General features: G+C 40.8%; 4 protein-coding genes and 3 non-coding genes across 9 annotated transcripts in view; all 7 read right to left on the reverse strand.

The window, feature by feature from the left end:
* Positions 1–6,283: 6,283 nt before the first annotated feature.
* HKDC1 (hexokinase domain containing 1) lies at positions 6,284–47,661 on the reverse strand. 2 transcript variants are annotated; one of them, XM_040242207.1, is made up of 18 exons: positions 47,452–47,661; positions 41,951–42,113; positions 37,368–37,516; positions 37,156–37,275; positions 33,067–33,162; positions 31,154–31,256; positions 28,767–28,950; positions 25,656–25,811; positions 24,337–24,570; positions 22,995–23,299; positions 21,282–21,427; positions 21,082–21,201; positions 16,537–16,632; positions 16,263–16,362; positions 14,694–14,877; positions 12,429–12,584; positions 11,569–11,802; positions 6,284–7,916 (listed from the first exon to the last, which is right to left on the reverse strand). In XM_040242207.1, exons 1-18 carry the CDS (start codon positions 47,512–47,514, stop codon positions 7,769–7,771), a joined length of 2,757 nt encoding a protein of 918 aa, XP_040098141.1. In that variant the 5' UTR covers positions 47,515–47,661; the 3' UTR covers positions 6,284–7,768. The 2 variants fall into 2 exon arrangements, with proteins under 2 accessions (XP_040098141.1, XP_040098142.1); XM_040242208.1 differs by having other exon boundaries at positions 6,996–7,916; positions 31,154–31,253; positions 47,452–47,571.
* Positions 47,662–54,435: 6,774 nt separating this feature from the next.
* TRNAE-UUC lies at positions 54,436–54,508 on the reverse strand. Its single transcript has one exon. It is a non-coding gene; the product is annotated as a tRNA-Glu (tRNA).
* A 7,234-nt stretch (positions 54,509–61,742) lies between these two features.
* Positions 61,743–87,530, reverse strand: SUPV3L1 (Suv3 like RNA helicase). Its single transcript, XM_040242209.1, has 15 exons — positions 87,179–87,530; positions 84,597–84,674; positions 84,132–84,239; positions 82,929–83,043; positions 81,569–81,737; positions 79,239–79,350; positions 76,881–76,958; positions 75,529–75,620; positions 74,340–74,520; positions 73,681–73,774; positions 71,127–71,346; positions 67,907–67,987; positions 67,286–67,462; positions 62,966–63,114; positions 61,743–62,313 (listed from the first exon to the last, which is right to left on the reverse strand). The coding sequence occupies exons 1-15, from the start codon at positions 87,450–87,452 to the stop codon at positions 61,878–61,880; spliced, it is 2,364 nt and encodes a 787-aa protein (XP_040098143.1). The 5' UTR covers positions 87,453–87,530; the 3' UTR covers positions 61,743–61,877.
* Positions 87,531–91,315: 3,785 nt separating this feature from the next.
* VPS26A (VPS26, retromer complex component A) lies at positions 91,316–119,673 on the reverse strand. Of its 2 annotated transcripts, none has more exons than XM_040242210.1 (9): positions 119,461–119,673; positions 113,678–113,827; positions 104,500–104,575; positions 103,241–103,397; positions 102,203–102,367; positions 100,348–100,454; positions 97,937–98,005; positions 95,472–95,614; positions 91,316–93,081 (listed from the first exon to the last, which is right to left on the reverse strand). In XM_040242210.1, the coding sequence occupies exons 1-9, from the start codon at positions 119,461–119,463 to the stop codon at positions 92,968–92,970; spliced, it is 984 nt and encodes a 327-aa protein (XP_040098144.1). In that variant the 5' UTR covers positions 119,464–119,673; the 3' UTR covers positions 91,316–92,967. The 2 variants fall into 2 exon arrangements, with proteins under 2 accessions (XP_040098144.1, XP_040098145.1); XM_040242211.1 differs by having other exon boundaries at positions 104,500–104,579; positions 119,461–119,614.
* A 19,126-nt stretch (positions 119,674–138,799) lies between these two features.
* Positions 138,800–144,179, reverse strand: part of SRGN (serglycin) — a 16,034-nt gene continuing 10,654 nt past the window's right edge. The window contains exon 4 of the mRNA XM_040242212.1: positions 138,800–139,688. Within this exon, the coding sequence (XP_040098146.1) occupies positions 139,457–139,688 (232 nt within the window). The 3' untranslated portion in view covers positions 138,800–139,456. The remainder of the gene's footprint in view (positions 139,689–144,179) is intronic.
* LOC120865541 lies at positions 142,848–142,917 on the reverse strand. The gene has a single exon (XR_005721449.1). It is a non-coding gene; the product is annotated as a small nucleolar RNA U2-30 (small nucleolar RNA).
* On the reverse strand, positions 143,042–143,121 carry LOC120865542. Its single transcript, XR_005721450.1, has one exon. It is a non-coding gene; the product is annotated as a small nucleolar RNA U2-19 (small nucleolar RNA).

Raw genomic sequence — 144,179 nt, forward strand, 5'->3', positions numbered from 1 at the left:
ATACACTTTAAATAGATGCAGTTTATTTATGTCAAGAAAAAGCACTTGTTGTAACTCGACTCTAGGAGAGCAGAATGATTTCATTTTAGAGAGAAAAGTCCTTTTTATTCAAACACCTCAATGGGTCTTTTTGGTTGGGAAAGGTGAGGTTCCTTGGGCTGTCCTAGAAGTGGGTGGAGACCACAGGAGAAATCACTTACTCTGTTTAAAAAAAAATTATAGAAAGTTTTCACTTTATGGAGGAGTCCAGAATTAAGAAAAGAGGAGAAAGAAGTCTCCAGAGAAAGTGGGAAGAATCCATGAAACATGTAGCCAGCAGAGCCTATGGAGAAAGATGGCTGGTGAGAAATTCTCTGGGGCAGAGATGGTCATAGAACCTTGATATTCATATTTAATTTTTTCCTGGGATTTCCCTCGTGGTCCTGTGGTTTAGGACTCAGTGCTCTTGCTGCCAGGGTCAGGGTTCAGTCCCTGGTCGGGGAACTAAGATCCTGCAAGCTGTGTGTTATAGCCAAATAATTAATTAATTAGTTCAGTTCAGTTCAGTCGCTCAGTCGTGTCCAACTCTTTGCGACCCCGTGGATTGCAGCACACCAGTCCTCCCTGTCCATCACCAGCTTCCAGACTTTACTCAAACTCATGTCCATCGAGTCAGTGATGCCATCCAACCATCTCATCCTCTGTCGTCCCCTTCTCCTCCTGCCTTCAATCTTTCCCAGCATCAGGGTTTTTTCCAATAAGCCAGTTCTTTGCATCAGGTGGCCAAAGTATTGGAGTTTCAGCTCTAACATCAGTCCTTCCAATGAATATTCAGGACTGATTTCCTTTAGGATTGACTAGTTGGATCTCCTTGCAGTCCAAGACGCTCTGAAGAGTCTTCTCCAACACCACAGTTCAAAAGCATCAATTCTTCAGTGCTCAGTTTTCTTTATAGTCCAACTCTCACATCCATACATGACTACTGGAAAAACCACAGCTTTGACTAGCCAGACCTTTGTTGGGAAACTAATGTCTCTGCTTTTTAATATGCTGTCTAGGTTGGTCATAACTTTCCTTCCAAAGAACAAGCGTCTTTTAATTTTATGACTGCACTCACCATCTGCAGTGATTTTGGAGCGCCCCACAATAAAGTTGGCCACTGTTTCCACTGTCTCCCCATCTATTTGCCATGAAGTGATGGGACCGGATGTCATGATCTTAATGATCATCTGAGTTAAATTCACCTATTCCAGTCCTTTTTAGTTCACTGATTCCTAGAATGTCGATGTTCACTCTTGCCATCTCCTGTTTAACCACTTCCAATTTGCCTTGATTCTTGGACTTAACCTTCAGGTTCCTATGCAATATTGTTTTTTATAGCATCAGACTTTACTTCCATCACCAGTCACATCCACAGCTGGGTGTTGTTTTTGCTTTGGCTCCCTCTCTTCATTCTTTCTGGAGTTATTTCTCCACTGAGCTCCAGTAGCATGTTTGGGAACTACCGACCTGGGGAGTTCCTCTTTCAGTGTCCTATCTTTTTTGCCTTTTCATGCTGTTCACGGGGTTCTCAAGGCAAGAATACTGAAGTGGTTTGCCATTCCCTTCTCCAGTGGACCATGTTTTGTCAGAACTCTCCACCATGACCCATCCCTCTTGGGTGGCCCTACATGGCCTGGCTCATAGTTTCATTGAGTTAGACAAGGCTGTGGTCCATGTGATCAGTTTGGTTACTTTTCTGTGATTGTGGTTTTCATCCTGTCTTCCCTCTGATGGAGAAGGATAAGAGGCTCATGGAAGCTTCCTGATGGGAGAGACTGACTGAGGGGGAAACTGGGTCTTGTTCTGATGGGCAGGGTCATGCTCAGTAAATCTTTAATACAATTTTCTTTTGGCAGGTAAGGCTGTGTTCCCTCCCTGTTGTTTGATCTAAGGCCAAATTGTGATGGAGGTAATGAGGATAATGACAACTTCTTTCAAAAGGTCCCATGCATGCACTGCTGTACTCAGCGCCCCCAGCCCTGCAGCAGGCCATCTGTTGACCCATGCCTCTGCCGGAGACTCCTGGACATTCACGGGCAAGTCTGGGTCAGTCTCTTGTGGGGTCACTGCTCCTTTCTCCTGGGTCCTAGTGTGCACAAGGTTCTGTTTGAGCCCTCCAAGAGTCTGTTTATGCAGTCCTGTGTAAGTTCTGGCAGCTCCCTGGTGGGGTTAATGGTGACCTCCTCCAAGGGGGCTTACGCCATAGCCGGATCTGCTGCACCCAGAGTCTCTGCCCCCGAGGTAGGCCACTGCTGACCTATACCTTTGCAGAAGACACTCAAACACAGTCCTGGCTCAGTCTCTGTAGGGTTTCTGGGTCCTGGTGGGCACAAGGTTTGTTTGAGCCCTCCTAGCGTCTCTGGTGGGTAAGGGGTTTGATTCTAAATGGGATTTCACCCCTCCTCTCTTGCTGGGGCTTCTCCTTTGCCCTTGGACATGGGGTATCTTTTTTTGGCAGGACCCAGCATTCTCCAGTCGATGGTTGTTCAGCAACAAGTTGTAGGTTTGGAGTTCTCACAGGAGAAAATGAGCACATGTCCTTCTATTCTGCCATCTTATGCCATCAATTAATTAATTAATTGTTTCCTATTCTGTGATGGAGTCCCCCTCCCAGACCCCAAATAGTTAGCTAAGTGTGTTCCAGTCACTGGCCTTGAGTTAATGGTGTTTTGGGGAATCAAAAAGGCACAGTCCCACAGATTAGGCAAAACACAGAGAGAGGCAGCCGCTGTAGGAATTGTGAGATCAGCTGAGATGAGTGGGGAGCAAACTGGAGGCAGGAATTAGAGAAGTAATGGGAAGATATAAGCATTCCCTTTAGGAACTGCTGAAATACTAGGGCTGGGGGACAGAGCTTTCTGCGATATCTGGAAATAAGCATGGAGAAATAAGCCATTTCATTCAAGTATTAAAGGAAACAGTGACTGACTCCAGGGACTAGTGAACTTGGGGATATCCAGTTAAACTTAGAACATACCTTGTGAAAGGCCTCTTGAGACCATGTGATCTACCGCACAGATGACTCCATAGGAACTGGGTCACATTCAGATCATGACATGAACTGCAGACCTTGCAGCTGTTCCTGGTGCTGTTAATCCATCCCTGCTCTTGAGGTCAATCCCTCAAGCCATTCTGATTCCCGAGGTTGTCAATAACCTACCTTTCTTCCTATCTCTCTCTCTTTCTCATTAGAAAAACCAAAAATGAAAGAAAAAAAAAACTGGAAGGGTTTTTGTATTTTCTCTCAAGCTTCCTTCCTTCCCTGACTGGAGCAGAAAATAACCCAACTCTTTTACTCTACTGCTGCTGCTGCTGCTACGTCGCTTCAGTCGTGTCCGACTCTGTGCGACCCCATAGATGGCAGCCCATCAGGCTCCCCCGTCCCTGGGATTCTCCAGGCAAGAACACTGGAGTGGGTTGCCATTTCTGGCTCCAATGCATGAAAATGAAAAGTGAAAGTGAAGTCGCTCAGTCATGTCTGACTCTTATCTTGTCCTACTTTTACTCTAATCACCTCTTATTCACCCTAAATAGGAGCTACCAGATTCCTCTATTACTTATTTTCCAACTTTTCCCAAATCCCCTGCTTTCTATAATAAAATATGGTTCACTAGGAATTTCAACTGTGAAATGGCAAGGGAGGGAATAACAAGACAGTAGAGATGGAAGGAAGGGGTTGTGAGAAATGCATTTGCTTCAATTGCCAGTCATGGAGAAGGCAATGGCACCCTACTCCAGTACTCTTGCCTGGAAAATCCCATGGACGGAGGAGCCTGATAGGCTGCAGTCCATGGGGTCGTGAAGAGTCGGACATGACTGAGCGACTTCACTTTCACTTTTCACCTTCCTGCATTGGAGAAGGAAACGGCAACCCACTCCAGTGTTCTTGCCTGGAGAATCCCAGGGATTGGCAAGCCTGGTGGGCTGCCGTTTATGGGGTCGCACAGAGTCGGACACGACTGAAGTGACTTAGCAGCAATAGCCATTTATATGTCCAGACAATGGGCTCTGAAGGACCTTAATGCTGACATTTGAGTTGATCACACCCCCGATACGATGCCCGTAACAACCATAACACAGCCACCTCACACGTGTACAAATGGCTTATAGCTTATCCACAAGTCCACATGTTCAGCTTGTGTTGCTCACACAACTGTGTTAGGCTGTTATATTATTCTCCTTTCTCACATGAGGAAGTTGAAGCTCGGGAAGTTTAAATAGCATGCCTAGTTCTTCTGAATCCAAACCACACTGCCTCTTTGCCATCTAATATGCTATCCCTAAGTAAGCACCAGTTCTATTTTGATCAGAGAGTATTAACCTGGACCCCATCGTGAGGGATGTGGGGGTGGAGGGTGCAATGACTCTCAAAGCAAGGAGTTCATAACCTTCTTTGGGAAAGGGTTTCAACTTTATGTTAATCATTTCTAATTAAAATTTAGCCTTTCCTTCCATTATGAATATGGGCAACAGCTGCACCTGTAACTTTCCAGTGAAAACCATGGACATTTTCATATACGAGCTATTGTTGCAAATGTCTCAAAATACTGTTTACACCTATCAGGAAGACTACGATTGTTATTAGGTTTGTCATAGGATGCATTAACAATGAGCATGTCCATTAATACACTGCCCCTGTAATACTCTAATAACTGTAATTCACTACCACTGACTTCCTTTGTAATCCTAGGTATTTAGTGCATTTGAAAACATTCTGAGAAAGGGTCCATAGATTTCTCATGATTGCCAAAGGGGTTTACGGTCACGTTCACACACATGCTTGAGCACACACAGGCTGAGGTCCTTGCCTAAAGGATACAGCACATGGTCATGAACTGCGTGTTCACCTTATGTGCTGTTTACCATGTTGTATCACCTATATTCATATACCTTTCCTTCCCTGGTAGCCTGTGAGTCCTCACGAAGCAAGAGTGGTACCTTCTATTTGATTGGCTCCTCAGTGCCTAGAACAGGGCTCGGCACTTGTTGAGCTATCATTTATAGAGGATCTACTTTGTGTAAGGCTCAAGTCCCATTGGGTGGGGTAGAAGAATGGAGTGATTCAAAGGAGAGCAAAAATTCATTCACATGCTTGTTTGAGCATCCATTCATTTGTTCATTTAGAGAACTGTCCAGTGGTCCTCAATGCCAGCCACTGTGGCAGGCTCTGGGGACAAGAGGAAAAATGAAACCCCACTCCTTATTCTCATGGAGCACCCATTCCATCTTATGGAAAGGAGAGAAAACAAGATTTCTGAAGAGAGAAAGTGGGAATGACCCCATTTGTTCTGGGGTCATAGTCATGGGGAATCTCTAGTTCTTACACTTATATTCATCAGTTGTTTCTGGACAAAAGGGTCCTGGGAAAGTCACCACAGAGGTAGAAAACGTAAACGATGTCTTTCCTAACAGGACAAGCCCACGGGATGTGCGTGAGGACAGTTTACCTTGTTGTGTGGTTGCTGGTCCTGCCTAGTAAACTGTGAGAAGTTAGCCCTCCATTGCCCCGGGTGTTTCTGGGGCTGGCCTGTCCAAAGACAGCAAAAAGGCTATCTGCTCTCTCTGCAGTTCTGTTTTGGTTCAAGGATTCTATGATGCTATCAGTTAGTCAGAATGTTGCCTAGATACCTTGGGGCTTCTCTTCCTTCCAAGAAACCAACCCAAGAGACAAGTAGGCCAGGTGACTTCGAACCTGCCAAATGTGTGCTGAAAGACCAGGTGGTGGGAGAATGTGGTGGTACAAGTCCCTGAATCTCTGGGCCAGGTCATCCATCCAGGCAGGATGGCAAAGGGAGAGAGCCCAGCAGAATCAGGAGAGAAAGGGACTTGGAGCTGGGGGTATCTTAGGAATAGCAGAACTGGGGAAAGGATAATAAGGACAACAAGGTCTGGGGCTAACTAAGCAAAATCTGTTAAGGTGAAACATTTCCCCAAGGAGGCATAACCTCAAAATACAAAAAGATAATTTTAACAAACCCACACAATATCCTTGAGGAGAGGTATAATGCCAATGCAAAAAAAAAAAAAAAAAGTTCATTTTGGTAAATCTAGAACCTGTCCACAACAGTATCTCCATACCTATTTCATAAATGTGTGAAAAAATATTTCCTAGTGAACTCCCTTATCTGCCCCCAGCCTCAACTGGACTCTCTCTTACCCTGTCTCCAGCCTCCTCTGTTCTATCTGTTTCAATGTCTTGCTTTAGCAAATGGAGACAATTAGCACCATGAAGTACATGAAATAAATCAACCTGGATGATCTGGAATATCAAATATCATTCTATTTAGTTTGTTACCCATGATAATGGCCTACGTTTTTTCTAAGAAAAATTTCTTGGAAGACTTTATTTCAATCATGCCTCTATCTAGGAAATATTTAATAGGAATGGCACAGTGCTGGGTTCCCTGGGCCAGAACAAAAATGTATCTAACAAAGCACTTAGAATCTACCAGGCCTGATAAGAGACATGTACAGATAACTCTGTGACAAGGTAGAAGGTTACAGGTGGTTTAGAGAATGGGAACAGGGAATTAAATGAATAGAAAAAGAAAGAGAGAGGACATCCAGTGGGAAAAAGGTCAAGGACAGGCCAATTCCTCTTAGTTCAGGAGGGTAGAATAGAGACAGATGGAGCATGTAGGAGGGGCCAAGTTCCAGAGAGGTAGGGGTCCGTTCGGAAGACGAAAGTTCTTCTGGTCAACTCCTGCTACTCAAAAGCAAGAGCTTTTGATCATGTGGTAAATGCGCTGGTCACAGGAAGTATTCATTCAAATCAAATTCAGATAATTCGTTAAAGATATTATAGAAAATAGTCCATATATTTTCTCCTTGTTGGTAAGGAGTTTAAACGAGAGTTTAAACCACAACTTCTGACTCTACGTGTCTCTTCTTCCACCAACAGAGCATGGGGTTCCCAAGTGATGAAATCATTTCATTCCCAGATGAACTATTAAAACTTCATTCAAAGATTCTTGGGAAATCAAATATTTTTTTATTTACTGGATTTCATATACCTGATGGTCCTTTAAAAAGCTATCATCAGCAGTGGCACAAGCCACCTGTAAAATGATTAACAGGTGCCCCGAACAGCACCCTCCCTGTCACTCACATGTATTGAGAAACAAATCCTACAGGGCGCTGATATAACTCCCTTTAAGCATGAAGAGTTTCCTATGGAGATCCCTGGCAATCATCCTGGGATGATTTCTTCATCTTGGGGCTGAATACTCCAAAGTTTTTGTACTCACTTCATGTTTGAAGTCAACACGACAAGTTAGATTAGATCTCCAGGTAATTACATGAGCCCCTATCCCTCTGAAATGTGCATTCCCAGTAGATGGCCCAATCTGCTACAAGCCATGACTGAAGCGTCCCCATAAGGAATTCAGCCAGCCAGGCCACCTGGGCTGAGTGTGTATTTGCTTCCAAGTCCAGCAGCCACAGGACCCTAAGCCACAGAAAATTAACAGCTTAGGTCTCAGATGAGAAATTTGCTGAAATGGAATCTCTCGGGACCAAGGCTTTGGTTTTACAAGTTGGCCCATCTTTGGTACAAAGATGGCAAATAGTCATTTCATGCTGCTGAAAGCCAGTAACGAAGTTCTAAGAGTACCCAAGAACCTGGGGTTCTCATTTGGCCATCCGGAAGGCGAAGCCAGCCAGAAGCTCGCGTGTTGGTCTCTGATTGACTCGTCTGCCAGAGGAAAGGCCGGTCAGCAGCCAGAGAGCACAGGCCCGACCCCAGCCCCTAGTGCTCCCTCTGCGCCTGCTGCAACCTCTTGGCCACGGCAGTGATCAGAGCGGCTCCCTTTCCGCTCCCATCTTCTGACAGCATGAACATCACATCACATCGAGGAGCTAGTTCTTTCACAGTTTCCCGCAGTATCCGAGAAAAGCTATAGAAAAAGAGAAAGGGAGAACCTCGTTGGCATTTGACTGTAGCATGGACCAGTAGTTCATGCCTTTTTATGAGTAATGCTCCACTGTATAGACGCACCACGTTTTGTTTATCCATCCATCAGTTGATGGTGAGAATGTAAACTTGCATAGCCATTATAGAAAACAGGATGGAGGGTCTTCAAAAATTTAAAAGTAGAACCAGCACACGATCCACTAATTTCCACGTCTGGATATTCATCCAAAGAAAACAAAACGCTAAATAGAAAAGATACACGTATTCCTATGGTCATTGCAGCATTATTTACAATAGCCAAAATATAGGAGCAACCCAGGTGCCCATCAATAGATGAATGGATAAAGAAATGTGCTATGATACATACACACACACATATACACTCAATGGTATATTAGTCATAAAAAGGATGAAATCTTGCCATTTGCAAAAAGATGAATGGATCTAGAGGGAATTATGCTAAGTGAAGTAAGTCAAACAGAGAGAGACATACAGCACGATTACACTTATATGTGAAACAAAAAAACAAAACAAAACAAATGAACAAACAAAACAAAACAGAAACAGAGCTACGGATACGGAGAACAAACTACTGGTGGTCGTCAGAAGGGAGGGGCCTAGAGGATCAGGCCAAACAGGTAAAGGGTACTAAAAGGTACAAACCTTCAGTTATAAAGCAAGTAAGTTAGGGGGATGTAAGTAAGTTACGGGGATGTAATGTACAGCATGGAAAATATAGTCAATAATATTGCAATAACTTTAAACAGTGACAGATGGTTACTAGACTTACGGTGGTGATCAATTTGCAATGTATATAAATATCAAATAACTATGTTGTATACCTAAAACTAATATAATATTGCATGTCAACTATACTTCAGTTAGAAAAAAAGATGGCAAGTTGTTCCCATAACATCATTAAGGCTTTCAATCCGCTAGCATAGGATATCTTTCCATTTATTTAGGTCTTTCTTAATTTCAACAATGTTTTGTAGTTTTCAGTGTACAAGTCTTATACCTCTTTTGTTAATTTATTGTTAAGTATTTTATTCTTTTTGATGCTATTGAAATGGAATTGTTTCCTTAATTTCATTTTCAGATTACTCACTGTTAATGCATAGAGATGCAGTTGATTTTTAGATACTGATCTTACATCCTGAAACTTGACTGAATTTGTTTCTTAGTTCCAATAGTTTTTTGTGGATTCCTTAGGATTTCTATATACAAAATCATATCATCTGCAAACAAAGATAGTTATAGTTTTGCTTTTCCAATATGGATGCCTTTTAGTTCTTTTTCTTGCCTAACTGCCTGTCTAGACTTACACTTGTTTCTCCCTTTGAGGTCACATAATTTTTTGACCTGGATCCTATAAGCCTCTCCCTTAAATAAAGACTTGACTGAGAGACAAAAACCACACAGTCATCTGTAGGCAGTGTTAGGAGCAGTACAATGTTGAAGAACAGTGGCAAGAGTGGGCATCCTTGTCTTGTTCCTAATTTTAAGGTGAAATTATCCATCCAATGCTTCCCCAGCAAGTATGGCATTAGCTGTGCATTTTTCACAGATGCTTTTATTGGGTTGAAGGAGTTCCTTTATTCTTAGTTTGTTGAGTGCTCTTATCATAAAAGGTGCTCAGTTCAGTTCAGTCGCTCAGTCGTGTCGACTCTTTGCGACCCCATGGACTGCAGCATGCCAGGCCTCTCTGTCCATCACTAACTCCCAGAGTTTACTCAAACATATCCATTGAGTCAGTGATGCCATCCAACCATCTCATCCTCTGCTGTCCCCTTCTCTTTCTGCCTTCAATCTTTCCCAGCATCACGGTTTTTTTCAAATGAATCAGCTCTTCACATCAGGTGGCCAAAGTATTGGAGTTTCAACTTCAGTATCAGTCCTTCCAATGAATATTCAGGACTGATTTCACTTAGGATGGACTGGTTGGATCTCCTTGCAGTCCAAGGGACTCTCAAGAAGTCTTCTCCAACACCACAGTTCAAAAGCATCAATTCTTTGGTGCTCAGCTTTCTTTATAGTCCAACTGTCAGATCCATACATGACTACTGGAAAAAAACACAGCTTTGACTAGACAGACCTTTGTTGGCAAAATAATGTCTCTGCTTTTTAATATGCTATCTAGGTTGGTCATAACTTTCCTTCCAAGGAGTAAGCGTCTTTTAATTTCACGGCTACAGTCACCATCTGCAGTGATTTTGGAGCCCCAAAAAATAAAAGTCTGACACTGTTTCCACTGTTTCCCCATCTATTTGCCATGAAGTGATAGGACTGGATGCCATGATCTTCGTTTTCTGATTGTTGAGCTTTAAGCCAACGTTTTCACTCTCCTCTTTCACTTTCATCAAGAGGTTCTTTATTTCTTCTTCACTTTCTGCCATAAGTGTGGTGTCATCTGCATATCTGAGGTTATTGATATTTCTCCCAGCAATCTTGATTCCAACTGGTGCTTCATTCAGCCCAGCAATTCGCATGATGTACTCTGCATATAAGTTAAATAAGCAGGGTGACAATATACAGCCTTGACGTACTCCTTTTCCTATTTGGAACCAGTCTGTTGTGCTAGATTTTATCAAAAGTTTTGTCTGCACCTATTGAAATGAACATATGGTTTTTGTCCTTTGGTCAGGTCTTGGTTCAAAGGAAGAGGCTTGGAGGAATCACCGCAAAAATATGTGACCTCAAAGGGAGAATCAAGAAAAGATATCAGTCAGTTATCCTGGATAATTAGTCAGCATCATAGGAAGGGCTAAGCATCAAGGACTACAGTACTAATGTTTATCTATATATTTCAGCATGACTAGAATTTTTTACAAGCTGGCTAATACCTTTCTTCATCTACCAAGATAAAATGTAAAACATTAAACAAAAATAAAAGCTGTCATCATTGCCGTCTTTGTAATCTGTCACATAGTCTACAGACACTGTTTAACTGAATTCTCCTGACAACCTATGAGGTAGGTACGATTTTTATCATCCTTTTACAGATAAAGAACTAGGGTCAAAGAGGGTAAGAAACTGGCCTTGGGCCTCCCAGCTTCCAAGCAGTGGAGCCAGGATTCAAATTCACTCTTCATCCTTCTGCCTGCTGATTCTGAGCTCATACTTGACATACTCTCTGTGATGTGCAAAATACTCAGTTCTCATTGCTCCCTTTGAGGTCAGGTTGGACTGTGTTAATGATAACCACTTGTATTTACTGTGTGTGTGCTAAGTTGCTTCAGTCGTATCTGATTCTTTGTGACCCTATGGACTGTAGCCCGCCAGGCTCCTCTGTCCATGGGATTCTCCAGGCAAGAATACTGGAGTGGGTTGCCATGCCCTCCTCCAGGGATCTTTCTGACCCACAAATCAAACCCATGTCTCTTATGTTTCCTGCACTGGCAGGAGGGTTCCACTAGTGGCACCCGAAGACTGTGTAAAGCCCTTTACATGTATGAACTCACCCAATCCTCGAGATTATTTCTGCCTGCCTGATACAGATGAAGAGCCTGGGGTTTAGGGAGAGTGGTGAACACTCCCACATCACAGCACTAGGAAGCAGAGCCACTTTGTCCATCAGCCCCAAAAGGCTCCACATTCAGCCTCAGCCCCCAGCCCTGAGTCTCTGGAGCACTCACTGTGGGTGCAGCTTGTACAGGGTGCCGTCCACACCCACGGTGATCCTCATGTGCTCAAGTCCCTGGTCTTTCCTCCTCTTCTCCACGATGGCAGCCAGGCCAGCACCATAAAGCTGGGCCGCCCGCCGGGACACAGCACCACACACCTCCTTCACCACGATGCTATCCTCACATGTGCTGTCCAAGCCGAGCTGCTGCAGGATCCTCCTGACCTGGAGGAGGGCCAGCCGGTCGCTGCCAGCAAGCAGAGCAGGATGTCAAGAGCTATTGCTGGGGCCCTGGAACCTGCTCCCCAGGACTCACCCATCCCTAGGTGCCTGAGTAGAAGAAATGGTCCCAGAAAAGCCAAGGTTGGAGCAAGATGCCTTAGAAGCTGAGATTCAAGAAGGTCTGTCACCCCCAGGAAGTCCCATCATCTTTAAAGTATGAGCACATCATCTTTTCAGAATCAATACTGGATCATTATTTTATTATTTACAGCTGCGCCGGGTTTTAGTTGCAGCATGTGGGATTTAGTTTCCTGACCAGGGATGGAACCCAGGCCCCTTGCACTGGGAGCATAGAGGCTTAGCCACCAGACCACCAGGGAAGTCCCAGAAGAGGATCATTTTTTAAGCTAACCTAACTCTTCTGTAACCATTTAGGAATCTAGGGGCCCAGACCGGCTTCTGGCTCCTCAGCTAGGTGCTGTGGTACTGATGTAGCTGGAGAGAGGGAGTAGCCCCAGGAGGCAACCCTCTGCCCAGCCAGGCCCTTACTCTCTGTTTTTAAATTTCAAATCTGCTGGAGCCTGGTGAGACAGCAGCATGTCCCAATATAGGGCCTTTTACATGGAGCGAGTGAAACTGATCATGAATCACCTTTCAATCTGAGACAAGAACTTGGTTTCAAAGATGCCCTTGGTCCGGAGACGTTCTGAAATCTGGCCACGGAAGAGGAGACCCTGCTTGGTCAAGTCGATCAGGATCTGCCGCACGATTTCCCCCAGGTACATCCCACTGGTCATTTTCTCGTATCTGTTGAGAGAAAGAGTGACAAGGTGCGTGAGAGCAGGAAAATCAGTGCTGGTGAGTGGTTCCCAAGAGGATCACATGTCAGAGCATGGAAGGCGTGCCACTGTCATCCATTAGCTGCCCGGGTCACAGTGGGGTGGAGTGGGCATCAGGCCCAGAGAAGAGCATGCAGGAGACAGTATGATGTGGGAAGGCCAGGCTTTGGAGGCATGCTGAGCAGAAGTCAATTTCCAGCTCTGCCACATATTAGCTGCATGACCTGAGTAAGGACTATAAGCCATCATCTATGAAACGGGGAGCCAAGCACTGACCCCACAAGACTGTTGGGAGCCAAGTATCTGGTGCACAGTAGACACTGAGCTAAAATAAGTCCCTTTTCTGGCCCCAAAGCTAGTTTACGTTGGCTTTGTATTTGAAGAACTCTTCTCCACTAGAGCTTCTGCTTCATGAGATAACACATTTGAACTGTATACACACACCAAGTATGGTCCAAAATATGAGCTCCCTTCCTTCTTCCTACCAGCCTGTGAACTCCATGATGGAAGGTGCAAGAGAAAAAGAAGCTCTACAATCAACAGGCACTGACCAGGCACTCTACCCAGGTATGTGAGACAGTATTAATAACAGTGAGGTGGAGTTGGACTCCCACTGCCTGCAGGGTCAAATGAAAATCCGAGTGTGCCTGAGACTTACATGCTGGACTTGCGTTCTCTTAACTGCTCAGGATTTCATCAGTCTAAGGAACCAACACTTAGACAAACAATGGGGACAGCAAAGTAAATCCAAGTATGTTGTCCCCTAACACTCTTCACTCCAGAAATGAGAACCTCCAATGGAGTCAGACACAAAACTTGGATGCCCCAACTTGGAATTCAGGTCCCTTGGGATTTTGGCCCCTGGTTCAGCTGGGCTTATGGTAACTTGCCTGCCTCCCAGCTACAAAGACTAGGGCCAAAGGAAGATGTGGGACCACCAGGGCTGGCCTTGGTCTTGTCAAGCCTCTTCCTACTGAATGTTCTCAGTTGAACAGTCAGCAAGGCGTGTATGACCCAGGCATCCCATCACATTTCCTGGCTCAACTTTTCCACTTGGATATTGTCTCTCAGTAAATCTATATTTTCATCTTATTTCATATAGAAAGACACCAAGCTTAGTCGTGACAAAGACCATATGGCCTGAGAGTAAAACATTACTCTCTGATCCTTTACAGAAAAAGTATGCCAACCCCTGTGGAAATAGATTGTCCCAGGCTAATAATCAGTTCCCCCCATGCTAGCTCTACCCCTTTCTCTCCTACTAAAGAAGCTGTATGAGAATGCAAGTGAAAATGTACTGTTTTGTGTTTGTTCTTTTTTAACCATTCATTGTTTTCAGTGTTTTTAGTATGGTTAGCAATTGGAATAACCCTTACAAGTGATTGTGACCCATGCTGGGACATGACGTCATGGCTGAGAACCAGGATTCCTATCCTTCACTTGCAGTTACTTCCCCAACCCCAGAACCACAGAGGTCAGCAACTGGCCACCTGCTCTTGAAAGACTGAGGATGTCGACCTCTAAACAGGACTTACTAGAAACCCATCTTGAGAGGCCCACCATGCCCCTGCCGTGTGACATCAAGGCCACAGTGAATAGACTTCCTGACAACCTTGGCCTCATTTCCAAAGCTACCACTAGACCTTATGGTAACCTTATGGTAATTAGAAAAAGGCACACCTTCTGTTTGTTGGAAACGTCATAAATTTTGCTGCTGCTGTGTCCATGCTCTAGTTGTGTCAGACTCTTTGTGACCCCATGGGCTGTAACCTGCCAGACTCCTCTGTCCATGCGGTTTCCCACGCAAGAATACTGGAGTGGGTTGCCATTTCCTTCTCTAGGGAATCTTCCTGACCCAGGGATAGAACCTGTGCCTCTCGCGTCTCTTGCATTGCACGAGGATTCTTTACCACTGGGCCACCTCTGCTTTTGTTCAAATTAGACACTTCACTGACATCTGATGAAGAGTTGTCATACATGTACAAACTATACAAATAGCTGTAATATGAAAAGGGCACCCCCATTGATCTGCTGAAGTTGGACCACCTACAGAAATGTACACACACCCCCTTCTCACCTCTGTTTGCCAGGATTCAAGGACCCCTCGTCCACCTCCTTGTCATATTGGGTCTGGATATCACCTAGGCAGCCATTATCTCCAAATCCTCCCCACTCGGTATTAATGCACATCTTCCCTTCATCCCCTTCCACCAGTTCGATGTTTCTCATCTCCTCCATGTAGCACATGTTGCTGCCTGTTCCTAGAAGGAATCATGAAAGGACTTTAGTCTTCAGAAGACACCACTAGGTCTTAAAGAGCCAGCAGGGTACAGTAGACAGGAATTTAGGTTTGGGGTCAGATACAACTGGGTGTGGACTTCAGCCTTATATTTAGAGTTGGGTGACTGCAGGCAAGTATTACATCTTTCATAGATCCAATTTCTTCATCTGTAAAAAGGAACTAACACCTGCCTTATAGATGTGTTATCAAGAAAAAAAAAATGAGATGATGTCTGGTAAGTTTCCTCCACGTAGAATTCATACCTGTGATACCATTATCCTCCTCCTCACCCTCCTCATTATTGATAAGCCATAGGCACACAAAGTGAGCTCCAAGTAGTCACAGAGTTAGCAGAGCTGGAAGGGACCATGAGGAACCATCTAGTCTTGGATAAGCAGACACTTGGTATCTGAAAGCCACCCTCTTCTCCTTTGTCCATGACCTGGTCTCAGAACTATTCTCAAGACAACAGTCCAGGCAATTATCATCTTCAGTCAAACAAATCTCACCTCTTTGATGTCCCAGATCTAGCCCAACCCTTCCCATGGATGAGGAAGGTCAAGTCCAGACAGAATAAGCAACCCGCAAAGCAGGTAAGGTTTAGAGTGAGATGAAACCTCTCCTTGGCACTGAAAACATCTCAGTATATCCCCGTCTCCTTGTGCTATGCACTACTTACCCTCAGGAAACCCAGACAACCAGCTGGAACAACTTTTTCAGATTCTGTGATTACTTAACCAGTCCCTGCCACTTGGAATGCCCTCCGCCCCTGTCTCCCCCTTTTCAAATGCCACCTGTCCCCTCACCACTTACAGTCATCCCCCTGGAATCTACCCTTGCCCTTAATCACCGCCAGACTTTTCCAGAAGACTCCTAAAATGCCTGTATCATACCTCGGGCCACTCCCTGCTCCTCTCCTAGGTTTCTTTCCAACTCTTCCCCATCCTGTGCACCTTCTGACAGCCAGAAGAGGTCAGAGAACAGAGGAGGTCCAAGTTGGAGCTGGAATGAAAATCTAGCTCTCTCAGCTCCAGGCCAGCCAACATGACCCACCTGTGGTCTCCCTCCACCCAGTAAAATCTGCCCCAAGGCCCAAATGTGAAAGTTCCCTCTTCCTATGTTATTCTCCTTCCTCAACAGAAAGGACAACCTTGGCTTAGAACCCTTAGGGGAAAAGATATTAAGTAAAGACTTGGGAATTAGGAGAGCTGAAATTCCAATCTTAACTTCATCTCAGCCATGGACAAAGCTGGCTTCAGAGCCCCTATGTAATGGAACAATGGCCCCCTGCCCCTCAGTATGTTAAAAGGTAACTTCCATAAGATCAGATGGGAGCAGGCCAGTGGGACACGCCTGATCACTTACCCGCAATCAGGCCAATCTCACAATTACTATCTTCATAGCCACAGGTCATCATGGTCCCCACTGTGTCATTCACAACTGCAACTATGTCCAGGTCAAATTCCTGCAAAGGAAGAGAGCTCTACTGTAAGTAGAATGTGCAGGCCAAACAGTCTCAAGAGGGGCACATCAGACTGAGGTGGGCAGAGGCCAGAGTCACAGGGCTGGTGTCTGATGACAGAGCACAGGGGCCTTGGGGAAGGACAGGTCAGGTATGAACTTCAACACCATGTCATACATTTCTCCTCTTGATGGCCTCCCTGAGCATATCCACCACATCTTCCCCTTCACAGTCAGTAGCTTTGAAGCCTTTGGTCCACTCAATGAGTGTTCCCTGAAAGAAAGGAAGGCAAATTCATTTGAGTAATAGTTTGCTGGAATCACTGCACAAGCTCAGCATGAAATAGATGCAAGAGACCACAGCTAACTGCTGGTCAAATGCTTTTGGCTGTGCTTCCATTTGGATCCCTAACACTGGACCCAGAGGCACCATGAAGCATGATGCTCAGGCAAGGTCTACTGCTGAGTGGAATAATTGCAGAATTTTACATCAACTCACGTTCCCTGGCCATGACTGCACAGAACAAAGACCACTTCTGATTTATCCAATCAATCACATCTTCATGATCAAAGATAAAGCTACAAAATGTTCATCAAAGCATTGTTTCACAGGAAAAATGGGTGGCTAAGGCGGCAAAGAATCTGCCTGCAATGCAAGAGATGTGGGTTTGATCCCTGGGTTGGGAGGATCCCCTGGAGAAGGGAATGGCTACCCACTCCAGTATTCTTGCCTGGAAAATTCCACAGACGGAGGAGCCTGGCGGGCTACAGGGGTCGCAAAGAGTCAGACACAACTGAGCAACTAACACACACACACACATACACATTCTGTCTTTCCAACAATATGGATCTATCATTGTATATCAGTATAGGAAATGCTCTATAGCCACAAAAATATAATGCTCTCTCTTAAAGAGAATGCTAGCCATTAGAGGAAGATGTTTACCATACACTGTTAAGTGAACTCACATTAAACAAATACAGATGATGAATTATTCAATTATTCTTTTAAAAACCACACACGCACACACACACTCAAATCTGGAAAAAGGTCTGGAGCAATGCCACACCAGAGGGTTGACGGTGGTTCTCTTTAGGCGTAAGATTATAGGTACCTTTCAGTCTCTCCTTTTTGCTTGTCCATATTTTCTAATTTTCCTAAAATCAATATGTCTAACTTTTTATACTACCAAGAAAAAGTATTTCTAATTTTTAAAAAGATGGTTACACTGTTAGCCAGAAGCAAGAGTTATCTAGCCTCAAACTCCATATCCTAGAGCTGGGGGTGGGTGAGTGCAGGGAAAGCTGGGGTGTCTAGGCCAGGAGAGCAGCTGGGATAGGAGAGATGGCCAGAAACTCTAATGGCAGCACCCCCAACCCCAGGGGATGAATGGCCACCTCACCCTGTGGCCCTCAGCTCCGGGCTGCCCCTTCTCTCCACAGTCCTTGGGAAGCTAGGCTTCCTTGCTCCTTTCCTGGTGAATATATGTAGAACCTTAGAGATTCAACCCCAGTTGACAAATCTTTCTAATTAGTTGCAATTATACCAAATCATATTTTTTTAAAGTCTCTCTCTTTTGAAAAACTATTGGTTACCAGAAGGAAGAGGGGTGAGGAGAGGGGCAAAATAGGTGAAAGGGATTTAAAGATATAAATTACTAGGTATAAAATAAATAAGTTACAAGGATGTAATGTACAGCAAGAGAATATAGTCACTATTTTATAATAATTTTGTATGGAGTACAATCTATAAAAATATCAAATTACTATGTTATATACCTGAAACTAATATAGTATTGTAAATCAACTACATTTTATTTATTTTTAAAGAAAGTTTTTTTTTCTCCTCAGCTGTTGGTGTCTTTGCTCCAAGCTCTCCATTGGTCTCCCTTCCTTCTCAGTTATGTCTTCGTGAACTGTTCAGAACTGCTGGGAGGGAGGCCTGGAGGCCCAGTGCCCCGAGTCAGGAGGAGCAGCTGTGTCCTGGTGCCTGTGGACCACTCAGGACCATGGACAGCTGCACGTGGCTTTTCCCCCCTCCACCCCCAACTTCCATTTCTATGTGTATTAATTTTTAACAGCAGCAGTAAAAGAATGCATTACCTTTGCAAAAACTCAGTGCTATTGATAACAACAAAGTCTCCTTTAATTCCCCATCCCCCTAAACCTGGGAGGTAACCTCTATTGAAAGTTAAGTTATATCGCTCAGTCGTGTCTGACTCTTTGCAACCCCATGGACTGTAGCCCACCAGGCTCCTCTGTCCATGGGATTCCCCAGGTAAGAATACTGGAGTGGATTGCCATTTCCTTCTCCAGGGGATCTTCCCAACCCAGGGATCGAACCCAGGTCTCCTGTGTCTCCTGCACTGTCAGGCAGATTCTTTTCACTGAGCCACTTGTGAAGCCCTTGTTTTTCTCACTCAGGAATATATCTTTTATACCATTCCTGGTCAGTTAATGTGGAAAATATTCCTCAAGTATAATTGCACAGAAATTTTAAAATCCACAAAACATACCTATGAGTACTATTTTAATCCCTACTTTTCAAATAAGGAAGTAAAAGGTGCAGAGAGGTTAAGTAATTCACCCAAGGTCATACAGCCAGTAAGTGTGGAGAAGCCAAGATGCAAACTGAGGCAATGTGGTTCCAGACCCATGCTCTCAAACTCTTGCACTCTGCTGGCCTCCTGACTGGGTAGGTGCTGTCTGTGAAGCATTTAGTACAGCGTCAGGCACCAAACAGGCACTACATATGTGCTTGTTAAATAAAAATCCAGTAATCTCATATGAGTGATAGTCTATATTTAGTCATTTTCCATTTTAGGGGAAATGAAAATTTATTTCCACTTTTTTATTTAGTCATTTTCCATTGCCAGGCATTTGGGTTATTTCTAATTTTTCATTATTAAAGAGTGACGGTGTAGTGAACATCCTTGTTCATTAATCTTGAGGAAATGGATCTTATGGCTCTTAGCATTCTCGCATTTTTAATTTTGAGAGATCTAGCCCTATTACCAGATAATTTCACCTTCTGAACCCCTCTCTTCCTGTTCTCTGAATGATTAGGAGTGAGGTAAGCCTGGTGAGTGGGTTTTCATGGCATTCCCAGAGTCCTGGAGAGTTCTGTTTCAGTTCTGGTTTTGCAGCTGCTGATTGGATGAGACTGTATGCCTCAATTTCCTCATATGAAAAACAGGATAGAAAATAAAATTAAATGCACAGAACAAGGGTAGGTACTATATCTCTTTTTTTTTGTCTTCATTATATATATGTAAGTATACTGTGCATTATAGCCGAAATGGTCCAAAAACACTGGGTTCCAGGTCCTCAAGGCAAAGTGCAAGAACCTGGGCTCTCAGGCCAGTGTCCTGGACTGACCCTTCCACCACTGTTTATAGACATGGTAACCTGGACAACTTAACTTCTCTGTCCCTCTGTTTTTCTTAACTACAAAATGGTGATTAAAAATAGCATGTAAACCTACAATAAAATATCATTCAGCTTTAAAAAGGAGTGGAATTCTATGTGAATCACCCTTGAGAACATTATGCTAGATGGAATAAGCCAGTCACAAAATGACAAATACTGTTATGATTCTACTTAGATGAGGTACCTAAGATAGTCAAATTCATAGAGACAGAAAGTAAAATAAAGGCTCTCAGGGGCTAGGAGAAAGGCACATGGAGAGAGATTGTTTAATGAGTATAGAGTTTCAGTTTGGGAAGATGAAAGACTTCGGAAGATGGATAGTGGTGATAGTTTGCAACAACGTGATGTACTTAATGCCTCAGCACAGCTGGACTTTTTAAGTGTAAATCAGTACACTTTTAAGTACCGATGTACATTTAAAAACAGCCAAAATGGTAAACGTTATATAAATTTTACCACAATAAAAGATGATAAAATAAACAAAACAAAAATAATGTGTACATCATGGAGACACTGACTGGATCAAACAAAGTCTTAAATCTTCGGTGCCATTCTTATTATCATCATGAGCTCTCTGGCTGGCTTGCCGTGCTGACCAGGGTTCTCTCTGTAAATTGAAAGTGGTGTTCTGCTTTTACACCAGATCAGCTAGCTTGACTGACATAAGCCTCTTAGAGAGCAAGAGGGTACTCTGTTCTCCTTGAGCAGGTGAATGGTGCTTTTGTCCAAGAAAAGTCATGTGATAACGCATTTCGAAGTTATTATGAACAATTTATTAAAATCATCATCCATGAAGTTCTTCAGTGTCAGCAAAATATGTGTCAATGTGATCAATGTCTCCTGAGAGTCTAATATCAGGAAAGACATGCATTTCTTCAGAAGCACTGGTAAGCTTTTGTTCATCAGACAATAAAAGCCTTACAACCTACTGTGTTTCCCTGTTTACACTGACCACCCAGGAAGACACATGTAATATTACAGACTAAGAGTTTTATAATTTGCCTTAACTGGGCATTCCCTCTTATCTCTTGATAATATGACTTGACTTCTAACAGTAATTTTATCCATGTGTCTTTTTATACGACCCTAAAGCATCTTGCAAACTTTAATCCATAATACACTAATAGTGAAAATGGAACACAGTAAATAGAAAAAATTAAATAGTCTAAATCCTTGATCATGTCGCCCCAGCTGCCCTGAACCTGAGACCCCTAAATAAAGTGAACAGTGACTCAGAGCTGCCTTGAGACTTCCCAGGTGCAGGAGGGAGGCCTGCCAGGCTGGACCGTCTTACCTTGTCAATGCTCGCCTGCCTGCAGGGAAATGAGAATGTGAAGCCCAAAGGCAGCTGGGCTCCCTTGAGGCCCATGTAGTCCAGGAAGTCGGCGATGCACTGCACGATGTGGTCAAACAGCTGCAGGGAGAGCGAGCAGCAGTCATGCGGACTGCACCGTGCAGGGTGGATGGCAGGCTGGCCCCCCGGCCGGCATTTACCTCCTCGCCCGTGCCCTGCATGATCTCCAGGGGGATGGCGAAGATCTTGTTGTACATCCGCACTGACCGTCGTCCACTTCTGATCTTTACCAGGAGGACCCGGAAGTTGGTTCCCCCCAGATCCAGGGCGAGGAACTTTCCTTTCTCTGTGGTAGAGGAAGTGAGTGTGGTATTCCACCAGCATGCACTAGGCAGGGCCTCGTGCGCAGGCATTGGGAGGAAGAAGAGATGCCGAAAGAGAACAGACCTAGAGCCTGTTGGCCTGAGGTTCAGGGGCCAAAGGGGCGTGGTGGTCAGCAAGCATGGTGTCAGAGCCCTGGGCAGGCATCCTAAACCCGTCTGAGGCCAGCTTGCTTTCCTTGGTGTCTGCTAACGGCCACACATGATACTTATACTCAAGGAACCGCTGAGGGTGAATCCAGGTCAGGCTACCTGACTACAGTAGACTCAGGAAGGTGCTTCCATTCTGTCTGTAGGGCCTAGAGGAACTGCTCATCCCAAGTCTGAAATGACTCTCTGTCCCACTCTTCCCATCCCTGGATTCCCACACCCCCACCAGACTGATAAGAAACTATATCAAGTCCAACACCCATTACTATCCAGCGCAGTGCCTCTTGCTTCTCTGACATCTCAGAGCATCACAGTCTGTTCTGTGTGATCCCTCCTCTCGCTGACTGCCTCATTCACTCTGTTCTAATCACACTGGTCATTTTACTGTTCCTTGAATTTGCCAAAGCCCTCACCCCTGGCCAGTTCTCTTACCCCTGACTGCTCTGTTTGTCTTCATAGCCCTTTATGACATGGCATCATCTGCTGTTTATTTGTTTACTGTCTATCAGCCCAACAGAACAAAGGTTCCATAAAGGCAGGGACTGTGTTTTCTTAACTGCTCTGTCACTGTGCCTACAGCAGAGCCTGACCTACTGCAGGTACTTAATGAAACTTTGAGGAATGGAGGCAAAAGGAAAAAAGAGATGAAAGAATGAATAATTGAATAGTGTCTTTTCTGCTCTCATTTTCTCCCCCAAGTAGACTCGAAGGATACTGGCCCTGGAAAAGATCTTTGTTGTTGAGAGATTCCAAGTACAGCTGTGTAACCCTAAGTATGTGACCTAACTTCTCTGAGTCTCAGTTTTGGCATCCATAAAATGGGAATCATTCTCTCTTTACCTAACATACAGAGTAGTTGTAAGCACAAAATGCAACTAAAGAGTCAAAAGCAAATTAAAGAGATGAAGCATCTTACAAAGATCAGGATATTTCGGTGAGATTCACGAGATGCAAACAGATGGAGTTACTTGTCTAAAGAACTGACTTCACTGTTGTGTAGCTCCTGTCAGCTGAGCACAGAGGACCAGGAAAAGGATCTAGTATCAGAAAAGTCAGGGGCAGAAAATGAAGAGAGGGGAGAGGAAGAGAGCCAAGCCCCAGGAGAGAAGAAAGCCAGAGGAAAGGGCAGAAGACAAGCCAGAGACACCACGTGTCCAGCTCCCGGGGACAGCATCGGGGTCTTCACACACATGGAACCTAACTTAGGTATTCTTCACTGCCAGTGCCCTCGGTCAACCAAAGAACAGATTCAGCAGAGTACTCTCCCTCCCTCCATTATAGGCACGAACCCAAGACTCTTGAAACAAAGATCCTAACTGGGTTTAAGGAGCTTGGATGGAGCTCCGGGTGGCCCATCAGAGAAGGGAGCAGCGCAGGGCCCACCTGTGCCATCCGGCATCCCACAGACGTAGGTGGGCAGCATCTTGACTGTGGCCAGCGGGTGGGTATCCTTCTTCAGCCCGTACTCGAACTCAACCCGCATCTTGTTCTGAACGCCCACAAGCTGTTCTTGGGTCAGCCGGAACAGAGCCAGCACCTTATCAATCTGCTTCCGCTGGGCCCGCACCCGGGAGGCCACGGCGGTCACCATGGCAGCCCCCTTGGTGCTGCCACTCTCTGACAGGAGGAAGCGGACGTCACAGTTCGGGACCAGTTTCCTCACCACCTTGTGCAGACGTTTCGGGTATCTGAAGGCAGGGGTGGTGGCAAAATATGTAAAACCCATAAAGGCCCGGGCCCAGCCAATAGAAACAGATATAGGTGGAGCAGTGGGACGGCATCCTGGGCAGCCCTGCCGGGCCAAGGCTCACCCCTTTAGTTGCTGGATGGAGGGAGACGATGGGGGTGACTAGGGTAGGGTCCAGGTCATTTGAGGGAGTGGAAGGGACCCTTGGGAGCCTCAAAGAAGTGGTTATTTTATCACTAATATTACAACTAGTAGGGCATATCCACACATAATATATGGGCTTCCGTGGTGACTCAGCAGTAAAGCATCTGCCCGCAATGCGGGAGCTGCAGGAGAGGCAGGTTCAATTCCCAGGTCAGGAAGATCCCCTAGAGGAGGGCATGGCAACCCACCCCAGTTATCTTGCCTGGAGAATCCCATGGACAGGGGAGCCTGGAGGGCTACAGTCCATAGGGTCTCAGAGTCAGACACAACTGAAGCAATTTAGCATGCATACACATATATAATCAATACATATATTGATTGAACATAGCGAAAGGTCTTTTTTCCCCAGCTCTTCCCAGGTGTACATGCCTGACTTTCGATTACACCTCTGTTAGTCAGAGGGGCTTTCATTCTCCCTTCTGTGTTTTCCTACTGGTATCCTTCATGTGAACATGGCAACCTCTGCCATCCAGTTATTGCCCCATTTATAACTGGACATATCTTACTTTCCTATCTTAACATAGTGAGTATTCAATAATAATGGATAGATAGATGAATATAGGGATAGATAGATGGATAAGCACATGGATGGATGGGCCTTGCTAGTCAGGCTATTGGCTTTAACAAAATATTCCTTTAAGAATGATCCCCTAAAGCAGCCCTGCCAGCTAGATGAATGTAATCTCTGAATTCACCCTTTGCTGTATAATCTCAGAACCATCGAATATGGTTGGTTCTGGCAACCCAGAGAAGCAGCCCAGTTTAGAAAGAAAACCGGACTCTGCTTTAGGGGAGACTGCTTGCGGAGGGTGTGGGCCGGAGGCTAGCACTCACTGGGGGTGGATCTTGTAGAGCGTGCCGTCCATGCCCACCGTGGTCCGGAGCCGCACCAGCTTCTTGTTCTCCCGGAGGCGTGTCAGTATGGCTGCCAGGGCGGCTGCACAGAGATTGGCTGAGCGGAAGGAGACGATGGTACAGACATGCTGGACCGCAATGCAATCTGCATCCGAAGGCTCCAGGCCCAGATCCGTCAGGATCTCTCTCGTATTGGCTAGGCCTTCTTTGTACCTGGCCAGGGGACAGGAATGAGAGGACCACACTGCCCCATCCCATGGGAATCCCCCTCAGAGAGAATGTTCCCACTTCTTGGGACTGTGAACATAAACAGGCTGGCACATCGTCATATAATAATAATGATGATTTCAACAATGATCATGGAGGCCACCACTTATTGCTCACTCACTGTGTGCCGGGTGCTAGTCTAAGGACTTGACATGTGTGTTAACTTAGTCCTCACAACAAACCTGGGGGGAGGACAGTCATTATCCTACTGTGCCGAAGAGGGATCTGAGGCACAGACAGGGTAGGTAACCTGTCCGTAGGCACATAGCTGGTGAGTGCAAGGGTCAAGATTTGAACTTAGGAACCCACCTTTGTAAGCACCCTGTACTGCACTGCCTTTCATAGAAACTCAGTCCCTCCCAGGCTCTGCATAAACACAGACTCTGGAAGTCAGATGTCACCCTGCTGAGCTCAGAATCTAAGCTGATTGCAAAGCTCAGGGCAGTGCCAGGGTTTCTAACAGGATCTCGAGTCAACCGGGGCCAGTCACCCTCAACAGTCAGCTCCCTACTTCAGATCTTTGTCTGAGCTCTTCCCTCTAATCACCAAAGCCAAAGCCTAATGCAGTCCCTGACAGCAGCAGGTAGAGAAGATTATTGCTGTAGTGGGAATTCTTAACTTGGATTCCACGCTAGGGCCTTAATGGTTCCAAGGATACCCTGATATAATGAGCAAAGTTGTGTGCAAGTGTGCATTTTGGGGGTAAAAGGTCCAGAACTTAGACTCTCAAAGGGGTCTGCAACCCAAAAAAAGTTATGTCACCAGTTTAGGGAGGAAAAAGCAACAAAACGTAAGAAGGGGGGAGACCTCCAACAGCAGAATCCCTGGTTACTGATACCAACCAGAAGCCACATGTGAGGCACAACAGGTACTGCTAATCCACCTGAAGCTGTGCACAAGTCTGAAATCATCCCGGTGAAGAAGGAAGATCTGGTTCCTCCTATGCACCACTCCCATGAGCACACCATGCCTTGGCTGCCCACCCTACCCTCTTCAGAGTCAAGGTGGGAGGGATCCTGCCAGTAGCTCACCTCTCCATGGCAGCTACATGTCGTGTTTCAATCTTGCCCTTAATGTGAAGAGCAGAGGATTTCTTGCCGCCGAACAGGAGGCCTGCCTTGGCCATCTTCAGCAAGATAAGCCTGACGAGTTCACCCAAGTATAGGCCGCTGATCATCTTTTCAAACCTACAATTTGGTGAACAGATAAGTAGCAGCAATGCCTTTGGTTATGCAGCGTTACTTTCCCAAGCCCATGAGCCATGGCCCATGGTCAGGAACACAAGTAGTGGAAAGGCCTCTTTCCGGGTCAGGAGGCCTCAGTCCTTGCCCCACCTTGACGTGCCCTTCGGAGCCCACTGCAGCTCTCTGAGCTGCATTATCCCCACTTACAAAACAGGAGCACTGAACTAGAGGAAACCTAAGATTCTTTTCTGATCACAAAGTGCTTGAGTCCAAGAATCTTTATCTCAAATCACACTTGACTGTGGGAGTGCCAGTCTCAGATATAAGGAATCTCAACTTCAGAGAATTTAGGTACTTTCCCAAGATCACGAACCACAGCATGACAAATCCAAATTTGAAATTTTTTCCAACTCCTACATGTTTCTGCCCAAAAGAAAAAGATGTTGTGTCTGTTAGTTGGGCTTAGATAGCCTCAGAGAGGTTCTACAATAATATGAGTAAAATAGATAACCAACAAGGACCTACTGTACAGAACAGGGAACTTTATCAATAGTCTGTAATAATCTATATGGGAAAAAATCTGGAAAATAATGAATATATGTATATGTATAACTGAATCACTTTGTTGTACACCTGAAACTAATACTATAAATAACCATACTCCAATAAAATTTTTAAACATAATAATAAAATAAAATCTATAGACATGCACACACAATAATATGGGTGAAATGTCCCACCGGGTTACCCACATGTGGACTTTCAGTCTGCATACAACAAGCAATTACTAACTGTTTCCCAAGTAAACTATTCAATATAATTTTTATTCTGCAAACATAATAAAATACAAAATCAAAGACAATCAGTTTCCTAATCAACTTCATCTATTTCATTATAAAAAAGTCTTAAAACATTGCAAAAATAGAAGACAATAGAAAGAAATCCCAGCTGAGCTTGGGATAGTGGAATTATGTTAAGTGAAATGAATAGTGTGAGGATGCTAAAGTCCTCACAATGGACCCAGTTCCTTAGGCTGTGACTGTTCTGTGTCACCAGCAGAATGGGTGTGTGCTGGGGAACGAGTACATCAAAAGCAGAAATTTGTTCCTCTGAAATTCACTTCTAGTGTGGAGTGGTTTCCAGGAGGTACTTAAAATGTTTATTCACCAGGGCTTCTTGGGAAAATGGTTGATTCCATTGCTGGGACTGGGAAAGTACATGGTGAGCCTGGAGCATCTTACTGTGCAAGAAAACAAGGAAGTCCTTAAAGAGGGATGGGAACATGTCAAAAGCACTTAGGGACTAGCTTGAGCTTCCACTCAAATCTGGAAAAAAAATTTGATAGGAAGGAATGATAAAATAATGATAGGAAAAAATTATAACTCATTAACTTATAAAAGAATCCATATTCGTATAAGGAAGTAAGTGAAGGAGATAGCTCTTCCTTACAGTATTCCTTACAGTAGAATAGCAACTAATAACTGCAGAGGGAATGATGGACCTAGAAATTCATCAATGGATGCTAAAACTAGAGAGTAAAAGTTTAATGAAACACAGGATAATTGCATAGTCTCAAAGTATCTCTTCACCAGATACTTATTCATTACAGAGGAAGTAACCTTGCGGTGGAAAAACCTCTCAAATATTCCCTTAACCAAGTGATTTGAATTTGTGTCACCAGTAACTGAATAAATATTGTACACTTCCAGATCTGATGCCCTGGGAAGGACACATACCACTTGCGTGACAGTCCTGCTGAAAGTGCATCACCTGACTCTAATCATGAGAAACGTCAGACAAATACAAGTTGAGAGATCTGCTGTGAAATACATGGTCTGTATTCCTGAAGACCATGAAAAGCAAAAATATATTACAGAAGATTGAAAGAGGCTAAAAAGACACAGCAGCAACATGTAATGTGTGATCCTGGGCCCGGACAATTTTTCTTTTTAAATGACATTAGTGGGGCAGCTGGTGAGTTTTGAGTAAGATCTATAAATTAGATATTAGAACTGATTAAATGCTAATGTTCTAATTTTGATAATTACACTTTGGTTATATAAGAGAATGCACTTGTTCTCAGGTAATACTCTGAAGTATAGAGGGGTGAAGGGATACTACATTTGCAACTGTAGTCTCAGATGGTTCAGAAAAACAATTTTATTCAGACGTGTTTATACTGGTGTATATTTTATACAGGTGTATATTTTATGTGTCTGTGTATATACATATACACATGGATAGAATGTTACTATTTGGGAATCTGACTGAAAGTTGTACTATTCTCACTACTTTTCTGTAAATCTGAAATTATTTAATTGTAAACATTTTTTCATTCAAGACACTTTTTGTTTGTTTTTTAACAAACACTTAAAGCTGCAAGAACATGTAAAGACACTATGTGTAGAAAGGAAAGGAATTCCCAAGTGTAGCTGCCTTCAGGGAGCTCAGCATACAGCTAGAGCTGAGGCAGACCCTGAAGGCTTATACTACATGTGAGCGTGAGATGAGCGTGCAGGAAGTCTCCATGAGACCTGAGGCTGGGAGGGACTCACACCAGGTGCTTCGTGATGAGGCCTAGGAGAAAGTGAGGTGCAGGGGAGCCCTGAAACACAAATGAGGAATGTGTGCTTCCTTGGGCTGCACTGATTTGTTCTGTGACCATTCATTCCAATGGGCCCAAAAGGCAGGACTCGAGTCAGCAGGTTCACAGCTGTATCTCCCCTGCCTCTGGATTGAATGTGATCAGGGATATGACCTGGGAGGAATCGCTCAGTTTCTTTGGCTTCCCTTTCCTCATCCATCTGGTGAAACTGGAATATCAATACAAGCCTCGCCTCTTAAACTCCCTGTGATGGAGAACAAGCGACAGCTAAGAAGTCTCCCAGGTATAAAGCGTACCTGAGTGAGTGGACAGTCACTGGTGCCGATGCCCAGACTACAGCACAGGGTACTCACAGCTGCTTCCCGGGGTTAAGAGAGCCGAGGTCCAGCTCCCGGTCGAACTCAGTACGGATGTCCTCCAGGGCCCCGTCGTCCCCGAAGGCCCCCCACTCGGTGTTGATGCACACCCTCCCCTCGTCGCCCTCCACCAGGTCGATGTTGCTCACGTCCTCCATGTAGCACGCGTTGGTGCCGGTACCTGGACGAGGGAGCAGAGAGAAAGCGAACAGACGCGAGGGCTCCCAGCTGGGCAAAGACAGAGGAAACCCTCAACCGCCCGAGAGTCCGCTGAATGCACCACAAAGTGCTTTTGATCCACTCCCGGGGCTGGTTCTTGCTGAGGGAAGCAGCTTTGGCAAGCCCGGGAGTTCATGAGGAATAAAGCGGACACGGCAAGTCCACACTTGTCAGGGTGTTAATGGTTTGCTGTTATGAATGGAGTCAATTGTGAAGAAGTCCCTGATGAATATGTATGAAAGCTGACAGAGCACATTTACGGAGAGGAGGATGAGTAAACGGAATCTTATGTTTTTAAAAATTCACCGACTCACTAATATTTTTAATCCTTTCCCTGTGCTACTTAGCCTCTTCTCTATTTGATACTAAAAATATTCCTTACTCATAGCCTGCCACAAATTGTTCCTAGCATAAGCTACATCCTTATCTTCGACAGTGATGAGCTATCGCCTAAGAGAGCAACATGCATTATTCAAACTAAATTCACTCCAAGGAAATGCCTCAAACACTTGAGTAGTGAGGAGTGGCTGCAGATAGGCACAACCTGTTTGAGACATATTGGGATGATGGAAACGTTCCAGCTGGACTGTGGTGATGATTACAAAACTCTATAAATTCACTAAAATCATTAATTATTACCTAAATGAGAGGGTTTTTATGCTTCAAACCCTATGCTTCAAAGGTAGTCTTTGTTTGTTTGGCTGTGACACGTGGCATGTGGGATCTTAGTTGGCCAACCAGGGGCCAAACCTGTGCCCCCTGCAGTGGAAATGTGCGGTCTTAACCACAGGATTACCAGGGAAGTCCCAATAAAGCTATTCTGTTGTTGTTGTTATTGTTGTTTTAATTTTAAGTATCTTTCCCTGGCTGATATTTAGGTCTCAGCACTTTAAAGGCAACATGAGAAATAAGAGATTTAGGCAATTAGATTGTAATACAATATTTGGAAAAGGCTTAAAGTACAGACACTGGCACCCAATTAGCAGGTTATCAGACAGAGTCAGTAAGACAGGCACAGCCGACCGTAACAGATGCCATGGCGGGCAAGCGCCAGGCCCATTCTGAGATACAGGGCTCCAGAAACTGGAAGGCAAATCAAGACCCCCAGATGTAAAGATCCTGCTCTTTGGGAAAGTCAGACTGAGGAGACTGAGATGCAAATTAGGAAAAAACAATTCAGAAAACTTTCCCCAATAGTAGTAAAGGAATAGGAGGGTTGAAGGGACATTTGAGAACAGCCTATAAATCCGGTCCATTTGGCCTTACTGACCCCACACAGCCCTTTTCATGGACCCCTCCAGGAGGGCCCCCTTCCAGCTCAGGTGTTGAGACCACCCACAGACACTCCCACTTTGCTGTGGCCTCCCTGGTCCTGTGCCACAGAGAGCAGTGGCCTCTTGGCTGGCCTTACCCCCAGTAGTTGATTCTCTACACAGCAGCCAAATGAGCTTTTGCAAAATGCACACCCCACTTGTCCATCCACCACCCAAAGTCCTCTAGTGCCTTGTCTCCCGTGGGTTTAAAGTCAAAGACCTTCCAGGGACTGTGTCCCATGTCCTCGGTGATCTGCCCGGTCCCAGCCACTCTTTCTCACCCGAATGGCCTTCTACTCTCAGCCTCACTCGCTTTGATTCACAACCATTCAGCCTTTTAGGGCTCCTTGAACAGCCCAGACTCATTCCTCTCTCACAGGCCACAGGATTCGCTTCCTCTCCATCTCTGCTTTGCTCCCTCCTCCTCATCACTGAGGTCCCTGCTCAGATGTCACCCCTCAGTGAGGTCTCACCTCACAACCCCACTACCCTCACTCTCAGTCACATCACCCTGGTTTATATTCCTCATCACACTAACCACCTGAAATATGATTTGTTTAGGCCTTTTTGGTCTCTCTCCCACCTCTGCACTGAAAATTTCATGAGTACAGGAATCTTTGGGACTCTCACCATCAAGCATCCAACACAGAGCCCAAGGCCTAGCACACAATGGTTTCTCAGTAAACACTTGTTGAATGAATGCATGTATTAATTTTCTATCTCCCTATGTTGCTTCTTCTAAGTAGAAAATACCAATACTCTTCCCACAGAATTTACTCAGAGTTTCCTGAGACTAAGCCCCAAACCAGCCCATTTCAACCCACCTCCAAAGAGCAAGGCAAATTGAGTTACCGATGATGACACCAACTTCGCAGTAGGGATCGTCATAGGCGCACGTCATCATGGTCCCCACGGTGTCGTTGACCAAAGCCAGGATGTCCACATCTAAGTCCTGCTGGAACACCAGTCCCAGAGGGCATCAGCGTGTGGGAGAGAGGCGCTATTTCCTTATTTTTCCCCATAGGGGAAGCAAAAGTAATGAAGTTGCCTGGTTGAGAGAATCACTAGATCCTGCCTTCTGGGCCTGCCTCTAAGAAATAAGGCCTTTGCTCCACAGCAGTTGTCTGCTTTCAATCAAGATGTTCTGACTTTTCCTGCTGACCTCTAGATCCTACACACCTGTGACTCAAGATGAACTAGCAAAACAGGAAAGAACTGTTAGGGAAATTAAAATGGAGGTAGTCTTGTTTGGGATTCAAAATTAGGGGAGCAGGCCTCGGACTGACTTCCAACCTTGGCAGAACTACATGTCTGGCTGCAAGCACACAGGTGGTTACCAGCAAGTCAAGTGGCACTTTAGAGAAGAAAAGGAGTGGATCTTGGACTTTCTTAAGCCCCTGGAGACCTCGCTAGTCCCCCAGGGTCTAAGGAATCTTAAGATTCACAAGTTGAAATAAATAGCATTGTAAAAGTTAAAGGAAAACTAGAGCTGCATTTTTATGTGAAACTGATTAGTAGTATCAGTTTGCAGGCTGGGATTATAAGCAGAAGCCCCCAGAACTGCGATCTGAAGTCTCACCCATGATGTGGATGCACCACCTTGGACCACTTTCCCAACTGGGGCTCCAGATTGCTATTACTCAGGACTTCCCAGTGTTGTTCAAGCATGGACGTAGGTTGTCGGCCCAATTTGGTGATGTATATACTGTTATTCCTCTCTATTGTTTCTGTTTCTCTGATGACCGTATATTGAAATTAAGTTAAATAATCTTCTAGAAAAAATTTAAATTGCTAAGGCAAAAAAAAAAAGAAGAAAGAAGGACTTCCTCAAGGCTTCAGGTCCAGGAGAGAAAAAGAGCAGTTGAGACTGAGAGTGAATGAAACCCACGCTCCTGTTTCATGGGTGAAGGCCTCTGAGCAATGAAAGCATGAGGGACAGATCTCCAGGACTCCAGCCAGTGCTTGAAGAACGCTGAGGAATCATGTTTTATCTTAGGAGGAATGGTGCCTCCAAGAGAAAACACCAAAGTCCTCTCCCACAGGGACATTTTAACCAGCCTCAGCCAAGTCCTCTCCGTGAGCAGCACCAAGGGCTTTCCTGTTCTATCAAGTCAACTAGGGTTATTGCACCACAGTCCCACCAGGTTTGGGAAAGCATTTTAAAGCAAAATGAAAACAATAAGAGAAAACGTATACAAAAGACTATGATAGCAACTTTAAAGAGAAAAAAGACTGGAAGGGTATACTTCAAAATATTTCTCACATTGTCAGTGTAACAAGTCAATTGGGTTAATTTGTGTACTCAGGTCAGCCAGGAGCATGGCTTGCTATAATAGTTCTTTAAATTATTGTAAAATGTATCCAACAAATAGAGATATTCAATGAGTAGGGCGTGGAAAATGGGAGAGAGAACCAGACAGGAAAGAAAATGACCTTTCATGCCTCAGAGAGGAAAGGTGAGGCCTTGAGCCTCACACAGCATCAAGTCTAACCAAGACCCCTGAAGAGGCTGTGGCAGCTGGGGAGGCCCCAGGGAAGTATGGGTCACCCTTCAGCAGTAATTAAAACACTTGCCACATACCAGGCCCACAGGAGGGTTTATCCAACTTGGCCATATCTGTGCTACAGTGAGAACTTTCTTAAGATCAAGTCCTTCTCTGATTCTCCTTCAAGGGCAGGCACAGTAGAAGACAACCTTTCCCCACCCCCACAAGAGGTAAGGGCCGGAACTTGGGGAGCTCCCTACACCAAGATGGGTTCCTTACCTGGTGTCTTTTCATAGCATTGGTCAGAGAACTCACTACGTCTGTGCCCTGAACTCCCCTCGCCTTAAACTTCTTTGTCCATGAAAGCAGGATACCCTGGGGGAAGATATTAGATCCAGACAAAATAAAGAAGGCACTCAGTTCTGAAAATGAGCTGCAGAAATTTCATGCTTACTACAGTGGGTCCCCTGTAGCCTTCTCTTTAAGTTGAGTCACACCAATTCTTTCATTTCCTTAGAGGCCTTTTCTAATAATTTCGACATGCTTATTACTCTCATCTGAGCAGTTTAAAATATTATAAACAGGGGCAGAAAGAACAATGGCTGCAGAATCCGAATGCTTGGGTTCACAATACATTGTACAAGTCATTTAACCTCCCTGAGCCTCAGTTTACTCATGTGGAAATGGAAACATCACCTCCCTGCCTCTGTCTCAGGAGTGCTCTGATGGAAGTACCCGGAATGTGGTAGACACATGATGTGTGCAGAATGTTTAGTTTGCCAGGTCCACAAAGCAGAACCAACATGTTACCTTGCAAGACTCTTTTGGGAACTTAATTTCAACTTGGAAAAATGGATCTCAATATGCATTATTAATTATCTGCTTACAAGTGGTGTTTCTCAAAGAGTTTCACGTCTAACCTAGCAAATAATCACAGGATTTTTCAGACTGAAGGAGAACTTGGAGATTAAAAGATGCCCAAGGTTATCTAGTGGAGAGGAGTTGAGCCCAAACTTACAAACTCCCTGACTAGCCCCATCCCCTCAGCTTATGAATAAAGCAGACAAGCTTCAGAAAAGAAGGAAGTTGCTCCAAGTATCATAGTCAGTGAAAGTATCATAGTCAGTGAAGGAGAGAGCCCATTTGGAATGCAGGTTTCTGACACTAACCCCCTCCCCTATACCCCTCTAACCCCCCACCCCCACTTCAGAGAGCAGGTTTTTTTCCCTGCACCACAGCGCTCCCTAGTGGTAGCTCCCCCTAACTTCTGCCCTCTTGGGCTATGGTAACTCTTGCCTCGCTGGACAGAGGAGGGAGAGATTGTTTGGTGGTATCCTCTCAAAAAGGATGCCAGGGACAATGTGGGACCTGTTAAGGGGAGATATATGGGGGAGTGGGGAATAAATGCATGTGACATATTGTTAGGTGGGGAAAAAAAGCTGTACATACAGCATAGCACCAGTATTCAATATAGACACGATTGCAAGGGGCTCAGACAGTAAAGAATCCGCCTGCAATTCAGGAAACCCAGGCTCTGTCTCTGGTTGAGGAAGATCCCCTGGAGAAGGGAATGGCTACCTACTCCAGTATTCTTGCCTGGATATTTCCATGGACAGAGGAGGCTATAGTCCATGGGATCCCAAAGAGTCAAACACGACTGAGTGACTAACACTTTCATGACTGCAAGGAAAACCCAATAATTCTAGTAGTGGGTGTCTCTGAAGGTTGGGATTAGAGGAGTCTTTAAAGTTTTCAATTCCAACCCTCTTTTCTCTCTCTTTTTCTCCCTACCTTTAAGAAATATTGCCATTTTATCATCAGAAACACACATATACACACAGAAAATTTTCTTTGATTAAGACTTTTCTGTTTCCTCATTTAAATAAACAAAGCAACAACAAAATGACCTTCTCCTTTAAGTCCAATGCCCTGATCTTCTTTAATCATTTTTTAATGTCACAAAGAATCCTCCTCAGTCACACCCCTTCAGGAAGTCTTCCCTTTCCCACCTCCTTCTGTACCTACATGGCCGATCAGACTCCACCTTCTCCAAAGCCCTTATTTTCATGTCACAAATTTACATGCAGCAGAATCGTGGTTAAACAGCTGTGCCCACTCTTGGTTGTTATTACTAATTCATTTCCTTGTGACTGAAACTTTTCTACTTTAGACTTCTCTGAAAGGCAGCCTGAGAGGAAATTTTATAAAATGCAAGTAATTCAACTAGAGTTTGAAGAGAAATATTTTCACCTTTACTTGATATAATCAAGCCACCCTTGCCTAGTTTAAATGTCATCTGAAAACTCTCCTTGGTATACAACACAAAATGGGTCAAATGCTTTCAGGCACCTGTTGGTATTTTTTAAAAAACAATTTTATTTACTTACTTTTGGGGGTGTGTGTGTGTGGCATGCTGCACAGCATGTAAAAAATCTTAGTTCTCTGACCACTGATCAAGCCTGCACCCCACCTACACTGGGAGCAGAGAGAATAAACCACTGGATCACCAGGGAGTCCCCTGGTGGCATTTTAAACAACTTTCTAGAACTGTGTCTTCTTGGAAAATCATTTGTGGTCAGAGAGTTTGTGAGCTTGGGCTGAGCAATTCTTGGCTGTGTGGCCTTGGATAAGTCTCTTAACCTCTCTGAACTGCAGTTTCTTCAAATATAAAATAGAAATAATTTTATCTGCCTCATATGATTGCTTTGGGATTTTAATGAGGTTACACACACGGAGAGTTCAACATAGTACAAGTGTAAAAATCTGAGGTATAGTCTATCAGCATTATCATAATCTTCCTTCTTCTTAAGGTCTCTGTTCCTAAGCTCAAATAAGAGTTGTTTAACTATCTGGAGAATTGAGGCCTGATTTCCTGACTCCCCCCACTTTCCCTACTGACTTGTGGGAACTCTGTCCTTTCAACGTGCAAAGACAAGCAAAGCTCCACCTGGCCTCTTCTAACTTCCCTGAAACCTTTACACTATTTTCCCCCTAATTCTTTCTTTAGAAAATAACGAATCAGTAAACCTCAGCCCATATCCTGTATTGATAGGTGATGGTAAATTCCCATTCAATGGAATCCAGTAAATGATTGATTGACCTTTCAATTGTCAGATAGTTATCAAGCAGCTATTAAATATAAGACACTGTGCTTGAGACCCTAGAAATGGACAGGAAGAACAATATAAAATAGTGCCTGCCCTCCAGAAATATCTGTTCAGTTGAGGGACAAGGTACAAAAGCATGAAGAGACAAGTTGGATAGGGACATTCATTAAAACTTTGAAGCTACCATCGATGCTCCAGGTACAGTGCTCAGCACATTACAGAGGCTTTGTCTAAGCTTCACTTCAGCCCAGTGAGTAGACAGTGTCCCTGTTTTACAGATAAGAAAAAAAAGGGACCCAAGAAGTTAAGTGACTTGCCCAGAGGACACACCATGTCCTGAGCCATGGTCAAAGCCAGGTTTATTAAATGTGAAAACCCACTCCCTTTCCACTATCCCATAATCAATAAATATCTCAAGGCAGCAACATCAAACACATCCCAAGTCAAGGTGGTTCCATGAATTGGCTGTGAGCTGGGTGCCATGACCGGTTTGGGCAGCAAGAGTTCAGGGACCATCACCCCAGGCAGGAGAGCTGATTCAAGACAATAGCCTCCTGGCCCCAGAAAGCTCGCTGTCCTATTATATGGCCCTTTATTTATTTTCACAGATTCACGTAAGATCAGGTTTACCTTCTCCCCATCTACAAACTGATATCTGAGGCACAGAGAGGTGGATTACCCGAGTGCCCAGCTGGCTAGTTGCACAGCTAAGAGTACATCCCAGAGGCCAGGGCTGCTCAGTAACACTGTCACTCCAGTGACCCCACCTCAGCCCTCCTCCTAAGGGCTCACTGTAGAGGGAGACTCCCCCTGCCTTCCCCTTCTTATTCTAGTTAACTATGTCAGTGCTTCTGAGGGTAGTCGCCAGACCAGCAACATCCGTACCACTCAGTAACTATTAAAAATACAAATCTAAGGCTCCATTGGTTAAGAAACTCCTGCATGGGGCCCAGCAATCTGTGTTTAACAAGCCTTCCAGGGGTTCTGACTAAACCAAGGTCTGAGAACCACTGAGCTTGGTAGTGAAAACATTTCATTCCTCGTGCTGTGCCCAGGGTAAATGTAAACTCAAGGCAGCCGTGTCACCATATTCTCTGCCTCACATGTCCACCTCACTGTTTAAAAACAAAGAAAAAGCAAACAAGAGAGCTGCTGATCTTTCCTGTTCCCCTGTTCCCAGCCTGACCCCCTCACATGCCACATTCTCCAGCCCCAAACCCAAATCCTAAACAGCCTATTCCCTCCCTTGCACCAGTCTTACCTCTTCTAATTTAGTCTGTTTGCAGGGAAAGGAAAAGGTTAGGCCAAGAGGTAATTTCTTCTGCGTCAATTCTTTGGTCTTCATGAAATCTGCCAGACAGTCAGCTACGTACTCAAACAGCTACAGGGAAAAGAAAGCATAGGACACAGGGCTAAGGTCATCCAGAAACTTGCTACCAAGGACCACCTTCACAGAGCCCCCGGTCTTGGTACCTCTGTGCCATTCCCTCGGATGATTTCATTGGGTGTTGGGTAAAACTGACTCTCCATCTGGACATTTCGTTTCCCATCTTCAGAGACTTGCACCTTCAAGACTCGAAACTTGGATCCTCCAAGATCCAGGGAGAGAAATTCCCCATTTTCTATGAAAAATATAAACCCCCCAAAGTTATCATTTACTGAGAGTCTGCTATACACAAGCTCTGCATTAGAAGTTGGACTGTGATAAACATGAAATCTCACACCCCCACAAGCCAGGTATGCCCGTGTGCCAAGACTCTAGAAGTGTGACTGTTGATTTGCACCCTCCCAGTGAAGGGCAAAGTTGGGGTGTAACCCAAGTCTGCCTGCCTCTGCCGCCTCAGCCCTGCCCACTGAGCCATCCTGTGGGGAATAAATGTGTTCATCAGGAGAGGGGAAATGTGAATGCACTTTAGGCAGGTGGTAATAGAAATGTGCCTTGAGAGACTTCTCTGGTGGTACAGTGGATAAGAATCCGCCTGCTAATTGAATCCGCACGGATTCAATCCCTGGTCTGGGAAGATTCCACATGCTGCAGAGCAACTAAGACCATCACCACAACTACTGAGCCTGCGCACACACTGTAACTACTGAAGCCCATGAATATAGAGCCTGTGCTCCGCAACAAGGGAAAATGCTGCAGTGAGAAGCCTGCACACCATAACTAGAGAAAGCCTGCAGGCAGCAAAAGACCCAGCACAACCAAAAATTTTAAAAAAAGAAAGAAACAAGTCTTGAGGATAGAGCTTATTCTAGCACACCACAACCACCACAACCAGGAAGGGAGAGTTGATACTTCACAAAATTCAAATAAGGCAGAAAAGACAGGATGATTTCAGGGAAGAGAATCGAGCTTCATACAAGCCTCAGTCTCATGGACAGAGAGAAAATACTCTAGGAGGGAAGGGAGGCAAACACCTAATCCTGACCCTTAAGGAGCCAAGGATGCTTAATATTTGGGGGCAGAGTCATTCCAAAAGGAGAAAATGTAACACGACCTAGCCCAGTATAAGACAGATGCTATTAATAAGAAGGTAGAAATGACACATGTGTTGGGGTGAGGCGGCCCACCCTGATGTCAATCCATCCAGCCAGAATTCCTGCCTAGGACCCTGTCAGTGTCTTTAGCATCAGCCACAGATATGGGATGGGAGCTCATGTGTGCAGACCCTTGAACCAACAAGTCTTCGTACAAAATTAACCGTGCTGGAAAATTGGCTGCATGTACCAGGCATACTTCATGACATATACCCAAGGCATGTATAAATGAAACTCCATGCACATCAATCTGGTCACTCAAATGGCCTTTTTTTTTGGTACCATGTGACCCTAGTCACAGCTGCCTGAATCTAAGGGACCAGGTAGCCATTCAGATTCATTCCTTGTAAAATGTGAAATAAAACACAGAGGGAAATTGCTAGTAGGTGGTAAAAACAGAAATGGAAGCATCTTGCACACCAGAGGTCAGCTGGTAGCCAAAGTGGCCACATGGTAGGCTGAAACCGTAGACATTGGGCTTTCCTGCCCTGGCTTGTGCTGTGTCTGGCTTGTGCCCCTGTTCCTTCTCCACTCTCTAGCACAGCATCTCCCAAAGGTACACAGGGACTGAATGAGTAGATTTCTGGAGATTCACGATCTCCAAGGGGAGAAGCCTGGGAAACTGTATATTTAGGAATTACCCCATTGAAGTGAAAGTGAAGTCGCTCAGTTGTGTCTGACTCTTTGCGACCCCATGGACTGTAGCCTACCATGGGATTTTCCAGGCAAGAGCGCAGGAGTGGGCTACCATCTCCTTCTCCAGGGGATCTTCCCAACCCAGGGACTGAACCCAGGTCTCCCTCATTGTAGGCAGACACTTTACCATCTGAGCCAGCAGGAAGTCCCCCAGGAGTTATCCCAGGTGAGTTGTATGCTTAGGCAAGTGTGGAACCTTTGCCCCAGTGCAGACGTCTGGGGCCCTCAGCTGATAACACAGAGGTTGCTGGTCTCACCCACAAGGCTCAGCCTCCAGGCGGCCTAGGAGGCTGCCTGGAGGCAGAGGTCAAGAAGAGAGGCCTAAAGAATCACTGACACATTCAAATCACAAGATGGGCACTTCCTGTCCCCCTTCCCTTGTGACTGGTGGAGGAGAAGGCACAAATGACAACCATGCTTTTAAGGCTCTTGTAAGAACAGTCAAGCGAAGCTCCCTGACTGACAGCTGGGAGGTAACTAAGGCTCTGTCAGGTTACCCGCCTCAGGCAGGTTCAGATGAAGGAGGGGAAACTAGAGAATGGGCCAATGCAGATGGATTTCTTCTGGAAACTGCACACATTTCAGAAATGGAGGCCCCAAGAGATTAGGAAATAATCCTAAAATCAGACCAGGAGCTCACAGGAGCTCCATAGCACTTGGGACATTTTGGAGAGTTTCAAGCATTCCTTGTACATGACCTCATCTGATGCTACCAAACCTACAAGTTGGTGGACAAACTGGCCACATCTCTTTTACTAATGAGAACGGGGTACAGTGGTTCTGGGGCTTGACAAAGGCATATGGCTCCACAAGGACTCTGGGCCCAGGGACCTCACTGCAGCAGAATCCCTGGTGAGACCGATTGTGTAGTGAGAGGCTCAGAGGAGACCATGAAGACAGGAGGTGGCGTCTCCCGGCCTGATGAGGAGGTAATTTCTAAAACTTGGTCAGTTTCACTTCCAAACCTTCCTAAAGCAGCCAGCAGCCTCCAGACCATCGAAGGCCACTTCCCCTTGCTTCTGGGGACACACCTCTACAAGAAGAGCCAAAGCACTGGAACCCAGGAGGACTCTGAGCTGGTGCTCCCCAACACACACACCCCTCAGGACTCAGAGCTGGTGCTCCCCAACACACACACCCCTCAGGACTCAGGTGCTTCTCTGAATGGCCCCAGAGGACCCATCAAGGACCATAGTCTTCTCAGCATTCTCAAAGAGCAGTGTCAGAACTCAGCAGAGATTTCAAAGCAGGACTGTCTCTCTTCAGAGCTTGTGTTTCTCCACGTGGTACAGAGCCCATGCCATACAACCCCCACCAGCAAGGAAATGGGTTTTTCCCATCACAGTTCCCAGGAGCCTCTCAAATGGCAGAGTCAAGCAACTTTGGCCTAGGTGTTCTCCCAGAGGGGCCCAGAGCCCTGCTAATCCAATCAAATATCCCTGAGAGCTTCCTAAACTTTAGTCCTTGCTCCCTTGAAAGCCCCAAAGCGCCTGCTGGAGCTTGGTTGGAGCATTGGGATTCTGACACTGGGAGGAGCCCCTTGTTCCTCACTGCTCTCATCTGACTTGGGGAGAAGAGCTCCACCATGGGGTTCTTATGGGGACTGTATGAGACAGCAAGTCCCTAGCACCCCATGACCACAGGAGGTGTGTAGTAGATACCAATTTCTTTCCTTCCTATGGCTTTACCCAGAGGCTGAGAGTAGAGCAGTTTGATGGCAAAATAATAGTTCCCACAAGATGTTTACATCCTGATCATGGGTCCTATGAATATATTAGGTTCTGTGACAAGAAGGAAGGAAGGATGCCGATAGAATCAAAATTGCTCATCAGTTGGCCTAATGTCATCACAGGGTTTTAAAGTATGGAAAGGAAGGCAGAAGGGTCAGAGTCAGAGATCTGAAGATGCTACACTGGGGCTTGAAGATGGGAAGGGCATGAGCCAGGGAACATAGGAAAAGCCGGGAAATGCGAGGAAACAGAGAGACTCTTCCCTAAAGCCTCCACAAGGAACACAGCTCAGCCACATCTTGGTGATAGCCCTTGATTATAGACCCATCTCAGACTTCTGACCTCTGGGGCTGCAAGAGAATAAATGTGTGTTGTTTAGAGCTACTAAGTATGTGCTAACTTATTACAGCACCAAGAGAGAACACATTTTACAGATAGAAAAAAATCAAAGCTACACATTTTGCCAAAGGTCTCTGATGAATGACAGACCTGGGCCTAGACCTCAGGTTTCTTCAATTACCATTTAATATTTTTTCCACTATACTATCTTCCAGTACTTGCTATCTGTAGCCCAGAACCTAGGCACTTAGGAGTGAAATGCCATTTACTATCCATTCTGCAAACATTTCAGGCCTAGCATGCATCCAGGACTGTGGAGCGCTCGGAGCACTGTGGTGAAGAAGGTGCAGACTCTGCCCTCAGGGAGCACTGGTCCAGTGGGGAGACTCATACACAGCAGGGTGACAAGCACCTAACCCAGCATGGGGATGCTTCCCAGGTGGAGTCAGTGATCTCGACACTAAGGCGGAAAGGCCAGGTCGGTGTTCATAAGGGGAAGAGTGTTGGCATGCTCTAGCAGGAGAGGAAACAGAATGTGTAGGGCCAAGGCAGGCAGGGAGAAAGCAAGATGTATTTGAACTTTGGCTCAAAACTTTTGATATGGAACATTACTGGAGTCGGGAAGGTGGGAGGGGGAATGTGGAGAGAGGGCTTGGAGAGGTAAGCCAGGAAACAGGAGACAACTTCAGGTACCCATCAGCCAAAAGGGAGCCAGGGGGAGCAGTGTCCCCGGCCGCCCCCAGCCTCACTCACCCGAGCCATCTGGAATGGCCCTGACGAAGGTGGGCAGCATCTTCACCGAGGCTGTGGGGTTGGTGTCCTTCCCTAGGCCCTTCTGCATTTCCGCCTGGAACCGAGCCATGATGTCCAAAAGGGTCTCATCGGAGAGGCGCATGTGGTACAGGAACCTGTCCACCTGGAACAGGGCGCAGAGTGATCAGGGTTGGCTGCTGGGGGCACCTGCCCTCCACTCAAGGCTGTTAATTCCCACTCCAGGCAGAAAGCTGCATTCCTGACTCAGGACAGCTTCTTCTTCTTTTTTTTTTTTTTTTCTTTTTAAGATTTATTTATTTATTGTTGGCTCTGCCAGGTCTTCGTTGCTGTGCACGGGCTTTCTCCAGTTGCAGCGAGCAGGGGTCTCTCTCCAGCTGTGGCGTGCAGGCTTTTCACTGTGACGGCTTCTCTTGAGGAGCACAGGCTCTAGGCTGAGTAGCTGTTGCTCGTGGGCTCAGCTGCCACACGGCATGTGGGATCCCCCCGAAGCACGAACTGAACCCATGTCCCCCGCATTGGCAGGCAGACTCTCAACCACTAGACCACCAGGGAAGTCCCTGGGACAGCTTCTTGATGTGGATCCCCAAAAGGTCCCTTGCCTGACCCCTCACTGAGCTTAGAAGAACAGAACTGAATGGAAAACTGAGGGATGAGGGGTAGGGACTTCTTCCCCTGAAGGACAAACCCTGAGGGAAAAATGGTCCCCCCACTTTTCTGATGGGACAATAGAAGGGCAAAAGCAAGAAGGACTCAGTTTCTAATTCCTTAATGGGAAAAGGTCCTCACCATTTTCCCATTGCCTCTCCACTGGAAGAGACCAGCTTATAGAGTGAAGCTTAAATTCCAAAACAGGAAGCTTTCTTTTATACAATGATAATAATAGCTATTTACATGTCTCCCCTTGTTTATGGGCTGCTAGGAAGCTCAAAGCCAAATTCAGTTTCCAAGTACAATCTCTGAAGTCCAATACTTTAAATTTCCTTTTTAACTGAGGTTGTTCTAACTAAGATGAAGTTTAATTTTTAAAGCCAGCTCAAATTGCTATTGGAAATGAGTGGATGTCACTCACATAATCAGAAAATTGGGACAAAAGACAAATGCCCCAATGGAGGAAAGGTATAAAAGTTATTCTTGCTGTACACAGTCCATTTTAAAGTAGGAAGTCACATCTTACTACCTCCCTTCCCATGCTAACACTAGTCACTTGGTGGCGTGGCTTGGACTTCCAGGGCTTGCTGGGACAGTGGGACAGGCGCCCTGTATTGCCACCCTGCTTTATACACTGAACAGCCTCGCTATTCATCCAGGTCACAAGAAGGCTTGATCTGGGCACATTCCTGCAGGAATTGCTTCCCCACACTTTTCCCTAAGGCTAAGAACATCGGTTGCAGTCTAAAAAATGCTTTTGTGTATGATACCTCATCTAATCTCTAAGATATCTATTTGAGTCTCTTGCATTGTGGGCAGATTCTTTACCGTCTGAGCCACCAGGGAAGCCCCTTGAGGCAGCCATGTAAGGTCAGAATGATGGCTCCTAATTGAGAGATGGCGACTCCAAGGCTCAGAGCCATTAGGAGAGTTCTATGTCAGGGGCAGCCCTGGGACTCTAATTCCTCCATGTTCCTCACTCCAATGGCCTGGTTTTGCTTCAAAGCTTTGTGCAGGACCCGCAAGTCCAACAGACGAATTACACCAAAGCCAGGGGTCACATGACCTTTATCATAAGACAGGTACCCAGCCTTCAGGCAAGCCTAGAGGGCAGGCATCTCAGTTCAGTCCAGGGCCAGTATGGAGTCCTAAGCCAGTGAAGTGGTCCATGGCTTTGGGGGCCTGGGGGCCAGAAAGAGGTCAGAAGACCATCAGAGAGTCATTCACAAAAGAGGACAATTGGGCTTTCAGCATATTTGAGGAGATAGGATGGAACCAGGTCATGCTTCATTAAGGGCTTTCTGGTCGCTCGGAGTCTGTTTATGACTAATTGGTTGGCACAGCAACAGACAAGGAGACAACCGACAGAAAAGACATGACCCAAGTAATTGGGGCTCAGAGAAGGGTGAGATGTGCCCCTCAGGAACTAAACTTGCTCCTTTACCACCCCAAGGCCCTTCAGACAGTGGCCCTCAACCTACTGCTCATTTCTTCCCATCCCCAGAGTATAATGAGCTTCTCTAGGCATTCCCATAGCATCATCCTTTTAAGTAATGGTTTTGAGGCCCTTTGGCAGTCATTTGCCAGCTGACGTTCAAAAGAGTCATTCAGGACTTGGGGTCACTATTGCTGTTTCAATAAGTTAAAGTTATGTCAAAAAAAAATGTCAACTAGCATGGCTTTCTTGTTTTGTATATATTTTTTTATCTTCCACAACCCCTGGTAAAGCAGCTAGAAAAGAAGAATGAAACCTACATTGGGACAAAAAGGTTTATATTTTAAACCCAAACAGGTGATTTGAGGACTGTATAACCAGGAACACACATTGTAGGCACCAAGGAAGGCGCTTGAGTTCAGAAAACCAAGTTTACTCTTGGAGTGACTCACAAATCATGTGACATGAGATACTTTCTAAACAAAAGAACCAACAAGTAGCACATTTAACATATAAAGAGCAAATTAAAAAAATGTAAGCTCAAAGCTGCTGAATTACAGAATTGGGAGCTGGAAGGGACTTTACAGATCACTTAGTCCAAAGGTCCCATATTATGCATCGAGAGTCATAAAATGGTTCAACTCTTGGACCCAGTCAGTGATTTCACTTCTGAAAACCTACCCTTAGGAAACAATCCCAAATATGGAGAATATTAAATGCATGCCTATGTTTAACACAGCAATATTTCAATTGGCAAAAAATGTTTGTGAAAGTAGCTGAATGTCCAAAAAGATGGGGAAGTTTAAATTATGGCATATCCAACTTGATCGAATATTGTTATTGTTTAGTCACTAAGACTCTTTTGCAACCCCATGAACTGTAGCCCAATGGCTCCTCTGTCCATGAAATTTTCTGGGCAAGAATACTGAAGTGGGCTGCCATATCCTTCTCCAGGGGATCTTTCTGACCCAGAATTGAACCCACATCTCCTGCACTGGGAGATGGATTGTTTTTTTTTAATTTTATTTATTTTTTAATTGTGGCAGGTGGATTCTTTACCATTGAGCCACCAGGAAAGCCTCAACAGAATATTAGGAAGGTATTAAAATGATAGTTATGGCGAAATCTATATACGTGGTTACGATATAACAGTAAGTGACAGACATAGATCCAGAACAGTATGCACCATATAACTATAAAAACATCCACTGTGAAAAAAGACTGCAAAGTCTTCCACATGGAAAATATGACAGTGTTTATGAGAAGGATGGGACCCAAGGTAACATCTCTACTTTTTGCAATGTTGACTTACTAAACTGTAAAAAGTACACATAGAAAACCCTAGCCAGTCCTTTTCTTATGAATGTACAATCTGCAGGTCAGTGACCAAACTCAGCTCAATGCTATCACCAGGTCAAATAATGTCAATGCATGGAATTGGAAAAGCAGCTGTAAGAGTGGATTCTCCTTTCTCTTATCTTCCCTCTCTCTCTTTCCCTTCCTTCTTCCTTTCTGTTTTGTTTTCATTTTAATGTTGGTATAAGCAGGTTTCAAAAATCGTCCCAGGTTCTGAATATTAACACTTGCAGGCAAATAGGGCCCAGGATCTTGACAACTCTCAAGGCGGGACACACAGAAACTCTGGAGGGGACTGGCTGCTTGACCAGGAGGGAGAATGAGCCTGTGCCTTTTGACCAGATGTATTGTCACGATGAGGAGGGTGAATGAGTTGTTGTTTCTCTGAACCTGTGACTCATCCAAGCAGCTCATAAAACCTTGCTATGCCAGACACCTGCTGGCCCACTCACTCCAGGTGGGTGGAAAATGTTCCTGACTATCCTTGCTCACCTCACTCTTAACTTTCTCCCCGGAGAGAGAGGGGTCACCTCCAGGCCTTGACAAACACCGATCCTCCTCCCAGAAGGACCGAGAATAGATTGTTGGAGGCTGCGTACCTTGCCTCCTGGGCCTGCACCTGGGCTGGTGGACAAACATGTCCAGCCTGATTCCAGGGTGTGACTAAAGGTTAACCACCACAACAGGGCCCAAGGAAACGAAACTCATTTGCTAGAATTGGAGGTACAGAGGTTGCAAAGACTCCCCTTGGGGGCTGGAGAGACACCATGCAGCTTGCATCTTGACTAAGAAGTAAATGAATTCTTAAGCAGTGTTGTTTAGCACTTTTCCACCTCCTTAAGCTAGCAGAGGGCTCCATGAATCTAACTGACAAATGAAAAGTCAGATAACTTAACTCTGACTGATTTACAATATTTTAAGATTTGCTGCAACCTGCAAGCCAGCTCCCTAATGAATGTAGGGAGGGAGGTTATCCCACCCAGTGCAGGAGGGCTGCCCAAAGGTGCCATGCTTCCTTGCTTTCAGTTTGAAAGGCTAGGAAGCATCATGATACAATGGAAAGAATGCTGGAAGAGGAGTCAGGGGCTTGGGTTTAATCCCTACTCCACCTTAAATACCTGGGTAATCTTGGCTAAACCAACCTACTGGCAGAAGGAGAAGAGGAAAACAGAGGATGAGATGATTGAATGGCACCACCAACTTGATGGACATGAGTTTGAGCAAGCTCCAGGAGTCGGTGATGAAAGTTGGGAATCGGGAAGCCTGGCGTGCCGCAGTCCATGGGGTCGCAAAGAGTCAGACACGACTGAGCAACTGAACTGAACTGACCTGCTGGGAAGACCTCTGGTACCTATAAATTGAGAGATTCTTGCGCCCAGAGCCCTGCCACTGGTGTGGCTAGAGTGGCAGGCCGGCCTCATTCCAGGCTGCCAGGAGAGAATGCTTTTGGCCTCCAGCCTTGGCAACTTTTAATCAGCGCACCTTGGAATCAGTTTCACAGATAGGTTTCCTGGGCAAAGTGGCAAAATAATGCACATCATTAATAGCACACACACCCCTGGCAAACAGCACATACCAATAATTTATATTTTGATTACTATACGTGGAATCTCACACCCCTTTTGGTGTTTGCATTTATATCTTTTCAAGCACGTGAAGAATCATGTGAATTACTTCTAAAGTTCTCAAATTCTTTAAAAAAATAAAACAAAATTATTCTCCTTTGTAGCCCTCCTAAACATCTCTCACATTAAACACAATCATCTCCAGGCTTTTTACAGACTTTCTCCTCATCCCCTTCCCATCTGGTGTCTGCCAGGAATTTTTGAGTGAAATTGAAGGCCAGGACAGTATGCAATGTACAGCTGATGGGAGATTTACCTGTTTGTCCCCCTCTGTGAGTTTTGGTTTTTTTTTTAACCGCTCCTGTGTGCCTTGTGCCTATTCTAATAAGCTCTCTTAAATCTTTTCATGTGTAGGGGTCAGTTAACTCTATCAGGGAAGACAGAACCAGGTATCTCTCAGCTCTGAGAGTGCTTACCTTCTTGATCTGATCCTCCTTCAGCTTGGTGAAGTAAAACGCCATCAAGTGTACCGCAAACATTTTCTCCAAGTTTGGTTTCTCCTGAGGTGAGCAGAGGTTTCCGTGCAGTGTTACACCCACGTCTCTGGAGAGCTGCCCACTTCCAGTCTAGCCTGGAGGCTTCTGGGGAACTAGGTGCTACAGATTATATACTTGCCGGCTGCTCAGTTCAATGATTAAACTTCACCCCCAGTCTCTGGTCCCTCCCTCTAGCACACACTCAATTGTCTAATAGGAGGCTCAGGGTGGCAGCTGAGGGTTGGTGGAGGGCAGGCAAGGGGTGGGTTGCTTGACTCTTTGAGAACTGGGTGTCACAAAATCTCGTTGCTAAGCAACATGCTCAAGCTAGTGGCCCACCAAGCCCACTCAGCTGAGGAAAATCTTCCGAGGACTTGACTATTAAACAAAGCCAATTCCCAACCAGCTGAGCTGCTCTGCAAAAGTCTAGTCTCAGGCTTTTTTTCTTTGGTCCTTTCTTCTCAACACAGGGACGTAACTCTTGGATCCCTGCTCTTCTAGAGCACTATCTTAATTAAGACTAAGTATTGCCCTGGTCAGAAGATTTCAAGAATGTTGGGGCAAATTCCTTCGTTTGTGACAGATCAAGATCTCTTAGCTAACAGCCTGTGGTAATGGAAAAAAAAATCAATAAAGGTTTATCTTTTCAGAATGGTAAGCCAGAAAACCTTGATTTCCCAGATAAGGAACTAGGGAAAAAATATCCATGAGAAGGAATGAAATCACCTGTACTCATTGTACTCACTGCACTGTTGGCGAGAAAAATCAAAGTCATAAGCAGGAAATGTCTCAGGCCACTGGGATGTTTGGTTCACCTATCTCACTCATCATACTTGATGTGAGAAGGGCCCATAAAGGAGCCAACGTATGGATACAACAGACCTTGATTCTTCCTGTAATCATTGATCAGCTAATAAAACCAACGACAACATTAGCAACAGTAGCTAACATGGATGGAACACTTACTATTTCCATTTTATAAATGTGAACACTGAGGCCCAGAAAGGTTAATTTACTCAAAATCACAAAGCTTGCAAAAAACAGTACAATGAAGAATCGAATCCAGGAGTTTCATTTCAGGGCCCAGCTGTTAACCAATACACAACATTGCCTTTCTTCTTTTTCCACATGATAGATAATTAATAGCTACTACTAGCAGCAGCTTCCTGTTGGGTTGTTGTCAAGAATTCCAACTACAGTTGACCCTTGAGTAACACGGGGTTTGAACTGCATGGGTCAACTTATATGTGGATTGTTTTCAACAGTAAATACTACAGTACTCCATGATCCAGGGCTGGTTGAATCCTGCAGATGTGGAATTGCATACATGGTGGGCCGGCTGTTAACTGTTAAATTTTAGACTGCATGGAAGGTCTGGTGCCCATAACCTCTGAGTTGTTCAAGGGTCAACAGTACTTGGAAAACTAAACACAGAGATATCACTACAACAGGATCTTCCCGGGGCGGCGGGGGGGAGGGGGGGGGAATGGCTAAATAAGGAAATTTCTCAGCCTAAGGTCCCAAACACTAACCAAACGCTTCCTAAAGTTAGCAACTGCCTGATGTAAACGAGACGGGCACCCCAGTGTTTCTCTGCTCCCATAGGCACCTGCTCTACAATACAAAGGGAAAACACTTTCCTGATCAGCTCAACAGCCTCAGTTTTGTTTGCTTTTCAGCAGCATAATCTCGTTAACCAAGACAACTTCCAGACAATCGCCAGGGTGAGAACCTTCGACAGCTGCCTCTTCAGAAGGCACTGATTCTCCAATCAGTGCTCACTACCCATCCATCATGTGGATGAGCCACGAGAGGTCTAGCTTGACCCAGGATGCTGGATTACAATTACTCAAATGCTTTTCTCAGATTGATATAAAACCCTCTCCCAGACTGAGAAACACTATCTTTTTCATTGTGTTTACCCCTCAGACTCTGAACGCTTTCAGCTCCTCTGTCATTCCTACAAGCAAGCAAAGGTTAATCTTCAGTTGTTGACAATACTGGACATGTGAAATTGTTGGTTTCCTGAGACAGATTGTGTTGTCCCTGAGTCTACACTGGATGAGGATAACATCCTGGGCAGGTCACCTGCCCATGAGGGATAAGAGCATTGTCCTAATTCCTTCATTTAAAAAGTAACCTCTGAGGTTCAGTGTGGCACCGAGGTCATCGATCTATTCAACATGGGGATAAAGGGTTACGATGACTCGTGGACAAAAGGACACAAAGCTATAACCAAAGATCTCTGCAATCTTATGGTTGCTTCTATGTGCCATATAGGCAGCCTCTGGAATTTTAATCAGGCAAAAGACATCTGAGGATTTTCATCTGCTGTATCATTCCATTCTTTAATCTAAGCACATTAGCATCGATTCATACATTCCGGGTCTGAGCTGGATGACTAAGTCAAGAAGCTGAATGACTATAAAGGTCATATGTATTTGGAGTCATCTAGCTCAGCCCTCTCAACTTATAAAGACTAAATAATTAGATTATTTTGCCATCCTTCATCGGATTATTTCAGGACAAACATTGGAATTTTTTCACCCTTATTAAAGCTCTGTGGGGGACTTCCCCGGCAGTCCAGTGGTTAAGGCTCTACACTGCCACTGCTGGGAGCACAGGTTCGGTCCCTGGTCAGGGAATTAAGATCTTGCATGCCACATGCCACAGCAAAATTAAAAAAAAAAAAAAGAGCTGTATGTAGCTATATGCAAGTCTTATAAGCACTTAGATTTTGCTTAAGAACACCATTTGAGGGTTGGCCAGCTAAGTGACAATTTTTTTTCTTTTTGTTCAGTTGCTAAGTCATGTTCGACTCTTTTACAACCCCATGGACTAGCCTGCCAGGCTCCTCTGTCCATGGGATTTCCCATGGGCAAGAACACTGGAGTGTGTTGCCATTTCCTTCTCCAGGGGATCTTCCTGACACAGGTATCAAACCCACTGTTTCCTACATTGGCAGGTGGATTTTTCATGGCTGAGCCACCAGGGAAACTGAGTAACATTTTAGTGAAAATGTATTATCTGTCTGGCCCAAACCTTCCATGTAAGAAGGAACTCTGACATCTATACACACTTCTGTTTCCATAGAGCTGGCCCCTAGGGGAAGGCCTAAAGACAATATCTACTTTCCTTTAAGTACTGAGCATAGCAGAAAGATAAGAAATCCAGCAGAATTTACCTATTTTTTAGTAAACACTTGTGTAATGTTTACTGGGTGTTTTACAGTATTAATTCCCATAGCAACTATCATTCTTTTCTATTTTACAAATAAACAGGCGCAGAGCCCAAGTGGTACATGGAATAGACATTTAAATGCAGGCAGTGTGGCTCCAGGGTCCATGCTTATCCACTGACCTCCACTGGCTCTTGCTAACCTGGAAGCAAGGCACAGGGGGAATACGGAACCCAAGCTAGGGAAACGGGCCCAGTGGAAAGTGCACAGGCCCTGGGTTCCCAGTTTGGCTCTGCCCTGTTTGAAGACAAAGGGTCCAAGTTTGAATCGGTAAAGTGTTCATAGTTCCCTCGGTGGTCATTTGGAAAATAAAAGAAAATGAGATCACATAAGAGAAGCCATGCATCCCACAGTGGGCATGCCAAAAGCATCTCTTTAAGCCTTCACCTAGCTAGATACCCCTTCTTAAAATTGCTATTTCATCTCATCCCATTCAAGCCCTTAGGATAAGAAAATACATGCAGCCCTTTCAGTACATTCAGTAAAACATAACTACAAACCATGATATTACTTATTTATGGAATCCAAAATATAAATTAGTGAATAAAACAAAAAGGAAACAGACTCACAGATATGGAAGATAAACTAGTAATTATCTGAGGGGAGAGAGAAGGGGGAGACAAGAAAGGAGTAGGGCGAGTAAGAAGTACAAACTACTAAGTATGACATAAATGCAAATTTAAAAACAAGTCTAAGGTGGAAATTCTATGGCAGAGACTCCTAGAAAACAGTAAAGGATAATAAAGGTCTATTGGAATCATTATAAAAAAAGAGAGAAAGAAATGAGCTATGAGGCTATATTGCATAAGACAGGGAATGTAGCTAATATTTTATAATAACTACAAGTGGAATGTAACCTTTTAAAAATTGTGACTCACTAGTTGTACACCTGAAACTTGTATATAATATTGTGAATCAATGATACCTCAATAATAAATATTAATAAATAACTTGAATAAACCTAAAAAATATTCCATAACCAAAACCACTAAAAGTTACCAGTTTCACTTACTGGAACTATAGAAACAATTAGTAATTTTATAATTTTTATTCCTGTTACTAAAGTAAACAGGTCTTGAATTCTGTCCTTGATTTTTTTTTTTTAACAATATGTACAAAGTTAAGATGTCCCTAATATAAGTCAGTCTGACCTGCTGGTATTCCACTTGCTGCCAAAGAATAAGAAAGCGAGTGTGTGAAAGAGCAAATTGCCATGAAAGAAGTCAATGTAGAAACTTCCAAACTCTGCCAGCTGTTGCAGTTGCTATGGTGTTTCCATGGGAGCAACCACAAATGAAGCTGAAATGTTCACTTCAGCAAGTTTCACAAGAATACTACTGATAGTTTTTTTTTTTTATAGGTTTATTCCTGACCCAAAAGCATCCAGGGAACACTCATGAAGAAACGAGCATGTATATTAACTATAGCTCTAAAAAAAAATAATTAATTACATAATATAGCTCTGTGTACAGTTGTGATAAAAAATAATGTACAGTTGATTTCTTTCTTTTTTATTAATTTAAAAAATATGTACATATTATACAGATAAATGATACCTAAATTTGATTTTTTTAAAAAGAAAAAAAGAAATCAACTGTACATTATTTTTTATCACAACTATACATTAAGAGCTGTATTTGCAAAATATATAAGCATGGCATAAGTCCACACAAACAAGAGAACTTAACTGATTTTGGAAGACAGAAAGCTGACAGCGAAGATTAGCAGAGGAATCATTGATGCCTAAGTGCCTGCAGAGAGTGATTCCTCCAAGAAATGAGGAATGACATCTGTAACTCTGGAACTGCTCAGAAACTGGAGGCCTTGATACTTCAGAAAAGTGAGAGGAGAGGAAAAAAGAGATCGGCCAAAACTGTATATAAAAAGGCAGTTAGGTCCGGGGTGTGCTCCTCTGCCTAGAGCAATGAGTGACCATTGCATCCCACCCCCTAGAGGAGAACAGCTGTTTATTCTTTGGAGAGATTGAATCCAACAACCTATGGACCTGGGACCATTAGGCACCATGGGAAGTGGGAATGAGGCACGAGACAGAAAATATGGCCATCAAATTAAACCCTCAAGTCAACAGTGAGACCCTAAACCACTTATTTCCAATTTCCACCACCAAATATTTATCTGTATATATCCCTTTATTCCCCAATGGGAAGAATTGGGGAATCCAATTTTTCTTCTGGTAAAATTAAATGACCTCAGATATGGAAAAAGCAAAACAGTAGAAATAGTCAACAGATCAGTGGTTGCAAGGAGCTGGAGAGGAGGATTGAGTAAGTGAAGCAGAGAAGTTTTTAGGGCAGTGAAACTATTCTGTATGCTGCTGTAACGGTAAGTACATGACAAAAGGGTGCTCAGGGCTGGTGCACTGGGATGACCCAGAGGGGTGGGATGGGGAGGGAGGTGGGAGGGGGCTTCAGGATGAGGGAAAAAAAAATACATTTGTCAAAATCCATACAACTTTATAGCGTGAAGACTGAATTTAATTTATGTGAATCTAAGAAAATACTTAGGAGATGATGGATGTAATGGGAATGACAAAATAACAATATTACAAATGTATAAAAATAGCCTCCCTGAAGGGGGTGGGAAGAAAAGACACTGACCTGGGTAACTTTGGAAATGAGTGAGTACTATGGTTGATAAAGCTGCTTTCCCCAAGAGCATGACTTAATAATTCTGGAATGATACATGTACAGTCATCTCTTAGTATCTGTGGGGAATTAGTTCCATGACCCCTCAAAAATACCCAGGAGACTTACCCTGTGCCATTCACAAAAATTAACTCAAAATCAATACCTGAAGCCATAAAACTCCCAGAAGAAAACATAGGGGAAAAAATCCTTGACATTGGTCGAGGCAGTGATTTCCTAGATTAGTCACCAAAACACAGGAAACAAAAACTAAAATAAACAAGTGGGACTACATTAAACTAAACAGCTTCTGAACAGCAAAGGAAACAATCAATACATTGAAAAGACAACCCATAGAACGGGAGAAAATATTCATAAACCATGTATCTGATAAAGTACTAATAACCAAAATATATAAAGAACTTATGCAATTCAACAGCAAAAAAGAAAATAATCTAATAAAAAATGGGCAAAGGACCTGAATAGGCATTTTCCCAAAGGAGACACGTCCAACAGATCTGTGAAAAGATGGTCAATATCACTAATCATCAGGGATATGCAAACCAAAACCACAGTGAGATTTCATCTCACACCTGTCAGGATGGCTTTTTGAAAAAGACAAGAGATAACAACATTGGTGAGGATATGGAGAAAAGGAGACCCTTGTGCATGGTTGGTGGGATTATAAATTGAGACAACCATTATAATGGAAAACAGGATGGCAGTTTCTCAAAAAACTAAAAACTGAACTACCATATGATCCAACAATCCCATTCCTTGGTATACATCCAAGGGGATTGAAATCAGTATCTCGAAAGCATATCTGCATACCCAGGTCATTGTATCTTTACTCACAATAGCCAAGATATGAAAGCAATCTAAGTGTCGGTCAGCAGTTGAATGTATAAAGAAGATGTGGTATATTTATACAAAAGAATATTATATGGCCATGAGAAAGAAGGAAATCCTGCCATTTGGGACAATGAAGATAGTCTTTTATTTATTTATTTAGACCATGCTGTGCAGCTTGCAGGATCTTAGTTCCCTGGCCAGGGACTGAACCTGGGGCCACAGCAGTGAAAGCACCAAGTCCTAACCACTGAACCACCAGGGAATTCCCTTGATGGACTTTAAAGACAGCATACAAAATGAGATAAGTCAGACAGAGGACAAATACTTTATGATCTCACTTATATATGCAATCTTTAAAACTTGAACTTGTGAAAAACGGAGTAGAATGGTGGTTACCAGGTGCTAGGGATGGGGCAACTGGGGAGATGTTAAAGGTACAAACTTGTAACTAGTTGATAAATAAGTTCTGGAGATCTAAGGTACAACATCTGGAGAAGGAAATGGCAACCCACTCCAGTGTTCTTGCCTGGAGAATCCCAGGGACGGAAGAGCCTGGTGGGCTGCCGTCTATGGGGTCGCACAGAGTCGACACAACTGAAGCGACTTAGCAGCAGCAGCAGCAGAAAGGTACAACATAGTGATTCTAGCCAATAGTACTGTGTTATAAAGTTTAAACTTACTAGGAGACTAAATCTTAACTACTATTAATATAAAAAAGAAGTGATAAATATGTGACATGATAAAGGGATTAGCTAACACTTGAAAATAATCATATTGCAATTTATAAATGTACCAAACTAACATGCTGCATAACTTAAAATTAAACAATATCATATGTCAATTATTCTTCAGTTTTTAAAAAAGCCAGCTTATGAGTCAATCAACCTGCTGCTGCTGCTGTTAAGTCGCTTCAGTCGTGTCTGACTCTGTGTGACCCCATAGACGGCAGCCCATCAGGCTCCCCTGTCCCTGGGATTCTCCAGGCAAGAACACTGGAGTGGGTTGCCATTGCCTTCTCCAATGCATGAAAGTGAAAAGTGAAAGTGAAGTCGCTCAGTCATGTCTGATTCTTAGCGACCCCATGGACTGCAGCCTACCAGGCTCCTCCATCCATGGGATTTTCCAGGCAAGAGTACTGGAGTGGGTTGCCATTGCCTTCTCCACAATCAACCTGCATCAAAACCCAAAAGCATTACCCATGTAAACAGAACTTCCTATTAGCTTCAGTTCAGTTCAGTTGCTCAGTCATGTCCGACTCTTTGCGACCCCATGAATCGCAGCACGCCAGGCCTCTCTGTCCATCACCAACTCCTGGAGTTCACTCAGACTCACGTCCATCGAGTCGGTGATGCCATCCAGCCATCTCATCCTCTGTTGTCCCCTTCTCCTCCTGCCCCCAATCCCTCCCAGCATCAGGGTCTTTTCCAGTGAGTCAACTCTTCGCATGAGGTGGCTGAAGTATTGGAGTTTCAGCTTTAGTATCAGTCCTTCCAATGAACACCGAGGACTGATCTCCTTTAGGATGGACTGGTTGGATCTCACTCTCAAGAGTCTTCTCCAACAGCTTAATTCACTTTTAAATAGGAACATAGCCAAAGACTACTAGACACTCAAGACAAGTTTCCAACAACAAAGGCAGAAACCACACAAAAAAGGAAGAAAAAAGGAAACAAGAAAATTTAAGACAAAAACTATAATATCATTAGGGAAATAAAGATATTGATTGCATTCATGAAACAAGAACAAGATGATAACCAAAAATAAGAGTGGAGCAGGGAGTGGGAAAGGAATTATATGACACACACACAAAAATTCTGTACTTTTTTCCTAGCAAGAATTTTAAGCTCAAAATGAGAAATTTAACCTTGAGCCATAACTGATAAAAAGTTTATATGAATTTTTAGAGAACATCCTAATAAAACTTTGGAGAATAAAGATATACTCTAACAAATTTTCCAGTTATTTTTGATGGTATTAAACTTTCATATTCTCTGGTTACATTTTACAGCTTTTAATTAGCTCTGCACAGTTTAAATTCTGCTAGTAAGATAATGGCCTCTGAGAAATACTAAACTGTACCAGGACTGTCTGCAAATGAAATAGGGATAAGACACGCACCCATACATTGTAAACTTTGTTTAACAATACAAGATATGATGTATTAACTTGGTAAGGGAAGAAGAGCATTACCCTGGAAAATAAGCATGCTCAGTTGCTTCAGTTGTGTCCAGCTCTTTGGGACACTATAGACTGTTCCTGCCAGGCCCCTTTGTTCATGGGATTCTCCAGGCAAGAACACTGAAGTGGGTTGCCATTGCCTTCTCCAATGCATGAAAGTGAAAAGTGAAAGTGAAGTCGCTCAGTTGTGTCCAACTCTTTGTGACCCCATGGACTGCAGCCCACCAGGCTCCTCCATCCATGGGATTCTCCAGGCAAGAGTACTGGAGTGGGGTGCCATGTCCTCCTCCAGGGGATCTTCCTGATTCAGGGATTGAAGCTGGGTCTCCTGCATTGCAGGTGGATTCTTTACCACTGAGCCACCAGGGAAGCCCAGAAAATAAGCAAGAAAAGCTAAAAACTTTCAAGTTCAGGGCAAGAATTATAGTTAAAAGAATATGTGAAGACACATGAGTTCTAATATTACTAAAAATTAAATAGCAGGAGTCAGAACTGATAATTCAGCTGAAATAATTTATGTGAATTTATATATATAATTGGATAAAAAGTCACAGTATATGAACCAGGTGGTGATGAAATTAAATCATTGTGCAGAATTTAGGAGACTAAATCATGGGAGGTTATTCTTCTATCACTACAAGACAGAGACTCTGCTCGTGGCTGACAGCCACCAAGTAAAGACTAGTGCTGAAAACACCTCTGGTCTAAGAACTCGGGACTGTCAGAATGCCAGTATTCTCAAGGAAACTTTTCTACACTGTTGGTAAGAATATAAATTGGTATAGTCACTATGGAGAACAGTTGGAGGTTTCTCAAAACACTAAAAAAAAAAAAAAAAAAAAAAAATTACCATAGGATCCAAGGATCCCACTCCCGGGCACATATCTGTAGAAAACCACAATTTGAAAAGATCCCACGCACCCCAATGTTTACTGCAGCACTGTTTACAACAGGCAAGACATGGAAGCAACCTAAATGTCCACTAACAAATGAACAGATTAAAGAGGATATGGCAAATAGATACAATGGAATATTACTGAGCCATAAAAAAGAGTGAAATAATGCCATTTGAAGCAACAGGATGGACCTAGAGATTATCATACTAAGTGAAGCCAGCCAAAATATCAAATATCATATGATAATGCTTACATGTAGAATCTAAAAATAATGAGTCAAATGCACTTAGGTACAAAACAAAAATAGACTCACAGACATAGAAAACAAAACGTATGGTTACCAAAGGGGGAAGGAAGGGGGAAGAATAAATTAGGAATCTGGGATTAACACATACACACTACTATGTACAAAACAACCAATGAGGACCTCCTACATAGCACAGGGAACTAAACTCAATATTTTGTAATAACCTATAAGAGAAAAGAATATGGAAAAATATATGTGTGTGTATATATATATATGTATATATAACTGATCACTTTGCTGTACACCTGAAACCCAACATTGTAAATCAACTATACTTCAATTTTTTTTAAGAATGTCAACATTCTCATAACAAGCCACAAGTCTTCCCTTTTTTCTCTCACATTGCCATACTCCCCTTTATTCTTCTGAATTGTGATTCTTAGCAAATGTGTACGTGAATCTCTTCTCAGATGCAGACATTATACTGTTTATTGTTACTCCTTTTATTTTCAAAATAAAAAAAAGGAACTATCAAATAATAAGGATGTCTAAGAAATGAAATCCCTTGCAGAAAAAATTAAATCTTCAAGGGGTTAGAAGAAAAAAAAAATTAAATCTTCAAGGGGCTAAAATTGGAGAAATTACCTAGAAAGTAGCCAAAAGGTCATGAACATAATTTTAAATATGGACTTAAAATTAATAACTAATTTATTTAATTAACATTAATAATGAAACAAAAAGGCATAATAGCGATATCAAAAGAGAAATGGAGAAAAGGAGTGATTTAAGAAAGCTAAATCCTCACCTAATATAATAAGAAATCAGTAGCTAATGCTTTAAAATGATGACTCAAGAGTTAGCAGAGGATGTATATTAGGCAGTCAATGAGGTAAATATGAGAAGAAATAGAGTTGAAAGTGCTTGTTTGTGGTTTTTAAAGCTGTGTATGTATTCCTTTGGCAAAAATTACTTTTTAAAAAGTGGCTTAAGCTTACTTGGCTTACTTGGCTTATAGCTAGAGGTAAGTTAATGTACACAAGTGTGACTTAGGGGAAAGTTCTTACTTTCAAGGGAGCTCTGTTTTGAATTTCTATTATACAGTACTTTTAAATACATGTGATCAACATCTATCAATTTTTAAATAATAACAGTGAGTGATGAACATGCTAAGAAAATGAAAATGTAGCTGTTAAGAGGAAAGAAAAAAGCAATTTGTGAACATTACAAATTACTTAAGGGACTTTAAAAAATACATATGATCTCAACCGAATTACAAGCACTTGAGAAAAAAAGCGATTTCCCGGGAGGAAATTATCAGTTTGGCTGCACTTTACAGGTGTGTCAAATAGCAGTTCAAAGTAGTCACTGAGCTTACAAGACTTTACCAAGCCTCTTTAAGCAGCAGAGGCTTTTCAAGGGCCTGGACTGCCTAGGGAACGCTTGATATTGAGACTCTGGGCAGATTCTAAGAATGTAGCCTTAAAGGACTTCAAAATCACCTCTTCAACCCAAATTTGCCAGAAGTAACTCCTTAAATTCAATCTTCAAAGCCTGATCCTATTTGCAAAGCTTTTTTCCCCCACCTCTGGCATCTTTTTGCCCATAAAGACAACTATCGCTTATCACCTCTATGTGGAAGTGTCCTACTCTACGTAGAGTGACAGTCTTTTAGATAACAGTGCTAATTCAGAAGGATGTTTACAAACATTGCTATCTCTGTTCAAGTGTATGTATTTTATAATCTTTGAAATACAGAAAAGAAACAGCCTAATTCATTTATCCATTTTCTTCTCTTATTAAACCACAACTTTTCATTATATACTCATAGGTTTGTTTCGAATTGGACAAAGAATGACTACATCATTACAGACTCCCACTTTCGAGGTGTTAAGAATCTTTGGTTCTTCCTGATGATAGCTTTGTGATTCACAAGAAGTCATTTTTCAAAAGACTCAATTCCATTTTGTAGACAATGGACGATGCTTTACAAGTCATTGGTTGTTATTGTTAACCAGTTATGTATTAACCACATTTTACTAAGTTACCTAGATCTCTACTGACAGAACTGCAGTCAGTATCTAAGCCTCAGTCCATATTCAGTGCTGATGTTGAGCTGAATCCACAATAGTCCAAGGAAGGTTTTCAGACAAGTGTTTCAAAACCGGTTAGAAAACTTCAAGAACAAAAAAAAGTTGTGTTTTGGAAAGACTGAAAACATGACCTTAGTGAAAAGTATGCCTTGAACTTAGCTTGCCCATAAGGCCACAAAGTGACATGTCCAACTTGTAGCAGAGAAGGATTTGTTTTTACAGCAACAATTTTAAACACACTGCAGAGAATTAATTGAGACCACTCCAATTATATTTTTCCTTTTTTGTTTCATTTGATTTCATCTTCTTTAATCTTATTCTGCCTAACCACAGAGCTCTTCCTCCCCCACAGGACAGGTGAAAAGTAAACTATCGTTAGTATATATAAATACACTTAACTCAATGTTCAAGCAGCTTACAGCAGCCCCCCTCCCCACCCCTCTTATCTGAGACTTCACTAACATAAACTTGCCTGAGTTTACAAGCGTCTTGCCTAAAGTGTCTTCTCTGACTTACCAATTCTGGCTTCCAAACTGGAGAAAGTGGGAGAATTAATAACACTCTAAGTGACGTATGTGTGCATGCGGGCACAGTCCTGTCTGACTCTTTGTGACCCCATGGACTGTAGCCCACCAGGCTCCTCTGTCCATGGGATTCTCCAAGCAAGAATACTGTAGTGGGTTGCCATGCCCTCCTCCATGGGACCTTCCCGACCCAAGGATCGAACCCACATCTTTTATGTCCCCTGCACTGGCAGGTAGGTTCTCTACCACTAGCAACACCTGGGAAGCCCAAGTGATGTATATCCTCACTTAAATATGAAACCAAATCCATTATCCAATTCAGTTCACAGGTATTTTTTGACACCACCTAGGCAAGAAAGGGCTATGTCTGCTATGATGTAAGTCACAGTGGAAAGCAAGTTCCATAAGTTAAAGTTGCTCAAACACAAAATATTAAAAGAAACATGCCCTTCCAGGCATATACACAAGTAAGGGAGAAAGATAGTCAGTGCCACCTGTTCAGCTTTTATTTCTATGAAGGCAAAGGTTAGAAGAATAAAAATTGCTATCTCAATTAAATACCATCTGAACTCTGAACTATTGAAGAGAAAGTCAGAGAGAGATGACTAACTGCAAACTTGGCTACTCCTTGACCCAAATGCAACCAAATCACTTTAATCCCCAGGCTGTAATCAGCCTCAACTTAGCAGCTGCTCAAGAAATAAGTTCTTCCAATGACCTAAGAGCTCAATTCACAGCCCAGAATGAACTCAAACCTTCAGGTTCCTTTATAAAACACTTCCTGTATACCAGGACTTTAATGTCATGAGATGTCATTTAACCTTCCAAACAACTCTAAGTAGGCATTACTACCCATCTTTTTTGAATGTAAGGACCAAGCCATAGACAATGCAAGGTCACTGAGCTGGTAGTAATGACAGAAGCTAAACCACAATCTGTCCAACCCCAGAGCCTATGTATTTAAGCTCTTATTAGCTGTGTCTCCAACCAAAGCTTAAAACACTACTGGACAAGTGAAGGCCACTATGCATCAGACTGGCCTTTGGACATGAGAAGACCCCTCATTCCGCATGATATAGCCCACCAACTACTACCATTCTCTTTCCTTATTCTATTATTTTCTAGCATTTATCTCTGAAATCACATCTATTAATTTCACATTCATTTTTGCTTCTACTTTATTCTAGGCACCATACATATAGCTGTGAACTATACAGCCAATATTTGCCCTCATAGAGCTGACATTGTTTATTTGTTAATTTATTCTTATCTGTCACCATACCAAATATAATCTCCATGAGGGCATGGATATAATCTGTTTCATTTATTACGTATTTCCAGCACACAGAAGAGCCTCTGGTATGTGGGTACAACAGAGAGCAATGTTTGCCAAAGAATTCCACTTGTGACATCCTCACAAAGGTGTAGGGAAACTGGTCAAAACAATTCACCATGCTGATTTTATCCCCATGCAGAGTTCCTCAGAACGCATTGTCTTAGTGCTATACTACAAATGGACACTAAATAAAGCTTTGAATAAACCTCTAAGACATGAAACAAATAGTTATCTTTAAGAGTTCATTTTTCTTAGCCAAAAAACGCAGTCAAAGATAGCCACAATACCACAGGCAGGCAGGAAATGCATATAAAGAGAAAAGGAGCTTAAAATATTTTTATTTGTAAAAACAGAATTAAACTAATCTGAATCAGGTTCTTTCTTCTTTCTTCTTGTCCCTTTTAAGGAAGTCCCAGTTTCTAGTCTTCCTTTGCCTTGCTCGGTTTGTTGTGTCATCCACTCTCTTTCCAGCTGTTTCAGCATGTCTGCAGTGAGGAGTCCTTGCTGCACCAACCTGGAAGCAAGGGATTTCTCTTCTGCCTCAGGGCCGAGTGGCTCAGCAGCTTTACCCCCCACAGCTTTGGTGCCCCGATTCCTTCTGCTTTGGCTCTTTGCTGCACCTGACAAACGGGACTGGCTCTCTGCTGACAAGGTCTGCAAATTCAGCAGTTTATGTGTCTCTGAGATTTTAATCAGTTTGGTGATGTTGTGTACACCATCTTGGATAATGCCATCTAGTTCTTTCTGGAGATCTCGAACCAGGCTGGCATCTGGGAACATATCTAAAAACCGGTAGCTGGAAAGAAAAAAAACACATTACTTGATAGGAAGAGTTCTTAGGGCAGTTGCTGGACTACTGTCAATGAAGTGACTAAATCTTAACACTGATTAATTCCAAATAGTCTGTTTTTGCAAACCGTGTCCAGTGCCTTTGCTCAACCTTTACTTCTGCCCCCAGCACACCTAAGGAATATGTTGTTATGGGAGTTGCTCACTACTCCTATCTTAAGTGATTCTGATCTGCTCCCCTAGTGGGACATGCCCCTCCTTTGCAAATCACCGATCTACAGCAGTCCCTCTTAAATCATGATACACACATGAATCACCTTGAAATTTTATTAAAATGTAGAATTTTATTAAAGCTGGAGTAGGCCCAATATTCTCTATTTTTAACAAGCTCCCAATCAATACCAATGCTTTTGGTCCAGGGACTGCTATTTGCACAGCAAGGATCTAGTAAAGTTTCTCACCTACTTATCTTAACTAGAATCATAAGAACTCTTAAGTCATTTTTGGAAGGGGTATAAACCAGGCTCAACTGCCTAAATGGACAATAAAACACCTTGCAAGTATGTGCCTAATTTGAAAGTGTAAAAGACCATCATAAAAACTTTTGATTTGCCCTATTACTTGGAAAAATGAGAGCACATAATGGAAAAATTTGGTACCTTAGCCACAGGTAAAGATCCAAGACATCGTGGACAGCTTCAAGATCCATGAGGTCTTTAATATTCTTAGGTGGAAGTAATGGCCATTTAATATATCGGCGTAACCATGAGAAGGTTAGGGGCTCATTCCTGCTATACTGTCTGGCAAACTGAGAAAGACAGAAGAAAGGAATTTGGCAATAGAATCAGAATTCACTTTCGTCTGTGACCCCCCCCAAAAAAGACAGCACAACAAAATGTTAACTGTGGCTGTTATCTCAACAGGCAGGCTGGTTTCTCTCCTTCTTTACACTTTTCTATATTTTAAAGAACATTTTATGCTCTTTAAAGTTTGGGTTTTGTTTTTGAAAGGAATGATTTCCTTCTTTTTCCAAAACCAAGGCAATAAAACGCCTACGAACTAACTTTCCAGAGACTGCCTGTTAACATTTATGAACATTTTATGTTCTAAGTTCCAAGTTCCAGGCAGACAGCACCCAGAGACTTCTGTCCCTTCAGGTAATAGTCCTATAGCCTTAAATAGGGGCTTGTATTTTATCAATATCATCCTTTATTATATTAAAAAGTCTTTGAGGGATTTCCCTGGCAGTCCAGTGGTTCAGACTCCATGGTTCCACTGCAAGAGGGTTGGGTTCGATCCCTGGTTGGGGAACCAAGTTCCCCTATGCCACGTGGCATGGCCAAAAAAAGAAAAAGAAACTCTTTAAGGTGACTTGGTGCAAGGCTGGCCATAAGCCAGTCAAACTAGTATAGAGACTCTGCCTCTTCACTAGCTGTACAGTTAGAGAGTTCTGGCCAAGTCACCACTGTGATTCAGCTTCTTCAGTACCATATCACCACACCTTCTTGAACCGCAAGACACTCAAATCATGCTGCCTCCCAAACAATGCCAGATGCTATTATGCATCGCAATATCTATAGGAGATAATAAAACCATGCGAAAACAAGCAAGCGTAAGTTTACAATCTTTAGCTTCAAGGATAAGGTGATTTTGAAAGGTTCATTTCTTAATTAGGGAAAATTATCTCTAAATATTTAACCTAAGCAAGGTCAAAACTTTAGAAATGCAGGGTAGTTTTCGAATAACTGGTTAAATAATGTTACAAGTTTATTAGGTTCAGTCTGCTTTATTCTGCTGTTTAATACATGCAAGGTAAGATGGCCATGAAGAATGGAAACGTGACCACGTTAACTTGCTAATAAGCAGAACATGCCAAAACACAGTTCTCTTACAAAAGCAGTGGTTTAACATTTTAGGCCACAAATAACTAGTGGAAGCCCAGTATGTGAGTATGGAGACACTCAGAGACAGAGAGGGAGAAAGACCCATCCAACAGCCAGCCCTAAAGGAGCTCCAGGGAACAGTTCCTAAACTACTTCCTAAGGGGCATCAGAGACCATTAGGGGAATTGAGCTCTTTTATTCAGTAATAACAGAGATCAAGGAAAATCTCCAGATTTCACATTTTAACTTGTAAACACAACACATAAGCAACTATTGGCTCCCAGACTCCTTACTCCTTAGAAACATGCCCTTAATTTTATTAGAGAGCAGTTTGAAGGATGGTTTAAATGGGGTCAGGCCCATGGGCTCCAGTTCCATCCAGGCCAGTTCTTTGTTATGTTTTTTTTTTTTTTTTCTTTTTTTCATCCCACTTCAAGTTTATTTTATGTGATTTCCAGCATGCAGTGTGCTTTCTTGGGAAAAAAAAAAATCGTCCCAGGTCACATTATAAATTAATTTACAAATATAGAATTGTGTTAGAAACAATATTTATAAAAGTCCATACAATTTTTCACATACAAAAATATCCATAGAAAATGGGTTTTTTGTACACATAGTATGAGGGTAGGTAGTTTCTTTGGTTGTCTTCCTGTATAATATTTAAAAATTAATGTTGACATTATTTATACCTCAATAGACTATTTTTTACAAAAATAATTTTCTATATGTATTATTTCAAACTTCCAATTTAACAATAATGCTGTGAATCTCAAATAATATACAGGGAAAAGTTAACAATTTTTTACAATTAATTTGTGTTCCTTTTCCTAAAAAAATTAAAAACTAGCAATGTTCCCATCAAAGACCAAACATGGTACAAGGGTAATTCATAGGACATTAACTTCATCTTAATGCATCACTATTCCAATAAAATCACACTATCTGCACTAACACTTTTTGGATAAGTTCAAACTGTGGCTGAGTGTCTGCCACATACAGACATTCTATTGGGCACCAAGATGGTGACCATAAAAACTATTCAAATGACACCTCCTGAGAAGTAAAAGGGAGTGTTAAAATATATTACATTAAAAACAATTTTTGACCACAAATGTTTTCTTTTAAAAATAAAAATTCCATTTAAAAACTATTTTTAATAAAATACTAAAACTTTGTTTCAAAGATGAAAACCCCAGGACATATGCTAAAAAAGACAGGATATCAGTTAACTAGGATGGTCACCACCGATTTCGGAAATATGGCAGCAAAAGTGAGGAAGAGCTGGTGTCCATCCTTGCTGCTCAGAATATCCCAAGTGATACTGATTTCAGCCAGAATCTTTGGTCAGATGAAACCTAGCTCATTACTACTCCTTAGACACCACTTAGTCTGTCTATGCCTGTTAATGCCTTTGTTTTTCAGGGACTAAAACACAAGGTTACAAGCACAGATTCTGGAGCCAGACTGCCTTAAACTGGATCCTGGTGAGAGTTCCCTGGTGGTCTAATGATTAGGATTTGGTGTTTTCTCTGCTGTGGCCTGGGTTCAATCCGTGATCCAGGAACTGAGGTCCCACAAAGCACACAGTGCAGCCAAAAAAACGAAACAAAACATCAAACTAAATGCACACACATAAAAACAAACAAAAAAATAAAAAAAACTAGATCCAGGCTTCATGACTTACTGTTTGGACCTAACATCTTGGCAGTTTACTGCCACCATACAGAAAACGAGGGGGAGTAACAATACATTTGTCCCAAGGTTGTTGTGAGGATTAAATGAGCTAATATATGGTAAGTGTCTAGAACAATGCCTGGCACACAGGGTATTATCTGGGCATTTCTATCGTGTTATGTTTTTAATATTTTGGCAGCACTGCACAGTATGTGAGATCAGTTCCCCACCCAGGGATCAAACCCACACCCCCTGTACTGGCAGCACAGTCTTCCTTGGGTCTTTTAAGTTTAAGACTTTGTTTCATAAACTTCAATCTTAAGCTAGTTAGCTCTCTCACAAACACCAGCTCTAAGAAACATATTTCCTAGGTAAATACCTGGACATGGAACACCTCTAAGACACATTCAAGGAAAAAGACAAGCTGCAGACTAATTTATTATGGCATTTATGGGAGAACACACCCACCCAACAAAAACTAGAATTTCTACTCCTATGGGTATGTAGGCAAATGTAAAAGAAAAGGTCTGCAAGGATAATAGCTGATATCAGCTATTATAGCAAAGCTGATAATAGCAGTTATGTCAGGGTGGCAGCCCAATTTAACCTTCTCTAATGTTTTAATTTTGTGCAAAAAAGTACTTGTGTATTGTTTATATAATTTTAAAATAATTTAAAACATAAACTTAGAAATAGATTTGATCCAAACAAAGCTAATACGCAGAATGTTAACAGCTATAAAAAAAAGATGGCAGTGAAATGACAACAATGAAACAGGAAAATTAAAGAGACGATCTCTGGGCGTAGTGGGGCAGGGAGAGCGTGCAGAGCCAACACGGGGAGCAATGGGCCAGAGACAGCAGAAAACATGGAGAGAGACTGGAAGTTTAGCTTCTGCTGCCTCTGCCCAGCCCTTGGGTGGGGCTCTTGTTTGGGTGACTCTTGGGATCAGAAGTCAAGAGATTTGTCTCTCTACCCAAATGAGTTAAAAGAAAAGGGGCTGGAACCTTGGCACCAAATTCACACAAACAGCCATCCCTGACAGTTAAGAGAACTGAATACTATTGCCACTACTGACTCCTAAGCTCCTTCCCTTCCAGAATACATTCCCCAACACCAACAAGGAAAAAGTGTATCTACCATCAGGCAAAGACTTCTTTCTCTCAAAATATTATGTTTAATTATTTTTATTTTAGCTTCTGCAAAAAGGCTACCACATAAAACCAAATAAAAGCAAGAATTCTCTTTCCCCCAAAAAACTATCTGAAAGAACAAAAGAGTCATGTTTTATTTAAGTTCTTACACAGTGTTTCATATTAAAGGGTACACTCTCTTATTTCTTTATTCTGATTAACAAAATATTGTTTGGGGAAAATGCATCAACCCGAAACAACTCAAAATATCAAAATGATAAAGGCTTACCTGCAACAGTGAAGAACAGACGAAAGGCTGCTTCTTGTTGATAGGGGCTGTGCAGAAAACATACCTCACTCGGAGACTTAACGGAATATGCTGGATCAACTCTGCAGAAAATTTAAAATCATCCATATTGCAGACAAAATACTGCCCATCAACTTGTGAAAAGTCTACAAAAATATCCTGGGGGGGAAAAATACATTAAATTACTGGGCTACCTAGCTGGGCATGAATAAAGTACTCAAGTCTATAAAAGACAATCACTTTAACACATTAACAGGCGTCTAGAAAGGCTTGCTTAACTCACTGCCTCCTCAAGCTAACAGACATCCTTACCAGCCTTCTCAACCTGAAATACTCAGCAAACTCCTCAGGATAAAAGCCCTAAAACTTCTGAGAGAAAGTTTCCACTTTCAAGATAAACTTCATGAATAGCAACTTCACAAAAACAGACTAAATGTTAACCAGTAATTGTCTGACATACCACCTTTTAAATGTTTTTATTTTTCCCAACAAAGGACTGAACTCATGCCCCCTGCATTGGGAGCACAGAGTCTTAATCACTGGACCACTGGGGAAATCACATACTGACTTTTTTAGAAAAGAGATTTAGGAGTTTCTACTTACAATGAGATTAGAAAGCGTTGTGTCAGGGAGATGGTAGGCAAACATTTCAATCTGTTCAGCAGTTGGATGAAGACCAGCAGCCTTGAGTAAAAGAAAAAACAACCATAAGCTTATTTTTTTTTTTAAGCGTAAGTTTTCTTATTTCAAGATAAAGTCCTATATTTGGGTTAGGCCCTTGACAAATGAGTTAAGGGACAAGAATTTGAGTAAAACAGAGACAAGCATCATATTTTGCCATTTATTACCAACTAGGAAAGGTGGTGAGATAATTCAATAAAACTAATCAAGTACACCCACTGAGTAATTAATTTTTGGCTTATATTTTACTTATATTCCTACAATCTATGGTGATCTGATAGCATACACAAGTACTTTCCAGGGTCTCAATTCTCTCCACTGAACAAAACAAAAAAGGAAAACCCAATCACTTTAACCAGGGCAATAAAACTGACATACATATACAGAAGAGAAAATGTCTAAGTTGGAGGCCAGTTATCTCTTTACCTGAATATTTATAATGTCAAGAATTGCCCACAGTTAGAGCCAGACATTCTGGAATGTGAAGTCAGGTGGGCCTTAGAAAGCATCACTATGAACAAAACTAGTGGAGCTGATGGAATTCCTGTTGAGCTTTTTCAAATCCTGAAGGATGATGCTGTGAAAGTGCTGCACTCAATATGCCAGCAAGTTTGGAAAACTCAGCAGTGGCCACAGGACTGGAAAAGGTCAGTTTTCATTCCAATCCCAAAGAAAGGCAATCCCAAAGAATGCTCAAACTACTGCACAAATGCACTCATCTCACACACTAGTAAAGTAATGTTCAAAATTCTCCAAGCCAGGCTTCAGTAATACGTGAACTGTGAACTTCCGGATGTTCAAGCTTGTTTTAGAAAAGGCAGAGGGACCAGAGATCAAATTGCCAACATCCACTGGATCATTGAAAAAGCAAGAGAGTTCCAGAAAAACATCTATTTCTGCTTTACTGTCTATGCCAAAGCCTTTGATTGTGTGGATCACAATAAACTGTGGAAAATTCTGAAAGAGATGGGAATACCAGACCACTTGACCTGCCTCTTGAGAAACCTGTATGCAGGTCAGGAAGCAACAGTTAGAACTGGACATGGAACAACAGACTGGTTCCAAATAGGACAAGGAGTATGTCAAGGCTATATATTGTCACCCTGCTTATTTAACTTCTATGCATCATGAGAAACGCTGGGCTGGAGGAAGCACAAGCTGGAATCAAGATTGGCGGGAGAAATATCAATCACCTCAGATATGCAGATGACACCACCCTTATGGCAGAAAGTGAAGAGGAACTAAAAAGCCTCTTGATGAAAGTGAAAGAGGAGAGTGAAAAAGTTGGCTTCAAGCTCAACATTCAGAAAACGAAGATCATGGCATCTGGTCCCATCACTTCATGGGAAATAGATGGGGAAACAGTGGAAACGGTGTCAGACCATTTTTTTGGGCTCCAAAATCACTGCAGATGATGACTGCAGCCATGAAATTAAAATACGCTTACTCCTTAGAAGGAAAGTTATGACCAACCTAGATAGCATATTCAAAAGCAGAGACATTACTTTGCCAACAAAGGTCTGTCTAGCCAAGGCTATGGTTTTCCCAGTGGTCATCTATGGATGTGAGAGTTGGACTGTGAAGAAAGCTGAGCACCGAAGAATTGATGCTTTTGAACTGTGGCGTTGGAGAATACTCTTAAGAGTCCCTTGGACTTCAAGGAGATCCAACCAGTCCATTCTGAAGGAGATCAGTCCTGGGTATTCATTGGAAGGACTGATGCTAAAGCTGAAACTCCAATACTTTGGCCACCTGATGTGAAGAGCTGGCTCATTGGAAAAGACTCTGATGCTGGGAGGGATTGGGGGCAGGAGGAAAAGGGGACGACAGAGGATGAGATGGCTGGATGGCATCACCGACTCGATAGACGTGAGTTTGAGCAAACCCTGGGTGTTGGTGATGGACAGGGAGGCCTGGCGTGCTGCGATTCACAGGGTCGCAAAGAGTCAGACACGACTGAGCGACTGAACTGAACTGAACTGAAGCATTAGAAAGAAAAAAAGAAAGAGAATGGGAAAAACAAAGAGGAAAAAAAGAGAGAGATGAATCATGGGAGGGAGGAAGAGAATAAACACAAGAAAGGAGGTACCCAGGAGGGAGATGGGAGGTCCATTATCAGCTGCACTTTTTTTTTTAAACGTTTAAAAAAATATATTTATTTGGCCACATCAGGTCTTAATGTTAGCACATGGGATGTAGTTCCCTGACCTGGGATAGAATCTGGGCCCCACTGCATTGAGTCTTAGCCATCAAACCACCAGGGAAGTCCCACAGCTATACTCAACAAAAGCTACAGAAATGATTCCATCCACAGCTTTCCACCAGGAACTTTCCCTCATGTTATCTCATTTATATACCCTTTTACCTGAGATCCCTAAAAGTAAGATAAGCCTTATTAAGTGAATTTTCCAGGCAAACTTTATTTATTTATTTTTTCCAGGCAAACTTTAAATTGTAATAGTTTGTTTAAAATACATACACTTCTGCCTCATTAACTGCACTAACCAAAATTTAACCTTGTCCTTAATGGTTCAAAGCTGTATAGCTTAATGCTGTTTTTACCCGACATGCAAAGGTTTCCTCTACTGTCAAGTTTCTGGCAATTTTCAGTCTACTGACAAAGCTATATGCCCACCTGAACCAACCATGCCCCAATCCCCACCTGTTAAATTACTGGAAGAATTAAAGTAAAATCAGGTTTACTAAACTGGTTACATTATAGCTACATTTATAAAATCTGCATCTTTCATTTGCATACCATTCTCTAACCAGGGGCTCTCTCTTAGGCCTCTCAAAAGCAATAAAGCAAGGTTTTCTTTCATTTTAAATATTTTTATTTATTTGGTTGCACCAGGTTTTAGTTACCACATGCGGGATCTCTTAGTTGCGGCATGTGGGCTCTAGTTCCCTGAGCAGGGATCGAACCCAGGCCCCCTGAACCAGGAGCGTGGAGTCTTAGCCACTGGACCATCAGGGAAGTTCTGAAGCAGGGCTTTCTTGACATGATTTTCATGGCACAAAATTTTCTTTGGCTTATTTGTTTGCAGGTATCTGAGGTGAAAGTCTGGAAAGGGAGTGAAGGAAGGAAGGACTGTCCTTCACAGAGAAGAGGTAATCAATTACTATGTTAATTGAACCTTACCTTTATAGGATCCACAGGCCTATTCAAAATTTCCTTTAATAAACTGAGGTCTTCTCGATTCATTGTTGTAACCTCTCCTTCTTTAAATTTTGAACTGAACCTACCAGCTCTGCCAGCAATCTGCAAGGCTTGAGAGGTGGTGATTGGTTCTATTTCCTTCTCTCCCTTTTCATTGATACTTGGCTTCAGAAGGGAGTAAAAAATAATTCTTCTTATGCTCCTGAAATAGAAATAAGGATGATCTCATGAGCTGCTGACTGAAAAGTCGTCCATCATTTGGTTCATTGTACAAAGGCTCACTCTAATTCTAGTTAGGCCTACTTGCAACACTGCCCACTGTTTACAAAGTAAGGTAAAGGGGTTTGTCAGTAATTATTTTTCTTCCCTTTAAGTAGCATTTTTTACTAAAAATCATCAAAGTATTCATTTAAAGTGGGTGAAAAGTATAATACGTAAATTATACTTCAGTAAGGCTCTAAAAAATAACTCTTTTTACAAAAAAACCACACAAGATCTTCTTAGGCTACTTTTAAATGCTAGCTTCTATTAATGGCTTTGAATAGCTCATTCATAAAGGTATAGCTGCGTTCATCCCCACAGAGGAATATTTATGCTTAATATTGTTAACCCCTAAAGATAATGGCTGGCCCTACATGCCTAACAGGCACACACACTTGCCGACTGAGACATTGAAAATAAAGTGAGGTAACATAACAGGTATTAAGATATTAAGAAGAGGTGGCAAGAATACACAGAACTGTACAAAAAAGATCTTCACAACCCAGATAATCATGATGGTGTGATCATCAACCTAGAGCCAGACATCCTGGAATGCGAAGTCAAGTGGGCCTTAGAAAGCATCACTATGAACGAAGCTAGTGGAGGTGATAGAATTCCAGTTGAGCTATTTCAAATCCTAAAAGATGATGCTGTGAAACTGCTGTACTCAATATGCCAGCAAATCTGGAAAACTCAGCAGTGGCCACAGGACTGGAAAAGGTCAGTTTTCATTCCAATCCCAAAGAAAGGCAAAGCCAAAGAATGCTCAAACTACAACATAATTGCACTCATCTCACAGGCTAGCAAAGTAATGCTCAAAATTCTCCAAGCCAGCCTTCAACAGAAGATGAACTGTGAACTTCCAGATGTTCAAGCTGGTCTTAGAAAAGGCAGAGGGACCAGAAATCAAATTGCCGACATCCGCTGGATCATCGAAAAAGCAAGAGAGTTCCAGAAAAACATCTATTTCTGCATTATTGACTATGCCAAAGCCTTTGACTGTGTGGATCACAACAAACTGTGGAAAATTCTTAAAGAGACAGGAATACCAGACTACCTGACCTGCCTCCTGAGATATCTGTATGCAGTCAAGAAGCAACAGTTAGAACCAGACATGGAAAAACAGGCTGGTTCCAAACTGGGCAATGAGTATGTCAAGGCTGTATATTGTCACCCTGCTTATTTAACTTATATGCAGAGTACACCACGAGAAATGCCAGGCTGGAGAAGTACAAGCTGGAATCAAGACTGCCAGGAGAAATATCAGTAACCTCAGATATGCAGATGACACCACACTTATGGCAAAAAGCGAAGAAGAAATAAAGAGCCTCTTGATGAAAGTGAAAGACTAGAGTGAAAAAGTTGGCTTAAAGCTCAACATTCAGAAAACGAAGATCATGGCATCTGGTCCCATCACTTCATGGCAAATAGATGGGGAAACAGTGGAAACAGTGAGAGACTTTATTTTGGGGGCTCCAAAATCACTGCAGATGGTGACTGCAGCCATGAAATTAAAAGACGCTTGCTCCTTGGAAGAAAAGTTATGACCAACCTAGATAGCATATTAAAAGCAGAGACATTACTTTGCCAATAAAGGTCCATCTAGTCATAGCTATGGTTTTTCTAGTCGTCATGTGTGGATGTGAAAGATGGACTATTAGGAAAGCCGAGCACTGAAGAACTGATGCTTTTGAACTGTGGTGTTGGAGAAGACTCTTGAGAGTCCCTTGGACTGCAAGGAGATCTAACCAGTCCATCCTAAAGGAAATCAATCCTGAATATTCACTGGAAGGACTGATGCTGAAGCTGAAACTTCAATACTTTGGCCATCTGATGCAAAGAACTGACTTACTGGAAAAGACCCTGATGCTGGGAAAGATCGAAGATTGGAGGAGAAGGGGACAACAGAGGATGAGATGAGTGGATGGCATTACCGACTCAATGGACATGAGTTTGAGTAAACTCTGGGAGCTGGTGATGGATAGGGAGGCCTAGCAGTCCATGGGGTCGCAAAGAGTTGGACACAACTGAGCAACTGAACTGAATTGAACTGGACATAAGGTTAGCAGTGGTAGGGAGCAGCACTCAAAAGTCCAAGTGTTATGTGATATTTTAATTTTATTTCTTCAGGTGTGAGCAAGATAAATCTAGGATCTATACTACAACACCCATTCACCTAAGCCAAAGAGTTTGGTCGTTCTAATGACATTGAGAAGTGTTTAAACTGCTATCTAACCCACTGAATATCCAAGATTATTAAAAACAAATTACTTACAAATTAAGTCCCATGCCAATTGCATCTGTAGCAACCAGGATTTTGCATGGATCATCAGGATCATTAAACTTTTTTGCTTGAGCAAGTTTGGTCCCTGAAATAAGAGCAGTTTACGTTAAATTAATGTTCTCTGTCTTTTACTACATCACACTAAGTAGTATCTTGTAGTGTCTTGGAAACCCTCACCTCTTACTGTCCATTTTATGGATAAAACTCTCACTGTTTCAAACTTATTTCCTTTTATTCTCAAATAGTCACTTATCCTTTTATTTCTAGTCCTCTAAATAACCTCACGAGGAGCAACCCAGTCCCCTACCACACTAGCTATATCATTTCTGAGGACACTTTTAATAGATTTCCGGTAACATTTTAGGAATATTACCAGGATCCTATTTTAATGACATTTCTGTAAGAAAATCATCAGCTCAACATTTAAAATACAGTCTACTAATAGCAACAATTAACAAGAGCTATAGATAATCAAAATACTTCTATCACCATAAAGATAGACTAGAGAAGTATGTACTTTATATGACCTATTACAAATTATACACCAAGCAACTTAACTCAGTATCTTACTGTGTTTTCTTTACGTATTTCAAAATACGTGGCAAAAACAAGAGACTTCATATCCTATCAAGAGGAAAGTCAATAATTACCAGGAGGGAGACTGCCATATATAACAGCTGATTCCAATCCCCGAATTTCAATCTGTCGACTCACAGAATAAATATCATTCTTGCTAAAACAGACAATGCAGTCCCCGGGCCGAAGGTTGTCTAAAGATTCTAGCGCGTGATCCAGCACAGAAATGGGGGTAAGCCTTTTATAGGTTCGAACCTACAAAAAAGGATATGATACTGTAAAATAGCATACCTGATGGAACTTCTTATGACTAAGCATTGTGAAAAATTCACAAAGCAGTCAAGTAGCTAAAAACTGCTAAAGTTAGACAAGTTCCAACATTTTCAAGAGAAAATACAGAAAAACATTTATTTTGATATTATAAGTGTTACCATCAGTTCTCATTGGTATTTCTAAATTAGTAAAATGTTACAGAGGATTTCACAAATTTTCAAAGCACTTTCATATATATTTGATTTGTATAGGAACTTGCTAAGTTCAGAACAGTTATTAACTGTTACTTCCATTTTATGAAAGAGCAAAATAGAGTCTAATAAGTGATCAAGCCAAAAAAAAAGAAAAGATCAGGTTTGATGAGGATTTTTCTAGCTGTAGCCTTCTGTGATTTGCCTAAAAACACAAAGTGAGTTAACAGCAAAACCAAGACTGAAACCCAGAATTTCTTCCACTATACTCCACTATCTCTCCTTGAAAGCTGAGTACAAAACTAAAGTAATGGACCAGTTTTTAAATATTTCATTTTATTATAGAAGTCTGGTAAAGAAAGCAAAAAGTAGGATTAAGCAGAAATGAGTTGCTTCCTATTTTAGGAATGTGAAAAAAGAATACAAACTATCTCTAGCAATTAGATATGTATCAGAGTCCCCAGTATCTGACATTTGAGACTTTGAAAATTACAAACTTTTGCTGAGCCTCATATTTCTGACATTCCAGATTTAGAGATTTGTTCAAATTCCAAAAGGTTCTGTCAAGAAAAGGTAAGGAATCTGCTTGGACTTTTGAAGACTTAGGGTGTGAGAGTCACACGGTCAGAACTTTAGATTATGAGGTCCAACCAACTATGCATGATCTAGTCAACTACAGGGAAATGAAGCTAATCTTTCAAGTTCTGACGCTGCCATCCTCTGGGGCCTATGAAGCCACTGCCTGGGTACTCTGGCTATTTGCTATGCCATCTTGAGGACAAGCCGTATAATTGAGTACCTCCACATCCTCCCCAGTTGTGTACATAAGCTCGGTAACCAGGTCAATTGCAGCAGATTCTCCACACAAATGGATTTCTTCAGCACAGAGTCCTGTTAAATGCAAAATTGGGATTTTTTTAAATTTTAAAGATACAAAAGTAAATATGTAATACTTCACATACCCAAAATACTTTGCTTACCTACTGCTTTACAACTTTAAGAAGGGTTATCATAAATGCGATCTCTGTGATTCAACCCTGAAAACAAAAATCTTCTAGTGGGCAAAAATTATCACCATTTTTATAAATCTTGGGGTTTTTAAACTGCTGCGGCCAAGGTTTTGAGTCTACTAGATGGTGAAGCCAGTCTGAACTAGAATCTGGCATTTTGATGGTTAGTACTGACCTATACTTTTCTTTTCAAATCAGGCTCCATGAAATCACTGAGGTGACTTGGGGGTGGGGGGTAGGGGCTGGTGGGTAGAAGAAACTCCAAGATCCTTACCACTTAGCATATACACTTTCATCTATTTTATATTACAGGTTTTAGTGTACACTCTTGGTTTAAAGAAAGAGTTCACCTATTTGTTTTTAAATGTGAACACACTTGCCCTACAACATGCTGATCAAAAATTCACTCTGAAGATCAAGCAGGAGAAATGTTCATTTATGTATGTGGACTTCAAGAAGTCCACTTCCAGGAGCCTATCTTAAACAAATAATAAATAAGAAGTTATGGCTACAAAGATTTTTTTATTGCATCACTAATAATAGGGGAAAATGTTCACCTCTTTGAAAAATGCTCAACAAATTACAACTGGTCTCCCACATCCACAGGTTTCACATTGCAGATTCAACCAGGGGTGGACCCCTGGTTGAATTCATGCATGCAGAACCCATCCACCTGGAAGGGATTTGAGCATCTGCAGATGTTCAGGAACCAATATTCCACAGATACTGAGGGAAGACTATAGCACAGCTCTTCAATGGATAATATACAACATTAATATGTGTTATGAAAAAGAAGTCTATGAAAAAGCACTGAAAAAGAAAAGCAAGATACAAAATTTATATATTCACAAAATACCATAAAAATGAGAAAAAAGATTGTCACGAAACACCAAAATGTTAATAGTGGTTGTGTAAATATGGTAAGATTTGAACACTTTTATTAGATGATTATGCTTTTATAATAGAAAAAATAGACCTATAATTAAAATATTTAGAAAATTAAAATTCACACCTAGCTGACTTTTTTGTTTCATTTGTGTCGAGACTGGACCTAGCTGGCTCTATTTGGCAGTGCCAAGCACACAAATGCCTTCCAGTGCAGATGTCACAAAGCACAGACTTAACAGTATTAACCACCAACCTAGTAGTGCCCTGGTCCAGGCCCATCCTCTGGCTGGATCTTTAATCATTTGAATTTCATCAATCACGGCCACTTCATCTTAAAATAGAAAGTTATTGTGAGCAAGACAATCTACTTCAATAGTATTATAAACAAATCACAATATCAAAATTCAAGCTTTCAACACCCCCATAATCATCATCATTACTTACTATGTGCTTCTTTGCCGGCAGGCTTATTCTAAGTGCTTTACAACTACAACTCATTTAATCCTCACAATACACCCACTAAGTGTCATCATTACTTACATTTCCTTTTTTAAAAAAATCTCATACTTGTACTTTTAATTAAAAACAAAATTGGCGGGGGGTGGGGTGCGGTGGGCAACTTCCCTGGTGGTCGAGTGGCTAAAACTCTGTGCTCCCAAAGCAAGGGGCTCGAGTTCAATCCTTGGTCAGGAAACTAGATCCCACATGTTGCATGTAACAGTTCACGCGCCACACTAAAGCTCAAAGACCCCACGTGACACAGTTAAGAGTCAACGCAGCCAAATAAGTGATTAATTAATTTAAAAAAATTTTGGCAGCACCATCCGGCTTGCAGGATCTTAGTTCCTTGAACAAGAACTGAACCCATACCCTCGGCAGTGAAGTGTGGTGTCCTAACCACTGGACTGCCAGGGAATAGGTAACCCTGCTGTAAACGAAGCACCTTAGGAACCCAGATGGGTGTTAGGAGAAGTGGAGTGGAAAGTATAATTCCCTGAGCTACAGCTCTGCTCATTCTTTGGGGTTTTAAAGTTCATTACTATGGTAAAAAAAAAAAAAAAAGCCTCATTTTATTTTCTAATGCCAAAATGCTTCCAACCATATTATCTTATTCTTTCTGCTGCTGCTGCTGCTAAGAAGTCGCTTCAGTCGTGTCCGACTCTGTGTGACCCCATAGATGGCAGCCCACCAGGCTCCCCCGTCCCTGGGGTTCTCCAGGCAAGAACACTGGAGTGGGTTGCCATTTCCCTCTCCAATGCACGAAACTGAAAAGTCAAAGTGAAGTCATTCAGTCGTGTCCAACTCTTAGCGACCTCCTGGACTGTAGCCTACCACGCTTCTCCGTCCATGGGATCTTCCAGGCAAGAGCACTGGAGTCGGATGCCATTGTCTTCTCAGTCACATAAATTATATTTTAGTTCTCTTCCCCAAATACCAAAGATTTGAGAGGAACATGTTTTAAAGAAAAATTTAATATGCCCAGAATGACACTAAGGAAGCAAAAGAAAGCTAATTTTATACTGAAAAACCATTAGATTTAAAATTACTTAGCATATCTGAGTATACAAATAAGATTAGAAAAGAGGGGGCAGAAGAGGGAATTTTGATTTATAAGCGCTATTTTAATATTTATAATGTATTACTTTTAGAATAAATTGATTTTTAAAAACTATCCATTTACTCAGAAAGTTAAGATTATTCAAATGAAAAAAGCAAGCTACTAAACAGTACGTAATGTATAATCCCTATTTTAATATACACATCCACAGTGCACGTGTAAGCATATGCATATGAACACAACCTAGAAAATACATACCACAGAGTTAATACTTATTGATTCTAGATGGATGGAATTGGGAGATTAATACTTTTTCTCTTTGCATTTATTTTTACATTTTCTATAATGAAGGAATGATTGTCTATATAGTAAGGAAAAAGTTAATTTTCATTTTAAATGTTTTAAAAACTACCGTACTTATACAGAAGTTCATTGTGGTACTATATATAATAGCGAAAAACTTTAAAACAACCTAAATACTATTTAATAGAAGAATAAGGAATAAATACTTTTAGTCATAATATGGAATAGTATGTAAAACAGTTTAGGTGAATATATGCAATATATATATATTTATGATACATATACATGTAAACAAGACTAGATCTAAATACATGTGTATAAAAAAAAGCAAGTTGTAGAGCAATAATACAATATGATTGTCATGTAAACATTTTAAAACACAGAAACTATAGCATTGATAGGTAACATATAATAGTGACGCCAAAAAAGACAAGAAAGGTATACACCAAATATTTGACAGCAACTGGATCACAGAGGGGAGAGGAATTGAACTGTGGAGTGACACAAAGGAAAATTCATATCTGTTAACATTTCAGTTCTTTTAAGAGAAAAAGGGAAAGAAAATTCAAAAGCAAACATGATGGAAAGTTTGGCATTTTTAAGTAGCAGTTAAATACTGGGTATTTGCTGTTACTAGTCTCTGCCTCAATTACAGATTTTTTTCACAATAAAAAATACATTCCACATGTTCATCTGTATTTTAAAATAAAAAATACTGAACCATAAAGTTTTAAAATAGTATATACATACAAGGAGTTGTAACACTGCACATCTCAACAGTACAAGCAACATGGGCAGCCTGTTTACCATCTGGGTCTACTGTAACACGCTCTTCACCTGTTACCAAGTCACATGGCACCCCCTAGGACGACAAAAAGAAAACTGGATTTATCTCCACCTTGAAAACTACAGCAAAAAGAAGATTCGGATGTTTAATAGACTATTCCTTCTATTAAGTATAAAGTATTTAATAGAGTAGGTCGGTCTCTAGAGAAGGGAATAGCTACCCACTCCAGTATTCTTGCCTGCAGAATTCCAAGGACAGAGGAGCCTGGCAGGCTACAGTCCACGGGGTCGCAAAGGGTTGGACTCGAATGAGTGATTAACGCTTGCATTTGTTTTTCTTTTCACTTCCTTCCACTGTATCAAATTTATTTGTCTAGTACTTGAAACAAATATTCCCAATCCTCTAAAAAAATTTTTCATAAAAAATAAAAGCCACTTTCATATAAACTATGTACACTTGGAACATCTCAAATCAGCTAAATTCTCAGGTAACAAAAGCAACTGAAGTACTTTTATTTTTTAAACTTTGTACTGAACTTTCTTGGTGGCACACTCAATGGGAGTCTGCCTGCCAATGCAGGGCACAAAGGTTCGATCCTTGGTCCAAGAAGATTCCACATGCCACGGAGCAACTGAGCTAGTGATCTAAGGCCCTTGAGCCCCAGCTACTGCGTCTGAGTGCTGCAAGTAAAGAAGCCCATGTGCCTAGAGCTCATGCTCTGCAACAAGAGCCTTCCGGACTAAGGCAATGGCACAGTGGAATAAATAAATAACTACACTTTATATTATGTCAACAGTTCCTGTACTATTTTAGTTTATTAAAATGAAATTGTTTCTATGTTCAAGAAAAACATTATGAATAAAATTTAAGAATATAAAGCCCTCCTAATATATTTCTTTGAGAAGGACTCATATCAGTGCTATGGTATATATGTGAGTAGCCAACTATCCCAGTCCACTCAGAACCGAGAGATAACTCAGGACAAAGACCATTTGGTAATAAATATGGGAAAGTCCAGGCAAACTGGAACAGTTGGTCTCCCTAACGGCCTGAAACTAATGAGGATACATCAGATATCCAAACTGAGTGACAGCTTCCAACACGAATGACCTGTAATCTTCCCAACTGTACAAGTTATGAAAGACAAAGACTGAGGGATTGTCCCAGATTAATGGAGAAACGACAATAAAATACAGCAGGAGACCCTGAACAGAATGCTGGAGGTGGCGGGGGCACAGGGGGAGCAGAAGTGGAGCAGTGGCGGTGTTACCGAACAACTGGCAAAATTTGAGTATGGACAGTGGATTAAATAGTGGCATTCTATCAATATTAAATGTCCTGCTTTACATGAACATCCTGAAGTTTTGTAAAAGAAAAGTCTTTGTTTTGCAGAAATACTTCTAAGTATTTATAAGTAAGAAGGTATTATGTATGCAAATTATACAAATTATCCAGAACATGATGCAAACTACCTACAAAACTGGTTAATCTCACACTATAGTGTCATAATAAAACAATGAACCAGAATGTGGCCCCTTTTCTGAAATGATGCCTCAGACCTCAGAGCATTCAGTCCTTTTCAGGTTGGAAAGATGGCTTCAGTCTTTATCATTAGTTCTAGCAATCACATCAAAGGTTTAATTGTTAAAAAAAAAAAAAGGTAAATTGAATACAACAGAGTAGTGGGTAACTCTGAGGGGGTAAAGGAGGGGTTCAGAGGGAGTTTCATCTATATCACTAATATTTTATTTAATGCTTTTTTTTTTTTTTTCTGGTCATGCCACACAGCTTGTGGGATCCCAGGCCCACGGCAGTGAAAGCATGGAGTCCTAACCACAGGACCACCAGGAAATTCCCCAATATTTTATTTCTTAAAAAAGTTAAAAAATAAGTAAGTAGGGCAAAATGTTAGAATCTGATGGGAGCTGGGTAGTGGACTCAAGTTATTTGAATGTTACTCCTTCATTTCTCTGTATATGTGAAATATTCTATAATATTGTATTTCACTCATTCTAATACACAAATTTTTTTCACATTTTAGTATCTCTGAAACCAGGATATCTCTTAACAATGGGTGGCACGTCAGAATTCAGTTGGCAGCATCAGCTTCTTTCTCAGTTTTGCATAAAATAATAGTACGTCTAACAATTGATGGCCTTAAGTTAAAGGCAATGAAATATGGCACTTTTTGTTAATACTAAATTACTACTACACACACCCTCTCCCTCCACCCACTTCATTCTACTTTCCCCCAAATTAGCAAGAAAAAGAGAATATTTGGTAATATACTAACAGCAGCATTACTCTTTTCGAAGATCTCATGTGCCAGTAGTTTTAAAGGGCCACAGTACACTCCAGATTTTGCTGACAAGTATTTCTGGATTGCATGATAAGTCTTTCCACTGTTTGTGGGACCTGAATGGAATATTATCTTCCGATGTATGGCTCTAGCTTCTGGGTACCTAAAACATGAGTAGATAAACTGCTTAATTCCATTAACCTCCAAATCCTGGCAAAGGTATTAACTGAAAAAACTTCCAATGAAACATCCCCTTAACATTCACAAAATAGCAGCATCTTTGAAAAACTAAATTAAATGGTGAGTTTCATGTCCACACCAAAATGACTTCTTTCCAAGAATGGCATTTACTAACTAGAGAACAGAAAAACCCAAATGCAAATTAATTTCTTGGATATTCTTGCCATTGTACAAATTCCTTTTCCCCAAGAGTTACTTAAATTTAAACTGCTATCAGCTCCAGAGACATGTTCACATTATTTTCACATTCTCTATATATGCCCTAGAAGTAAATATTCCCAGGCTTCTGAATTTCAGCATACACAATAAAATGACTGAATCTTCTGCTTCTGGCCATGATGAATGGTACTGGACTTGACCTATTATAACTACAAAACTGGACAAAATGTATATAGCAGCTCCCTGGGGACATGGGCAAGAGGTAGTGCAGGACTATAAGCTCCAAAAGAAAGAAACACTTGAGATGAGCCCTACGGACCCCAAGAGGGCACAGGGAGGTGGAACCCAAGCAAGTTAAAACAGTCCCACTGAGCTGAGCAGTAGAGATCAAGATTAAAGCTGCTGAAGCAGCTGGAATCTGAAGGCCTGAGTGTGGAAGAGAACAAAGGTACAATAGAGAGGGAGCCTTGTAAGGTACAATAGAGAGGGAGCCTTGTAAGTCTGTGTGGGGGTTCCTTGGGTCCCTGACCAATGGCTGGGCTGAACACATGCAGGGCCTAGCAAAGGACAGCTTGCTAAGAGTTTAAGTAGAAAGTCTCAAAGAAATGGCAAAGTGCTAGGAGATGTTACAGTTCCAGGCACAGTGGTGGTGAAGAGAACTTATTAACGGCATATTCAGTTGCGACACCAGAAAGCTCACACTTGAATTGCAAGGACAACCTAAAGACCTACTTTAGATCTGCCCTAATAAAACCTTAAACCAAGCTTGATTAGGATTTAGGAGAAGATACCAGCTAACTGCCTGCCAAAACTAATTGTGTATTTTTCTAGGAAAAAAAAAAAAAATCTAGATTACTTGATTTATCATCTAGTATACAATAAAAAAATATATAGTGATCACTAATCTCCCAAGATCAGAAACTGAAAATTTCAAATCCACAATAAAGAAACTAACCAGTTAGGTGGTATTCTTAGGTCGCTGATTTTTCGTAGATCATCCTTACATTCCAACACAGGAAATATTTGTTTTGCATGTCTCAAGAAAAATGGAAATAAGTCATCCACATGAGCTGGAAAATAAAACACTGCATTAATCTATGCAATCTAAATGTTATTCACAACTGAACTTAATGAAAGCTTTATTCTTAGTGAGCTAAGTTAAGGGGACATTGTCAGGAAAAAAAGGTAAACCCTAGAACAAGGAATGCTATCCTTTCCTGAGATCCTGCTTTGCCTTATGTTTTCTTCCTTATTTCACTTGTATTTTCTAGGAAAGCAGAAAACTTTGGCTGTCAGCAACCATGTTCCACTTCTTCAATGGACCAGGTAAAGATCAGCACTGATGAAAGTTAAATTAAAAACAAAGAACCTGGGGGTAACTCCCCGAGAATCCAGTGCTTCGGACCCAGTGCTCACACTGCCAGTGCCCTGGGATCTATTCCTGGTTGGGAAAGAAGGATCATGGACAGCAAAAAACAAAACAAAAAACCTGGGAATATACATTAGCAAGAAGGCTCCATGGTTACCGAAGCAAAATACCCAGATGCAAGTAGTTTTTAAACTACAGATACCACTGAGAAACAAAACGTGAAAGTGAATTGACTTCTCAGCAAGAAGTCACCACACCTTATGGGTTTGATGAAGGTGGGCTGAGTTCCATTCTGCTTTGTGTCCCGGTTCTACCTCACTGCCTGGCTCAGGGCAATGGTCTAACAGTCAAATACATAAAAACATAACCAAAGTCAAACTGCCCATAGGAATAAAATAATGATTATTTCTACATTTTTTTTCTTTTACAGCAAGCGGTCTGTCAAAGTATGAGGGAGAAAGAAGTCAGTGGCAAAAACAGATGGAATCTGTATTGTATTAATTCTACCTTGTGTGAGAGTTCATTCTACCGAGGCCTATACTAGTGAAGAGCAGATGGTAACAGATCGTGGCCCCAGTCTTCCTCCAGTCTAAGACACATGGGTGACTTAATAACCAACCCAGGCCTACTATAAAGCAAAAAGACCAAGAAGGCCTCCTATGACAGCACTGAATTATTTACAGAGGATGTTAACAGGGCTTATTCTAAAGCAAATAAGCTAACTAGAGAAAAAAACAAAAGAAATAGCAAGTATGTTCACAGGATTTTAAAAAGTCTCTAAACACTTGCCTGCACTGAAGCAAATGTCATTCAAAATAATGTGAATGTCCACATCCAGAGAATGAGACTGCATGATATAATTTCGAAAGCTTATGAAAGCCTGGTGGAAGAGACGAGCTGTGGGAAACAAAATCAAAACAGGCAGGACTTAGTTTTCATTTTCTCATTTTAAAAAGTACATATACACATCACACCTAACTCACCAAAGCGTCTTTTTTCTTTCTTGTAGTACAGCTGGTTTGTTATGATCTGGGCTAAAACTGAAATTCTAGTACAACATGAAGGGAAGCTGAACACACAGCTCCTTTGCCATGCGTCTGGCTCACCTTTGCCCGGACAGAGGCCAAACTCAGGGACAGTCTCCATATTACAACTATGGACTTATGTTCAGGCCACACAAGGTCCCACACAATAAGGAAAGCTGTAATCTAAGCAGCAATAAGGTATCTCTAATGGAAATGGTATTAGCCTTACCATCGAGTCCATAATCGGCACTCAATTTCTGAATTTCTTTCCTCTTGTAAAACTTGTCTAAGATCTTCTTTACTTCATCTGGAAGAAAGATAAGAAAATTGAACATACGTTTAACATTTGTCTTCTAGATAGAGAAATACCCCCAAAGCAAAAGAAATTTGAAGTCCTAACACTCAAGGCAGAGGTCTACTGAGTGTTACAAGAACTTGAAGGTGGGTTAGTTGATCACAAACTTTTTATGGTTTAATAGTGTCAAGAAAAAGTATAAAGTCAAACAACGCAATCAATATTCCCAGTATACTGCAGAAGACTAAGCAAGGTGCCATAGGACTGGCACCACCCTATCCTCCACCGGACCACTGTTAGATACCCATGTTCTGTTTGGTTTACTCACAACCATTCTGCACATCTAATAGTGAGCAGCTAAAAGGTATCTTTTAGCTGAAAGATAACCAATACTGCAAGGGCCAGATCATCATGCCTTTATGTGAATGACTAAAGGAGCCTCCGATAACCTTTAGCTTGAAGATGATTTTTAGGGAGAACAAATTACATGTATTTCATTCTAGGTGGCATAACTAAAGTCAGTGGGAAGTGAGGGAAACAGATTTCAGTGGAATTTATATAAGAACTTCCTAATAATTAGAATAAGAAAAGGGGTTGCCTGACAAAAGTACCAGCTCCGTGTCACTGAAAGTGCTCAAGTAAGGCTTAGATGACTGTATTTCAAGGGTGACAGCAGAGAAATTACTATGCTGCAAAGGAGACTGAATTAGATGCCTGCTGAAATGCCACTATCAATCACTAATTTTACAGGTGAAAATATTTTAAATTAATCAAGCTGAGATTGCATTAACAACCTAAAAAAAAGAGAGGTTTAGAACATTTATGTATACAGTAACCTAAAAATACTTATTTTGTTAAGTCCTCACATCAACCTATGTTATATAGTTGGGGTAGACTATCTGGCCTCCTAGGGAAACAGTTTTCCCAGCTTCCACACATCAGATTCTACTATAGGGTAATTCCATTTTTTAAACAGCAAACGTTTAGTACAAGTGATACTAGTTTACACTTATTCATCCCTTCACACTTTTCAAAGTGCTTTGCCAAATACGTTATCATGATTTTCACAATCCAGAAATACAGGCAGAGAAAATATTATTTATATTTTAGCATTTGGGAAGTGGACAAAAGGTAAGTAAACTGTAAATTGTTCCAGTGAGTTAAGTAATGTATGGCTGTCACAAATGTGCAACATCTTCTACTTGCAGTCAGTCTACCCTTACTTGCCTAATGTATTATGATCAACCAGAAAAAAAATGATATATACATTTACCTATATATGTGTATATATACGATATATACATATACTCATATATGTGTGTGTTACAATCAACCAGAAAATGTGTATCTTTTATACATATATATATTACTATATGTAACTTTCATATATATATATATATATATACACACACACATACATAGGCACCTACTGTGTGACTAGAAGAATGCTAGGAAATGAGCACATAGTAGGCATTCAATAAGATTTGTTGAGGATAAAAACTGTACTTCATAAGCGTTTTTAGGAAGATTAAATAGGTCACATGTTTAAAACAGTACCTGTCTCTAACACTCAGTGTTAGCCAATGTTATTTTTTCAAAAAAGAAGGAACCCCAGAGATATTCTAGGCAGCAGTAGCAGCATTATGTAAAAAGCCCTCCTGGAGCACAAGTGCCATTTCATCAATCTGGCTGAAAGAAGGAGAGTGGTTTGCAACAAAGCTTCTCCAAGAGTTACCCAGGCCAGATCAGGCAGGGAGTGAGGACCCTTTCAAACTGGGGACAATGGAAAAGCATTAAGCAATTTTTTGCAGGGGAGCCACAGGATTAGATATTGCCATTTGCTGATGCTAAGCGAGAGCTTTCTCTCTGGAGCCCTGGATGATCAGGGTACCTTCCACCTTTGGTAAGCTCACCCTTATCGTGTTCTACCTTGTAGTATAGTTGGTCATCCATCGGTCCTTCCTCCCACAAGGCTGTAAGTTTCTGGAGCGGAAGAGATCTGGATCTGAGTCTGGTTCCTCTTGGCAACCACCATACAGCCTAACAGTGTCTGGTTTGCGTAGGTACCCAGTCAATGACAAAAAGTCCGGAAAGAAGTCTTCCTCTGGCTTTTCACCACCCCACTCCCTTGTCCCTTCTGGGAGCAACAGTTATAAGCAGCGGTGGCGCGGGTAGGGCCGGGGGAGGGCGGGGGGAGGAAGACTGTACTAGAAAGTCAGTCGTGCACCCAACGGCTCAAAAAAGATGAATCGTCCCGTCACAAAGGGACTTAGACCATTCCCACGGGAACAGTGAAAGGGAGAAGGCCGGTTCAAGGGCAGCACATCAAAGGATCAATCAGACACAATCCCAAGCCTTGAGGGGCTCAAAACCAGCAAGGGAGGCAGGCACTGACAGGCACAGTGACAAAGTTCGAAGGGACCTGGGTCTCCAGGGGATGCAAAAGCAGCTGCCTCGGAGAAGCGTCTCGCCCTGCACCAACCACCCTCGCCGCCCTCTCCAGCTCCTGCACTCACTCTTGTCCAGAGGGCGGGTTAGCTCAGCCCCGACGTCGCCATCTGCGCTAGGACCCTGAGGTTTCACAGTCAGCGGCACGAACAAGGACGTGTTTGGAGCTTTGGAGCCTCCGGAGGCAGAGGAAGAGGCGCAGGCAATAGCAGGAACGCGCCCCAGAGCCCTAGGAAAGGGCCCGGTGTGGGCACGAAGGGCAGAGCAGACGGCTGCCCGGTGGCCAGCCTGGCGCCCCGCGGGGAGCCGAGCCCACAACAGGGCACACCGGGGTAAGGACATCGAGACTGCAGGCTCCAAAGGAGGCGGGCTGGAGCAACCTGGGGACGCGGCGGCGGACAGTGACGCGCGGCCACCGCCAGTGACGCAACCCGCCAGTGCCTGAAGCCCTCAAAGACCCAAAGCAGGAGAGCTGCCCAAGAAGAGGCCCGATCAATAAGGAAAAAGCAGAGCTAGAAAATTGCTCATAAAGGGGAATAAAAACTTCGAAGTGAAAATCAGAAAAGATACGTTCCTGTAAGTCCTTGTTCTCTTTTATAGCAGATTGGCGACAGCTTTCTTTAAAGAAAATAATCAGGCACCTTTGGGGATGTCACAGATGAGAGGCTGGGGCCTGTGGAGTGTGTCACGTGATGTTAGCAGCTGGCCCTGAACGGCTAAGTGTTCAAAGCGCGTGGGCAGAGCTGTGAGCTGTGTGGGTGCCACTGGTGGAGATGCGGGTACCTGGGATGTAGCGCCAGCGTTCCTTGCGGGTTGGAAACTCTGCAGAGCATTTTCCTTAAGTTCCTTGGATAATTAACTTTAGTTTCCGGATAGAGTAGCGTTAGAGAACATATCTTGATCTACCCTCAGGACCGTAGAAATTCTGAGTTGCTAAAGAATTCTGTGAGTTCTTAGGTAAACCCTTTGTATGACATGCATGTGAATTCTTATACTTTAATAGGAGCAGTGTGTGTACATCATATGCTGCTGTGTTACAACTGTGTAGCAAAAATATGTCCCGGTACCCAGGCCAAAGTTGTTTCTTTTGCATTAGTTGGATACTGTTTCATATGAAGTTGAAACATAAAATTCAAGGTCGGCCCTTGGATTTTCCATATCTCTTTATTATACTTAAAACATCAAGGTCTTGCAACTTGAAGGAATATGTCATGTGACCTGTAATAGTGTGTCAAGTAGGATTTCAGTAACAACATTATGTGCCTTTGATTCACATACTTTTTAAACATCATGGATTCAAGTAGACAGCCTCTTGGCCTCAAAGAGTTTATGATCTGGCTCTGGTCATATGAAGGGTTAACATTAACTAATGCAAATATTTATTATATAATATATAAGCTAATTATGATTATATAATATATAAGGTAATTATTATATAAGCTAATGAGAGGTCAAAGAACGATTCATGTCAAAACTACAGGCCAGTTGTTAGTTATGTCATCATTTCTCAAGTCCATACATCATAGGGTACCAGGTGCCAACTGCTATCACAGCACTAAAATTGTATCATAATTGTGTCTCTTGAGTAGTACTTCTCAAGCTTTAGGGTGTGTAAGAGTCATCTGGAAATTTTGTTAAAATTGTTAGGGCGCTACTTCTGGAGTTTCTGATTCAGAAAGTTTGGGGTAATGCCCAAGATTGGAATTTATGTTTTCAGGTGATACTTCTCCTGATGATTTGGGGACCACACTTTGAGAACCAGTGCTCTGGGTTATCGGAGAAGGCAATGGCACCCCAACTCCAGTACTCTTGCCTGGAAAATCCCATGGATGGAGGAGCCTGGTGGGCTGCAGTCCATGGGGTCGCTAAAAGTCGGATACGACTGAGCGACTTCACTTTGACTTTTCACTTTCATGCATTGGAGAAGGAAATGGCAACCCACTCCAGTGTTCTTGCCTGGAGAATCCCAGGGACGGGGGAGCCTGGTGGGCTGCCATCTGTGGGGTCGCACAGAGTCGGACACGACTGAAGCGACTTAGCAGCAGCTCTGGGTTATAGTTCCTTCAGGGTAGGACCAGGGCCAATAAAATAGCACTAAAGAAACAGTCAGGAAAATGCTGAATGTGTGTGTGAAAACATAAATGTGGGACAGGGAAAGGAAGTGGGAGAAATAAAAACTCTTGTGGTAGGGAATAAAATAAACAAGTTCTCTCTTCTTTGTCTTTGCTGTTAACAAAACCTGGTTTATGAGGTTTCACAAAATGCATTCTAGATTTCTCCCCCTCACGCCTCCCTACAAATTCTGTACTTTGACATTTCTGGCATTTTTCTAATGTAAGGTTATCATGATCTAGATACCAAATTGTTCATCATGGAGGGGTCTCAGAGCTTATCTGGTTGTTTCCCTATCTTAGGAAGGGAGCCAACTATCAAATGCATTTGTAGAACTGTAGTGTCCACATGGTCCTGCTCTGCTGTCTTGCTTTCTCTCCAGGACCTGATATGACTCCTAGAATCTAGTCTGTTTCCTTTATTCTAAAAAGTATACATTACATTAAGAGTTCTTACCATAATGTTACTACATGTAGACAATTTTTTTTCTAAAGGCCGCCACTTTAACTTTATAATCACTCTTTAGGAAAATAAGCGTCATCCATTTTCTCAGATATTTTAATGTGTATTATGAGATAAGCACAAAGTATAGCAAAACAAAATGGGCTGAACCCCCAAGAGCTATACTAAGTCTTGGAGATGTGCCTGGCGTGACTTGTCAACATAACAAAGGGACATCTAACACTTTGACTTAAGAGATGGAGATGGTATCAAGACAAAAATGGCCTGGAGAGTCTTAACTGAAGGGCTGGCTGGCATAAGGGAATGTATTCTCCAAGGAGTCTGGCATAACTGGAGCTGAAGGTGTTTTGTAATAGAGAATTAGAACTTTTCCTGCAATTGAGTCACTAAAAGATTTTGACCAGGGGAGTGACATAAGAATTACGCTCACAACCTCAAGCCTAAAAAACAATGTTATTTAAGGGTGCATATTTTCCTCACTCTGCATTTATCTAATTTGAAACTGTAAAATGTGTTACATTTCAATCCAGGCAGGTATAAACCTCCCAGAGAGGGCCATTATGTATGTTCAGATTCAGCTGAATATAAAAGGAATTAAAGACTTTGCTGACTCACAGGGTAATTAGAATATTCCAGCTTCTTGATCCACATTGAAGGGATCCGGAATACACCACTGTGGCATAAAATTTTTAATAGAATGCATTTGAGTTCCTGAAGTCCTGTCTGCCTAAATGCAGAGCCTGCCTTAAGTCCCCTCGCAGGGAGCAAACTGGAAGGATTAACTCATCACCGTGAGAAACTGGCATAACACCTAAACAGACTTTGGTTACAGAATGCTCCTATCTACCACCTGTTCTCCTAAGGGCTCTTTATCTTTCCTAAAAGCCATCACTTTCCCATTAGTGCTCTTTTCTCCCCACTACTTCCCCTACTAAGTCAGTTGTAAGTGTCCTTCACCCCCATTCCCCTAGCAAGATGGTAAACAACCCTCAAATTCTAACCACCCCAGTAAATCACATTTTTGTGAACATCCTCTAACTCAATTAGACTCCTTTTCTTTTGCTAATCTATCAGTTTAACAGTAGGCTCTCAAACACAAAAGAGAGCAAAGAGAAGTTTTTCCTCCCTAGCAATTCAGAACAATGAAAACTTCACCAGAGAGAAATAACTAAATGGTTTGAACAGTAGTTCTCAATCCTGGTTAGTTTTTAAACACTGATGTCCAAGCCCCTGACATTCTGATTTTATTGGCCTGGATAGGATCTGGCATGATTATTTTTTAAAACTCCTAAAAGTGATTTGACCATGCAGCCCGGGTTGAGAACCACTCCATTAGATATTGTACTCTAATAGACACAATTTTTTTTCAGTTCATTTCTAATTAACTGGTTAACTTTTTTACAGTTCACCAAATACTGTTCAAATTTTTATTTTTCAAATTGGTTATGCATGAAGTCTCAAGCTGAATAAGCATCCTATTTATGACAGTGTTTTAAGCCACCTAGTTAAAAGTTATATATATATTTAAAATTGAAATTGATATTTGTAAAAACTTCTAATTATCACAATTACAGCTTCTTAAACTAGTGAGCAATTTTGTCCTCAAAGATAAATATGACAATGAGAAGAGATTTCAGAATATAAATATTTTAATCATTCAAATAGCAAGCTTAATATCTGTTTCAAATTCTTTATTATACATCATGGTTGCACAATTTGAGGCTGGTTAAATACAATTGGTTTTCAATTTTTCTTTGAATATTTTCCAGATTACTACATGCAAGTGACCATGAAAATATTTGGCATTTTAAAATTTTGAAACTCTGAACAGGCACTTACATGAAGGAAAACATTATCATTCACAGATATCCACATTTATAACCAGTGCTCCAGCACATGGAACTTTTTGCCAGTTAAGAAGTTGGTTACTAACCATTTTTCAAAGAGCCACAGTAGTAAAATAGGCTTAAAGAAATGTAATTTGGGTTACTTAGTTTACTCATAAAGTAAGGTTAACTGACAAGACTTGCACTGAAGTGTATAAAAAAATATTGGTACAAAAACCAATGAACCATAAGTGAAAGTAGTTTCATACATCAGGTTTTAGTTCCTATACCCCATATTTAGTGTATCTGAGATCAGACCCCATGCATAGCATAAAAACAGATGACTGCAACCTTCTTTTTTAGAGGCTTTGAACAATGCTTGAGTTTAATGTTAAAAAAATTTAAACATAATGGACAAAGAAGTTTAAATCTGAGTTTGAACTAGTCAAGGTTCTGATTTAACAAATGTGAAATTGTCCAGATCTGGGTAACTACATGCTTCACCAGTTCTCCTGAGTGCCCTCATCCTCATATTTTCTCCGAAAAAGAGAATATTTGCAACAAAGTTTATATTTGTGAACATGTGCTAAAAAGATTCCTTAAATCAAAAAAACTTTTTTCAAAGTATTATGGAACAATCATATAGTTTTAACAAATTCTAAACGGCCAACATAAAATCCACTCCACACTGCAGAAAACATATAGTGGTACCTGTTGGATAGCAGTAGCAAAATGGTTACTTAATTTGGTCCCCCCCCCCCAACAAAAAAAAAAGCTGCAATGACATGCTACATAATCCCTTAGGGGGAAAATTTAATATACCACAGAAGATTTCAAAGAGAACAAAATTCAGGAAGCCATGGAATGGCAGACTCAGAGGCACCTACAATGAAACACTCGTATGCATTTCTCAAACACATACAGAAAAACATAAATGTAGTTTTCAAAAATATTGAGATGCCGTGTTTCAAATCTTTGCAGGCTGTAAGGGCCACTCAGGTTTTCTAATTTTATTTGAACACAAATTTTTTTGCATGTAGAGAGAGTAGGAGGTAATCATTAGCATAAGAAAGAAGAAAAGAATTTATAATCAACATTATGCAGAAAAAAAGCACAAGTACAAATATCAACCTACTCACATGAAAATATAATGTTTATGCTGATGTATATCTGAGTGCTTATGATCAAATCAAAGTGTGCAGTTAAAAAAAAAAAACAAAAAAAACGGCAGTTTAAGAAAGTTCCAGTGTTTCAAAGAAAGCACTTTTTAAAATGTATATACATGAAGAACAGTTATGTCGTAAAATAAATTCAGCACTGTAAGATAAAGGAAGACTATCATAAATGGAGTTTTGGCCTTTTCCCTGCCCTACACGCTGCAACCATCTTTAACCTGCCAAACCTAAATCTCAACGGATATAGAAGGTTTTTTCCTTCTTTTTTTCCTCCCATTCAGTTCACATTTCAGGCTGCTCAGCAGATGCCTGTGATTCTGGTGATTCAAATCGCTGGTGAAAGTTTGTTCTCTGTTTCCTCAGTTTTTCAGGAGCTTTTCTCCACAAAATGATCTCCTAGAAAACAAATGCATAACAAATTAATATCCTCAAATTAATATTCTTGTATTATGCCTTAAATTTTCACCACAGAAATAATGCACTTCAATTTTAACCGTAACAAAACTAACTTCTTCCCTACAAAAGCTTTCCTCTTTTCCTGATGGACCTACTTTCTTCCAATTCTAATAATGGGTCTCCCCTTCTGCCAACTCTGCTCCCCCAACCAACACCTATGTACACCACCACTATGAATCCAAACTGACACAAAGGTCTAGCTACTACTGCTTTAAAGAATTCCTAAAATCTGTCGTTTAGTTTGTTTCCCCTGTCCTTATCCAAATTCAAGCCCTTGTCACTAAATACTTCAGCTTCCTGACAGATGGCTCTCCCTCCCTTGCCTGATACCCTTTTTTAACCTGTCCTACCCATCACTGCCAGACTTGTCTAAAACACTGCTGGATGACTCTTCAGTAGCTCTCAGTTCCTCCAGGATCAATCTCCAGCCCAGTGTTCAAGGCCCTCCACAACCTTTATCCAATTTACTAACATCACTCTTCCCTACCAAGGTCCCAGTACCCAGCCAGCAAACTGGGTTACTCTCTGCCTTTAGATGCACTTCAAATTAAACTTTCCCTCCATCCTCCCCTTTACATTCTTCAAATTTCGATTCCTCTGCCTGTCTTACCCTAACCAATCCATCCTGAGAGCTCTTCTAAACTCTTTTTTAAAAAATAATAATTTGAATTTATTTTTGGCTGTGCTTGGTCTTTGTTGCTCTGCAGCCTTTTTCTCAAGTTTCAGTGAGCAGGTGGTGGTGGTGTAGCCGCCAAGTCGTGTCCGACTCTTGTGACCCCATGGACTGTAGCCCGGCAGGCTCCTCTGCCCATGGGATTTCCTCCAGGCAAGAATACTGGAGTGGGTTGCCATTTCCTTCTCCAGGGGATCTTCCTGACCCAGGGATCGAACCCCAGTCTCCTGCATTGCAGGCAGATTCTTTACCAACTAAGCTAGGAGGGCGGCCCTTTCTAGCTGCTGTACACAGGCTTCTCATTGTGGTGACTTCTATTGGTGTGAAGCACAGGCTATAGGGCATGTGGGCTTCAGGAGTTGCGGCCCGTGGGCTCTAGAGCACAGCAGGCTCAATAGCTGTGGCACACAGGCTTAGCTGCTCCTCGGCATGTGGGATCTTCCCAGACCAGGGACCCAAAACTGCATCAGCAGGCAGATTCTTTATCACTGAGCCACCAGGGAGGTCCATCTTCTAAATTCTTCAAATTACTTGCTTCATGAAGTCATGGCAGGCTGTTTGTTTTTTAACCAACATAGCAGAATTTAAACATCTAAATGAATGACCATGGGAGGCATATACTACTCAATAGGGTCATAATATGTAATTGATTTGAAAATTGTCAATTTCACATAATCTAATTTGAAGTTATAAATCACTTATGTTTAACTATATAGCATTATGGCAACATTAGCAAAATAAGTTTTCTCTCTTCCAAATTGCTGTCAAACCATTATTTAAGTTTTCTGTTAATTATATAATTTTTCTTTTTCCACAAATATGCAATGTGAGAATTGTAAGGAAAAACTCTGTTTAAAAAGGTGGCTTTTATATTCTTCACAGTCCTCAGCACAGAATGCTTTTTTCCCCCCAAAATAATTTCCAATTTAGCTTTGAACACTCAACTGACATTCAAATATTTATTACTCTGATAAAGAACAGAGAAGACCATTCTAATCACAGACTTTACTCAAAATTCACTGAAAGCTTTTAATTGATTTTCAAGTGAGAACAAGTTTTATGATAAAGATATTTTAAAAAGTAATAGATTTGGGTCATCTCAAAGACATTTATAAGAGGATTGTTTAATTAGGGAAAAATGGAAAACTGAAATCCATCAAGTGGATGCAGTCATGAAAAATGAAAGGAAATCTTTATTTGCTGATACAGGAAATCTATTCAAGACACTACTGAATGAAAAAGCAAATTAAAGATCAATATGCATAATATGATCTAAAAACAAACAAATTTGTCTGGGAAACTATCACAATGGTGGTGGAATTTTTGTTGACCTTTATTTCATTGTTTTTTGCCTGATTTTTAAAAAAAACAAATAGCAGATATTGTTTTTATAAAAAACAAAAGTTTCAAGAGAAAAAAAAAAAATAGAAGCCCTGCCAAATTATAGCCCATCCTGGAGTCCTGCAGAATGACTGGAAGGAGACTGATCACAACAGAGATCCATTCATGCCTTACTTCTGTGTCACACTTTCAGTGTTTTCACTTACTTAGAAACCCCCACTTGCTCAGTACAATAAAGCTTAGAAAAGTGAGTGCTTTCTAGGTGTTTTTAGAACCACCACAGAACAAAATACCATGTAGGTGGCACCATACATACCTGCTGCTTGAAGTACCTTCTGTCTTCTTCATCAACAAGGACTAGATTCAAAAAGTACCGTACTGAAAATTTTTTGTTCACATCTCTCATTGTTGGAGTTGGGTCATATCCTGCTAAAAATAGTCTTATTGGAATTGATTCACCTGAAAGAAAAGCAATTTCTATTTAGTTCTAAAGGATGACCAAATACAGTTACATAACACCTAAAACTAAGTAGTATAAAGACACTAACGCTTCAGTTCCTCCTGAGACGGGAGCATAAAAAAACTTTAGACCAGAGTTTCTTAGTGTTGACACTACTGACATTTTAGGCCTAATAATTCTATGTTGTGGGTAAGGTCCTATACACTGTAGGAAGTTCAGGGCATTCCTGGTCTCTGCCCATAAGATGCCAGTTAACAGTCCCCAAATATGACAACCAAATATGTCTCCAGACATTGCCAAACTTCCTGTGGGGAGTAGGGAGTAAAAGAGCACCTGGCTGAGAACCACCAGCTCTAAAGTCAAATGCCTGGACTCGAATTCTAACTCCAGTCAAGTATATCCATCTTATAAAGAATTTGTAAGGACTATATGGACTAATATGTATAAAAGCTTCAAACAGTGCCAGCAGTTAAGTTCTACTCTAGCACTTTTGTTACTTTCAAGCTTTCAAGAATTTTGCCATTTCTCATCATGTGTAGAAATTCTTGAATAGTTATTACTAATAAGATTGCTATTTTTGGTGACTTGATAGCTTCTCTTTTCCTAAGAGTAATTATTGGCCTATTCTGTTTTGAATTCTTTCTATGTAATACTTTTCTTATGTGTATCTATTTCCTTAAAGATATACAACCGAGGGCATGGAAAGGGAACAAAGGAGAAACCTCAGGTGAAACAAACATGCCCTATTCCTGATCAGTGATGGGTGCTAGCCCTAATTTATATAGGGCAGGCTGGAGGGAAGAGACAAAAAGTACAAAAAGAGGGAACCAGATGGGTTGGGGCCACTCCTTCAGGGGTCAGCCCACCCTCATGCCTTGGGGGGTATACTTATCCTTTGTTTACCAAATAAAATTAAGCTGTAACCAGAGGGGGGGCGGGGATATACAACTGGTTTCTTTTACATAAAAATTTGTGGCTGCTGGAATTTTACTAAGTAATGTTGCATAACACACAAGTACACAGGAATGAGTTTCGAAGTCAGAAAGGCCCAGGCTCAAATGCCAACTTTGCAATGATTAGCTCTTGAAGGAAACCAGAATATGTCACCAAAAAATGTGCCTCTTTGACATTAAAATTATGTCTGAACTGAAGGCAATTAAGCAGCAGTGAAAGCAAAAAAGAATTCCCCTATTCTGCCTAAAGGCAGGATATAAATTATTTTATTGGAGACACCCTCTCTTTAGCCCAGGGATGGCACCAGAGGAATCTGCAAACAAGTCTACTCCGCTAGCTTCCTCCCTCATATTTACCTTCCCATAGTCTGTGCCCTTGGAAGCCTAAGCTGCTTTCCTTTGCCCAGTTGTTTCTCTCCAAATTTACTGTTCTTTTGAAGATGCTATATAAGCTGAAATGCTAAGTCACTGCTTTGAGTTACTTTTTTGTTGAGGTTTCTCCTGCATGAGGAGAAGACAATGGCAACCCATTCCAGTACTCTTGCCTGGAAAATCCCATGGACAGAGGAGCCTGGTAGCCTGCTCCTGAGCAACTGAGCAACTTCACTTTCACACTCCTACGTGATGTGCACTGCATGCGTTAATAAACTGTTTTTCTCTTATTAATTTTGTTAAACAATTCTAGCTGAAAATCTAAGTGGGTAGAGGTAGTTCTGCCTACCCTAACAAGTTTTTAACCTCTACATCTCAGTTTCAGGGATAAAATAAGGGCTACCACTACCTAACTCAAAGTGTATATGGAAGGGAACTTTAGAGCACCTGAGAATACAATGCCTCATCAATAGTTGGCACTCAATAAATGGTTAACTGCTTTTTGAAGTAATTACTAACAGAGTAAGAAAAGCGAAAGACATAAATTTAAAATGGTAAGTACTGGCTTCATTATCTTAGATACTGAAAATTATTTAGTAAGGGAGCTGCTTATTTTCTTGGGGGCTATATAGAATTCCAAAATCCCACAGAATGAATGCTCAGCTATACTGTACCTTATGTTCAGCATGAGTAAAAAAAGATTTACAGGAAGAACTCTTGTAACAGAAGACAAAATATTATAAATTCAGAACTAGGGAACAGATATACATCAATGTCTTTCCTAAATTCTAAATTAAAGCTGAGTAAAAAATTAAACCTTATTTCAAACCAGAAAGTACTACTACAGTCTCCTCAGTATTTATACAAAGATGATCGTAAAAATCATTTTAGGAATTCACATATTCACAGTGAATAAATACTTTCAAGCTAAACTGCCATGAACACTGCTATCTGCACTACCTATAACACAAAAGAAGTAAAAGAAAAGTTTATTACCTTTAACTGGTGCACCATCCATTATTTCATATTTGGCGATTGTTTCTGTTTCTGTTGTGGTACTGGGTCCTAGGGCAATAATGTAAATGATATTAATTTAAATATTGCTAGAATATAGTTTCCAGGCTTATACCTTCCTTCCTATTTTCTGACTACATTATTTTAGTCCTAACTGACTTTCCCCCTTTTGTGAAAATGTTGATCATTCTTTTCTATTTCTTGATCCACACTTATTTACCACCCAACTGAGGTCTCACTCCCTTCTCCTCAAACATAATTCAGTAGACGCCTGAAAAACTGCAGGGGCTGAAGTGCTTCACTGTACACGCATGAAAACCTGCATGTAATTTACAGTCCCTGCTCTGTATCCTCCACTCCTCCCTGTCCACAGTATCCACAGTTCCTTCCTATGCAGATTCAACCAACTGCAGACCACGAAGCAGCATAAAATCTACTACTAAACAAAATCCACTGTAAGTGGACCCATGCATTTCAAAGCTCATGTTATTCACAGGTCAACTGTATACAGCTCAGAAATAATAAGGAAGTCTCCACAGACTTCCTTCCATCATTTCTAGTATCTGCTGAAATAGAAACTAGGAAGGCACAGCAGAGCACTGACATGCTAGTTTTCTCTGTAACGCCCAAAATGTCTTTTCTTGTTAACTTTAACAGAGATAAAATATCAAAGTGAATGCTTAACTGACACACAATTCTTTTGAAGAGTGAATGATACAAGTTTAAAAGTACACCAAAACACACAGTAATGATCCCAATGTTGTAAAGTATATAACATGCAAAGACTAAGATCTGTTCTGGATTATGAGTACAAATTATTTCTTACTGAAAATTTTCTAGAACACCCAAACATAATTTTTATAACTAGAAAAAAATGTTTAAATAACTTTTTTAAACAACAAATGGGAAACTGAAGTTTGGTTTTAATATCTTTAAATCGCTTTAGCAGGTAAAAAATGGAGATTAAGAAATTACAGATGTTTATGACTGTCAATTATAAATTCTTAAAAAGTGGTGCCTAAAATTCTTTTTAGCAGAAAACCAGGAAAATTAAAGGAAACAAATCAAATCTATATACTAATTAAAACTAGGGGGAAAAAACAGGCAATTCCTTGGCGATCCAGTGGTTAACACTTTGCACTTGCACTGCAGGGGGCATGGGTCCGATCCCTGTTCAAGGAACTGAGATCTCAGAGGCCCCATAGTGCAGCCAAAAAAAAAAGGAAAATTAAAAAGCAGTTATGAAAAAAAAAAAGCGGTTATGAACCAATAAATGATTTGGGGTAACTCGTCAGCTATCTGGAGAAAAGTAAAGCTGGATCCACACCTGTTTCTTGCTTACATCAGGCCAAATTCCAAATGAATTAAAACTTTAAACAAAATTCCTAAACTACAATGTATTATTTTAGTAGAATCAGGCACAGAAGATTATTTTTAGAACCTCAGTGTAAAAAAAGGTCTTTCTCACTGTGGTACAAAACCCAGAATCCGTAAAACGAAAAACTGACAATGTGACTTACACAAACGTCAAGAACTTCTACATGGTAAAAACTACCACAAGCAAGACAAATGGGAAATTTTGCTGCTCTTAATACAGAAAATGGGGCTGATTTCTCTAATATGTAAAGAGTTTCTACACTTCAAAAGGAAAAGACTAATAATGCAATAGAGATGGGGCAAAGGATATGGATAGGCAGTTTATAGGAAAGAAATACAAATGGCTTTTATACACGTGAAAAGATACTCATCCTCACTCAAATGAGAAAAATGAATCAAAACTACAATGGGGAACCTTTTCCCCACTCCCATGAGATCAGCTAAAGTTTTAGAACATTGTGCTTATGAGAACACATGGAAAAAAAGGCACCTTCCTACATTCATTGCTGGTAGTAATAAATTGGTATGGTCCATAAAGAGGACAAACTGACAATATTAATCAAAATTACAAATGAATATATCCTTGGAAACAGCAACTCCACTTCTAAGATTTTATTTTGCATATAAACCAACACATGTGAAATGATATTATTAAGTGAAGTGTCCCTAAAGTACGCACTGTACATAACCACTTGACTAAAAGGAAGGGTGTAATAAAGAGGCACTTGCATGTGCATGAATAAATGTTTAAACGATTTTAAAACTTGTATCACCTATGAGTAGCTGGGATACATAAATAGGACACTTTTTACTGTATAATCATTCATATTTTATTTTTGAACCATGTGAATTATCTACTCAAAAACTAATTTTTAAAAACATAAATGAGTAACTCACTGCCAGAAATATTAAGTATCAAAGTTAGTATCCAAGGTGGATATTTAAGTTTAAACAGTATTTTAAGATTTTAAAATTTCAACTAAAATGAACTTCAATTCAGGAACCCTTTAACTTACCAATTCCTGTGATCTCTTTTTTAATCAGTTGTAACTCCATATGTTGGATTTTTATTCTTACTAATAAGAAGTAAATTTTTCCAACAATCACATCCTTTAAATGATACCTTTAGGGAAAGAATATTTGTCACTTACTAAATATCAATTTACAAAACAAAGAGTGAAATATGTCCTGAAAAGGTTTATTAGATATCTGTAGGATACTTACTATTTAAGAATACCATTCTGACTATTCATGTATTTAATGTTCCTTTTTTTCAAAAGAGTACTTATCATTTTACTATAAAAATTAGGAAAAAAACTTACTTGATCATCAATAAACCTCAGAGGGAAAAATTAGCCAGAGTAATTGTTAGTCACCTATTTAGAGGTCAACTTCATTTCTAAAGAACTTAAGCGAGGAAAATTAAGATTTTTATGCCTGAAAATGTTTGGCATATGAAGATGTTCCAAACATTAAAAACTTTAGACAGGTATTTAGTGTATTACTCCAAGTGCTAGAATAGTGCAGTTAAAAAAAATCACCCGGTCACAAAGAGACCTTCTCTAGGTTTGAATCTCAAAATAATATCCCAAGAGTTGACTAATGCAATTATGTCTCTCTGAAGGGAGACTTCCAGTGACAAGTTTTAGGTCCTAAACTAATAATTTTATCAACAATATAATTTAAGACTCTGAACACATGTGTATCACAATTTCAGTGATATAAACTGGGAGATGACAAGCAATAAAAATCATGTAGGGCTTCCCAGTGGTTAAGAATTCGCCTTGCAATCCATAGGACACAGGTTTGATCCCTGGTCTGGGAACATCTCACATGCTATGGGGCAACTAAGCCTATGAGTCCCAACTACTGAAGCATGCTCACCATAAAGCCCGTGCTCCACAAAAGAATCCACTGCAATGAGAAGCCCACACACCTCAACTAGAGAGGAGGCCCCGCCCGCAGCAACAAAGAGCCAGCACAGTCAAAATAGATATATTTTTTAAAAATTCATATACCAGAAGAGTGCACAGGAAGAGGATAAAATAATGAACATTCATTTCTTCAACAAACAAACTTTAATGAAAAAATAAATAAAAGGGAAAACAAAACAGATTTAAGTATCAAAAACCAAATGTTTTTTGATTAGTGTATTTGTTAAGTGAGTTTGGATCCACTGGATTTGAACAAATCTTGTTTGGATACTGACATAAACAAACTTTTATAAGTCATTTAAGGAAATGAATACTGACTAGATATGTGAACATGTTAAGAAATTACTAATATTTTTAGATATATACTTTGGTGAAAGTTTAAAAAGACATTAATAAATAAAATTTCAAGAGCCCATTTCTGAAAAAACACAACATATATAAATACATATACCCCCTCCCATGGAAAGCTATACAAAAGGATATTAATAGTGGTTGAGTGGTAAAGGTGAAAATATGTGGTATTTTTATTTCCCTTGACTTTTCTACATTGTCAATTTTTTTAATAATAAAAAGGTATTGTTCATGTAGTCAGAAACAAGAGCATTTTTGCTTATTTTCAAGAGATGACTAGCTGAAACAATGCCAAGACAGTAAGATAAACTTTCACAGATTTACAGGATTAGCTGCCTTCTGAGATGGTGAGATTCTCTATTAAAAAATGGCCAAGCAGAGTCTTACCAGGAATAGAATATGAAAGATATCTGCACCAAGTCAAATTCCTATGAAAACAAAAGTTTCTTTCAGTTCGGAGATTCTGATGGTCTCTTAACATCAGATTAATGTTGATTCTATCCTTTCTTTGACCAATTTACAAAGACATAAAAGGTTTATTTCTTAATTTTCCCTGACCATTTATCTGTTTGTAAAAGGTACTTACTTTGATTTATTATATTCAAATTCAATGTGTAGACAATCTTCAATGCCCACTTCCATCTTAATCGAGTTGTTGACATCAGGATAGGTAGCAAGCTGGTGAACAATAAGATCATATTCTTTTACCAAGTCTGTCAGTCTTCTTACTATTGTCACTTTAAGAAAATACCTACAAAAGTTAATGGAGAGGACAAGTTAAACCTCCTGTGAGATAGCTCAGTGTTTCAAATAAGCAAACTTTAGCTTTCTCCTTCCTGAAATTCCTTAGGGATCAACTTACCCCATTTACTTCATGAAGAAGTTTTCATTTTTAAATAAATGCCTTCACCATGGAAAAAATACAAAGTTCAATTTTAAGAATAGTGGACATACTTTTTAGATCAATTTGGAGTACTACCATCAAGCTTATTTGAGGACATCTCTCTAGATCGATTCTTTTTTTCTTTTTTTTCTACATCACTTCTTAACCATAGACTAAATGAGATTCAGAAACTAATGGATTTAGAGGGTAATTCCATTTACAAGACAAATGAAGTATCTAAGAAACTGAGGTACATACAAGGGAAGTGTATGACTAAAACTTCTTACAATGGGATCCTCTGAATCCTATAGAGGGCTTCCCAGGTGGCACAGTGGTAAAGAATCTGCCTGCCAATGCAGGAGACCCAAGAGATGCAGGTTTGATTCCTGAGTCAGGAGGATCCCTTAGAGTAGGAAATGGCAACCCACTCTGGTATTCTTGCCTAGAAAGTTCCATGGACAGAGGAGCCAGCAGGCTATAGTTCATGGGGTCACGAAGAGTTGCACATGACTGAACACGTGCGCACGCGTGCACACACACACACAAATCTGATAGAAGGATCTTATTACATCAGATCTGCATTAGCCAGAAAAAAAAAAAAAATATATATATATATTTGACAGAATTTTCAAAATCTTAAGTCTTCCAGTCCAAAATTATAATTAGAAGTTGAGGACATTCAACAGTAGTCATTACCTTCTGGTTTGTGTATCATAAACTGTAGACAAAATCAATTCATACCTTAAGCGGACATTGGCACCGATGTAAGATTCATATGGCTTTTCAACTTGCATAAATTCAAAATCATAACTTCTGCTCTGAGTCAGTTCTCCAGGTAAGGCTAGTTCTTTCACTAGGTTTACAAATTCATGAGTATTACTCTTGTCATTGAAAAGCTCTAAGAAATTTTAAAAAGAAAGACCAATTATGTTTGATATCCATCTCATCAAAACCCAAACTTCTACTTCCAGAGCAAGTAATTTTTATCAAAAGAATTACTTGGATTTGCCTTCACTTTAAATACCAGAGCTATGATCTGAATTCCATTATCCTATTTTGCTCCACATGGGCATAAAAAAATTCAAGTGGCATAGCAAAATGAAAATTTCTGTTATGAAAGAATTCAATCCTTTAGTGTAGTTACGGTTTGCCCAATAAGAAGCTGTTTAAATTGCTACATTTCCAGCAATTATTTGAACTTCCTCCCTTCAAGACAAAAACTGCTTTGTTGTTTTGTTTTAGTTAGGCAAATATATTACCCTGATAAAACTATACTATGTAAAAGACTAAAATCAACTATCAGTTAATTACCATAATTTGCCCCTTAAGTATAATCTCATCCAAAATAGATACCTAAACAAAGATCTACCCATTCCAATTTTGATACTTTCAAAACAGACAATAAAACTTAGAAAGCTAGGATCTATTTTCTTTTCTCTTTCTGCATCTGCAGTACCCGAAGATTTATATAGTTTAACTCCTGCTAAAACAAGAAATATATGAATGGAAACATACACAAGTTGATCTAAGTCAAGAAGAAATTACAACTTTCCTTTTCACATGGAATTTTCTGTTGACAGGTGAGTCTGGCTACAGGTATAAACTAAGGTAGGAAGACAATGGCATGAGTAATTAGCAAGTGAAGGATGAAGGTGACACTGCTAATTGTGAATAAAGCTGGTGAAAAACCTAGGCAGGTGGAAATTTCAGGGAGTCAACTAATTTACTTGAATTATTTTTCAAGGCTGGTAGCTTACATAACTCCTTTCACTTTTAATAATCAGATTTCATCACAAGTAAAGGCAGCATGAGTCAAATATCATTTAATATAATTAAAAGAAACATGATTATTTAATGTTTATAAAATAAATCCTTTTATTATGCAAAATCAATTCCTTCTTTCCATAAAGCTAAACTCTAATTCAATTATTTAACTACCATATCAAACTCTCTTCAAACTCAGTTAACAACAAAAAAAAGTAGTACTATTTTAAACTCACCAATTTGACCTACAAATTCAATTCTAATTCCTTGGTGCTCTAGCCTCTTTCCAGGTTGCTTAAAGGCTACGTTCACCTGCCAAAACACGAAATTTTAAGAGATGTTAACAATCCTCTGTGGGCCTACTAGCAGATTCCTTCCAGATAAATATAATATATAAACACTTCAGGTGTTCATTTCTGAAGTCTGAGAAACCACCACATACCTAGATTATGATGATTTTATAGCTCCAGAGAAGATAAAACTTACTCCTATACAATCACTAATGAACTTGTTACTTATATGTACTTATTACTTATATGTATGCTTTGTTAGGAAGGAATGTTTCTTTAGAGCTGGAGAACTACAAAGAATCAATAAAAGGGAAAACTTTCAACTATTCAAATACGTTTTCTGGTCAAATAGTTAAACAATTCTATAATAGCATTTTAATATAAAGGTTATTAATAACTCCAAAAACTGACCTAAAAGATCACTTTCAGCTTTTTATAACCAACCATATATTGTTATAATTTTTGATATTAAAAGAAACAGTTACTGCCCTAAGTCTGCTACTCATCCTAAAAATAGATTGTCTAAAGATTTAAATTTTGAGTATGATATATCTTACATACTTTTGAAATTAAGTATATAATCTAAAATCCCTAAATTTGTATCTGCTAAATGGAAACCTTAATATTACACATTTTAATTTGACAAAATATAAAGTACACAGATATTAAAAACAAAATTTCAACCATTTAAGGATTAGCTAAAATACAAAAAAAACCCATACTCCCAGGTTTGTTCTTTACTGTAAAAATATTGGTAATGTGACTCTTAAAAGCTGTTCTTTCAAACAATGCTTCTCAATAGAAATCAAGAACCAATAAAAAGAAGTTCAAATACTTCTGTTTATAAATTATGTAATTAAAATATTCATGCTTCCCTATCTTCTACATCTATAACCAGGGTGAGTTAAGTTATTCACCTTCCAAAATTAATATGTCAGAAAAAGAAGTAACTAAATTAGAGTATATCACATGATGGAGTATAATTAAAGTACAAAAATAATAAGGTCAATGAATTTTTAGTGATGTGGGAAGATGTGCATGATATGTTACATGTAGGAGGCATGGTCAAATTGTATACAAGTATAATGCCAATTATATTTTTTAAAGTACAGAAAAGGAAAATTCTATGGGTAACTTTGTTTCCTTCTTTGCAGCTTTTTTATGACAAACAGCAATTAAGTGTAAAAAGTATATGCTACAGGAGTCCCAAGACAGTTCAATGGGGAAAGAATATTCTTTTCAACAAACGGTAGTAGAACAACTCAATCTCACCATACAAAACAAAGAAACTGGATTCCTACCTCATATCATACACAAATATTAATTCAAAATGTAGCAAAGACCTAAATGTAAGAGCTACAGTTATGAAATTCTTAGCAGAAAACACAAGTGTAAATCTTCATTATCTTGGATGGGAAACTGTTTTTCAAATGACACCTAAAGCATGAGAAGTGAAATTTCAAAAAAAGATAAATTGGACATCATCAAACAAAAAACTAGTGCTTCAAGATACCATCAAGAAAGTGAAAAGACAACTCACAGAAGTAGAGAAAATGTCTGCAAAATATTACTGATAAAGGACTTGTATCTAGAATACATAAAGAACTCTTACAACTCAATGATCAAGACAGACAACCCAATTAAAAATGGTCAAATGATATGAACAGACTTTTCTCCAGAGATGATATACAGACAGCAATAAGCACATGAAAAGATGCTCAATATTATTCATCATTAAAGGAAATGCAAATCAAAACCATATGACCACTTTTCACCCACAAAAAAATAATCAGACAATAATAAGTATTGCCAAGAAGGTGAAGAAACTGGAACTCTCATACATTGCTGGAGAGAATATAAAATGGCACAGCTGCTCTGGAAAAGTCTGGAAGTTCCCCTAAAAGTTAACACATAACCCAGCAATTCCATTCCTAAGTCTACACTCCAGAGAAAAGAAAACACAGTCACACAAAAACGTATACACAAATGTACAGAAATATTCTTAATAGTCAATAAATAGAAACCCAAGTATACTTAACTGAAATGTCCTCAACTGAAGGATGAAGAAATGTACATCCACATACTAGACAGTCAGTCAGTCAGTTAGTTCAGTCGCTCAGTCATGTCCAACTCTTTGCAACCCCATGAATTGCAGCACGCCAGGCCTGCCTGTCCATCACCAACTCCCGGAATTCACCCAGACTCACATCCATTGAGTCAGTGATGCCATCCAGCCATCTCATCCTCTGACGTCCCCTTCTCCTCCTGCCCCCAATCCCTCCCAGCATCAGAGTCTTTTCCAATGAGTCAACTCTTCGCATGAGGTGGCCAAAGTACTAGAGTTTCAGCTTTAGCATCATTCCTTCCAAAGAAATCCCAGGGCTGATCTCCTTCAGAATGGACTTGCTGGATCTCCTTGCAGTCCAAGGGACTCTCAAGAGTCTTCTCCAACACCACAGTTCAAACGCATCAATTCTTCGGCCCTCAGCCTTCTTCATAGTCCAACACTCACATGCATACATGACCACTGGAAAAACCATAGCCTTGACTGGACGGACCTTACTCGGCAAAGTAATGTCTCTGCTTTTGAATATGCTATCTAGGTTGGTCATAACTTTTCTTCCAAGGAGTAAGCGTCTTTTACTTTCATGGCTGCAATCACCATCTGCAGTGATTTTGGAGCCCAAAAACAAAAAGTCTGACACTGTTTCCACTGTTTCCCCATCTATTTCCCATGAAGTGATGGGACCGGATGCCATGATCTTTGTTTTCTGAATATTGAGCTTTAAGCCAACTTTTTCACTCTGCTCTTTCACTTTCATCAAGAGGCTTTTTAGTTCCTCTTCACTTTCTGCCATAAGGGTGGTGTCATCTGCATATCTGAGGTTACTGATATTTCTCCCGGCAATCTTGATTCCAGCTTGTGTTTCTTCCAGTCCAGCGTTTCTCATGATGTACCCTGCATAGAAGTTAAATAAGCAGGGTGACAATATACAGCCTTGATGCACTCCTTTTCCTATTTGGAACCAGTCTGTTGTTCCATGTCCAGTTCTAACTGTTGCTTCCTGACCTGCATACAGATTTCTCAAGAGGCGGGTCAGGTGGTCTGGTATTCCCATCTCTCTCAGAACTTTGCACAGTTTATTGTGATCCACACAGTCAAAGGCTTTGGCATAGTCAATAAAGCAGAAATAGATGTTTTTCTGGAACTCTCTTGCTTTTTCGGTGATCCACCAGATGTTGGCAATTTGGTCTCTGGTTCCTCTGCCCTTTCTAAAACCAGCTTGAACATCAGGAAGTTCACGGTTCACATATTGTTGAAGCCTGGCTTGGAGAATTTTGAGCATTACTTTACTAGCGTGTGAGATGAGTGCAATTGTTCGGTAGTTTGAGCATTCTTTGGCATTGCCTTTCTTTAGGATTGGAATGAAAACTGACCTTTTCCAGTCCTGTGGCCACTGCTGAGTTTTCCAAATTTGCTGGCATATTGAGTGCAGCACTTTCACAGCATCATCTTTCAGGATTTGAAATAGCTCAACTGGAATTCCATCACCTCCACTAGCTTTGTTCGTAGTGATGCTTTCTAAGGCCCACGTGACTTCACATTCCAGGATGTCTGGTTCTAGGTGAGTGACCACACCATCGTGATTACCTGGGTCATGAAGATCTTTTTTGTACAGTTCTGTGTATTCTTGCCACCCCTTCTTAATATCTTCTGCTTCTGTTAGGTCCGTACCATTTCTGTCCTTTATCGATCCCATCTTTGCATGAAATGTTCCCTTCGTATCTCTAATTTTCTTGAAGAGATCTCTAGTCTTTCCCATTCTGTTGTTTTCCTCTATTTCTTTGCATTGATCGCTGAAGAAGGCTTTCTTACCTGTTCTTGCTATTCTTTGGAACTCTGCATTCAGATGCTTCTATCTTTCCTTTTCTCCTTTGCTTTTCACTTCTCTTCTTTTCACAGCTATTTGTAAGCCCTCCCCAGACAGCCATTTTGCTTTTTTGCATTTCTTTTCCATGGGGATGGTCTTGATCCCTGTCTCCTGTACAATGTCACGGACCTCATTCCATAGTTCATCAGGCACTCTATCTATCAGATCTAGTCCCTTAAATCTATTTCTCACTTCCACTGTATAATCATAAGGGATTTGATTTAGGTCATACCTAAATGGTCTAGCGGTTTTCCCTACTTTCTTCAATTTAAGTCTGAATTTGGCAATAAGGAATTCATGATCTGAGCCACAGTCAGCTCCTGGTCTTATTTTTGTTGACTGTATAGAGCTTCTCCATCTTTGGCTGCAAAGAATATAATCAATCTGATTTCAGTGTTGACCATCTGGTGATGTCCATGTGTAGAGTCTTCTCTTGTGTTGTTGGAAGAGGGTGTTTGCTATGACCAGTGCATTTTCTTGGCAAAACTGTATTAGTCTTTGCCCTGCTTCATTCTGCATTCCAAGGCCAAATTTGCCTGTTACTCCAGGTGTTTCTTGACTTCCTACTTTTGCATTCCAGTCCCCTATAATGAAAAGGACAACTTTTTTGGGTGTTAGTTCTATAGGAGGCAGAGCTCTCCCCACCTCACCTCCTTTATCACAGCCCATTCCCATGAGAGGTCCAGTCAGACCAGCCAGCAATAAGAAGCTGAACTTGTTCCTTAAAGACCAATAGCAGTCTGTGGTCAGAATGGCAGATGCCCCTTCAAGCTCTCTGTGCAGTTCTGTGAAACCCTTTCCAGCCTGCTGGTTTACCAGGAGAATCTTCTGTCTCGTGTGAGAAGGTTAAATTCCCCCAAAGCTTTGCATTTTAGTGGCTCTTTTATTCTATTTCATTTAATAGAGTTTTTATTTCATTACATTTTATTCTATTATATTTAATTCCCTGGTGGCTCAGAGGTTAAAGTGTCTGCCTGCAATGTGGGAGACCTGGTTTCGATCCCTGGGTCGGGAAGATCCCCTGGAGAAGGAAATGGCAACCCACTCCAGTATACTTGCCTGGAGAATCCCATGGACGGAGGAGCTTGGTGGGCTACTAAAACATCATTCAGCCATAAAAAAGAATCGTGCTTTGATAAATGCTACAACATGAAAGAACTTTGAAAACATCATGCTACATGAAATGAGGCAGACACAAAAAGACAAATCTTGTATAACCACTTATATGAAATAGAAGAAGCCCAGAACAGGCAAATTTACAGGGAAAAAATAGTAGACTAGAGGTATCCATGGACTGGGAGAAAAGCGAAAAGGACAGCTATTGTTTAATGAGTACAAAGTTTCTGTTTGGGATGATGAAAAAATTTCAAAATAGTGGTGATGACTGCACAACATTGTGAATGTGATTAATGCTACTGAATTATATACATTAAAAATGGTTAAAATAGCAAATTTTACTATATTTTTGACCAAAAATTTTCTTAAAAGTAATAAACCTTGAAGACATCATGCTAAGTGAAAGGAGCCAAACACAAAAGCCACATGTTGTATGATTCTATTTATATGAAATGTCCAGAATAGGCCAAATCCATAGAGAAAGAAAGTACATCTGTAGATTAGTGGATGCTAGGTGTCTTAGTTCACTCAGGCTGCTGTAACAAAAAACAACAGACTAGGTGGCTTAAAAACAACATAAATTTACTGCTAACAGTTCTGGAAGCTGTGAAGTTCAAGATCAAAGCACCAGCAGATTTGGTGTCTGGGAGAGTTTGCTTTCTGGTTCACAGATGGCTACCTTTTCACTATGTCCTCACATGTCAGAAGGTGCACACAAGATTTCTCTGAGGACACTAATCCCATTCATGAGGGCACAGCCCTTATGACCTAATCATTTCCCAAAGCCTCTCCCCCTCCCCCTCCACTCAGCCCCACCCCACCTACAAGTACATCATATTAAGGATTAGGTTTTAACACACAAATCTTATGAGGACACAAACATTTAGTATATGGCGCCAAGTGAATGACTGCTAATGTTATGGTGTTTCGTCTCGGTGATGAAAACATTATGGAATTAGCTAGTGATGACAGCTGCACAACTCTGCAAAAGTAGTGAAAATCTCTTAACTGTATATACTCAGTAGGGTAAATTTATGATATGTGAATTATAACTTAATAAAGCTATATTTTTTAAATATAAAAGAAAGTATATATCACAAATAAAACAATGGAATAGAACACAGAGGCTGAAACAGACTCATACAACCTCTGGTTACTGACAAAGGTGACGCTACAATGCAGTGGTGGAAAGGATGGCTTTTTCAATAAATGTCCTGGGTCAATTAGATATCCATATGGGGAAAAAATAATAAGTAGCCTTGACTCTTATGTCATAAAGACAAAATCAATTTCAAAAACCAGAGGATCTAAATGTGAAATATAAAACTACTTAAAATTATAGGAGGAACAGGAGAATATTTTCATGCCCATAAGGCAGGCAAAGATGTCTTAAATAGGTTACAAAAAGCACTACCAAAAAGGAAACACAACATTTGTATATTGTTATTATTATTATATATTATACATTATACATTTGTCCAAACCCATAGAATATACATCACCACAAGTGAACCCTTAGGTAAACTACAAACTTTGGGTGACTATAATGTGTCAATGTAAGTTCATCCTTGATCAAAAATGTACCATTCTAGGGGCTGATGTTGATAATGGGAAATCTCTATACCTCCCTCACAATTTTATGTAAATCTAAAACTGCTCTTAGAAAAAACCTGGAAAAAAAGGTATAGACAGACAGCTCACATGTCAGGAATATTCTTGCTCTAGGCAGGATGTCAGGTCTTTCAGTCTCTAAGATTTTTTTTTCTAATACATGAAGTATTCTTCCTACAATGCATAACAAAGTTTGGAAACCAATGATTTAGTCCAACCTCAACTTACAGCTGAGATCTACAAAGTTAAATGACTGCCCAGAGCTACCTATCAAGACAGTGGTAAAGTCCAAGGCTAGATCTTCCAACCCCAGCCCAATGATCTTTTAACTATATTCAGACATTTTACAAAGCCTAGACTAGTGTGGTAAGACTTGTTTTTGGTGGTGTTATGTCTATAAATTTTGAAAATCTGAGGTTGTCTCTCCCTAGAAAAACTAGATTGGTATCTCTACCCCTTCTACTCAAAGTGAAGTCACTCAGTTGTGTCCGACTCTTTGTGACCCCATGGCTCCTCCATCCATGGAATTTTCCAGGCAAGAGTACTGGACTGGGTTGCCATTTCCTTCTACCTCTTCTAATCCCACCATATTAACAACTCATCTTTTCCATAGATCAAGCACTATTTCCTTTACTTGTTTGATGTGTTCCATACTTTTAATGATTTTGTCACTCTTTTTCAGATTTCTTCTCTTTCTCCCCATCATTTTAAAGGAAGAGTAAAGTAGAAAAGAAAAACATTTATTTCAGATATAACACTAAGACACCAGTAAGTGGCAAAGGACCAGAATAGACGATGCAGTAAAACGGCTGGTAAACCTAAGTTCAACCTACTTAGTAACCAAAGAATGCTATCAAAGAATAGTATCATTTTTGCCTACAGAAATAGCAAAGGTTAAAAAGTGATCATATTCAGCTCTGCTGCTGCTGCTAAGTGAAACAAGGTATTAAGTGAACATGAGATGTCATGCAAATTTTCCAGGTTAACATGTATCGATACCCTTCAAATATTCATGTCAAATATTCATGTCCAGCCATTCCTAGGAATTCATTCTAAAGGAAATAATCTTATCCTACAGAAATCTGAAGAAAAACTCATGTATAAAATGTCTGTATTACTAAACATATGGGGATATACTACAAGCAATTTGAAAAACAGAAACTAGTTAAATATCCAACAGTAGGGAAAAGGTATGCTTAATATATTACATATACAGAAACATTAACTAATGCAGAGAGACTAGGAAGAAACACATTCAAATTTTAATACTGAGTTATTTCCATATGATGGGACTATAGATAACTATTTTATTTCCCAAACTGTTTACAATATATATGTATTACCTTAACAAGCAGGAGAGAAAAACTCTTAATATTTTTTAATCTTTTATATTTAGAAAATTTTTTTCAAACATTTTATGATTTGATTTTATCTAGGATATTACCATTCTTCAGTATCACAAATTAATGAGTAGTAATCATATTCCATGAGGTGTAAGAATAATCCTTGGTAAGGAAAAGGGGGAAAAAGTTAAACCACATAAGGTATCACAAATGTATCTGACCAAGCATGGACATATTCTCAATGTGCTTAAATCCTCTACAGAGTATCAAGAAATGAGATCAATAGACACAATGAAAGTAGTACAGACTGATAACCTATAAAGAATGAGAAAAAAACTTTTAGGAAGTGTCTAGTCAAGGCTATGGTTTTTCCAGTGGTCATGTATGGATGTGAGAGTTGGACTGTGAAGAAAGCTGAGCCCTGAAGAATTGATGCTTTTGAACTGTGGTGTTAGGGAAAACTCTTGAGAGTCCCTTGGACTGCAAGGAGATCCAACCAGTCCATCCTAAAGGAGATCAGTCCTGGGTGTTCATTGGAAGGACTGATGCTGAAGCTGAAACTCCAATACTTTGGCCACCTCATGCGAAGAGTTGACTCATTGGAAAAGACTCTGATGCTGGGAGGGATTGGGGGCAGGGGGAGAAGGGGACGGCAGAGGATGAGATGGCTGGATGGCATCACCGACTCGATGGACATGAGTTTGAGTGAACTCCGGGAGTTGGTGATGGACAGGGAGGCCTGGTGTGCTGTGATTCATGGGGAGAGTCGGACACGACTGAGCAAATGAACTGAACTAGAGAATTATCCCCAGTCTCCATAACTCAATTAAAGGAGAAACAAACTTTGAGTGGATCACAGCCCCACTGTAGAAACTGTCGTATGTTAAACAGATGCACATGGTCACAAACACAAAATTCTGCACATAGTTTAATTTAGACTTTGCCCATAACCATTTCAGTATAAGAATCTTTCCTGCAAGTGTTCTGTTGAATCAAAGCTGACCGTCTGAAAAACATTTTCCATCTCTAACAAAATCATTCAAATTTAGATACAGCACAAGCCACTTTCATGACTAATTCTAATATTCTACAACTAGATAATTCTCCAAACAAAATATTTACCTTTCCTGAAACAGATTCTCCATCATAGAAAAGATAGTGCTTTTCTACTTTGCCATCTTCAGTTTTCATTTCCGCCATTTTCCTGGTTTCCCCATCATTAAGGACAACGTCGATCTCACAAATGGGACCGAAAAATCCTCCAAGAAAACTCTAAAATAAAAGAAAAATTCTCACAATTGTTTTATCAGTCACTACAGTTTAAGATTCAAACTTGATTACCTATAACCTAAAGTTAACCTATGAATTCAGGATGAAGTAAGAATTCATACCAAATACTGCATCAAAACTAAATAAATATCATACAATATGCATATAGCTAATGCTGCACTGTACCCTTAAAAATTTATTGCAGATAAATTTGTTTTCTACCACAATAAAATAAACAGTCCCCCCAAAACTAAATAAATTGAAACACTATAATTTCAATCATTTCCACAAGTAACCACTATAAATAATCAAATTCTAACATATACCAAAAATCTAAAAAATTAATCTTAACATCTGGATTTGAAAAAAGTTACCTTTAGTTATACATCTTTGAGGTTCTTTCATTATATTGCTATAATGAAACTCATACAATCCCAATTACTCATGAATTATTACAATGTACTACTTATGGAAAACCTACTGCTATATAAGTCTTAACAGGATATGTTACATTGTGTAAACCCTTGAAATAAAACTGGCTCTAATAGAGGAGACTAATTAAATTTGTTAATTTTTCTAAACAAAGTGTTTAAGCCTTGTTCTGTAAATCCTGAATATGACAGAAGTAAAACAGACAAAGATCAATTGCTTAGGAAGGGCAAAACACATTAGCTGGAAATAATACAGAATCCATTGGCTATCCCAATGTCACATACAGCTGTGGATTATTTTTTGCCTCCTATAAAAGCTAGTTTTCTAGTCTTTCTTAAAATTTACACAGAGTTCTCTCTTAAAAACATAAATCTGGGGACTTCTTTGGAGGCCCAGTGGTTAGGATGTCATGCTTCCACTGCACCAGTACAGGTTCGATCCTTGGTTGGGGAACTAAGATTTGGAATGCTGTGCAGTGCAACAGAAATAAATAAATAAATAAACCCAATCATATCCTTCAACATGCTGGTGGCAGTATAAATTGGAACAACTACTTTAGAAAATAGTTGGCATTATCTGGTAAAGCTAAAGATATAAATATATATATCAATGATCTAGCAATTATACCCCTAGGTATCCACCCTAAACAGAAACTTACACATATAAACCAGGAGACCAATATAAGAATGTTCATAACATCATTGTTCACAACAGGCTCACTTAGGAAATAATCCAAATATTTATCAATGAGAAAATGGACACATACATTTTTATCTATATTCATACAGTGGGCAATGGAATGAATTACAACAAAGATGTATCTCACATACACGTTGAGTGAAAGAGACCAGACACAAAAATACACACTGTATTATTCTGTTTATTAAAAAATAAAAAACATGATGGACATTATAGTGGTATTAGAAGTCAGGAAGTAGTTGGAAGAAAGCACTGGGGCGCTATTAATGTTCTGTTTGGTTTTATCTGAGTGCTTAATACATAGGTATATTGACTTTGTGAAAGTTCATCAGGCTGTACAACTTATTTGTGCACTTTTCTATAGTTAACACTTAATGAAATGCTATTTTAAACATACACATATACAATGTATTCCATAACATGGCCTATACATATCTTGCTCTATTCATCCCTCCAGCCACACCAGACTCAAATGATGCAAGTTCTCAAATACGCCCAGTCTCCTTCTTGTCCTAGACCAAGTTATCCTAACAAAGTCATCCTTTCACTGTGACTCACCTCCATAAAGAGGCCTTCCCTAACTTCCTAATCAAAACTGAATTCTCCAAATCTGGGAAGTACAACACCATGTAAGTTTACTTCATCATTTATTATAAAAATGTTAGTCGCTCAGTCATGTCCAACTCTGCAACCCCATGGGCTGTAGCCCACCAGGTTTCTCTGTCCATGAGAATTTCCAGGCAAGCGTACGGGAGTGAGTTGCCATTTCCCTCTCCATGGGATCTTCCCAACCCAGGGATTGAACCCAGGTCTCCTGCATCGCAGGCAAACTCTTTACCATCTGAGCCACCAGGGAAGCCCATTTATTATAATCTGTGTACTTGCTAAGTATCTGACTCCCCAACTGAACTATAAACTTCATGAGGACAGAGACCTTATCCTTTGCTCAACACTGAAGACTCAGTGGCCAGGGGAAGCATGTGGCATTTAATAGAAGGCATTCAAATACTTGTTGATTGTTAATTTTGAGTAAAACACATACTGTCCTGATAATAAAAAATAAACGGATACATAAAAGAAATAAGCTAAAACTTAGTATGTTTGGTAAGACCAGCCCTCCCCCAGGAAGTTGGCACTGATGCAGTAGTGAAGTCTAGAGCAAGGAGCTTGAGTTAAGGCTCAGTTCTGTGCTCAGGAGGAAGGGTAATGGCAAACAAGCCAACAATCCTGCTACGGCTATGTGGATCACAGGCTGATACTACTAATATGATGGATGGAGACTGTTCTCCTAAATTCTGAGCTTGCTTCTTTGTTTTTTTGGTTTTTTTTTTTTTTTTGGCTACAGCACTGTTTGTGGGACCCTGGTTATCAAACCTGGGCCCTTGGCAGTGAAAACACAGAGTCCCAACCACTGGACCACAGGGAAAATTCCTGCCTTCTTCGTTTTTATTAATCCTTTATTAACAAAAGGATTATAATTTCAAGAAAGCAACTCAATGAATTACCAGATTAGTACTCATACTCCAAATACATAAAGAGCAAATTTCCCTTTGACAAGATGTTTTGTCCCTTCCTAGTTAGCTTTCATACCCCAAGTTTTAAACTCACAACTTGCTCAAAATGGTATACATTCTCCTAAGAGCTACAAATATGAGAATGTATAGCAGGTCAAAATCAGTCAGCTGATATTTACTAATCATCAACTACCTGCAAAGCACTGATCCAGCAAAGGGGGCAGGTACTGGGGAGCTGCCATGAGAGAAACAATTATGAAAGAATAGATGCCAGTCTCAAAATTTGAATCATAAAACCGAAGCAGGAAAATAAAAAAAAAATTTTTTATTCCCTCTTAATACTTCCTAGAGTAGGTTCCAGGAAAAATGAGATTTGAAAACTATAAGAATTGTTTTACAAATGAAACAAAATATTATGGTCACTTTTTCCCACATACATAATGCTTAACATATACAACTGAACTGGGATTTGAAAGTTGATATTAAAAGATCAATATTCAAAAATAAAATGTCAAAGTTGCCACTAATTAAAATGGTATAAAACAGACTTAAAAGTACATTAACTTCACAATTAACTAACGACAATTAGTAACTATAAACAATAAGTCTTGTTTTGACAGCATATGTAAAACTAAAAAATTGTTAGGCATTAAAAATATGTAAAAACTATCTGTTGTCCTCAATCATTTTCTGCATGCATGAAGTATTTCAGAAATAGTGGTTAGGACTCAGCGCTTTCACTGCCAAGGGCACAGGTTTGACAGGTTTGATCCATCCCTGGTCAGGGATCTAAGATCCCACAAGTCACCTTGTGTGGCCAGAAATTAAACAAATAAAGTTTTTATTTCAAGATGTGCATCTTCTTGCACATCCTATCATTTCAAACAAAAAGTTACAAATTTTAAATCTTTTAAAAATTATTCACAGTCAAATGATAATACTTCTGATTTATATAAAGACGGAAAAATACAGAATTGTCAGAATGGTGAAGACTACAAGGCGAAGGAATAAAAGCTGTAAAGAAGGTTAGGATATATTAACGCACACTTCTGCTGAAATTACAAGAGGCACTTCTGAAATCTTAAAGAGAAAGACTGCCAAGATCTTTTAGAAAAGATACCTTCAAGTATGTATTCAAAATATGGGATTTTCAGGAGCAATACTAGAAATTATACAAATCAAAACTCTTAGCCTTTAAATAACTACAGGCACTATATATGACTAATTAAATATTAGAACAATTATTTTCACAGTTTTCTAATCATATCCTAAACTTCACATTAATAACTTTAAGATTTTTCACATAATTTGTAACCCAACATTGAGCATTACTATCTAGCAAAATTACAAGTGGATGTTAAAAGACGAATTTTATAGCCCTCACTGAAGAAATTTCACTACATCCTCTGAATGTAAAGAAAAGCAACTCAAGGTGAGGCAGAAGAGAAGCTCTCAAAATTTATTCACTTAGTGCATTCAGGTCAGGAGCAATGAAACAGCAAATTTTCATACATATATTATTACACTTGTGCCTATTTCAGTGTTTCCAAGCTTTACAATTGTATTTGTTTCAAGAGTAACTTGAAAATAAAAACTGTTCTTGAAAATAATGCATTAAAAGTAGTAATTTTAAATGTAAGCAAAAAATAGGAGGGCCTTTTACGTTTTCTTTGCAAATTATATTCAATCAAGCCATCTCTAACCCCCTGACTAGTAAGGTCACCCCCCAATACTTCCTTCTTATCACAGCTGTTTTGTTTCCACGTTAAACAAATAATCACACAAATGTTTATCTCCTTCTGGACTACAAGCTACAAGAGAGCAAGGGCTGATTCAGTCTTGCTCAGAGCCCCTGGGAGCGCCTAAGTATATCTGACAAAAAAAAGAGAAAAGGGCTCGAAGTTTAAGCATGAACATTTCTGTGCTCCTTTTCTTTTTAAAATTTAAAACAACTCGATTCCTGACTTTAAAATGTATTCATCAAATGTAACTTTTTCAAAAAATAAACCTAGCTTAGTCTTGAAGCCAAAGTCTCAAGCAGATTACGGAACTGGGTGAGCTCTGGGAAACCAGGTACTCTTACAGGAAAATACACAGTAGGCGCTCAACATATGTATGCTAAGTGAACCAAGTAAATTAATACTACCATAAAATCAGTCAAATGAGATCCAATCGCCAACACACACAAAGCTGAACGCCATCGTGCTCACGCTTGTGCTTCCCACTAATTGTGGTGGAAGTACTGATTTCCCTCCCTCCTCTGCTCCCTAGGCCATTTCAACATCCCAAAGAGATAAGTTTCCAAAATGGCTTGGTGAAGGAAATGAGAGCCAACGTTTAAACCAGTGGGCACGAAACTACTGCCTTTGACTTAAAAACGTCCTCCCCTCCAACGTCCTTTTCTTTTTCTGTCTCATTCTACAAGTGTCAACGTTAAGGCTAACCTGGGGTCAGGAAGTCGCAGGGTATCACCATATGCTAGTTTAAAAAGAAAAGAAAAAAAAAAGACTCAAGGAGTTTACCAAGCTCCTGATCAACACTGCAAGAGAGTGACCAAGTCCACCGAGTCCGGAACTGGAGGACTCTTGGGTCACCCCATCTGAAAGGAAGCGAGGCTGCCCAGGAGCAGAAGGTCTGGCTACCTTGGAAGGGGAGGCGGTGGCGCGTCCGCAGAGGCGGGATCCGAGTAACCAGCCACGGCCCCCCATAGCCGATCGAAGAACGCTGGCAGAGGCCCCGACATAGCCAGGAGAACGCCTCGTCACCCGCAGGTACTCGGGCCTTGCCAAGACTGGGAAGAAGCGGCGCAGCCCGCTCTTCCCTAGCCCCGCGGCGGCCAGACAGGCCTAACCCGGCTCCCCGCCCTGCCCGCCTACCCTCTCCTGCCGCTCCCAAGAGCCGTCCCCGCGACATCGGGCCCGCCGTTGGCCGTCCGGCCGCGCGATCCGGGACAAAGGCTGCGGGCGAGCGCGCGGGCCGCCGTGCACTCACCATTGTCAGCGCTGCCGCCGCCGCGTCCCCCCCACTTCACGCCTCTTCCCTCAGGAGAACTCCTAGCCCCAGTTCCCTCCTCCCAGGCGCCCGTCACGTGACCTCAGGCCGCCGGCCGCACGTGACCCGTCCTTTCCTTTCCTGCCCTCCCCTAGAGCAGGCCCCCTCTGAGCCTCTCGCCCCGCCCTACTGGCCAGACTGGCCCTCCGAGGGGAGGCCGTTTGGAGGAGGGGCCTCGTGCTCCACCCCACGGCGGAGGGGGCGGGGTCACTGCGACGGCGTCAAGGGGGCGGGGCCAGGGCGGGGCCAGGGCAGACCGAGGCTCCCCAGGTCCTCCGCGCGCTCCTGTCATGTGACAGGCGGTTCCCTGACTGACTCTTCTTTTTGCCACACCCAGTTCCTCTTCTTGGTGGAAATTTGAGCTGCTGGGAAAGAAGGTAGAAAGAAAAGGTTCTTGTGGGAGGCTCTCCCTGCGGATGGGTTATGGGGCCGCGGAGTTGAAGGGTAGCTGTTACTCGAGGCCCTGTTTCGTTAGACCTCTCAAGAGACTTGCTCCCTCAATTCCGGGAAGAGGCATCCTGCCACCATTCTCGAGCTTTGCCTAACTTATATCCTCTCTCTCAGAGAGCTTCTGAGTTTTGAGAACTTACTAGCTTTGTCACCTCTGACAATCCCCACCCCCGAAAAAGAGAGTACTACATCCGTTGCTTCGAGAGATACACAGATGGCTGGTGAAGTACCAATCTTGAGCTGTGCCGTGACGGGTAGAAAGCGTTCCTAAACAGTCCGATGCTGCTGCTCGAAAGTACTGTCTTTCAGTTAAGTCGCTTAGTCGTGTCCGACTCTGCGACCCCATGGACTGCAGCAGGGTGACAATATACAGCCTTGAGGTACTCCTTTCTTGAACCGCGTCCTAATCTTTGTAGGGTAAATTTAGAGGACATACCCGTGAGTGGAATACTGTTTTAAGATATCAGAACTTAGTGTTGCGCTACCACAGCGCACTCTATCTATACAAAACCAAAGCAGGAGAAAAAAAAAAAGACAGTCTGAACCCACCGGTTTTCCCATCATAACAAAACCACATCAAGTTTGTGATGCAGGGTAATTAAACAAGTCTCATATTTAAGAGGCTAGAAATTAGAATATGGTCTCTAACCACAACAGAATTAAACTAGAAATAACAAAAGCCAGAAAATCCACAAATATTTGGAAGGTAAGCAATGTAATTCTAAACCTCTTAAGTCAAAGAACAATGGGAATTTTTAAATGGTTTGAACTGGAAGATAATGAAAATACGACCTAAGAGAATTTATGGGATGCAGTGAGAGTAGTGTTTAAGAGGAAGATCTGTAGCTTTACATGCATGTATTTGAAAAGAAGTTTTATAATCTAAGTTTACATCAGGAAGCTAAAAGCGTATTTAGCATGTAAGGGATACATGAGAATTCTGTACTTGCTGTGAATCTAAACCTGCTCTGAAAACTATATTTTTAAAAAGTCCTCAGGTATATAGTCAAATGATCTTTGACAAAGGTGCAATGATGACTCAGTGGGAAAAGGACAGTCTGTTCAACAAATGGTGTCAGGAAAATTGGGTATCCACGTTCAAAAGAATGAACTTGAACCATTATACCATATATAAAAATTAATTCAAAATGGATTAAGAACCTAAACCTAAGACCTAAAACTGTAAAACTTTTAGGAGAAAACATAGGGGAAAATCTTCAGGACCTTGGACTTGGCAATGAATGATTTTTTGTTTATGACACAAAAAGCACGGGCAACAAAAGCAAATACAGACAAATGGGGCTACATCAACTTCAGAACTTTTATGTGGGACATCCCTGGTGGTCCAGTGGTTAGGACACTGCCCTTCCACTGCAGGGGGCATGGGTTTGATCCCTGGTAGGGGAACAAAGACCCTGCCTGCCATACAGCATGGTCAAAAAAAACCCTTTTGTGTGTCAAATGACATAGCAGAGTGAAAAAGCAGCCTATGGATGGAGAAAATTTTTGCCCATCATATGCGTGATAAGACATCCAGAATATATGAAGAACTCCTACAACTCAGTAGCCAAAAAATCAAATAAACTGATTTAACAATGGGCAAAGGACTTGACAAAACATTTCCCAAAGATGATACACTAATGTTCAACAGGCATATAAAAAGAAACTCAACATCACTAATCGTCAAAGAAATGCACATCAGAACCACAAAATACCTCCTCACAGCCATTAGGATGGCTACTATTAAGAAAAGAACAAATATAGATGGGGATGTAAAGAAATGAGAATCCTTGTGCACTATTGGTGAGATTGCAAAATGGTTCAGCCCTTATGGAAAACAGTAGGTGGTTCTTCGAAAAAGTGCGAATGGAACTACCCTATGATTTAGCAATACCAGTTCTGGATGTATATCCAAAAGAATTGAGAGTAGGGCATTTGCACACAAGTGCACAGCATATATTAACATTCCTGTTCATTCATAATAGCCAAGAGATAGAAGCAACCCAAAGGTTCATGGTCAGATTAAAATCAGTCTTTAAAAGGAAGAAAATTCTGTCATATGTTACAACATAGATGAAACTTGCACTGGCAGCCCACTCCAGTACTCTTGCCTGGAGAATCCCATGGATGGATGAGCCTGGTGGGCTGCAGTCCATGGGGTCGCTCAGAGTCGGACATGACTGAGCGACTTCACTTTCACTTTTCACTTTCATGCACTGCAGAAGGAAATGGCAACCCACTCCAGTGCTCTTGCCTGGAGAATCCCAGGGACGGCAGAGCCTGGTGGGCTGCTGTCTGTGGGGTCGCACAGAGTCGGACACGACTGAAGTGACAGCAGTAGCAGCATGCTAAGTGAAATAAGCCAGTCACAAGAAGACAAATACTGTATGATTCTACCTTTATAAGATACCTAAAGGAGTGAAATTCATAGAAATAGAAAGTAGGATAGCAGTTACCAGAGACTGAAGGGAGGAGAAAGGGAAATTGCCATTAAATAGCTTTTGTTGTTGTTGTTTTTCAGTTGCTCAGTCATGTCTGAATCTTTGTGACCCTATGGGCTATAGGCTTCCCTGTCATTCACTATCTCCTGGAATTTGCTCAAAGTCATGTCCGTTGAGTCAGTGATGCCATCCAGCCATCTCATCCTCTGTCAACCCCTTCTCCTCCTGCCCTCAATTTTTCCCAGCATCAGGATCTTTTCCAATGAGTCAGTTCTGCACATCCAGTAGCCAAAGTATTGGAGCTTCAGCTTCAGCATCAGTCCTTCCAATGAATATTCAGGATTGATTTCCTTTAGAATTGACTGGTTTGATCTCCTTGCTGTCCAAAGGACTCTCAGGAGTCCTCTCTAGTGCCACAGTTAGAAAGAATCAATTCTTTAGTGCTCAGCCTTCTTTATGGTCCAGCTCTCACATCCATACATGACTACTGGAAAAACCATAGCTTTGACTATATGAACCTTCATCTGCAAAGTGATGTCTCTGCTTTTTAATATGCTGTCTAGTTTTGTCATAGCTTTTCTTGCAAGGAGCAAGCATCTTTTAATTTCATGGCTTTAGTCACCACTTTCAATGATTTGGGAACCCAAGAAAATAAAGTCTGTCACTGTTTCCATTTTTTCCCCTTCTATTTGCCATGAAGTGATGGGACCAGATGCCATGATCTTAGTTTTTTGAATGTTGAAGTTTTAAGCCAGCTCTTTCATTCTCCTCTTTCACTTTCATCAAGAGGCTCTCAGTTCCTCCTCATTTTCTGCCATTAGAACAGTATCATCTGCATATCTGAGATTGTTGATATTTCTCCCAGCAATCTTGATTCCAGCTTGTGCTTCATCCAGCCTGGCATTTTGCATGATGTACTCTGCATATAAGTTAAATAAGCAGGGTGTCACTATACAGCCTTGACATACTCCTTTCCTGATTTGAAACCTGTCCATTGTTCATGTCCAGTTCTAGCTGTTGCTTCTTAACCTGCATACAGGTTTCTCAGGAGACAGGTAAAGTGGTCTGGTATTCCCATCTCTTGAAGAATTGTCCAGTTTGTTGTGATCCACACAGTCAAAGACTTTAGTGTAGTCAATGAAGCAAAAGTAGATGTTTTTCTGGAATTCTGTTGCTTTTTCTATGATTCAGAGAATGTTTGCAATTTGTTCTCTGGTTCTTCTGCCTTTTCTAGAAATTCTTGGTTAACATACTGTTGAAGCCTAACTTGAAGGATTTTGAGCATTACCTTCCTAGCATGTGAAATGAGTGCAATTGTCTGGTAATGTGAACATTCTTTGGCATTGACTTAAAAAGACATCAAGTTATAGGTTATTAAATATTTTGGATACAAGTCCTATATTAGATACATCAATTGCAAATATTTTCTCCCAGTCTATAGCTTTACTATTTATTTTCCTAATAATGTTTTTGGATGACATGAGAATTTTGGCTTTTACATGTAGCTATGTGATCCATTTTTAATTAAACTTTGCAGATAATGTGAGGTAAGATTTTAGAGCTTATTTTTGTCCACATGTTCCAACACCACCTGTTGAAAATAATTTCTTTTCTGCATAAACTGCTTTGGTGCCTTTGTTAAAAATCTGTTGACTACAGGGACTTCCTTGGCAATCCGTTGGTTAAGACTTGGTGCTTCCAATGCAAGGGGCACGGGTTCAATCCCTGGTCAGGGAACTAAGATCTCACCATATGCCTCCCAGCATCCCCCCCCAAATTTTTGAGTATGTGATTATGGATTTATTTCTAGACTTTTATTTCTGTTTTATTGATCTATTTGTCTTTCTGCAATACCACATTGCCATGATTACTATAGATCTATAGTAAGCCTGGAAAGGTAAGGAAGGGTAGTTACTCCAAATTAGTTCTTTTTCAAGAACGTTTTGGTTGTCCTAAGTTCTTTGTGTGTGTGTGTTAGTTGCTCAGTTGAGTCTGACTTTTTGTGATCCTATGGACTGTAGCCCACCAAGGCTCCTCTGTCCATGGAATTCTCCAGGCAAGAATGCTGAAGTGGTTAGCCCTTCCCTTCTCCAGGGGATCTCCCTGACCCAAGGATTGAACCTGGGTCTCCTGCATTGTAGGCAGATTCTTTGCTGTCTGAACCAATAGGGAATCTCATCTATATAACTTTTTGAATTGTTAATTCACTTTTATTTTTCTTAAGGCTGCTGTGATTTTTGTTGGGATTGACTAAACCTTTAGCTCTATTTGAGCTTCCCTGGTGGCTCAGATGGTAAAGATTCCACCTGCAATGTGGGAGACCTGGATTCAATCCCTGGGTTGGGAAGATCCCCTAGAGAAGAGAATGGCTACCCACTCCAGTATTATGGCCTGAAGAATTCCATGGACAGAGGACCCTAGCAGGTACAGTCCATGGGGTGGCAAAGAGTTGGACACTACTGAGCAACTTTCACACTTAGCTTTATTTGAGGGAAATTGACTTCTTAACAATATTGAGCTTTGCAACCCATGAACATGGTATATTTCTCTATTTAGGAAGGTCTTTACTTTTTCTTAGCAGAGCTTTGTAATTTTCAGTGTAGAGATCTTGCACATGTTTTGTTAAATTTATCCCTAAGCATTAATATTTTTATAATATAAATGGAATTTAAAATTTTCATTTTCCAGTTTTTCCATGCTTGTGTGTGTGTGTGTATAAGAGACAGAAAGATATTCCATGTTAACTTTACAACTTGCAATCTTGTTAAATTTCTTTGTTAGTTTCCTCCCTTCTCTTTTCTCTCTTTTCCTGAATCTTATATTCATCATATTGAGCTTCCTAATTGATTTTGTCATTTTCTTACTTTTTCTTTCCTATTTTCCAAAGCCAGAAAGACAATCTCACCAAGATGGTTAGATAGCATCACGGAAACAATGAAAATGAATTTGAGCAGACTCTAGGAGGTAGTGGAGGACAGAAGAGTCTGATGTGCCAGAGTCCATGGGGTTGCAAAGAGTCAGACATGATTTAGTGACCGAACAACAACAATAGCAACTCTGTTTGAAATAATACATGTTTATTGTTGTTTTAAGCCACTGAGTTTTGAGGCAGTTTATCACACAGCAATAGATAACTAGTAGATGTTATATTTTTTATTTCCAAGAACTCTTTTTAGTCTCTGATAGTCCCATTTTAATAGCATGTTGTCCTTGTGAAGATAAAGAAACAAAACATCCAGTAATCAACATATAAACATTAAAATTGCAGATTTTTTCATAAATCACTGATGTAATTTCTGTTGTATCAGATGATATATCAAGTAGCTGAATGATCATGATAGTAAAGTTCCTGATTCCTATGGACCAATGATATATCATACTATTTCATTATAAGGTGAGAAAATGACTAATAAGACTTTAGTCCACAAATAATCATTGATTTAGTGCCGTGATTCTCAAGAAAGAAAAAAAGAAAGTGAAGTCATTCAGTCGTGTCCGACTCTGCAACCCAATGGACTGTAGCCTACCAGGATCCTCTGTCCATGGGATTTTCCAGGCAAGAATACTGGAGTGGGTTGCTATTTCCTTCTCCAGGAGATCTTTCCAACCCAGGGATTGAACCCATGTCTCCCGCATTGTAGGCAGACGCTTTACCATCTGAGCCACCAGGGGAGTCTCAAGAGGAGAGGATAATTCTCCTCAATGGATATTTGGCAATGTTTGGAGACATTTTTAATTGTCAAGTCTGGGAGAGTGCTACTAAGATCAGAAATGCTGCTAAACATCTTAACAACGCTCAGGACAAGCCCCTACAACAAAGAAATATCGTGTCCAAAATGTCAATAATGCCAAGGCTGAGAAACCCTGGGTTAGTATAAACCTAAGAAGACAAACAGAATTATGAAAGATCAATTATAAATATTTTAAGCAATGACTTGAGTGGTAAAACAGACTACATGTTGAAGGGATAGAGACACAAAGCTTCAGCAAAATCAATCATTATTCCCTTCTCTTTGCCACCTTAGCATTTTGTTTATAAATATTAAAAATTGGGGAAAAAGAGCATAATATAATATATTACAGTTATTTGTTTCCCCCACTACATTGTGAGTAACCTTAACTATTTATTCCTAGTATCTTGGTCATTAGTACATTTTTGTTGATTGCATAATATAGAAAAAGTGACTGTGAATTAGAGGGGTACAGAAAGTTCAAACTGGAAAAAGCCCAACCCTTTCCCTTCCCTCATACTCTATAATTATGGCAAATGACTGATTAAAAAAAAAAGGTAAAAGAGTAAGAATGAGAAAGAACATGGGTTATATACTATTTCCCCTATGTGCCTGGGAATACTTACTTCTATCTACCTTCTTTTGTGCCAGGCAAGACTAACATGTATTCAGTCTCACTTGATCCCTGTTAAGACTCTAGGCTCAAGGTCAAAGTCTGTCTTGGAAATTCCCTGGTAGTCCACTGGTTAGGACTGTGAGCTCTCATTCCTGAGGGCTGGGGTTCAGGAGAACTAAAATCCCACAAGCCTTGAAGGTACAGCCAAAAAAAAGGACAAAAGCTGTCTGGTGTGTCTTTGTTTCCCTTTGTATCTTCAGTGCCTAGCACAATACCTGGCTATGCCAGGAATCTTTAAAATAATCTTAGGAAGTAGCTGTAACACATATTCATGATTATAATTTTTAGGGGCTTTGAGCTAATCAAATCTCATACATTGCCTCATTTAATCTTCACCACAACCCTATGGGCAAATGTTGTTAACCTGTAGTACAGCTGACAATAACAGCTTGTACATTTATTGATCACTCAGTGACATTTTTCTAAGCATTTTACATACATTATTTAATTTCAACAAACCTATAACGTAGTCACTATCATCATCTTCATTTTAAAGAGAAGAAAACTGAGGTACACAGAGGTTGAGTTAACTCATCTGTTGTAACTTAGTGACAGCTTTGAGCCCAAGTGATCTGATTTCAGAGGCCACACAATTGCTCTCCATAGACAAACTAGCAAAATTAACTAACTTGCCTTAAAAGAGTGAAGTAAAGGGTGAAATTAGTACTTAAACCAGGACTTGGAAATTCTAAAGTTTATACTTCTTTATTAATCTAATTACTTGCCTAAACATAGACATATTCTACACTTTCTTTGTGGCAAGTTTAAGATCTTTCTCCAAAAAAAAGGTCACTTTTTAATAAAAATCAGCCTAGATTATCCTTTCCAAATGTGTAAAACCTTGTACTTAACTAGAAAATGCAAAAATAGTATGTGTATTTTTTAAAACATGCCTTATTTTTCCTGCTGTGTTTTGCGGGAGCCCAAAAATAGGTCTCATGACAGTAACATCCTACTGGGCATAAAACTCTAAATTCCTGTTAAATAAATCACAGATTTATTCATGGAAAATTCAAGGTAAAACTTAACAACTGTCATCAGAAGTAAAATGCTATAAAGATAATTCCTATGAGTTGGATCCTATGAAAAGCAAACCCATAGAAGAAATTTATCAGGGATTGTCCTTAGGATCAATGCCTGTGGATGATTGGAAGGAAGCAGGGTTAGACAGGCATAAACTGAGCTACAATGGAATCACAACAAAGCTTCATATGACACCATAAAAATAGCTGTCCCTTCAGAGTTGCCCCAAGGGGAGCATGAAATTTGAAACTTTATACTGCCACATACAGGAGTCTTTGGCTGTGAGCTGTCCTAGGAAGAGAGTATGACTATCAGCCAGCCTTCTCTGTAGCTGGGGGAATAAGTCCTCTGATTCTCAAGGGGGAATCTGGGCAACATGGTACAGCACAGTCCACCCTTGTGCCTCTCTCAGATCTGCTTGCTTCATATCAATTCTGGAAGCAGCTTCTTAAGGACTCTGGAGAGTTCTTTTCTTGGGGAAAACTTATGAGGGGAGGTTCGATGGAATGAACTGCAGCTGCTTCTGCTGCAGCTGGTAGCAAGATATAATTGATACTCATCAAATTCCTCCTTTGTTATCAGTGTAGGTTTTTCTTATCCTTAGCTATTTACATCACTAGTGGTCTAGATGGCTTAGTTAGAAGATTGGTGCATACCTTTAACCATGAGGATATGAATCGCTGGTTACCATACATTTCTCAGGCCTGACTGCTAAATTTGTCCATTTACCATCAAAACTGGGTAAGGAAGTACTAAGAGAAGCCTGAGTAGATTTCGGTGGCTTTCAAAGATAGTCCTCCGTGTCCCTGTTGTGTAGCAGCAGCCCTCTCTCCTCTTGATGATCAGGTCCATTGCCCCCACCTAGATGATTACTTCATATTGACTGTTGAACCCTTGGCAAAAAGAGCTTAAAGTGCCTGAGTGATGACAGTCATAGCTTAAAGTTCAATAGGATTCTTACTATGTCTGTCAACTGGTAGAAACATTTCCCCAAATATATTATAACATCTAAATCTGCAAAACACAGTTGCAGGAATCGGAAGCACAAATTCCCCAAGTAGGCTTGATGTGAAATTTGTCCTATCCTACTTCCACTCCTTGGTTCCTAGAGCCATATATTCTCTGCATATTAAGGATAACATAAATGTTATTGATTTAGCATGTATATTGCATCCTGGCAGTTGGTGTGCAAAACTCAGTATGTGATATCCAAGGTGGTACCTCAGCTGTGCCTTCAGTAGGTCCTTCCATCATTCTAACATGTTGGTGGCATCTAGAACCAGTGGATCCTATTTTAATGTGCCACTGGTAAATCTCTTTGCTGTAGAATAGGCCCTTTGGTCTGACACAATGTTATACATGAAATCTGTTAGTGGATCAAATATTCTGTAAGCCCTTAGATATTGATGCTGCTGAAGGCCCCAAGAGTAGCAAAAACAAATACATACCTAGAATACATATCTATTCCTATTAAATCTCTGGCATATCCGGAATGGAAGGGGTCTAAGGAGTCAACCTGCCACCAGAGTCTCCTTGAAGAATAGCTCCATATCAGCAACACAGCAGTGAGCTCTGTTGCTAGCATATGGGACATTTGGCAACATCAGTAGTTAAATTTCCCCTGGTCAGTGGGAACCTATGCATAGCCTGCCTCTCTGCCAGTATGGCTACTTCTCCATCAATTCACTGTGCTATCATTAGGGTAGCCCATTACAGAGACTGATACCCACCCAAGTCATTCTACTTACCTGATTGTTTAGTGCCTCTTCTGTATTGGATGTTTTCTGATTGACATTTGACACAAAGATTTTCACACTTTGCATCTTCTCTCATTGACCCATTCATGTGCTGTTGCAGAATTCTTAGTCCTCAATCGTCCAGTCTTTTCTATTTTAGGCCCCTTGTTGTTGTCGTTGTTCAGTTGCTAAGTCTCTAGTCCCCTTACAAACTTACCAAAACATTTACCACTACTCATGAAACTGTATGTATTGTAACCTTGGACTACTTCTCTTTCTATACAGGGTAAATAACCAGGTATACCACTTGAAGCTCTATTCACTGGGAGGGTTTCCCCTCACAGCTGTTTTCAGCACTACTCCTGATGGACACTGCAGAGCAGCTACCATCCTTTTTTTAAATTATTATTAATTTATTTTTTTATTTAAGGATAATTGCTTTACAGAATTTTGTTGTTTTCTGTCAAACCTCAACATGAATCAGCCATAGATATACATATATCCCCACCCTTTTGAACCTCCCTCACACCTCCTGCCCCATCCCAGCCCTCTATATTGATACAGAGCCCTTGTTTGAGTTTCCTGAGCCACACAGCAAATTCCTGTTGGCCATCTATTTTACATATGGTAATTAAGTTTCCATGTTACTCTTTCCATGCATCTCACCCTCTCCTCCCCTCTCTCCATGTCCATAAGTCTATTCTTTATGTCTGTTTCTCCACTGCTGCCCTGTAAATAAATTCTTCAGTACCATTTTTCTAGATTCTGTATATATGTGTTAGAATACAATATTTATCTTTCTCTTTCTGACTCACTTCAGTCTGTATAATAGGTTCTAGGTTCATCCACCTCATCAGAACTGCCCCAAATGCCTTCCTTTTTATGGCTGAGTAATATTCCATTGTGTATATGTACCACAACTTCTTTATCCATTCATCTGTCAGTGGACATCTAGGTTGCTTCCATGTTCCAGCTATTGTAAATAGTGCTACAATGAACAATGGGATACATGTGTCTTTTTCAATTTTGGTTTGCTCAGGGTATATGCCTAGGAATGGGATTAATGGGTCATATGCTGATTTTATTCCTAGTTTTTAAATGAATCTCCATACTGTCTTCCATAGTGGCTGTATCAATTTACATTCTCACCAACAATGCAAGAATGTTTCCTTTTCTCCACACCCTCTCCAGCATTTATTATTTGTAGACTTTTTGATGATGGTCATTCTGACTGCCGTGAGGTGATATCTCATTGTAGTTTTGATTTGCATTTCTCTAATACTGAATAATGTTGAGCATCTTTTCACATGTTAGCCGTCTGTATGTCTTCTTTGGAGAAATGTCTGTTTAGGTCTTTTTCCCACTTTTTGATTGGATTGTTTTTCTGGCATTGAGTTGTATGAGCTGCTTGTATATTTTGAAAATTAATCCTTTGTCAGTTGTTTCATTTGCTATTGTTTTCTCCCATTCTGAGGGTTATCTTTTCACCTTGCTTATAATTCCCTTTGCTGTGCAAAAGCTTTTAAGTTTAATCAGGTCCCACTTGTTTACTTTTCTTTTGTTTCCTAGGAGGTGGATCATAGAGGATCTTGCTTTGATTTATGTCATTGAGTGTTCTGCCTATGTTTTCCTCTAAGAGTTTTATAGTTTCTGGTCTTACATTTACGTCTTTAATCCATTTTGAGTTTATCTTTGTGTGTGGTGTCAGGAAGTGTTCTAATTTCATTCTTTTACCTGTAGCTGTCCAGTTTTCCCAGCACCATTTATTGAAGAGGCTGTCTTTGCTCCATTGTATGTTCTTGCTTCCTTTGTGAAAAAGAAGGTACTCATAGGTGCATGGGTTTATTTCTTGGCTTTCTATCTTGTTCCATTGATCTTTATTTCTGTTTTTGTGCCAGTACCATACTGTCTTGATGACTGTAGCTTTGTAGTATAATCTGAAGTCAGGAAGGTTGATTCCTCCAGTTCCATTCTTCTTTCTCAAGACTGCTTTGGCTATTTGGAGTCTTTTGTGTTTCCATATGAACTGTGTTCTAGTTTTGTGGAAAATGCCATTGGTAATTTGATAGGGATCACATTGAATCTGTAGATTGCATATGGTAGTATAGTCATTTTCACAGTATAGATTTTTCCTACCCAAGAACATGGAATATCTCTCCATCTGTTTATGTCATCTTTGATTTCTTTCATTAGTGTGTTAAAATTTTCTGTGTACAGTTCTTTTGTCTCCTTAGGTAAGTTTATTCCTAGATATTGAATTCTTTTTGTTGCAATGGTGAATGGGATTGATTCCTTAATTTCTCTTTCTGATTTTTCATTGTTAGTATGTAGCAATGCAAGTGACTTCTGTGTGTTCTACCTCCTGACCTCCAGGAAAGGGAGATGGGAGAGGGGCTGGAGATTAAGTTCAATTACCAGTCATCAAGCAGGAGATGGCAAGAATGAACACCAACGTTTTAGGAATCAGTGAACCAAAGTGGACAAGAATGGGTGAATTTAATTAAGATGACCACTGTATCTACTACTATGGGCAAAAATCCCTTAGAAGAAATAGAGTAACCCTCATAGTCAACAAAAGAGTTGGAAATGCAGTACTTGGGTGCAGTCTCAAAACCGAGAGTAATCTCAGTTCATTTCCAAGACAGACCATTCAACATCACAGTAATCCAAGTCTGTGCCCCAACCACTAATGCTGAAGAAACTAAAGTTGAATGATTCCATGAAGACCAACAAGACCTTCTAGAACTAACATCAAAGAATAAAGATTTCCTTTTCATCACAGGGGATTGGAATGCAAAAGTAGGAAGTCAAGAGATACCTGGAGTAACAGGCAAGTTTGGCCTTGAGGTACAAAATGAAGTAGGGCAAAGGCTAAGAGAGTTTTGCCAAGAGAACACACTGGTCATAGCAAACACTTTCTTTCAACAACACAAGAGATGATTCTACACATGGACATCACCAGATGGTCAATGCTGAAATCAGATTGTTACATTCTTTGCAGCCGAAGATGGAGAAGCTCTATATAGTCAGCAAAAACAAGACCTGGAGTTGACTGTGGCTCAGATCATGAGCTCTTTATTGTAAAATTCAGGCTTAAATTGAATAAAGTAGGGGAAACCACTAGACCATTCAGGTATGACCTAAATCAAATCCTTTATGATTATACAGTGGAGGTAACCAATAGATTTGAAAGATTATATCTGGTAGAGAAAGTGCCTTAAGAACTATGGATGGAGATTCATAATATTGTACAGGAGGCAATGACCAAAATCATCCCCCAAAAAAGAAATGCAAGAAGACAAAGTGACTGTCTGAGGAGGCCTTACAAGTAACTGAGAAAAGAAGAGAAGCTAAAGGCAAAGGAGAAAGAGAGAGAGATAACCAACTGAATGCAGAATTCCAGAGAATAGCAAGTAGAGATAAGAAGGCATTCTTAAATGAACAATGCAAAGAAGTAGAGGAAAGAAATGTGAAGGGAAATACAATTTTTTGCAAGAAAATTGGAGATACTAAGGGAGCATTTCATACAAAGATGGGCACAATAAAGGACAGAAATGGCAAAGACCTAACAGTAGCAGAAGAGATTAAGAAGAGGTGGCAGAAATACACAGATACAACAAAGGTCTTAATGACCCAGATAACTATGATGGTGTGGTCACTCACCTAGAGCCAGACATTCTGGAGTGTGAAGTCAAGTGGACTTTAGAAACCATTACCATGAACAAAGCTAGTGGAGGTGATGGAATTCCAGATGAGCTATTTAAAATCCTAAAAGATGATCCTATTAAAGTGCTACACTCAATATGTCAGCAAATTTGGAAAACTCAGCAGTGGTCACAGGACTGGAAAAGGTCAGTTTTCATTCCAGTCCCAAAGAAAGGCAATGCCAAGAATGTTCAAACTACTGCACAATTGAACTCATTTCACATGCTAGCAAGGTAATCTCAAAATCCTTCAAGTTAGGCTTCAACAGTATGTGAACTGAGAACTTCCAGATGTACAAGATGGATTTAGAAAAGGCAGAGGAACCAGAGATCAAATTGCCAACATCCATTAGATCACAGAAAAAGCAAGAGAATTCCAGAAAAACATCTGCTTCTTTTACTATGCTAAAGCCTTTGACTGTGTGTATCACAGCAAACTAGAAAATTCTTAAAGAGATGGGAATACCAGGCCACCTTACCTGCCTCCTGAGAAGCCTGTATGCAGGTCAAGAAGCAACGGTTAGAACCAGACAGGGAACAATAGATTGGTTCAAAACTGGGAAGGAGTACATCAAGGCTATATATTGTCACCCTGCTTATTAACTTATACGCAAAGTACATCATGTGACATGCTGGGCTGGATGAATCACAAGCTGGAATCAAGATTGCTGGGAGAAATATCAACAACCTCAGATATGCACATGATACCACTCTAATGGCAGAAAGCAAAGAGGAACTAAAGAGCCTCTTGATGAAGGTGAAAGAGGAGAGTGAAAGATCTGGCTTAAAATTCAACATTCAAAAAACTAAGATCATGGCATCCATTCCCATCACTTCATGGCGAATAGATGAGGGAAAAGTGGAAACAGTGACCGATTTATTTTCTTGGGCTCTGAAATCACTGCAGATGGTGACTATTGCCATGAAATTAAAAGACGCTTGCTTCTTGGAAGAAAATCTATGACAAACCTAGACAGCATATTAAAAAGCAGAGACGTCACTTTGCCAACAAAAGTTGGTAAAGTCAAAGCTTTGGTTTTTCCATGTATGGATGTGAGAGCTGGACCACAAAGAAGGCTGAGTACTGAAGAACTGATGCTTTTGAATTGTGGTGCTGGCAAAGGCTCTTGTGAGTCCTTTGGACTGCATGGAAATCAAACCAGTCAATCCCAGAGGAAATCAACCTTGATTATTCATTGGAAGGACTGGTGCCGATGCTGAAGTTCAATACCTTGGTCACTTGATGCGCAGAGCCAACTCATTGGAAAAGACCCTGATGCTGGGAAAGTTTGAGGGCAGAAGGAGAGGGGGTTGGCAGAGGCTGAGACAGCTGGAAGGCATCACTGACTCAATGGACATGAGTTTGAGCAAACTCCAGGAGTCTATGAAGGATAGAGCAGCCTGGTGTGCTGCAGTTCATGGGGTCACAAAGAGTTGGATATGACTTAGCAATTGAACAACAACATGATTTATTTAATTAATCATACCTCTATAATGAAGGCTTCAAAAAAACCTAAAGGACAGGGTTCAAAGAACTTCAGATTGGGGAACCAGAACCTTCTGCTTGCCACTCTGCCAGGTGTTAGGGAAATTAAAATGGAGGAAGTCTTGTTCAGACTTCAGAGACAAGAAAGCAGAGCAAGCCTCTCATCTTGCTTCTGGCCTGCCTAGACACTGCCTGACTATGTGCTTGCTTGTGAGCGCACCAGTTGTTACCAGTAAGCCAAGCGGCACTATAGATAAGATATGGAAGCCCCTGAAGATCTGGCCCATCTCCCAGGGTCTCATTACTCACCAGATAAACAGCATTGTAAAACGATTAATATGAAACCAGAGCTGCATTTTTGCTCTCAAACTGATGATGATATCAATTTGTGGCCCTGGATTATAAACAGGAACCCCCAAACGCAATTTGTAGTCTTGCCCATGGCAGGGACACACTGCCCAGGACCTTTTCCCAACTGGGACTCCAGATTGTTGTTACTTAGGACTTCCCAGTGCTATTTCAACCTGGATGTTAGTTGGCCCAATTTGGTGATATATGTACTGTTACTCTCCTCTGCTGTTTCTATTTATCTTTGCTTTTCATGATCATATGTTGAAAATAAGTTAGATAATTCACTATTAAATATTGAAATTATGCACCTGTGTCTGATTCATGTCAATGTATGGCAATAACCACCACAATGTTGTAATTATCCTCCAATTAAAATAAATTAATTAAAAATTTAAAAAATATGTTAATTTTTAAAAATATTAAAATTGTTTGTTTCTGTAAAATGAGTGATTTCTTTTGTTAATGAATCCTTCAAAACTGAAAGTTAAAACTTTCAGCAAAACACGAGGCCCTAAACTCCACAAGGACAGAAGCTCCTTTATTTGGGAACTCATCTTCTGTATCTCTTCATCTAGCTTGAGTTATATGCTTTTATAATAAACTGGTGATAGAGTAAGTAAAATGTTTCTCCAAGTTTTGTAAGTTGCTTTAGCAAATTAGCTGAACTTGAGGAGGGGACCACTGGAAGCTCCAATTTATACCCAATCAGAGGCATAGGAAACAACCTAGGCATCTGAGGTGAAGAGAAGTCTTATGGGACTGAGCCTTTACCCTGTGGAATCTGATGCTGACTCCAGGTAGACAGTGTCAGAATTGAGTTGAATTATAAGAAACCTAAATGATGTCAGAAACTTGCTTGTTGGTGTGGGGAAATTCCTCCCTACTACCCCACTACTCTACCCCTACTGCAATGGAATTGGGTGCAGACCATTACCAACTATCTTACCTCTGAAGATGCTACTCCATAACTTTACCCATCAGGCTTCCCTGCTTTCCATTCTGACCTTGCTCACATGGTAATTATACCATCTGGCTTCCGATGGCTTCAGCTGGCCTCTACTATTTTGGGATGCCCATCATTCCCACTGCTATTAGTGAGCCCAGTTCTCTAACAACATTCTACCATCAACTCTGCCCTGTAAGGGGAGAGCTACCACTGATAGTTCAGAGATGCTATCTCTCTTGCCAGCATATTCTTCATTGCTTTGACTTTCCTGCAGAACACAATCTGTCCATTCTAGCATGCTTGCTTCCTTAAACTTTTTGACCCCTTTTCCACTGTCTGTCTTAGTAGTTCTAGCATTTCTACTTAAGGGGAGCTTTTACTTTCTCCAGGCTTCTAAGGGCCATTCTAGAGTATATCAACACTTTCTCCCAGGGTTCTTACCAGGAAGACAACACCTGTTTCCCGGATGAGTACTCCTGTTGCAAGAATGGGGACCCTTTCAGGGCCTGAGAGTAGGCTCTTGTCTAACACTCAGAAATGAATTGTCTGAGGAGAACACATACTGACAAAGTGAGAGACTTTATTGGCAAGGGACACCTGGGCAGAGAACAGCAGGATAAGGGAACTTAGAACTGTTCTGCCATGTGGCTCACATTCTCAGGTTTCATGGTAATGGAGTAAGTTTCTGAGTTGTCTCTGGCCAACCATTCTGACTCAAGGTCCTTTCTGGTGCGGCACACATTACTCAGCCAAGATGGATTCTAGTGAGAAAGATCCTGGGAGGTTGGTAAGACATATTGACTTGTGTCTCCTCTCCCTTTTGACCTTTCCCAAATCCTTCCATTTGGTGGTAACTTGTCAGTTCCACGTTCCTTGCTTGGACCTTCTGTTGTTAACCACCTGTAACTCATACAAGTTAACTGTTGTTAACCACCTGTAACTCATACGAGTGGTTACTGAGTTGGTTGAACAGGGTAGGGCAGTTTTGGTCAGTGATTCCACTAACACTTCTCTATTGGTGAACATTTCCTTATCCAACTTTATGATTTGTCTTCATCCCTTGATCTAGCACTCTTGGAGTTAAGTTGGGCTTCCCTAGTTGCTCAGAGGTAAAAAAATTTGCCTGCCAATGCAGTTCAATCCCTGGGCTGGGAAGATCTCTTGAGGAGGAAATGGCAACCCACTCCAGTATTCTTGCCTGGAAAATCTCATGGACAGAGAAGCCTGATGGGCTGTAGTCTATGGGAACACAAAATAGTCGGACATGACTTAGCGACCAAACAACAATAGAATTAAGTCTCATAGACACTCTCTTGGCTTCTGAGGTGCATAACAACTAAGTTCTGCTGAACCTTCACCTTTCCTCCTTACCAGGCCCAACACTCTCCTGTTGATTTATATTGTAACTTTACTTATGGATCTGTTGGCTAGGCAGGGGGGTGGGGCAGACCTTGAGGGAGAGTGCATATGGTCTTAAAGGGCAGAGGCCTCTTAACCATCTTCAAACCAGAGGAAAGCATTAATTTTTAAGGAGTGAGCCTATTCTATAAAACCAAGGGTTTGAAGAAGTTTAGGGGTTCAAATTCTGAATGTATCGACCCAGATACATTTATACCCAGTTGTCCTCATTTCTGAGGTCCAGTACTTTCCAAATCAGGGTCCTGATGTTGTATAACAGACTTGGTTAGATTGGCACCTTAACATTCTTGAACTCTGCTATTCTTCTGATTATATCCTGGGCCTAGGCCTCAACTTTTCCAGCCCTCCCACTGCAGAAAAGAGTTTCTTAATATGCTGCTGAGGAGACCCATTGGTTTTCACAGTCTTTAATTAATCATCCTTGATCTTTCATTAGTTACCTCCAGCAAGAGCTATCTAATGCCATCGTCTTTATAATTACTGCTTCTCCATATTCTCAGATGTTTCATATACTGCACCCTGGTGCACTTCCTTCCACTGGTACACCATCCCAGTTCATCATCAGTGCAAGTTTGAATAATTGCAATGCTCTCTTGTGTGTTTTCTGCATTTACAGCCAGGGATAGGGTCCTCATTACCAGCCAAGACAGTAGGTGATCCAGCTCCAAAATCTCATTTTAGCAACTGCTTTCTCCCCATCCTAGCACCAACTTTTGCAGGTTGGAATCTCCATGGAAGAAACATTGATATGAAAACTAGTGTGCACAATGTTTCTAAGGGAGCTCTCTCAGGGGGGATGCAAGGAAGCAAGACTAAGTAAAAGAAGAAACCGAGCTACAAAGCAGTCCCAACAAAGCCTCAGCCAAATCCTCAGGGAATTCTGAATCTGTGATTTCCCTGCCAAGTTGTTCCAAGTTCAGGGGAGGAATCTGGTATCCATATGCCCACCTGGACCAGGCATTGGGTGAAGGCTGCTGTGGGAAGCAGTGTGGCCTTAGACAAGGTGCATCTCTTCCACAGAGGTTAATTTCAATAAGGTATCAGTTCTGAAGAGGGGATCTAGATAATGCAGGATCCACGAGAGACTTTTCGAAACTAGGGGGAACAGGGATGGGTACAGTATAGCCTTCAAGAAGAGGACAAGAATAACCCTCTTTCTGTAAAATGATTGTTTTCTTCATCTTCTAGTTAATAGGATTTGATTATAGCTGTAAAATTTGGTCTCACTGTAAAGTAACTTTACACTTGATGAGAATCTAGGAACATTTAAACAAAAATAATCCTTTCATGAACAAAAGAGAGCCCAGACAGCGTAACTCTTTGATAATACTTCTGCTTTAATAGACTGTTTGCAAATACATAGATATCCAGGAGGAAAGGTAACACAGCATGAATGCAAGAGAGAGAACACAACTGTGCTTTAATTTAGGCACTAAGTTTCTAAATGTGGCAGCAATCACACTTCTAAGCAAACAATGTCCACTAGCTTGCAAACATATTTGATGGTGATATTAGAACAGTTAACTTCATACTGTAAAACATGTTAAATACCTCCTCTGTACATTCATGGTATGTTGCGTCTGTGTTTTTTCACAAAAAAGAGGCATGTCTAGATTTCGTAATCAGAGTCAGCTTCATGAAGACTTAGATATGAAATAGTGCCTCTCAATTTGTTTCTCAAACTAAATTTTTTAAAAACAGTATATTCTTTAAAGCAATTTTATAGATATGGAGAGTCTAGCTAATTTCATAGTGATATTGTTGAATATGATACATAAGAAATGCAGGTATTTTCCAGGACAACAGGATAGATAAAGGAGGCTTTAAGAATCCATGAGAAAAAAAGATGATAAAACTTAAACTTCCTTTTCAGATGTTTTAAATTTTCTAAAAAGCTTTTTGTCCTCAAATTAATCATTTAACCATGGTATACAAAATACATTGCCTGGTGTGAAGATGGGAAACCCTCTCTTTTATATAGTAAAATCTTCTTCTGGTCCATCCTGCTCCAAGTCCTGGTTGTATGAGGGCACATTTCCCTCCTTAGATCTAAAGTTGTAATGAAAAGCATCATTTTCTTCTACTGGTTGGTATTCCTGTTCTATTTCATTTAGGAAGCCATTTCCAGATCCTGCTCCAGAACCTGATCCCGAGACGTCCTCAGAAAGAGGGAAGACTTCATTCAAATCCTTGGAATTCTCCAGTCTGAAGACAGAAAAAAGGGGGAAAAAACCGTTAAAGTTTGAGACATAAAAAGATAATCATGAAAGATTTTTTAAGGTAAGAAAGTAAATGTAGTGACTCAGTTGCTGAAATTAGAAGTTAAAAGTTTCCAGTTATTTAGTGCTTTGAAACAAAAAAATAAGTCAGCCTTTCCACATGTTTGCATATACTTAGTGTACCTAACTCATTGCCTTTTTCAGTTCCACATCTGCTCATTGCAGATGGATACAAAATGCTATCACTAACACGGCAATCCTATATTTGGAATTTCTTTTAAAAAAAAAAAAAAACAGAAAAGTTCCCATTTCTACACTTTCTCCCACTCAGTAGATAGATGATATTTTTCCTAATTTAAAATTTCTACAAAACTTCTAATAACGTCATAGTACTTCAACAAAGCTCACTCTTAGGTAATTCTTTGTAACAAGTCAAGAATTATATAAACCAACATGTTAACATTTCAGTTTGTATGTGCTCAGTCACTTAGTCATGTCCAACTCTTTGTGACTCTGTGGACTGTAGTCCGCCAGGCTCCTCTGTTCATGGGGATTCTCCAGGCAAGAATACTGGAGTGGGTTGCCATGCCCTCCCTCAGGGGATCTTCCCAACCCAGGGATCGAACCCAGGTCTCCTGAGCCACCAGGGAATCCCAGTTTAAATGTTTACAAAGCTTTAAATTCCCTCAGAATTTTTGCCAGTGTGAAGGAAAATAAAAAAGAACTTAAACTGGGAATTCCCTGGTGGTCCAGTGGTTAGGACTCCAAGCTTTCACTGCTGAGAGCTCAGGTTTGATATCTGGTCGGGTAACTTGAATCCCACATGCCAAGCAGCCAAAAAATAAAAGAAAAAGAAAAAGAAAAAAAGTAAGTGCTTCCACCAAGCACTCTGGGTAGAAGGTAGAACCAGAAGGGGTTGAGGAGAGGAGAGGGGTGACAGTAAGCACAGAAAAGGACAACAGCTGGAGAGGAAGCAGAATCAAAGAGAAGATTTTACCTAAAAGTAGGTGATACTAGAGAATGTCTGTAGACTAATGCTGGTTTCAGAGGGTGGACTGCAGAATTAAAGTCCTGGAGAAGGTGCATGAGATAAGATACCCAGCACAAGGAAGGTGGCCTTCGAAGCTGCCACAGTCAAGAGTCCAATCAGGAAACTTAATCTAAATATGTAAGACAGGGAATTGCTTACACATGAGATGGAAAAGAAGGAAAGCCAAATAGGGAACAGTGAGGAACTCCAGAGATGAGCAACAGCAAGAAAACACTTCTCTCCCTGGGCTAGAAGGACAGTAGAGGAAGTGGTACTACCTAAGCCCAGGGACCAAGAGCACTGGTGGAAGCTGAAGTCACGTATGAGATATTAGCCTTGCCAGAGGTGCCACCAAGGCAGGAATGAGAAGAAACATACTTCTCTCTCCCTGCCACCCATGCTGAGCAGTCTCCCTTCCAGGCATCCCATTGGCCAAACTCAGCCGCAGATCCGGGAGTGTGAGAAATGCAGATCACAGGGATCAGCCCTCATCCCTCCACCCAATACAGAGCAGGGATGGGGAAGGAGAAGAAATGCACCTGAGAGCAAAAGAGTCCAAGACTGGCACAGAAGGAGAGGCTGTTCATCCATAGTGACAGGAGTTTCAGACCAGGAAGGAAAGTTACTGGCTGAGAAAAGGGAAGATTATACGGATGTTTTAAAAAACTATTTAAAGGTTATATTCTATTTATAGCTATTAAAAACATTGACCATATTCCCTGTTGTATATAATACATCTTTGTAGATTGTTTTATTCATAGGATTTTGTACCTCTTAATCCCTTGCCCCTATCTTGCCCCTCCCCACTTTCCTCTCCCCATTGGTAACCACTGGTTTGTGCTCTATATCTGTGTATCTCTTTTTTGTTATATTCATGAACTTGTTCTATTTTTTTTAGATTCCACATACAAGTAATATACAGTATTTGTCTTTCTCTGGCTTATTTCACTGAGCATAATACCCTCCAAGTCCATGCATGTTGTTACAAATGGGAAAAATCTCTTGGATTTTTATGGCTGAGTAGTATTCCAGCGTGTGTGTCCGTGTGTGTGTGTGTGTGTGTGTGTGTGTGTGTATCACATCTTCTTCATCCATTCATCTTGTTGATGGGCACTTAGGCTGCTTCCACATCTTGGCAATCGTAAATAATGCTGCTGTGAACATTGGGGTACATATATCTTTTCAAATTAGTGTTTTCATTTCCTTTGGATAAATATCTAAGAATGCAATTGCAGGATTATATGGTGACTCCATTTCTAGTTTTCTGAGTTTTCTACAGTGATTGCACCAATTTACATTCCCACTAACAATGTACAGGAGTTCTCTTTTCCTACTTCGTCACCAACATTTGTTAATTGTGGTCTTTTCAATGACAGCCATTCTGACAGGTGTGAGGTGATTTTTTCGTGGGTTTTAGTTGCATTTCTCTGGTGATTAGTGATGTTGAGCATCTTTTCATGTTCATGTTGCCCATTCTTCTTTGGGAAAATGTCTATTCAGATCTTCTGCCCATTTTTCAGGTCGTTTGCTTTATGATGTTGAGTCATGTGAGCTGTTTATATATTTTAGATATTAACCCCTTATCAGTCATATCATTTGTAAATATTTTCTCCCATTTCAGTAGGTCATCTCTTTGTTTTGTCAATGGTTTCCTTTGCTGTGCAAAACCTTTTATGTTTAGTTAGGTCCCATTTGCTTACTTTTGCTTTTGTTTCCTTTGCCATAAGACACAGATCCAAAAAAATATTGCTACAATTTATGTCAAAGAGTGTGGAAGATTATGGAGATTTGAGGAGGGAAGAAATAGTATAAAACAGCTGTTTTGGAGGACTTAGGTTATTCCTCTAATATTTTAGATTAAATGAATTAGTATTGAAATCCATGACTTAAAATAATGGAGGAAGTTGTAACATCAGGTTCAAACTTTGTGCCAGAGAATTAAAACAGAAGCACAGGGTTGCAGAGTTGTATTTTGAGGATGGTGATGATATAATTTCAGTGATGAGGGGAGTTGCCAATATCCCCAAAGTGATAATAGGCTTACCTGGTTTGGGCACAATGACTTATGTGGCTTTCAGAAGGGTGATTTTCTTTTGTTATTTTTTTCTTTAATTTAGAGCTCAGATCAAGTGTAGAAATCTTTATAGTTATAAAGGTCCGTAGTAAAACCTTTTCGTCATTGCTCAGAACTGATCAGCCTTTTATACACACACACCTGCAGCCAATTCTCACTCACTCACCTGTAAGTCCTCAGTTATCCATTGTTACTTTTACACACATGCACGCCTTATTTTAAATTATTCTTTGCTTCTCAGAACTACAGAGATCATACATCAGGTAGATCAGGAGATCTTCAGATGCTCAGATTTGGCTATTTTCATCACTGATCCACTTCATTTTTTAAAAAAGATATATTTATTGGCCGTGCTGGGTCTTTGTTGCTGTGAGTGGGCTTTCTCTAGTGGCAGTGAGCAGAAAACTACTCTCTTGGGCTATTCTCTGGTTGCAGTGTGCAGGCTTCTCACTTCAGTGGCTTCTCTTATTGCAAAGCACAGGCTCTAGAGCACACGGGCTCAGTAGTTGTGGCTGACCGGCTTAGTTGCTCTGCGGCATGTGGGATCTCAGTTCCTGGACTAGGGATTGAACCCATGTCCCCTGCATTGGCAGGAGGATTCTTACTGGACCACCAGGGAAGTCCCAGGAGAGTGATTTTCTATTTAAGCCTGAATATTAAAACTTTTATGATAATTCTTTTCATAATATATGTTTGCCACATGTAACTTTGATATTCAGTGAAATAATGGGGTCTAATACAATTCAATTTTTTGTTACTTATGAATTCCTATCGGATCCTTTTGGCAAGTATAAGGCAGGTTTTATTTGATCAAGAAGAGGCATGGCTTTCTTTTTTATGAGTCACAGCCACTTATTGTTCCTTCCCCTAATTTCTTTTTTTTTTTATCACTACTGTCTAAACAGAACATTTTTATTACCCCTCAAAAATTATTTTCTGTGGGTTTTGCCTATTTCTGTACACTTCATATAGATGGAATCATATAATATGTGGCTTTTTATGTCTGGTTTCCTTTACTTTGCATAATGCTTTCCAGATTCAGCCATGTTGCAGCATTTATCAGTACTTCTTTCTTATGGTCAGATAATATTACACCTTATGTACATGTCACATTTTGTTTATGCATTCAGGCAATAGACTCCTACTGGATTTTAATATATAATGTGCTCTATTTACATTAATAAAATAATGTTCAATTATTTTCAATACCTATTGGTGAAAAGTATTCAATTTTTGTTTCTGCCACCAGAAAAAGACCTTGCGAAAGTGTGAGTCATGTATTCTTGTGCATCTCATATACCAGTGAATACACTACAGTTTTACCCTGCACTATGCAGTGAAAACTGAACTGTGGAAGCAAGAGCCTAAAGAAA

Source organism: Oryx dammah, unplaced genomic scaffold (assembly GCF_014754425.2).
Source record: "Oryx dammah isolate SB20612 unplaced genomic scaffold, SCBI_Odam_1.1 HiC_scaffold_6, whole genome shotgun sequence".
In the NCBI taxonomy this organism is placed as follows: Eukaryota; Metazoa; Chordata; class Mammalia; order Artiodactyla; family Bovidae; genus Oryx; species Oryx dammah.

Bases quoted from the DNA above. Each gene is read 5' to 3' on its own strand.
- SUPV3L1 (XM_040242209.1), bottom strand. From the start codon at position 87,452: ATGTCCTTACCCCGGTGTGCCCTGTTGTGGGCTCGGCTCCCCGCGGGG. The intron at 83,044-84,131 runs GCAAGTGTTTAG...TTTATTTTCCAG, and splicing joins TGACATTTGCTTCAGTGCAG to CTCATGTGGATGACTTATTT. The intron at 63,115-67,285 runs GTAAGCCTTTAT...TGTCTTTCTCAG, and splicing joins TCTGTTCTTCACTGTTGCAG to TTTGCCAGACAGTATAGCAG.
- VPS26A (XM_040242210.1), bottom strand. The intron at 100,455-102,202 runs GTAAGTACCTTT...CTTTCCCTAAAG, and splicing joins TTTGAATATAATAAATCAAA to GTATCATTTAAAGGATGTGA. The intron at 98,006-100,347 runs GTAAGTTAAAGG...TTATTGCCCTAG, and splicing joins AAAAGAGATCACAGGAATTG to GACCCAGTACCACAACAGAA.
- HKDC1 (XM_040242207.1), bottom strand. From the start codon at position 47,514: ATGTTTGCGGTACACTTGATGGCGTTTTACTTCACCAAGCTGAAGGAG. The intron at 31,257-33,066 runs GTAAGGAACCCA...CTGGTGTTCCAG, and splicing joins ATGCTATGAAAAGACACCAG to CAGGACTTAGATGTGGACAT. The intron at 24,571-25,655 runs GTGAGCTACTGG...TCCCCTGGCCAG, and splicing joins CATGTAGCTGCCATGGAGAG to GTACAAAGAAGGCCTAGCCA.